The sequence below is a fragment of the Callospermophilus lateralis genome, unplaced genomic scaffold (assembly GCF_048772815.1).
Source record: "Callospermophilus lateralis isolate mCalLat2 unplaced genomic scaffold, mCalLat2.hap1 Scaffold_741, whole genome shotgun sequence".
Classification (NCBI taxonomy): domain Eukaryota; kingdom Metazoa; phylum Chordata; class Mammalia; order Rodentia; family Sciuridae; genus Callospermophilus; species Callospermophilus lateralis.
In genome coordinates, this window is record NW_027515428.1 from 397,321 (window position 1) to 541,499 (window position 144,179).

At 37.5% G+C, this 144,179-nt stretch overlaps 1 pseudogene; it reads right to left on the minus strand.

Moving 5' to 3' along the window:
* Positions 1 to 832: 832 nt before the first annotated feature.
* Positions 833 to 104,637, minus strand: LOC143386121 (docking protein 6-like; annotated as a pseudogene).
* Positions 104,638 to 144,179: the final 39,542 nt, after the last annotated feature.

Consider the following 144,179-nt stretch of genomic DNA (forward strand, 5'->3'; position numbering starts at 1 on the left):
CCTAACTCACTCTGATTCCCAGGGCGTGTAGATATGTGGGTGTCCGGGTTAAGTTTTAGATATTAAGATATTCATTGTTTAAGAAGTTATTCTGGCAAACAACAAAAACTGCAAAACAAATACTAGGCCAAGAAAACAAAAACAGTTGGAGATTATTTACCTAATCTATTTCAATGTATTTTTTTTTTCATGTAAGTTACAGAAAATCATTGAGAGCATAAAATTTGGTGTTTTGGTTGAGAATATTAATTTTAAAACATACAAAGCCAGTTTATTCCCCTTAAAGGCTTTGAAAAAATAAGAAATTTGAAAAAATAAAAAAAAATAAGGAGAAAAAAATGGCAAACCTGAGGTATATAGGTATAAATGGAGTGAAAATTCTTTACAAAACCCAAAAATGCTTGTTTTTAAAAGCCCTGAGTACTAGTCTGTTGAAATGATGGGACAGATAAAATCATTCTTATTAGCATAATCATCATTAATGTTTTTGTTATTTTTGTGTGCAAGAAAAGGAAGATTGGTGTATCCAGGAGACAGGCATGGGGGAGATGAAGAGGGGGTCTTGGAAGTAGCATTAACTGAGAGAGAACAAACAAAATTGCAGTTCAGTTATATACATACTTCCTTCAGCCAGTAAAAAGTGCACCATAGATTTTAGGTTCTTGAATCTTTAAAAGACATCATATCTTTTTCATAATCATGATTTTAACATAGTTTACATATCTAAAAATACTTATTTTGTTTTGAGAGTTTTTATTTCTCGTCGTTATCTGGAACGTCATTACCACTACACTCTCAGTACCCAGGCAGACAGGGGCAGAGTTGGGCGAACTCACAGCTGCTGGATAAACAGGATCCAAGGATCTTCAGGGAGATCAGCAGGTGGAGGGTTCAGCGTTTCCTCTGTGCAAAAGTGCTCCAGACTCGTAAAGTTACTACTACTTGGGTTTTCCTTTTGTTTGTCTCCTTTAGAAGACATATGACTTGAATAAATATTTAGTTTTGTAAGAAGAAGATTACAACTTAAAATTGCCATTTCAAGGCAATGGAACCTCACTGATTGTTACCTTTAGGACCAAGGATTCATTTTAAGTTGTGATAAGTCAGTCCCCACTGTGCAGACTGACGCATTGAACATCTTTACCTTACACAGAATCCTCAAACTTGAGTCTTATATCGGGTGTGTGATAACAATAGCATAGGGGTCGCAGCAGAAAGACACAATTTGGTTGGTTGTGGCTCATGTCTATATCTACATCTGTGCTTAATGATCAAGCATTTGTACGTGTGGATCCCAAGCACAGAGTAGGATGAAGAAACAAACTATTTGCTTGATATGCTCAGTGTGAAATCTGAGTTGTACATTTCATAAATTATGGATTTGCCAACATTTATTCAGTCATTCTGAGTTAATATTATACTTAATTACTAATATTATCAACATAAACATCTGGGTGAAGTTACAGTATACTTGTCACAAGCCTGGAAAGCAATATTTAAATGATTTTATGAAAATACCATTCAATATTGTGTGCTTACATGATATCCACCAAAAGAGCACAGGGAGAGACATATTTAATTTAACGGGAATCCTATAGCATGAAGATATATAAAAAATGAGAATTATTATAATATTGGAAATATATTGCATCATTAAAATAGTTTGAGGTTTAGTGGAAGTGACTGAAATTATTTTAAATGGGGTAATTATCTTGCCATACACTTAATAAATTTTATTCAGATTATCGATGAGAATTGGAAGAAATTTAGTGTTACCTTCTACTCTTTATAAAGGCAGTGGTCATCTCTGGCAACAGTGGATAGAGTTTTCCCTCAGGAGTTTATCACATCCCTACTACTCTTGGTCTTTGCCCTAGAGCTTACCTTCCCGACTCAAAGGTGAACCACGTGGAGTCCCAACCATAACTCCTCAGTGAGCTGAGAGGCCACATCACCAGTTTGACCTTGGCGTTGTGGATGTCCCAGAGATAGATATTCTCATGGGTGATCTGCATTGTGCATTCTCCATAAATATCCAGATTTGGTGTAGGCATGAGATAAACATTGAATCGCTCTGCAAAGAAACAAAGCATGGAGAAATTAAGTGGCAAGGGATCAAAGTGTTCACAAGAGGACCGTGTTCATTTGTATACCTCTTTGCCTCCACACTTCAGAAAGCACCACCACATTCCCTGGTGACAGGGATACACCTTTCAAAACACCTCCTCCTCCTGTGTATGTGAAAATAGGAGCTCATTAAAATACTCTTAACCATTAACTCCTTTGCTCTCATTGTATAAATTTTCATTGCATGCATTTTCTACGGTTAGGATGAAATCGCAACAGAAAACTAAGGGCAAAAGCTAATTGGAATCTCTGTCTAAAAGGCACTTCTCTCTGCTTCTTCACAGAATCTAAGTTGATATCATGGATATCCTGCAAGAAAAGTGCTATTTATTATAATTGGCAAGAACTTACTGAATTTCACCTTTGTAATATGAAGTGTTTAATACACAATCGGTGTGACTCACTAGCTATGTAAGCACTGCAAAAAATAATTTAGTTTACATCTCAAAACAAATGGCACCAGGGAAAATTGAGCATATGGTAATTGTAGATATCTGTTACCACCTTCTGCAGAATTTAAGACATTACCTTGGTAAGAAAAATAAAAATGCATAACTTCTTTCATTCTGGAATTTTATAGTTGAAAAGACTGTTAGTTGGCGATGATTTCAAACCCTGCTATGTCATTTTTGGTATATCTCAAAGGCTATTTCAAAATTCTGAAGCCCTTGATTCCCATTTAAATGCATTAAATGACTTTATTTTGACAAACTCAGAGGTTAGTTTATAAGTTCCAGGAAGTAAAGAACTCAGTATGCCCTATAAAGTGTCCTATAAAATACCTTAGTTCCTAGCACCATAGCCTCATTTTACAGTAAGTGATCAATACATATCAGGTTATTATATGAGCGAAATAAATTTCTTCATGATGAATATGGGATGCACAAATTGGGAAATTATGAAAAAATAACATCATGATAACAAAAAGTTTAAGAATTGCTTGGCTGATAGATCTGGGCGAGTTTGTGAAGAGTGCTTTAGAAGCCATTCTGTTTAGTTATTTTAAGAAACAGCATAATGCAGCTGCATTGGAAGAGGATTATTATCCTCTTCCAATTATCCATCCTACTGTCACAATCTGAATCACATGGTGTTTGAGGGTGCTCAGCTGGAATTACGTGTATAATACAACTGATATTTTCTCTGGCAGGCATTTCACCCAGTAAAGATTCTCCTATGCCAAAAGACAATATTCAGATTCCAAAATGGGTGAAATTAATGTAAGCATAGTAGTTTAAAATTTACTGGCCATATCACTACTATTATACACATACGTTTGCAAATTTTTTAACAAAAGATAGTCTAATGACTTAATTTTTACTTAGGTTATTGACCCATGAAATGAATATGCATATGGATTTCACATACATTTCCTCAGGAAATGACAAAAGGAGATCAATTTTATAGGTGAGAAATGAAGAAAGAATGTTGTCCCGTTAATTATCTGCAATGAAATATCACAAATAAATACTCATTGTGTATATCCTAAAGTGTATTTTAGCATTAAATGCATCATTGGCATTCTCACCATAATTGCTAACCCATTGAGATTATAAGTAGTAAATGAAAGGTACGTGATCTCATAAAAGAGCATACATGGAACTTGGACCCAGTAGGTGGACTTAGAAATACAGACATTGCCTGAACATCAAGCTCTTTTTTTTTTTTTGCTCAAGACAAAGTGAATTTCACCATCATGTACATCCAGAAGAATAGGGTCCTAATGAGAACAAGATACATTCCATGCTTGTATAATTACATCAAAATGGAATCCACTGTCTTGTATAACTAAAAATAACCAATAAAAAAATTAAAAATAAAATGAGATCTCAAAAAATTCCTCTGGAGAAAGGAAAGCTTCCATATTTGGAATTAATTGTATTTCAGTGGTCTCTGTTGTGCATGGGGAAAACACTATTATCAAAGAGGAAAGCAAAACATTCTTCTTCAGTCTTCCCTTTCCATCAATTTTAGAGTCTAAACACAGAAAAGAATTAATGCCAAAATGCAAGAAATAAAAACCCTTTTTCCAGAATAAACATCATTGACCAGTATTACTATTGCTTGGGGCTATATAGACCCCTGGTAATCATAGCCAGAGTTTAATATTTAAAAGAAAATAGAACAGGTGAAAATACAACCTTGACTGTGAGTGCCATTCAAGGGGATGGCTTGTGAAACATCAGCCAGGGTGGAGAACCCAGCAGCACCATCACATTGTCACTGAAACATCCATGTGCTCAAATATCAGCAGATAAAAACCAATAATAACCAACCATGGAAGAGTCAGAACAATCATACTGTATGGACATAGCGAATGAGTGAACTTGGTGCAATTCACCCCTGCAAGGCTCTACATGTCAAAATCACGGAGGTCCACCTTTACAAGCCAAGGGTGATTGGAGGATGGTCCCTGGGGGAGCCCTCCCAGGGCAGGCAAGCTCTGGGGGTGCACTGGTGAGGTCTACCTGGGGGACCATCCCCTTGTTTGCTTTCTGCTTTCCCTGTCTCCAAGCTTTGAAACCAACATGTCACCTGTTCCTGTTAACTGGGTTAGAAAGTCAGTTTCAAACTCTCCAGTCTCCCCTTTGATGCTCTTTCTTGTAACTTTGGAAAGAAATTATCATAAGAAATATTATTTTCAATTGTCAGATGTTCAAAATTCATTCTGCTCCAATGGTTAATTTCTAAGGATTTCAAATTCAACTAAAAAGTGGACTATAATTAAATCCAGTATAAAATCAGGCACATCAAGGGGAGGGTGGCACATCAGATTAACATGTGCACGTCACTGGATTCCATTATGATGAGGAAGGAAGCTCTCTGCCTTTGTCAGGAATAAATTATTTACTTCTTCTATAAAGTCCATGTGTGCTTTGAGAAAATTCATTGAAGTTTTTATTGGAAAGAAAGACCATTTCAAAACTGAGTGGTTAAAATGGGCTTCATTTTAATGAATATTTTTTTTTAAAGTATACCTATCTAAAATGCGTCTAACAGACATGCATTTTTAAAAATTTAAGAACTTGCATTTGTTTTTAACTGCCTCGAATCCTGGCTTTCAGAGTCTGGTGTGCACCAAGATGACCTACAAGTTGGTTTGAACACAGTATTGGCCCACCTCCGCCCTGCCCTTATCGTTTCTGATACAGCAGGTGTGGGTTGGAGGCAGGTAATTTACATTTCTATTTATTTCCAGGAGATGAGGAAGTTGCTGTTCTGGGAATCACACTTTGAGAAATTTTGATTTGTGAAACTCCTTTTAAAATATGGCCAGGGAAATAGCAATGTTAGAGAAGTCAATACATTTCAAAAGCTTTGCTGTGCTCTACTAGGACAAACCAGCACATTTTCTCAAACATATTCTCTAATATTTGTTCACCTAAATTAATTCAATCTCAACTGATTCATGACTGACTAAAAAGTGATGAAAGTGATCTCATGCATAGTAAGGAATGGAAAGAGAGAAGATCTTAAAGACAGTTTATAATTTACTAAGATTAGTATATTCCAAGCAATTTTTCTTTTATTATGATTAAGAACAACAGAAAATCCTAATAAAAAAGATCAGAAAGCCCACTGCCAAATAGCCAAAAGAACTGGAAAAGAAACTAATTGTCTAAATAGTGACAATTTTCTGAAACATGAGTAAAAACTCTACAAATATTATGAAGAAATCAGTTTTTTGAAAAAGTTGTGTAAAGCACATGTCAGATTAAAATGTGTGTATTTCTACTCAGTATAAAATTATAGAGCTAAAAGTATCTCCAACACATTGCCCATGAATTTGTATTTATTAAGACATAGGGTCACATGTCAGGGATACATGAGAAAGCACAGTTTTATTTTAGATATCTGAGACGACAAGCAAGGTGAAATACTTATCACTTTGTGCTATGGTGCACTAGTATTGAATCTGAGATTTTTTTACACTGGGGCTGGATTAAGAAAACCAAGGGCCTGCACCATGTCCCTAGAAGGCTGGAGACGTGGCAGAAGGTCACATCTGGAGAAGTGTCCAGAGAACATTACAAACTGGGGCGTGGCCACACAGAAAGGACTGAGATCAGTCAAAGGAGGGAAGCTGTTCAGGAAAAATGATCCTGGTAAAGGGTCAGTGGGCCACCAGGCAGAGAATGGGAACTGAGGGGGTCATCCTTCCAAAGAGCCACCAAAAACCCCCTAGGAGTTGGGGAGTTTTTGACTGGTTTAGGGCAGGAATCAATCCTAGCTGTTGGTCAGCCTGCTGGTGGGGCACGGGGAGCATGTAGCTGCAGTGAGAAGAGCAAGGGATCAGAGATGTGGGTTTCAGAAGCGAAGTGATACACCATCCAGTGAGCAGAAATCCAGTGGCAAAGAGCAGAACAGTGATGAGCCCTCTGAACTGTTCACTTTAGAAGCCATGGGTTTGAGGATTAGGTCAAGAGAAAACTCAGAAACAAGTAGCTCAGGAGTACAACTGAATATCTGGACGCTAAGAGGTTCATAGGTACCCCAGATCATCAAGTTTCTCACAAGGATGGGTTAGATCCAACCATGACTTAGCTAGGTGGGAGATGTGAACTTATACTTTTATGTTCTCCTCCTCTTAAAACTGAACTATTTAGAGGGAATGCTTTCAGTTTCTCTCAGTTTAGAATGATGTTGGCCTTGGGTTTGCCATATACAGCTTTTACAACGTTGAGGTATGGTCTTTCTATCTCTATTTTTTCTAGTGTTTAGACAGGAATAGATGCAGTATTTTGCCAAATGATTTTTTTTCTGCACCTAATCAGATGATCATGAGATTCTTGTCTTTAAGTCTATTGATATGGTGAATTATATACATTGATTTCTGTGTGTTGAAAACAACCTTGCATCCCTGGGATGAAGCCCACTTGATGATGGTGCACTATCTTTTAAATATGTTTTTGTATGCAATTTGCCAGTATTTTGTTAAGAAATTTTGCATCTATGTTCATCAAGGATATTGGTCTGAAGTTTCCTTCCTTGCTGTGTCTTTGTCTGGCTCTAGTATCAGGGTGATGTAAGATTCATAGAATGTGTTTGGAAGAGTCCCCTCCTTTTCTATTTCATGGAATAATTTGACGAGGATTGGTGTTAGTTTTTCTTTAAAAGTCTGCTAGAAGTCAGCTGAGAATCCACCTGGTCCTGGGATGCCCACTTTCACCACTACTATTCAACATGGTCCTTGAATCTCTAGCCAGAGCAATTAGGCAAACGATATGAAAGGGATATAAATAGGAAAAGAAGAGCTAAAGCTATCTCTGTTTGCCAACAACATGATTCTATAATTAGAGGACCTTCTCCAAAAAAACTCCACCAGAAAATTTCTATAACTCAAACGTGAATTCAGCAAATTAGCAGGATACAAAATTAACACTCATAAATCAATTGTGTTCCTGTACTCCAATGATGAATTAGCTGAACAACAAATTAGGAAAACCATCCCGTTCACAATAGCTTAAAAAGGAAAGAAAAAAAGAAATAAAGGAAAAAGGAAGAAAAAAAAAGAAAAAAAACTTGGGAATCAATCTAACAAAAAAGGTGAAAGACTTCTACAATGAAAATTACAGAACAATAAACAAAATAATTGAGAAAGACATTAGAAGAAAGAAAGACCTCCCAGTTAGAACTAATATTGTCGAAATGGTCATATTACCCAAAGCACTGTACAGATTCAATGAAATTCCCATAAAAATTCCAATAATATTCTTTGTAGAAATAAAAAAGTCAGTCATGAAATTTATTTGTAAAAATCAGAAACCCAGAATAGCCAAAACAATCCTTAGAAAAGCCAAGCAGGATGCAACACAAACTTTATACTACAGAGCTACACTAACAAAAACAGCATATGATTGGCACCCAAATAGGCAAGAAGACCCATGGAACAGAATAGAAGGCACAGAGACAAACCCACAAGAAGTTCAGTTACTTCATACCAGACAAAGGCATAAATAGACATTGGAGAAAAGACAGCCTCTTCAACAAATGGTGCTGGAAAAACTGGAAACCCATATAGAGCAGAATGAAATTTCACCTCTATCTCTCACCTGCACAAAACTCAACTCAAAAAGGGTTGAAGACCTGGGTATCAGACCAGAGACCCCTCACCTACGAGATGAAAATGTAGGCCCAACTCCCCAACATATCGGCTTAGGAACTGACTTCCTTAACAAAACTCCTTCAGTGCAAGAAGTAAAATTTTAAAACAAAATCACTAAATGGGACAGCATGGAACGAAAAAGCTTTTTCACAGCAAAGCAAACAATCAAGAGCATGAAGAAAGAGCCTGCAGAATGGGAGAAAAATCTTTGCTACCTACACGTCATGGTGTTAAGTTCTAGAATATACAAAAAACCCAAATATCTTAACACTACCCCCCCACCCCTGCAATAACCTAATTAATAAATGGGCAAAGGAACTAAACACACACTCCTCAAAAGAAGAGACAGGAATGTCAACAAGTACCTGAAAAAATGTTCAACATCTCTAGCAATTAGAGAAAGGCAAATTAAAACTACACTGAGATTTCACCTCACTCCAGTCTGAATGGCAATTATCAAGAATTCAAGTAACAATAAATGGGGGCAAGGATACGGGAAAAGGTTCACTCATACTTGCTGGTGGGACTGCAAATTGGTGCAATCACTCTAGAAAGCAGTATGATCCCTTAAAAAAATCTGTGATGGAACCACCACTTGACCCAGTTATCTCACTCCTTTATATATATTCAAAGGATTTAAAATCAGTGTACTACAGTGATACAGCCACATAAATGTTTATAGTAGCCCAATTCACAACAGCCAAGCCATGGAACCAACCTAGGTGCCTGTCAGTACACAAATGGTAAAGAAAATGTGGTATATATATACACAACGGAGTGCTACTCAACCATGAAGAAGAATAACTTCATAACATTGGCCAGGAAATGGCTGGATCTGGAGACTCTCATGATTAGTGAAATAAGCTAGTCCCCGAAAGCCAAAGGTTGGATGTTTTCCCTCATATTTGGAAGATTACCCACAATAAGGAGGCGGGTGGTGAGGGGAAGAATAGAAGTTCAGTAGATTAGACTATGGGGAATGGAGAGAAGGGAGAGGGGATAGGAAAAGGAAAGACAGTGGAATGAATCTGACATAATATATGTGTAGAAAAAAATCACATCATGTACATCGACAAGAATGGGATCCTAATTAGAATAAGATATATTCCATGCTTATATGCTTATAAAATTATATCAAAATGGATTCTACTGTCTTGCATAAATAGAAAGAATCAATAAATATATTTTAAAAAAATACCTAAACATTGCTTAGAAGTACAAGTCCAACAAAAATAAGGGCATTCTTCAGATTTGTGAAAACACAATGGTCTATTTAGGCTTTGAACAATTCCTCGTGTAAAAATTTACCTGTGTTTTCCATTCTGCCTGATTATCTGGATTTCAATTCCAGGGTCTTCCATACCAAGGAGGTTTAAATATTTGTTAACATTCATTGATTAAAATATTTAGACATTAGTAGTTGAATAATTTGAATAAAATTAAGAATCACATACATTTTTATGTAAATTATAAATATTATGTAAATTAGTTATGAAATGAATAATACACGTATGTATTTGGATGCTACTTAAGCTTTTGAATATCATACAGTTTTTTTTTTCAACTTGTGATTTCATAAGCAAAACTCACTCTGTATACAAATATGTGGTCAAAATAATTTTTTAAGATTTTACTGGGATATTCAGAGGGCTAGAGCATTCAAACAAAAAACTTATTCAAAGTCTTATGTGATTAAAAAATCCATAGTTTATGGAAGGTTTCATCTAAGTCAAACTTGTTGCTGTGGTTAGTTCATTAAACCTCTCTGTGTGGTGTAATTTAGGAAAAAGGCTTATTTTCCTTCCACCACTGCTCCTGGCGAGCTTCCTCCTCCTGTCCCTGACCTTCTTTGGGTGGTGCCTTGGTAGTTGATCCACTTGTCAGTCATCTTCATGTGGCGGAAAGTCCAGGGGTGTATTTTGGACTTACTGCCTCATCTAAAGTGAAGTCCTCCTCTGTTCCCAGGTCAGACCTGTCACCAAGGATCCAGCAGCAAGAAGATAAACTCTTTTTCACTTGCTCAGTCACCTCCTTTCCTTCACAGCTCCCCATGTTTGCTCTTGGCTTCTCCAGGGTGAGAAGAACCAGAGGAAAAGGGGTCAAATCTTTCTCACGGGTTGGCACTGTTGGAAGTTCCCTCTTGGATGGTGAATTCCTGTAAGGAGGCTGGCATTCAAATCCGTTTTGCAAACAGAAAAAATTCTCTGTGTGGGGTGTATGGGACGTTCCTAAGAACCATCACCTACACCACCTGCTCCCTGAGGAAGGTGCCATACACTCCTCCACTACTATTTTCTGCTCCACACCTCCATCCTATTTTTAATTTTTTTTTTAGTTATAGATGGACACAATACATTTATTTTGTTTGTTTACTTTTATGTGTGCTGAGGACCGAACCCAGTGCCTCATATGTGCTAGGCGAGCTCTCTACCACTGAGCCACAACCCCAGCCTCCTCCATCCTATTTTTGGTGGAGATTCTTCTCATAGTCCTGGTGTGGCTGTCTTCAAGATGACTCAAGTCCAGCCAAATACAAGGGATCTACTTGGTCCACAGGAAAACTCACCCCTCACTGTCCACCAAATGTTGAAGTGTGTCTGGGCCAGTGGTGACCAGTTCTACCCACTTGGTTGTCATGAACAGCCTCAGCCCGCCTCCTGCAGGCTGACCTCAGCTCTATTATGGTGAGACCTTTACACCTCCAAACTTTCAGGTGCTTCCTGAAACTCTCTCGCACACGGTAGGACCACGTGTCTACAGTATGGTGAGGAAAGGATCCGTCTCACTCCTGACAAACAGCCAAAATTCTGTGACTAGTTCCCTGGGTCCTCCTTTCTTCCAGCATGAGAGGAACAAGTTCCCTCTCCCTTCTGCACTTTTATTATGAAATGTCATTAAAGAATCCTCTTTAACCAATACTCTAGGATTTTTCTTGGTACTGTTCACCCATTATTCAAAGCTTTATGGCCACAGAACATTTCTGAGACAAGAAGAAAGTCTCATTCTGGACTCTGTATTTAACAATTGTCATACACCATTGGAAAATGTGAAGTTTGGGAAAGACTACAAAATTTACAATTTACTAAGTGTTATCTAGTCAAAAGATCAGAAACATCAATCGAATATGAAATATCAATGAATGATCCCAGAAGAGATCTGGTATTTGAAAAGAAACTGACCCTGTTTCAGATTTATTATGGAATACTCATCTTGGAATCTAGGCTCATCTTGGTACACTCCTTATCCCATTTATTTATGAAATACTCAAGGAACTGTACACAGGGATCCATTGTGCACAGGAGATAATGAGACACTTCAAGATCATTCTGTTTTGTACATTCTTATTTCCAAAGTTTCTGTCCTACAGGGATATCACAGTGGTCACTTCTAAATTCCAGCAGCTTGAGAAATGGAGCTAGGTTGGGAAAGCATATGTCTCACATTTAGGAGCATCCTGAAATCAGTGTAATGTAACCGAACCACCAGAAAACACACCATTTGTGACTGTCAAAATTTGTGGAACTCTTCAGAAACTGTGACTCCATTTCTACTCAAACTGAAAATCGGTAAATTTCTTTTATTATTCTGTGACAATGTAGTAAATTGCCATCTGCTCAGTGCATATAGCCACTGTGGATCTGGACACTTGGATTTCTGGAATCCATTAGCAGCACTTAAAAATCACAGCAATTTTTTTTAATCCCTCAGCAATTTCTTTTTTTTTTTCTTTACAAAAACTGTTTACTGCATTTTATGTGCATTTCTAAATAAACCATGCTCATTGAAGTAAATATAGAAAATTATTTAAAAGTAAAAAATTCAACTATTATTACTCCTTGTAGAGATAAATCCTGTTACAGTGTACTTATATATAAAAATATACTTCTGCAATTATTATTATATTAAATATAATGTTTTTAACTTTGTATACTGAAATTGTTATAAACATTTTCAGATGTGAGTAAATATTCCTTGGGGATAAAATTTTCAATAAATGTGTAACATTTCACTTTATAGTTGTGCTATAATTTATTTAATAATGACTATTTGATTAATGTTGAAGTTAAGCCAATTTTGTCTAATATAAATTAAAAAGCAGTGAAATAACTTTCAGTTAAATTTGTTGAATAATTCATTCTTTTTGTGTTGGTTCATAAGGCTTATTTTATTGTTCATAAATTTTAGATAGTTTTTAATATACTAGATTATTACATATATTGGCTATTAAAATCTGATTCATTGGACCTAATGCTATAAACTCTTTAAAAAATTTCATATTGCCAGATTGCTTTTCAGAAATTCCTTACCAACACATACTCCAAATCTAGTCATGTGCATGTCTTTTGACAGATTAAAGAAACAAAACAAAACAAAACAATTCTGCTTTTTCCTCTTGTTGATTGTGAGAATTCTGCATACTTGATATACTCCTTATCCCATTTATTTAAAATATTCAATCTCAGATTTTCACTAATTTTATGTTATTTAAGTTCAAAGGTGGAAAATAGATTTACTTTTTTTACTTTTTGCAATAAGTCCTTCACAATGAAAGATTGAGCTATACTGTAACGTTTGATGAAATGAATCTCATGTGAAATGCTCTTTTAGTTTTGACCAATGTGCATCAGGACACGGAAGATTCAGGACACCTCCAAAAGTCCCCTTCTGCCACCTCGCCTCAGTGCCCTCAGAAGCAGGCGCTGATCTGATTTCTAACACCATAGGTTATTTTTGTCGATTTAGCAGGTTCTTGTGACTGTAGCATCCAGTTTCCATCTGTAGCTTTCCTTTCTTATTTATTTCACTTAAAAATTTTTGATGATGCTTTTTGATGAACATAAGTTTGAATTTTGATGAACTTCAACTTATTTCTTTTTATAATTTGTGTTTTCAGCATTTTATTTGAGAAATCTTTGTATATCCTTAGGTTGCACCCATCTTAAACTGTTTGAGTATGGTGTGATGAGCAGTCCAGATTTATTATTCCAATGCAAATATCCAGTCACTCTAGAACACTTTATTAAACACATTTCACTTTTCTCTCAAAAAGCACTAATGTACTTTTGAAAAAGGGCTTTAGTGTCCTTATCAAAAAATGATTTGTCCATGTATATGTGCATTGGTTTATTTTCCTATTATGTTCCATTGATGTCTTGATGCTGTCACTGGTAGAAAGTCCTAAAATTAGGAAGGGTGCTCATTTTGACTCCTTTTCAAGATTGTTTGGATAGCATTTGCTCTGTGTGACAGCATTGGTCCTTTACCTTCCAAAGTCATTTAAAATTACCTTGTCAAACACCAAAAATAATGTCTGGCTTCTGTGACTTTTATGGAGATTGTATTGAATCTATAGATTAATTTGGAAAAGACTAACATTTAATAAAATTGGGTATTCCTCTCATGAACATGGTTTATCCCTCTATTTTATTTTATTTTTTTAGATCTTTCATAATTTCTCTCAGCAATTTTTAGTTTTCAGTGTAGAATCTGGTGCATACCTTGATACTTTATCCCTAAATATGTGATATATTTTTGATGGTTTTGTAAATGGTATTATATTCATTCATTTTGTAATTTTTCATTGTATAAATGAATATATAAAATATGAACATCCATAATTTTTTTAACATTACCTGTGTCCTATAGTATTGCTGAATTCCCTTTTTAGTTGTCGTTGTTTTCTGACAAATCTTTAGGTTTTCCATGTAACACTCCTAGATTATTCTTCTTTATAATTTTTATGATTTTACTTAATTTTCTTATCATTTTATGCAGATTGGGACTCTCAGTAGACTATTTCTCATGTGTAGTGAGAGAACATAACTTTGTCTTATTCCCAATCTCATGGGGAAAGCATTCAATATTTAATTCACAAGAGTGAGATTTTGTGAAGGTTTTTATCAATGTCCTTCATTATTTAAGAAAATCCCCTTATATTACTAGGCTTTTGAGAGTTTTTTTCATGAGATAATGTTGCATTTCATGAAATGCCTTTTTTAGAAAAATTATGGTAATTATATAATTTTCTCCCTTAATCTATTAAAACAATGAAATATTTCTGGAAATTTTGTATTAATGGGATATGACAAAATTGAACTATAGTGCATTTTTTTAAAAGTATGACCCTCCATTTCATTTTCTAATATTTTAAGCAGGGATTTATGTGTGGATATTCATGGAAGAAATGTGTCTGCATTTTTTTAAATTTGCTTATATTCTCTACCTTGGATACCTGTCTGTTAGTGACCTCATGAGTGGGCTGTGGAGTCGTTCCTTCTATATTTATTGAAAAATTTTCATAGTATTGGTATTATTTCTTCTTTGAATGTTTGATAAATTTCAACAGTGCAAATATAGGAACTGGTGTTTATGTATGGGAATATGTATGACAATTTAAATTTATTTCATGCATAGCACTCTTTAGATTTTCTGTTTCTTCTTGGATCAGGTTGGGTAATTTGAATCTATTGAATGGTATAAAATTAGGCTATTTTATTCCATTCTGATGAAAGCTATGCTTTAATAAAAAGAACGATTCCTTCAAATTTACCATTAACTGAATGCTTTGTATATATTACCTGTTTTATTTCATATGGTCCCTAAGCTATTTCCTTTGTTATCTCTTATTTTCATCTAGTGAATGGCAGACATGTAAATGAAATATTAGATTTTATTTTTGAAAACAAAGATCAAAGATGATGTTTTGCATATTCCTTTATGGCAGATGGGAAATTTAGATAATTTTCCCCTACTTTTTCCTCCCCAAATTTAACATTTCTTATTATCTGAGCCCTTGAAATGATATTTTTGATATTAATATCTTAAGCTTTCTCAAACTGGAAAAATATACAGCTTTACAAAATGTATTAAACTAAAAGGCTGAAAATTAATGATCTAAATATCCATCTTAAAGAGATCTGAAAAAGAGCCAGCAATTACCATAGAGTAACTAGAGTGAAGTGATTAGTAATGGTGCTTAAAGAGCAGAAATTAATGCAATGCGGACATATATGCATTCCTCTTCCAGGGTGGCTGTAGCAAAGTGCCATGGCTGGCTGGCTTGAACACAGACATTTGTCCTTCTTAGAGTTCTGGGGGCTGCAAGACCTGGATCAGATGCCAGCAGGGTTGATCTCTTTTGAGAACTACCTCCTTGCCTTGCAGATACTGTCTCCTTTCTGTCTCCACAAGATCTCCTCTGGTGTGTGACCTACCCTGCGGACATCAGTTATATTGGACTGGACACACACAGGGAATCTCATTTCACCTAACTACCCCTTGGGGTCCAGCCTCCTGGTACCTTCACATAAGAGGTGATGGAGATTAGGGTTTCAACATCTGAATTTTGAAGGTGACAAAATTCAATCTATAGCGATACTAAAAGGAGTTGAACATATAGGCAAATATTTGGTGGTACAGATTAGGGGGAAAAAAGCAACAAATAAAAAGAAATTAAGGAAGGCATATTATTCCAGTATTAAAAAGTCAATACAATGAAATGAGAGTTGAATTTTAAGTCAATGACTTTGAAACCACTCAAGAAATGCATAATTTTTTTCAGTCACTGCTAGATTTTTTTTTTTTAAAGCTAATTGTAATTGACAGTCTGTTAACCTTGGTTTTCAGTCTTTAGTGAAGAGGAGAGTTACTGAAGTTGAAAAATATGTGTCTGGACCCTACTACCAGAGATAGATACCTACTTTATAGGTATGAGTGGGGCTGGAATTCTCTTGTTTAGCTCACTGATGTGTATGCCATCAGGTGTTCACAGGTATTTGGAGAAATACTGACTGGGTTTTGTTTTTTGTTTTGTTTTGTTTTTTGCTAGCATTTGTGCCTGTTTTCATAAGCTGAATTGGAAGCTGGCTGAAATTACGTCACAGATGTCAGCAGAGGAAAGGAGGCCGTCTTACCTGCTTTTAATGTACCTGTATTGTTTTGAAATCCCTTCACTCTGCTTTCCTGTGCTATGTCACCTTCTGCTCTGAGGTAGTACCTGGGGACATGCAGGAGCTTGGGTACCCGCTCCAGGTCAGACTCAACTCGCAACAGTGCAGTTCGTCTTGAACCTTCTTACATCTTGCTGGGCTCCATTAATACCCTCTACCAATTGTCCTGTCTTTCATCAAAACCAGTAGGGAAAATCCAATTCTAGCCTTCTCCTTTTAAATACACCTCTAGGGCTGGGGTTGTGGCTCAGCAGTAGAGCACTCGCTTAGCATGCATGAGGCCCTGAGTTAAATCCGCAGCACCACATAAAGATAAATTAATAAAGATATTGTGTCCAACTTAAAAAAAAAGTCAAATACAAAAATAAAGACACCTCTAATTTATGTGAGGAGATATGAGTCTATGTCACTCCCCACTCAACTTTCCAGGGACAGAGGAAGGACAAGGCGTCTACTTCTTACTTTCTATAAGACTCTCTTTTTGAAGTCATTTTTCTCCTTGTAGTTCACAGCATGGAGAAAGCAGCACTTCTGGAATGATTTTTCCCCTGGAAAGCTCTTTCCTTCACATTGCTAAGAATGTTTTCAGAATCTGCATCTTTATTTTTCCTGTTGGTATAGGGGATTTTGCCAGGGCAAGTTAAGCAGCATCTTTGGATGCTTCAAAATACTCCTTTAAGAGTATGTGTCATTTTATACCAATATGGTTAGACAAATGGACCATCTGGGTTTGGCCCTGTGGTAAGGAAACACTACAGAACATCTTTGGTTCCCCTGAAGCCCCTATTGAAAAGTAGAGGCAAAAACAGACAGAGCTTTGACTTTCATTCCATTGTAATACACACTGAAAAGCAAGTAAGAAAAGTGGTGGTTACTTGCTAAATTATATTCAAAGTTTGTGTAAATCAATTAATGAAATTGAAAATAGTACAACACAAAGCTGGGCAAAATAGCTATGACTCCTTCAAGATTCTGTGCTTCATTCTTCCTGCCAGGCTGGCTGTGCCTACAGTCCCTTTGAGCTCACTGGCTATCTTAGCCTTCCTTGTTTCATGGAACTTGAATTCCACAGGATATTCATATGCACCATGTGAGAGGATTTCTCAAGAACTCTACTAATGTTTTCTGTAACCATGATACAGGTTGGTTTTTGTTTCCTAGGGCCACGGCAACAAAGTATCCAACATAGATGCTGTAAAACAATAATGGAAAGTTATCGCTTAATAGCCTGGGAAGCCAGAAGTCTAAGTCAAGGTGTAGTAGGGTCGTCTCTCTGATGTTCCATTTTTTCTAGTCTCTGGTGTTTGCAGGAAGTTATTGGGTCCTGGGCCTGTTGAAGATCACCACTCCATCCACATGGCTGTCTCCTCATGTGTCCTCCTTGTGCACATCTGTCTGTCAGTGTCCTAAATTCCCCTTATTGATTTAGGACTCATGCTAATGTCCCTGCTTGAACTCGGTTGCCTTTTTCCAGATACAGCCACATGCTGCGTACCCAGAGCTGAAACTTCAGCATGTCCCTTTGGGTAGGAGACACGACTCAGCCCATGGCATGCCATCGCCACTCTGCTATTGTCATCACAGCTGTTTCCTGGGACTTGCTGTGGCAATACTAGCGCTTGTGGGCAGCATTTAGAACTCAGTCCACTTCTTTCCCTGTGTAAGTTGGTTTTGCTCTGTGTCTCCCTATGGACAAAATGATAATCCTGAAAACTCACTTGTTATAAAGAACATGTATGAGCGTCAAGATCATATACCTTATATCATTTTTGAGGAAATGGGAAAAATCTGGGAAAAATGGGAAAAACTGGGAAAAAGCCCTTAAATGGATATTTATTGTTACTGTTGCCACTGTCCTCTCATGAACCAGTGGCCATCTTCCATGAGTAAGGTCCTGCCAATGTTAGTTTTAATCACTGGTAGACATTAAGAATTTCAGATTTGTCTGAGGAAGCTATTTTGAGGATTAAAAAGTAATTTTAAAAAAGAAGAGGATAATCTACATTGATAAGAATAAATAGTAACTGTACCATGGCACTTTTTTTTTGGACATGTATTTTATCATAGCTTAGAAAGCAGCTTAGCATCATTGCTATTTATATCCCTCAATCATTCATTTCTTTCTTCCTCTAGGTGATGCATTTTTACCTCTTTAATGGCTTCACAGGTGAGCTCTGCTGTGCTTCTTGACTTTGGGCTTGGACACAGGACCTGTTTGGCCAATGCAATATCAGTGGACATGAAAGATGCAGAGGATAAAGTTAAGTTGCAAGTTTGGTCTTGCTCTCTTGCATCAGTTATTAATTGTTTTGAGACATGCTTTTGGTAGCTGTAGGTGTAGGGAGGATAAGAGATACTTGGAGTCCATCTCAGCAGAACCCATTTAACTGAACTGAGCTCCAGCCATTCCCTGTCCATGAACAGCAAAGACATGCTTCTGGTAATGGCAACACAGTATTTTACAAAACATGGATTGATAGACCTTCCTCGGAAGTTGGTGTCCTTCACTGTTTTGCAAGCTTCTTGGCTAATGACCATGTTTTGTTCAATTCTACATTTCCTTAGCTTAGTTTTTGGATATCATAGGTCCTCAAAAATATTTCATGTGAGAACAATGAAAGAGTGAATGATATTTACAGGTATCTGAGTTCAACGGAGGCAAAATGGTTACTCTGACAATCCAGGTAAAGAGTTTAGAACCAACAAAGAATATTGCTTTGGTTTGGAGAAAATATGGCTGAAAGTAGGAATTCATGCTGAGTCTAGTCCACATTGGCAGAGCCACTGGGTCTTGGATAAAACCAGACTCTCAGACCTGACTGAATCAGCCAGATGTCAAACACTGAGGTGACTTTTTGGCTGGTTTGCTCTGGACACAGAGAGGTATCTTGCATTGGTAGCAAGCTGGACGTCCCCCATATTTCCTTCCAACTGCCACTGCAGGGCGTTCCTGCAAATGAGCTGCCTCTGATCACGACATTCACTTTTGCCATGGATGATGAATACGCGACATCTGTTTTCCAGAAGTGTTATTATGGGTTGTGAAGCCTCGATAAACAACTATGACTGTTACACTATATATTCATGTTTTCCAAGGTCAGTGTAGGTTATCTGAATGCTGCTGAAATATCTGGAGATCCAAGAAAGTGTAAGAATTTAAGTTTTTAAAAGTCTACTTCCATACTGTTTTTTGTGGCAATGTTACCTGAAGTCTATGAATCGTGTGTGTGTGTGTGTGTGTGTGTGTGTGTGAGAGAGAGAGAGAGAGAGAGAGAGAGAGAGAGAGAGAGGGTTTGTGTTTGCTTATATATAACGTAGGATCTGAGTCAATGGGAAAGCAGCTGACAGCTTTAGATAAAGGTGATTATGGCAAAGAATTTAATCAATAACCACTTTTATCTCAGCAAAACACATTATTTTTTACCTTTAAAATTATTTGCATAAATATCTATTCTTAGCTAGCCTCAGAGTAAATAAGACCAAGCTGTCTGAACAGCCAGAAAAATACTAGAGGAGAAGTAGCAATTTTGAATGTCAAAATAATGCTGTGGTCAAGACCAAGCGGTGCGCCTTTACCTCGATTGTAGAATACCACAAGGTCATCACAAGCCACTCTAATGTAATTTTCACATCAATTCTGGGTGCTTTATCTTATCTTTTAGGAGAAAAACTTCAAATTAAATCCAACCACATGATTGACAAGATAACAAAGTATTTCTCTGACAGAGAATGAATTGTATAATTTAATACCAAAATGCCTCAAGAAAAAAAAACCCTGAATCTATAATGACAAATTCTTCATAAAGGACTTAGTTCAATCTGTACATATTAATGACTTCAAACATGTATTAAGAAGTTAATGATTGTGTTTATTTTAGAAGGTTTGTCTTGAAAAGTCTGGAATAGTGATTGAGAATCAATGAAAGAAGAGTCTTGAAAGACACTACTTTTAAAGACATTAATCAGCTAGCTAAAACAACAAGCATCTTCCTTAAGCATTTTAAGTCAAGTTAATGGTCATAACCGTTGGTTCTAAGGGCAGCCTCAGACCTTAAAGAGAGGGTCCAGCAAGCTGAGAACCAATCTTAGTCTTGACCATGAAGTTTTAGAGCCCATGGGAGTTAATCACCTCCAGGGGCTTCTCAGTTGGAGCTGGCATATGCACAGGGGACGTCTGATGAATAGGAAGTGAGAAAACTGGGCGTGAACATAAGAACCTGTGTGATCTGTGTGTACACTTCTTCCCCAGCTGCATATAGACATTAGAATGATTGAGTTTGCCACAGTGGAGTCAGAAGTCTTGATTTATCTTGAGCTTTATTCTTTTTATTGTCCTACTCTAATATGCATGAGAAGTGGTAAAAGTTTTAATTAGCTTTCCATGGGCTAGGGAAAGGTACTATGTGGGTTTAGGGATCCACCTAAACTAAAAGAAGCCTCCAAGCCCTGAGCTGGCTACACACCTGGCCTGGAGGTGGGGAGCCAGTGATTCCCTGGGAAAGGCAATTCTCCCATCAAAGGGTTTCCTGTTGTTGCCAAACACTGAAGAGAGGTGTGTGTGTGTGTGTGTGTGTGTGTGTGTGTGTGTGTGTGTGTCTGCATATATACTGAGTTAACTTGCCAATTTCTTTATAGGGCACTGTGTACCTTCTGAAGGCCATTTAAGTGAACCCGATAATACCTTACCCAGCTCAGTAATTATTCATGGATTTGTTAAATGTATTTTAAAAAGCACATTCACCCTTTTGCATGGTTTATCAAACACAATTTAACACAAGCCTTTGTGGCCTGGGCAATATTACAATTTCAGATCTGCTCTAAAGTATAGGCAGGAATTTTTTTTGTTGTTGTTTTCTTTGTTTTTACTTGTGATCCTTTATAAAAGGAAAACTCTGCTTTTCATGTAGCTCTTATATTTAATTCCATATTTGTTTTATCCTAAATCTAAATCTATATTTAAATTTTCCTTTTCTATTCTAGGCAAATTAACATTATCATCAAATTACAAACAGAATTATAATAAAAGGATTCCATTTTCCATTTGGATGGAAACCATACACAACTTCAAATCTTTAAACTGAAGGCACATAGTGTACACTGGAAGAGATGCATCTCCCTCAATCTTAATTTACAAACCCTTTCGTATTTTCTTTATGTAGTACTTGACAATTCTTTTATCAGTAAGAGTTTCTCTCTCTCTCTCTCTCTCTCTCTCTCTCTCTCTCTCTCTCTTGCTCTCTTTCTTTTTCTTAAACTGTGAATGAGCAGCACACTTCAAGCAGTATGGTTATGGATGTTCTGTGCTTATCACAGCTCCAGAAAATAAATCAGATGTGGAAATCTGAGTGAGGTGCGAAAGGAGCTGAGGTGTAAAGAGGAACCCAGAAAAAGCTGCAGAAATGCTTTGTGTGTGTGTGTGTGTGTGTGTGTGTGTGTGTGCGAGTGCATCTGTGGGTGTACCGGGGATTGAACTCAGGGGCATTCAACCACTGAGCCACATACCAGCCCTACTTTGTATTTTATTTAGAGACAGGGTCTCATTGAGTTGCTTAGCCCCTCACTTTTGCTGAGGCTGGTTTTGGACTCCTGATCTTCCTGTCTCAGCCTCTCCAGCTGCTGGGATTATAGGAGTGTGACACTGAACCTGGCAGAAATGCTTTTGTGACTTTGTAAAAATTATCTGACAGAGGCAGTGTCTGGCACCTGCATATATTCATGATCAATAGTAGGAAAAGTCCTGCTTCCTTGTTTCAGTGACAAATAAAAGAAAGAGTGTTCTAATGAGCTGTGAAATAGCAGAGCTTATTAGCAACATTGTTATTAGTAGCAACAGGACTATGGTCATCAGAGGTGTCATGGTGCACTTCACCTGTGCAGTCTAGTTCATACACCCTGGAGGGTCCCATAAATTCTCTTTAATAAACAGTGTCAAGTTTCACCAGTTACCCTCAGACTTTCTCAATACTGACCACCAAATGCAAACACTGAAAAGTTCCTACTTGTACAATACCAGATCACCTGATAGTGGTGTTAATTACTTAAAAAGTAGGGGAAAATGGGCTCATAATCAATTACTAATTATCCTGAATATAATTCGAAACTTTCCATTGAATAATACATACATTACTCCAATTGCATTGGAGGTGCTAAGCAACAGCCTGCAGCATAGATTGTTCAGAGGCATCAGAAATGCCTGTTCAATTAGACGCTGGGGGTACTCTGAGATCTCATCCACAGTACTTTCCTACTGAGAGTAACACATACTTTAAAAGCACTTGACAACCTGAGGAACCACATTTGTCAACATAAGCTCTGAATCTGTACCCACTTTCAGAGAAGGAAATGTAGGGGTGCTATATATTCAAAGGCTGGGGGTACTCTGAGATCTCATCCACGGTACTTTCCTACTGAAAATAGGAGAAAAGGACAACGCCAAAGACAAGGAGCCAGGGGACCTGGGTTGTACCTTCACATTTTCTCGTTGCTATGCCATCGTGGGAAAGTCCCACAGTAATGTGGACTGATGGATTTGTTTCCTTTTTTTTTCTTTTTGGTTAATATGATTGGCCTGACACATTACTGAGGTCCGGCCGGCTCAGACACTGACCGTTCTGCTCGCGCTGCACCCCGCCGCCAGCAGGTCTGGCTCTCCGAGGCTGATGTCGTTAAGCCGGGTCCCCAGGCACTCCATGCACAGGTGCTTGCACCACTCCTCAGCCTCCAGCTCTGAAAAGGAGAACAAGGACAGTCAGCGGTGCTCAGGGACAGGGACACGCTCCCGGACCCACTGCCCCACAATCCACCAAAGAGAACCTCGCAGGCGAAAGCCATGCGCAGGAAGTAAAAAAAAAATCCCACCATCCTTTTCCATGTTGGACCTTCCATTTTCAGAAGGTCTAAGATCACAGCCCTTCACCGTATTCACAAGTAACCGTCTGTCAATGTTTTTTTCCTGTACAGCAGATTTCAGACTACTTTAGATTTTGGAGAGAAATTACTTAGACCATCAATCAATCAATAAGCAATCAATAAGATTAAAGTAGATACATGAGTAATCGAAATAAAATGCCAGACTAGATTAAGCAAGTAAATGCTTTCCGGGCTGTGAGTTAGATTTGTGTGGGTTGAAGATCCCTTGTCCAGGTCATTCTGAATGACAGCGGATCACAGACTCTGGTGGTGTCCACAGCTTTCAGACTTCATAAAAACAAATGACTCCCACTCTAAGGCCTGCGTGTGTGAGGAGGCTGAGGATTGGAGTCATTCCTGCCTTCCAAGTAGGATCTGTGGTTAGCACGCGACATGTTTGGAACCAGGTCTCCCAGCTACTTTACTATGCAGAGATTGCCAAAAGGTTTAATATTATGGGCAAGCTCCAATATCACCAAACAGAAATTAGGTCAGAACACTGAGGCCTATCCAGAGAAGTTTCTGACTTTTCCATGCAGCCTAAGTCTGTACTAGAATCGTTTAATATAGATTTCTGTCAAATCTCTTGCTCTCTGTGGATGGCATTCCAACCTTTGCCCTGACATTTTAAACTCCCCATGGAGAGTTATCTGTGACAGGTTTCGGGACTCCACACATCTGAGTACCAAAAGCTCTCCTCTGGGTTCAACACGACAGACTTGGCTTCCTTCCTGAGCTGAGGCGCACACTGCCTTAGCATCGAAGATAGGTTGTATTAATTTGATGTCAGGACAAATTTATCATTTATTTAGTTTTATCAAGACCATGGTTATATACTATTAGACAATAAAACAGAAAAAAAATGCTTCCCTCCACAGGTACTATTCTAATAAAACTAAAACTTCCAGCTTTCACTCTAATCATGACAGGCATCATCCCCATGTTTTCAAACTTTCCCTTTCTGTTGAGAGCTCCATTATCCTGAGTTAAGGATCAGGCAGATTCCCAGCAGAGCCCAGCTTCTTTGCTCTGGTGAAGTCAAAGGTCTGGGATGAGCTGCGTGGACATTTCTTCAGGAGCCCAAGGGATAATCTTTTCTAACCACAAGGTCACTAATATAATATCTGTGCTCTTATTGATGCTCATGTCTTCCTCAAAAACAAAACAAAACAAAATCTTTTTTATTATAGGAAAGGTACGCCAGACTACCTAGAATTTTTTTTACAGAAACAAATAATAACAAATATTAAAAATAGTTATTCTTGGATATAGGAGTTTTAATTTATAAAATCTGTAGTAGTTTTGGAAACTTTCCTACAACAAACCAAAATCTTATAGGCTATATCCATTTACATGCTGTCTATCTAGAAATCCCTGGAATTTTCAATGAGGGAGATAATATTATTATGCTTATTCTTTTTAATTCTTAATATTTTGAAGTTTTCTCTGGACTCTACTATTAAACTTCTTAATTAAAATCACATGCAATCAATATCTCATTTACATTATTTTATCTTGTATTGTTTTCGGTTCTCCATGAATGGAGATGGTGATATCTAATATGCTATTTGGGGTAAAAATAAGAATGTTAAATATGCCAAACACCTTGGAGCCAATGTTCCCTGTAAATGGTGAATTAGTGCATGCCCAGAGGTTCTAGATTTATATGATTCAATCCTTTTCTGTCTACTCCTTTGTCCTAGGATTTAATGAGAGAAAGGAAGCCATCATACAGTAAAGGGCTTCTATGAAACTGAGCTCTTTGAAATACAAGTAAATGCTAAATGCAGTTTCTGTAAGGATAGGAAGCCAGTGAGGATTCCCACTGCAGAGTGAGTGGCACTTGTGGGCTTCCTGGCGGGAAGGGGTATCTTCTGCCGCCAGTCTCAGCAATCACAAAGCTTCAGCATGTGAGCAGTGCAGTAGCATACAAGAATAGAAAGGCCCAGAGTAGTGAAAGTAAATGAGCCCAGAGTCGCTATAAAGACTGGACTGTAAACTATTTTACAGAGAGGAAGAACAAGAGGAAGAGGCAGCTCAGTTGTCATCAAAAGTTTTTTTTTAAAAATAAATGGTTGTGAACTCAGTACATGTAAGGCACGTGTTTGGCAGCTCTAAGATCACTGCTTCTGCTCTTGGTTATTTATCATAGACTCTGGTGGGACAGGCAGGTGAGCTTGGTATGTGCTGCTCAGGAGGCTGCTAGCCTATCCAGGTGCCAAGAGCAACTGTGGCAAAGGCTCACCAGGGTGGGAGGTATCAGAATGGGGACGTGCAGGGCAGCAGCAAGAAGACAGGTATGCAGGAAAGTGAACATGTAAGTGTGTGTGTGTGGGGGGGGGTGGGTGGGTAAGTGTGTCCATGTGTTTGTAAATGTGCATCTTTGTGTGGAAGATGGCTGGGGGAGATACAGAAAGACATTTGCAGGACAGAGAGAGTAGCATTTATAGCAGCTGGGGATAGCTCTGAGTTCACATAAGAAAACAGAAGAAACAGTACTTGGTCTATTCTTCTCAAGATGTGTTATCATTGGTTCCATTAGACCAGTGCAAAACCTGATTCTCAAATGTGTTAACCATTGCTGCATGAAGATGAGATTTAATAGCCTCGGTGTAGATAAGTTGAATTAGTTTGAGTATTATACAAGGCTTTGGTTTCTTTAATCTGTTTTTGATAAGCCACCTTTCAAGAAATTACAGCTATGTTTTTTATTTGCTCTGAGTATTGAAGTCTTTTAATCTTTTACTGCACGCTGATTCATTTTGTCCTATGACTATATAACTAGTGTTTTTTTTTCTGAATTATCCTTCATCTTTCATATGTGTGTATATATATATGTATTTATATTGTTTTGCAGTCCTGGAAATAAATTCCAGAGCTGTGTGTATGTTCGGCAAGTGCTGTACTACTGAGCTACGATCCCAAGCCCCTAATTTTTTTTTTTTCTTAACAGAGCTGAGATTAAATGCAAATGCAAGTCCTATAGACCTAGTGCCTTTTGTCATGCTTCACCTTTCAAACCTCTTAATCTACACTTGGTATGAAAATAATTAAACTTTCTTTATGGTGGAATAAAGACATTAAAGTAGTCTATTAAGGTTGAATGTTTTTCTTTTCATAACAGAAATGCTTTTTTAGCAAGATGCCTTTTTCTTGTAGCTAGGTTGAAATTCTTAATTATCTACCACAGAAAGCCAAATAATGTTTTTTTTTATGATTAGGATTAAATGAATAAATTTGATAATTTTCAAAAAAAATTTAAAAATGTTGGGAAAAAGCAAGAAAAATAGTGAAGAAAAATGAAATCAAATAGTGAAATATGCAGTAAAGGGTTAATATTGATTAGAGGTCAAAATGATCAGGGGTAGTGTAAACTAGAAAAACTAGAAATACTGTAGTCCAACAGGGACTCCTCTCTGGGTTTCAGCTTCTTTCCACCTCCCCCCATAGGATTCTGGGGATGGTATGCCTGCATCCATTTGAGTGAGAAAGAGGACTTTACATAGTAGGCCCTTGATAAATACCTTCAGACTAAATGATTAGATTCAAGCTTTATTACTTTCACTCTATTTGGGCCTTAGGATAACAACATTAAAGTTAAATGATCTAAAATGACCTGTATTTGAAAATAAAGTGAATTTTTTTCATCACATATACAGAAAATATGCTACCAGCCAAAAAATCACATATCAAAATGAAAAGACCACAGTGTACTTTTGTGCTTTTTCCAAGATGCAGCCAGACTTGATTGGTGTGGGAATAACAAATTATCACATGCACTTCTCCTTGGATTCAGCTTTTCTTGTTAATATCGGGAAAGCATAGGTAAAATACTCTTGCTTAGTCATCATCATAAACAGTAATTCTTAACTATAATTCTTATTGTCTGTGCAGATATACTTTGATCTGGTGATAAAGATTGCCTTACTACTTATTACAGTATTAAATGCATGCTTTGCTGCAAAGTAAAGCCACACCACCTCCCCATAGACTATTATTGCTCAGAGAATATGCAGCTTATTCTCTTATTGCCATGCAACGTTTGTAGAGCTGTTCAAAGAGGACACTTGGGCCATGTTCTCCTTCCTGACCATAGGAAGCAAGTGAACACCTAAACTCTTGTTTTAGCAGACACAAGGGAAGTATCTCTGGTTAGCCCACAGCAAAGAGCTTTTTCTTTTGAAGACGAATTTGTAGGACTGATCAATTGAGAGATGGGGGCAATAGTTTTTTTTTTTTTTCCCTAAGGAGGAAGTGTCTTTATTTTCCTTCCGAGGCAGGCTCCTCATTTGCTCTCTTACATAAAACTCACTCACACCTAGTAGTTCTCCTTCAAAATTTGGTTCTCATCTGAACTCCTTGAGACCCAGGTTTAGATATGACAGTGTTCCTCTGCATTTCATATTTTTCTACAGTCCTTACATATTGCTGGGTTATTTTTTTTTTTTTTTGCCTTTCCCAACTAGTATGCTTAAAGAAATTAGAGTGTAGAAGATTTATTTGATGTGGTCCTTAAGAGCCTAGCACAATGCCTGAATATGGAAGCTGATCAATAAACATGGAACAAGCAGTAGATGAGATTTGCAGTGACTTCCCCAAGTTGAAGGCAGATTCTAGAACGTAATGCAGATGACCTGGGAAGTAGTCTCTAATTGCAAGCTTTGTGGTCTGTGTCCTTCTGCATTTATATGAGGCTTATGACTTTGGGTATTCACCTCTGGTTTATCTAGATAAGAGATCTTCAGTTAGGTGGGAAGGGGGCATTACAAAACACAATTCTCCATGGAAATTCAGCCATACCAAGGTTCTTTTAACCACCTCATTAGATATATTGTGTCAACATGGAATTCTTGAATTCTTGTTCACATTCTCTTTGACTTCATGTGTAATAAACAGTAGATCAGATTTTTATTTTCCATATAGATAAGGCAGTGGCATCTTAGAAAAAGTCAAATGGGAGCCAAGGAAATGAGTCAGCAACTAAATGTATTCCATCTTTTATGAAGATAATGGTAACTTATTTTCTTTAACAGCAGGTTGATGCATCAAATTTTTGGAATCAATACAGAAAACCTTATTCTGCTATTTTCCTCTTGTTGTGAACTAGAGGGGTGAGGATCGGTTTCCAGACATGACCAAATGGAATATTGTTCCTGCCTGTCTTCCAAGGTAACAAATGACAAATCGCAGCAATTGACAGAACAATCAAATGTGCTGTTCTTCTGCTGACAAGAATTCTTTGCAAAATGCTTTAATATGAAGGTTAGTAAACGTCACAAGAGTTTAGAACAATTGAGAGGAAATAAGAAAGAACAGAAATTAGCACATGTAAGAGGTCTGAAAGTGAAGGTGCATTCTGTGCAGGTGAGAACAGGATGTGAACGTCACAAGAAAGCAAGGCTGAGAAGGATTGTTGGCAGCAACTTGGAAATTCGCCTCTCCAGGGAGTGGATTTCTGTGCAGGAGGGAACGCACAGAGGTGGAATACTGCCCATGAAACTCTTCAGAGTAACAGTGGACACTGGATGCACCAGGTTGGCGGTTTGCACAGGAACGCAGGGACCAAGTAGGGAACTTTCTGGAGAAGAGGCGCTCTGAAGAGCTGCCCTCTCAGTCCTGGGCCAGCAGGGTGGTGCTGTTCTATGCCACTGTCACCAGGCGCTTGGGAGCAAGAAGGGAAGCAAGGAGGAAAGCTAGTTGTTGGAATACGGACATGGTTACGTAAACCCACGGCCTGAAATCGCACAGAGCTCTTACAGTCTCTCCCGCTATAGCCTGATCCATTCCAAAAACATTTGCTGGTAGCTCATGCTGAGCATGAAACTGAATTTGGGAAACACCCCCAAAGGGTCTGAAGTGCTTCATCCCCAGAACCTTCAGAAAGGAGTGCAGACTGGTTAAAACCTTAACCTTTGCCTGATGAGAGGGGCATTGACCATTAAGCCTCTTAGAACCATAAGATAATAAATTTGTGTCGGTGTAAGCAGTTGTGTATGGTAATTTATTACATTAACAATAAAAACCAAAACAAACACAAAAAAACCAGATATTCTATTCCTTTCTAATAGGAACACCTCCAAGCAAGCAAGCTAATTCAACGGGATGTAATCTATGAAAAAATCAGGAGCGTATTTCAGAAATGGCGTGTAAGTGGACCTGCTGGAGGCTTAAGAAAGACAACAGCTGGTCATTTCCTGATGGCTATCATTGAAGGGCACAGTCTCCAGACAGGAAGTGCGACCTGGAAGAGGCCACCCAAGACATGGTGCAGGGAGTGAGAGGAAGCCCGTTGGCAAGGGCCCCAGGGACAGCTGGAGCAGCCTCCAGGAGGGCAGAGCAGAGCCACCTGACACCTGAAATCCCAGGAAGGGCAGTGGGGCCAGGATCAGGCGATCAGGAGGGGAGGGTCACGGGGGATAAGGGCAGGGCAGCCTGAAATGTGGGTTTACAGTGGCTGAGGGAAAGCAAAGGGGAGAAGGAAACACCTTCAGCAGGTGGTGGTGGCAGGGAAAAGAAGAAAAAGTAGAATGTTTAGGTCCTGGAATACACCAGGGGGCCGGAGCGCAAAGGCCTCCCCATCCTTCCCCAGCACCAGGGCAAGCCACCCCCTCACCAGGCTCCCTGGGCCTCCGTAAAACCACAGAACAGGCTGCTGTTAAACGTGGATGCCTATGAAACACCTCCCTACTATAACAGTGAGCAAAGAAAATAAAAGCCATAGAAAACAACTGAGGAAATTCCACCCGAGAACATTCAAATAGACTGAAATAAATTCAGAAAAATGGCTCCCATTTCACCTCATTCCACCTAAGTAACATGAAGCAGAAGAAAACCATAAGAGTACTCTCCAGAAACAATTGCAAAGAGCCAGACCAGGAGTTGAGGATGCAGAATACCAACTTAAGTCAAAAATTTGGGAGAACAGAGCCGAATGAATGTAGGAAAGAAGTAGAAGAAAGAAATTATCACGTGCCTTTGAGAGAATAGACTCAAATGAATCTCAAGAGGCATTAAAAAAGCAAGAAAATAAAGTTTTATTAAAAAGAAGTAAAAAAGATCAAGTGAAAGTAATGGAAATGAATGACAGGCAGGGGTCCACAGTGGCTTGGATCAACATAACAATGGAGTGGGATGGAGAACCCCATAGACTAAGGATGTGCTCAGAAGAATCAACAGGATTTGCAAGTGGGGTGTAAGAGAAAGAGAGAAATTAAAATTGAATAAAGGATGTTTGCACTTTATTTATCGATTTATTTATTTCCGAGTGGCTGGAGGAATTTGTCATTTAGCCAGGTGATGCAGAAGATTTAGAGGACTTGGAGTCCAGGTTTGGAAATCAGTTTTAGATGCTTCTTAGTGGCTAAAGTGGATAGACGAGTAGGCAGTTGGCTGAACTGGGTGTTCAATGGAGAAATTCAGATTGGATTTATAAGTTTGGGAGTCAAGTGTACAGATTCCGTTTAAAGCTGCGTAACCAGCTGAGATCACCAAGCAGTTTGACTTGGTGGGTTAGAAGGACATTTAAGGACCAGGACCTGGGACGCTCCCACAAAGTAGAGATCAGGGATATAAACAGGGAAGGAAGTGCAGAGGACTAGTCCTTTAAGGAAGAAAAAACCAAACATCTGAAATAAGCTGGGAGAAAGACAAAAAAAAATGATTTAGAAATCAGAGAGTGAGCAACTGCTTTAAAGGCTAGCAAAACCCAAGTGAGATGAGGCTGCCAAATGGTAAGATTTTTCAACATGGAAGGCAACAGTTACCTTATGAGGAAAGTGTTTAATAGACTGGTGGAATGAAAGACTGAGAAGGTGCAAGAGAAATCAGAAAGAAGAGGACAGAGACAGGAGCTGGTGAATAAAGGTAAGCATCAACCACATATCGAAGTGACTTGTTTGCTCTTTTAAAGGGAAGAAGAGAGCTACCTGGCACAATAGCTGCAGGGGAAGTGAGATCCGGAGTTTTGTTTGATAATTTTGGTTGTTGGTGAGTTTAGCAGCATGATATGAGGGTGCCAGGATTTGTGCAGAGTGTGGGGAGGGGTCTTTGACAACTTGCACAGAGCCCCTTGGAGATTCCATTCCATTCAGAGGCCAAGGAGCATAAGCCTCTCACTGTGACAGACAAGGATAGGAATAAAGAGTGTGCTGAAGTCAGTCTTGAGGTCCTTAGACTGATAACAGGAGGACACAGGGACAATGGCAGGGAGGGACACATGGTGGTGGTGGGGTCTTCCTGGGGGCTCCTGTGGATGGAGGTGGAGCCTGCGGGTGGGCAGGTGTCCCCAGGCCACTGAGGTGTTTCCTCATTATTGCAGAAAGGGGCCTGTCTCATGCTGAGTCACTGACAGTTTCTTGATCTCGGATCCCAGCTCTGCCTGTGGATGGATCTCCTCCCCTTGACGTTGGTCAGGCAGCTATTTCTTAATCAGACTTACAAACCTTGGGGCCATCTTTGACTTCTGTCATTCCGTACCTTCCATCTCATATCATCCAATAAAGTCAATATATTTTTTTGAGTCCTACTATGTGCAAAACACCAGCAATGTGGTAACATCACAGCAGATTACAAATTGGTGCTTGCCTCAGTCTGGATGCCTGACGTTGCTGTTCGGCAGAGCCACAGGATTAGGATAAGCACTGACATTTGGGGATTTTTTTCTATGGCTAAATGTCCAATATTTCTTGTTCGATTAAAAAACGATGAAAGAAAAACAAATAAGAGAGGTGATACTAACACACACACACACACACACACACACACACACACACACACACACACATCTTTAAATATGTGTCATTCTCTTGGCAATCCCTCAGCAAGAGATTAGAAACTGCAAATAGATGCTGGAAAGATGCTCATCCGTATTATGCGACAGTGAAATGTCTGGATAAAAATGTCACCTGTAATAGCTTGGGAAATGCGATGTAAAATAATATGAATGAGGAAAAGGAATTGGAATAGAATCCCATCACATTAGCAGTGCGTGTTAAGTGCCACAGGCCGTACTTGTCAAGGTATTAAGAAAAAGAATTGGTCAGTCCACACGTAGAATTAAAAGGAAATAGAGAAGATCTAAAACCCTGGAGCCTTTCCAAGCTGTGAAAGGCAAGCTTCCCAACCCCTGCTCAGTGACAGCACAATGATAAGGTAAGCCTGTGAGTGTGCCGACAGACCTCCACCTGGCTGAGGGCGTTCCAGGGTAAGTTCCTTGTACGTGATGCCCAGTGTCTCTGTTTAGTTGGAGAAATGACTCAGGGAGAAGAGACCAGGGGGTTGTTCGAGCACTGAAACCTGGGGATCAAGGCCCACCAGGTCCACAGCAGAAGGCCAAGAGTCCAAGAGAAGTGTTTTTGGAAAAGAGCTGTGGGTGTCACTACTGGTTCGTGGAGCCAAGCAAAATCAAATCGATGACCAAACTACCAAGTTTTAAAAGACTGACACCATCAGAAAAAAATCTAGAAGTGGTCCAAAAATAAAGTCAATGATTTTGGAGCCTGTAACCTACTCTTGAACTTCTAGGGCAAGGGGTGGTCTGAGAGGGTTCTCAGCTGCTTAAGGAAGTCCACGCTCCCCTGCTCACCTCAGTGGTCAAAACAGGTGTAGAAGGGAGCTTCCTGAGAGTGAGTTCCTGGGTGTCACATAGCCAAAGGTAGCGCTATTACTACTGGATTTGTGACAGACCCTATTTCACCTGGGGAGGGGACTCACAGCAGGTTTATCATGCCTCATCCATTACTGCTGGAAGTGTGGATCATTGGTTTCTAGATCAAGAAGAGCCACACCTGGGCTTGCCGTAGAGACAGCCATGTATGGCCCAGAGTCTGCATGTGGGGACTGGGTGAGACACGGTTTATTTACTCCTGTGAATGCATTCTGCTTTTAGCAAAAATCTGAATGGACAAGGCAAGGACAGTGTGATCCTTTGTACAGATGACTTGATCAGCTGGATCCTAGTTGCTTTTCTTAGGAACATGGTCACATGGCATTTTCTCTTGGGCGTAGGTATCTGGTACTTTGAAGACAGTCCATGAATATTGTTTGAGTGAATAAAAAATTGAAAAAATATTTTCTGTATGTGTTCCCTTTAAATATACTCCAAGTGCGCAAGGGGTGAGAATTCCCCACAGTGATACCTGGAAGAATACCATGAGTGTTTACTTCTCGTTACACCTCTGCTGGTTTTGACCATGACACAATGTGGAATTCTTACATTTTAGTCTTATATCTATAAAATAAGAAAGCTCAAATGCTGAAACATGAATAATTAATGAAGAACATAGAATTACAATCAATCTGATAATTTGCTTCAAGGTGGTCATTAAGATTTACACCTCCTATTTATATGATCATAAATATTATAGAGCTCATAAAGATGGATTTTCAAACTCTAGTATCAACATGAGAACAGGTAATAAATTTAATGTCCAGATTAATTTTCTATTCATTGGGAATGAAGAGAACATATATTTATAGTAAAGGACTTATGATAGGTCTGAAAAAATATTTCTTAGTAGTGATTTTAAAATAAGATACAGAAATTATAAAAATAAACCCACTATTTTTAAGTTAAAGAACTGTAAGAATATATATCAAACATTAGACCCTGAAATTAATTTGTATACATTTTTGATGCATTGGCATATTTTGAATTTCAGTATTGCACAAATGACCTAATCCAGACATCACATAATATTTTACTTAAAAATTTGTTTGTTGCCCAATCACCCTTTAAACTAGGGAATTATGAAATGTGTTATGTGCATTTTCAGATATTAAGTATCAGAGAAATTTAATTAACAGAGCATAATGGGATTCTTTTCCTCTTGAGTTTGGAAGCTGTCTCATGAAAATATTAGGCACAAAATATGATGAAATTCTACAAATTTTCTAAAGAGAGCCATAAGACGGATGTGTGTGTAAACAGAGCGTTGAGGGCAGGCTACTGGCCCGTGGTGTGCTCAGTGGATGCTCTGGAGCCAGGAGAGCTGCATGGTGGGCAAGAGCTGACTAGGAGACCCCGCTACAGAAAGCCCTGGCCTGGAGCCAGTGGAGGGCAGGTGGTCCAAGCACTTTTCTACGGAGTTGTGGGGCAGGGATGATCATGGATTCTGACCCTGCCTCCCAGGCCCATGGTAAGAAGAGTAAAAGGGCTACAAATTGGAATACAGCTCCAAACTTGACAGTTTTGGATTTTAAGACCAGAAAGTGAACAGGAAGCCATGATTAGCTAAGCAGGAAATAGCAATTTGACAGGGCTCAGCTTAAGGAAGGCCCTGAGCGAAAACACCAGACCCAGTAAGTGCTAACCCTTCCCTGTTTAGATTCCACACTCTTTGGTCACATTCTGATTAAAAAAAAAATCTTGCTTAAAATATTTCCTTAAAATATGCTATACAAATATTTATTAAATTATTATATATTTTTTAAATTACAAAGAGATTTAAGAAAGTATACATAAGAATAAAAGGGGTTTACCAAACAAAAATGAATTGGAAATTATTGTCCCATACTAAGGTATTATTTTATTAAAATTTCTACTATAGTTGATACAAAACATTTGTGATATTCCTTAGGTTAATTGGAAGTAATGTTCTCCAGTTCTTAGAACTCTTCTTTTCCCAAAATTCATAGTTAATTTTTTTTCCCAACTAGTATTGCTCCATAATATGTTTGGGCCAGCATCACCAATCAGCAGCCATTTAATTATTGTTTTTTGTTGAGGCCTGTCTTTATATTCCAGGTGGATTTTAGCTGAAGGGATTTTGGGTACTCAACTGACTTGTCATTTCTAATTTCTCTTGGAAGCTCCTAAAATAAACCTATACAAGTCATGACCCTAGAGCAAAGCAGAACGTGCAGGTTGGAGTTCTTGCAACGTTACTTTCAGAGTGTACTATCATTTGGGGATTTTCCTAGGATCAAAGGGATGAGTCAGACCCATTCCAGTTGGTAAGTATATCCCCAAGGTTGACAACACTGTCCAGCTGAATCTGCCTGTAACAGTGGCCTTGCACCTTTTTGCTTTGTTAACAGCTGCACTATCTTTCAAGGGACCCGAGAGCTAAAATACCATTCCAAGGAGGTGGCATGAAATAATTTCTGAATGGCTTAGGTTTGGTTCAGAGAAGTTATCCTTTGATCTTTCTCACTGACTTTGAATCTAACATGAATAAATGTCACCTTGAAGACTGCATGCCTCCCACTGACATTGGACAAATCCATTCATTTGCCCGTAGTAAGTACTTCTATGAAAGTACCTCTTTGAACTTGGCTGGAAGATGAGCTTTATAGCAGGAAGCTCAGGATGACTAAACATCATTGCAGAGTTGGCAACAGGACAAAAAATTAATCTTCAAATCATTACCATTTAGCTTATTTATAGTTGATCTTTTTTCTAAAGTACAGATTTTCAAACTGGCTATAAAAAAGTCTCATTGGAAATCTATTACTGCACACTCATGCAAATTTGGTTGATTGTTAAAATGGATCAGTGTAAAGCCCTGTTCAAACATTTTATTTTGTTGATAGGCAATATCCATTTAACAACAAAATTCTTTAGATAAAGAACCACAATTAACAGAAGGGAAAGGACCTAGAATTTGGAGCACATTCTGTTAAACTACTGAGAGTATAGTTAGAGTAGGAGAAAAAAACTTTTCAAAGAAAGTATTCTTTAGCAAGAATGGTGGTAAAGAGAACATAAACCACAGCAGGAAATCTTCTAAAACTGTCTCAGTAACTGTACACCATGAGTGGAGTGTGAAGTCCAGATTCAACTACAGAAGAAGGGAGAAAGGAGAGATGGAAGAAATAAAGATCCAACTCCTGGAATTCTGAATCAAAACATTGACGGGGAGATTATGTTTCAGGTTTAGGTAGAAGAACCAAGATGGAAAATGTGTTGGCAGTTTCCTCATGACTACTACTTGTTTCTGTGCTAAGCCTCAAAGTACAGCTTCGTAGAGTGTGCACAAGTGGTTCTACTCAGGTCTCTGATCAACAGACAAGTGAGAAAACATCTGCAAAATGTGTTTAAAGGACTGTGCATGTTGCATCTTTTATGTAAACATTCTATTCCTTCTTCATATTGCATCTGCTTTTATTCAGCTTTAAAAATTAATTTAGTAAACTGAAGTTATATTTTAGTATAAAATCAACTTAGGAAAAGCAAACAGGATGAGATAATCATGAATCAAGTTCTGAAAGTCTCTGATAAGAAGTCTAAAATGTAAAACAAGTATCCCAACCATTATTTTCAGTGAGAGGATCTGAAGGAATGTTGAATTGTTATTACCCAGTATGAGGCAAAGGGGGCGCCACTGTTCCTCACAAGTACTTCTGAGCTAGTTATGCTTTCTGGATTTCAAATTCTTTTGTTTCTGTATTTATTTTTTAAATTGACAAATAAGTTTGTGTTTATTTGAACGTACATGATGTTGGAGTATGTATACTTCGTGGAATAACTAAACACTTTATATTGGCTCAGCATTTTTCAAGAATACAATATATTATTAAATACAACTATCTTATATAACAGTTATCAAATGTGTTCCTTCTATTTAATTGTAATTTGTATCCTAGTTTGAACACCTCGACCTTCTCCCCAACTACTCCATGAATAGATGAATAGATAAAAAATATGGTGAACACACAGTGAAATACTATTCAACCCTAGAATAGAGGGAAGTTCTGGCATTTGCAACAGTGTGGAGGAATTTGGAGGTCCTTATGTAAGTGAAATAAACCAGGCACAGAAAGATAGATAGCGTATAATCCCACTCATATTCAGAATCTTAAACAGTTTGTCTTATAGAATCAGAGAGAAGGGTGGCTGCCAGAGGTTACAAGGTGGTGAATTTCAGTTTCTCATTTAGGAGATACCTTTGGTTTCTTTTGCTCCTGAATCAAGTGCCTGTGTGTGTGCTGTAGACCTCTCAAGTTCATACGTGAAAACCGAATCTCCCTGTGATGGTTCCAGGAGGTGGGGTCCTTCCAGGTGATCTCCTCAGTAGGTAGGCCCTCATGGTGGTGTTAGTGTCCTTATACAAAAGACTCCAGAGAGATCCCTTGCCCCTTCCATCATCTGAGCACAGTGAGAAGTCAGCCTTCAGTGAACCACGGAACGGGCCCTGGGAGACACAGGGTCTTCCCTGCCTTGGTCTTGGACTTCCAGCTTCTCTGACAGTGCTTAGCAGCACTTGGTCTCTGGTATCCATGGCCACCCACATGTATGAAGGGCAGCATTGACTTCGATGGTGTTGAAGTGGCTTCCTCACCTCTTCAGATTTTCTAAATCGGCTCTCTCCATTCACTTTGCAACTCAAGTCATGGAAACATCAGGGGTAGATGAGTACATGTCTCTGTCATTAATAGGCAATAGAGTATGCTCCTCAGCTTCAGTGCACAAATGCCAAAATTTTTCCACTATAAGTCACGGAGGTCCCTCGCTGTTGCGCTGTTGCAGCTGCCCTAAGTCTCGGCCAGGAAGGTCGAGAGGCATGAATCACTGGAAGAACAGTTGCCAATGAGCATTTTCCTTGTTGGAAAGGGAAGGATATATATGTAAAGAATAAAGTATGGAGTCTTTTCCTATCACCTTGGGCCATATTACAGAACACTGGAGAAAAAGAAACTAGGAAAAGACTTAGGTCTGATTATGAAGGTGATGGAGGGATACAGAAACACTCGTGGCAGATCTAAGAGCAAAGCTGAGAAAGCAGAAGGGCCCCTTTTATTAGATCAGGATGATTAGAAAATAAACAATCCTTGACTTCTTTCTTCTCCGTGTTGTTGTGGAATGAAATGAGCTTCTACTATAATATGATAATAGCAGTAGTCATGGTCGCGGTGATTGCTGTCCTCATTCCAAACAATAAAGTCATAGCATGTCGGGGATGCTTACTGTCTGCTTAAGAAATTCGCATCACATGTGCTGACTCACGTCCACGTCCCACCCCCCTGTGACACACACACAACCCTGTGAGAAAGTCTCCCAACTGTCCACACGATATCCGCGAGGTCCCAAGGTTGACATTAACTGCCAGATCGCGCATGTAGCACATGAAGATCAGAGGTCACCCAGCAATCCAGCCTCAAGCAAAATGAAAAACTGATTAATTTGTATCTTAGGTCCAGCAGAACTCCAGACCTAATTCCGGAATTATAAGAGACAGGTGAAAATCCCATGAGGTTGGTAGTGTTGTCATTTCCTTCATGGGTGGGACCAGTTTCTCCACATAAAGTTATCAACATACGTTTTCAATTTTATGAACTATGATTTTGTCAAGGGCTGAAGATTGTCCATCTGAATTTCTAATATGGTTTTAACTTTAAAAATCTTGTTGTATCGGCTTTCTTTGGCTAGCTTTTGTGTATTTTCTGAATCAATCGTCTTTTACTTGGATTTCACTGAGAATCCAAGACCCAGCCCAGCAGACTCAAGAGGATTTCTACGTGGAAGGCTCCCGTCTTGCTGCCGACCATCCTGGGTGTTGGGCACCCCGCCCCAGGCTTTCCCCCCCTGAGGGCAGGCGGAGGGGATGGCTTCCTGTCCAGTCCCAGGGCAAAGAGGGTAAGAGCCAGGACAGAGCTTCACCAGTTCCCACTGACCAGGGCACGTTAGCAGGGGTCAGCACCCAGAGGGAAAGCCTGGGAAGGACCGGCCACAGGAGCAGCCTGCCATCTCCTTCTCCCTGCCCATGCCCTCCCCTTCTGTCACTTTGGGTCCGTACTTGATTGTGCATTTATCTTGTGACAAGTACACAATTAGATTGTAAGGACAACTGGAGATCTCGTGGAGAGCAGGCCAGAGTTCTTACTACTTGGGTTTCTCTGGAAGGTTCCATTTCCATGTCCCCCACCCTGCCTGCCTTCCCCCTCTCCTTCCGGCTCTTTTCTCTTCCAGATCCGCTCAGACTTGGCTGCTCTCTGGAGTCACCTTGGGGTTGTTAAGGGGACTCTGGGACCCAGCCCCAGGGATCTGGTAGTGTAGTGGGGCCTGGGGATTTGTACTGCTGGAAGGTTCCCGGGTACCCTTGGCTGCTGGTCCCACAGCACCCCCCTCTCCTGCAGTGTAAATGGTGCTGTCTGTATTTCCTCCTTTCCCAGGTATAAGAAGCACACAATGATCTTAGAATATGTTAATTAAACTTCCTCTCAGGTTTGCACCATATTATTGCCCAACATTATATTTATACCATAGCATAAATTTGCATTTTTAAGGACTTAAAATAGTTATCTTAGCATTTTACTTTAAATTTAACATTTATCTATTTTTTTGCCATCATTTATTTAACTTGATGTGCCAGTGTTTTGCAAATTCTGACTTGTTGATCTTATTATTTACGTTTTCATTTAACTGATGCACAAACTAAGGCTCAGAGGGGTGGAGTAATTTTCTCTTAGTTGCACAGCCCAGCTGACTCCAGTGTTGGAGTTGAAACCTTTCTGACATCTTGCCACACACTGCACTCTGCCTCTTCATTTCCTCTTTCTGAAGAATACATTCTTAGTACTCCTTTTTCTGAAGACTGGGATAACGAAGTCCTTCATTTTTACATTTTTGAAAATGTTTCTCTATCCTGACTTTTAAATATCAATTTATCTTCACTCTTATTTTTCTTTAGCATTTTGAAAATAATTGTCTAGTAACATCTATTATCTGCCATTCCTTTCATGAGCAGGCTGATTTTTCTCTGGGATTTCTTTAAATTTTTCTTGCTTTATATTGAATTTTGTATGTACCACAACATATCTGCTTGTTGGCTGATATAATTCTAAATCTGGGGATTTTCAGCTATTTTAAAATCTTTTAAAATTTTGTCTGTCTCCTATTCACCGTCATTCTGTAAATTGCAATCTGCCATGTGTGTTAGACCTACCTTGTACATTCTCAGTCTATCTTTCATATCTTAACAGCACATTACTCTTTATATTTTAGATGAAGACTTTCATGCCTTTTTATTTTTATGCTGCATTCTTGTCCATTTCTTTACTTTTATCTTCTGACTGATAATCTTCTTTGTCTAATTGTTAGGAATCCTTTCTCTTTCAATGGCTTTCAAATATATCTCAAAACTATATTAATTTATTTTGTTTATAGATTATTTGTTTGTTTTTTACACTATGCCCTTCCAAAATGATGTCTAGTTTTTTTTTTTTTTTCCTTTTTGTTTTTGATTCCAGGGATTGAGCTCAGGAGAGCTTAACCACCACCGAGCCACATCCCCAGCCCTTTTTATGTTTTATTTTGAGACAGCATCTTGTTCAGTTGCTCAGGCTAGCTTTGAACCTGTGTTCCTCCTGCTGCAGCCCCTGGGATCTCGAGGATTGCAGGTGTGTGCCACTGCTATAAATACAAACATAATAGAGAAGCATAAATATAAATAGCCACCCGGCTATTTCTTTCTTGCAGTTATTCTCAACGCTCCTTTTAACACTCACAGTCTTTGCAGTTCTTGGGGAGCAATTTGCCTTTCCAAATCTGACAACAGATACCAAGATGCTCTCAGCGCTTCAGTTTTTGGTCCCCTCAGCAATTGTCTGACCCTCCGTAGGGACCTCATGAAGCAGAGCAGAGTGAGCATCAGGCTCACTGCTCTGAGCTCTATCTTTTGAGACTCCTGGCCCCTGAGTCCTGGTTGCCTTGGAAGCCAGCTAAACTTCAGCTAAACTTCTTCCCAGTACCATGACACTGCCTGAAGCCTGTTGAAAACAGTTTGTTTCCATGGTCTTTTCTGCATGCTTATTATTGACATATCAATAGATTATACAAATTATTATGCATGTATATGTTTCTTGTAGGTAAATCCTTGATGTCTATATGTTGATTTATATTGTGCCAATTTACTAAGATCATTAATATATTTTCAGTTGATTGTATCTTCCATTTTTAAAATTATATAATCACAGAGTTTGCAGTGATATCCTTATTTTTTTTTAAAAAAAGGGGTATGCAGAAAAATTTCCTCACAGTAATATAAATTAATTTGCCAAATTCTGAGAATATTTATTAGGATTGATAATTTTTAAAAAAGTGGACAAATTCTTTGTAATGAAAGAAGTGCAATGCTGGAGTTCATCCTAAACCTACCCACTTCTTTCTTCGTCATTTCTGTGGATTTGTGAATGTCTACTCTGTGCAGGAATGCAAGTATTTTTTTAGACTTCTCACAAGGAGACTTGGCTTATATAATCATAAATTATTTCTCTGAGATAGGTTTTCATTTGTAGAATAAGTAGCTCTGAGAAAAGCCTTATTGCAACTATTTGTTAATGAACATAGCCTTCCTCCTTTTCTTTTCTGTAATTGGGTTAGCCTTTTAGATTTTATTAGTGATGGGGGTTGAAAAAATAATGGTATCCCTCGCATGCATAAGTTTCCATGTGCTCTTGGAGACAGATGTGTCTACAGACTATGCAACTGCTAAGTTGTGTAAATAGAAAAAAAGCAGGAGAACTTTTTTTGCCAGGAAATTATTAAGAGTCAAGAAAACACCATCTGGATGCTGTGCTCTAATAATATCCTATCCAGTGGGACTGTGTGTTTCATAGTATGCAACATGTCTCTCTTTTGGTGTATGATTTGGCTCATGTTCTTGATCTTCATTTATAGATTTTAAAAACATAATAGACATCTGAATTGGTCAGGGATTGACCTTCTACATAAGAATCAGATGTAAAAAAGAGCTTACTACTCTTCCCAAATGCACAAACAGTTCTTTTACTGCTAAAGGGAGTAGGGGGCTGTTCTGACCATTTTCTACAAACTCCATCCAGATGTAAGTAGAGTGAGTATGGACACTTGGCCCAGAGAGCTGAGCACGCAAGACAGCTGAGGCCAGTGCTGGACTCTGCCTTCCAGGTTCTGGGGGCATTAGGCACATGCATTTTAATGCCTTCCAGTTTCTAACTCTGAGTCCTGATTCCGCACTTATTATTAATAAGCCACTTATTGTGGTTTCTAAATTCTGGTAAAAGTCATTTACATAAACTCTCAGTAGCACAATGGTGGAAGCATCCTTAGTGAAAGAGAAAGAAATGTGTTTCTGTTCTGTTTGTCTTGTTTTTGATCAGGTGCAAAAACACATCACAACCTTAGTTTACACCTAACTTGCAAACCTTCTGAAATTTAGCACAATGATATTTTGAATTTATTTGCTTTTAATAGTACTAGTATAGTACATAGCTGGAGGGAACCAAAATATTCATGAGTGCATAAATATGACCACAGTTTTCTTTCTAGGTGTGTGGAGTAAAAGGCAAAAGGTAAATTTTAAAAGCACGATTTAAGAAGAAAAAGACAAAAAGGTCATGCCAAAATTCATGGTAATTCTTAAGTCTGAATAAATATTCAATAGCCTATTAGTCACTGAAAACTTGTTGTAAAATGAAGCAGTCAACAAATAAAGGCCAATTGTTTCTGATGCCCTTGGGTAGTTCTAACTGCAGCCCTCAGGAGCAGAATGCTCCCCAAGGTCCCTGTCTGTGGTCAGAGCTGGGTGTCTCTCTGGCCCTGTTGGCTAAATTGCTTCATCATCATTTTTACTATCATGTTTTCTCACCACATGGCATGGAGTTGATCTATGAGTTGTCCATTTTCAGAAAATAGCATTGATAGAGTACAGATAATACAAACATACATAGTAAGACAGATGATGGATGGGTGGATGGATAGATAGACAGACAGATAGAAGGAATTGGCACATAGTTTCCAAATCACTCAAAACTCTTTAATGTTTTCATTCATATTTCCTATAGAGTGAAGTGTGGAATGTTACAAACAGGGCATGGTGTTTCTTGCACACTCACAACCTCCAGATGATGACCTCTTTTTAAGGTCTGCGGTATCTTTCTTAGCCTTGTGACGTGCATCTACTCTCAAATCTCGTGACTCTGTGTCAGTTTTCATGCAATTATGGAAGCACCTACTGAAGTGGTGTGCATGAGTGAGCCGTCTAGCATGGCATCTTGGGGGGGCCAGTGACCTGAAGGACACTGATGGCTGCCTTATTAGTCTGCGTATTTTCCAACATCACACCCATCACCAGAACAGCAAATAAAACTTCCCATAACCCATGCTTTAACACAGTTAGGAAACTATAAAATTCACTTTACCAATACAAAAAATAAAAAATTTGCAACTAGAAGATCAGCTATGGATGGAGAGAGAGGATACACAGGCAGAGCATGCTAGCTAGCTAGATGGGTAGAGAAGCCTCTGCTTAACACTATGATAAACAGATCGATGGATAGACGGGTACCATGACAGATGAGCAGTGGATGAAAGATGAGTGGACACATGACAGATACCTACTATGATAGGTAAAGTGAGACATAGATTATAGATAGCACCTACATGTGAACTATGGTAGGTAAATAAACTGAGAGTAAACAGGTGAATAGATGATAGGCGATGGATGACAGAGGCTATGTCAAAAAAGGACCGAAGGGAGCCATGTTTAGTAACGTAGAACATCTATCAGTTCGTGCCCAGAAAGAGGGGGTCTTTCTGAGTTAGAAACAGAGACAATGTGTTTGAGACTTGATGCATGGGAACAGTAGACTGGTGAATCAAAAGGAAGGGCCCTGAAGGGGTACGGGATGGGAGGGGGCAGTTTCATGAAAGCCAGGTCTCTAAGGCATAGAAAAACATAGCTTACAGGCTTGGGGGTAAAGAAGAGAAGGAAGCAAGTGCTGAAAAATAATGTTCCCAAAGAAGCAAAGAGAATTAGAATCCACAGCTGCGGAGCCATCACCCCCCACACCCTGGGCTCCCACAGCAGAGGTCTGGAGACCCAAGGCAACTCAGGCAGTCAGCCCTCCTGGCTCCCAGTCACCTGTATTTTTTAAAAAAGTATTTTTTTAAAAAAATTGCTTATTCTAATTTGTTATACATGATGGCCGAATGCAATTCATTTCATATTACACATATAGAGCAAAAATTTTCAAGTCACTGATTGTACACAAAGTATTTTCACACTATTCATGTCTTTTGTACATGTATTTAGGGTAATGATGTCCACCATGATTCCTACCCCCTTGCCCCCTCCCTTCCCCTCCCTCCCCATTGCCTTATCTAAAGTTCCTCCATTCCTCTCTTGCTCCCCACTCCATCGCCATTATGAGTCAGCATCCTCCTATCAAAGAAAACATTCAGCCTTTAATTTCTTGGAATTGGCTTGCTTCACTTATATTCTCCAACTTCATCCATTTACTTGAAAATGCCATGATTTTATTCTCTTTTAATGCTGAGTAATGTCCCATTGTGTATATATACCACAGTTTCCTCTCCATTCATTTACTGAAGGGCATCTGGGTTGGTTTCACAATTTAGCTATTGTGAATTGTACGGCTATAAACATTGATATGGCTGTATCCCTGTAGTATCTTGTTTTTAAGTCCTTTGGGTATAAACTGAGGAATGGGATAGCTAGGTCAAATGGTGGTTCCAGTCCCAGTTTTTCAAAGAATCTCCATACTGCTTTCCATATTGGCTGCACCAATTTGCAGTCCCACCAGCAGTGTATGAGTATGCCTTTTTCCCCACATCCTTGCCTTTTTCCCCACATCCTTGTTCTTTGTACTCTTGATAGCTGCCATTCTGACTGGAGATGAAATCTTAGTTTTGATTTGCATTTCTTTAATTGCTAGAGATGTTGAACATTTTTTCATATGTTTGTTGACTGATTATATATCCTCTTCTGAAAAGTGTCTGTTCAGTTCCTTGGCTTACTTATTAATTATTTGTGGGGTTTTTTTTGGTGTTAAGGTTTTTGAGTGCTTTATACCTAGAGATCAGTGCTCTACTTGATGTGCTTGTGGTAAAGATTTGCTCCCATTCTGTAGGCTTTCTATTCACCTCATTGATTATTTCTTATGCTAAGAAGCTTCTGAGTTTCAATCCATCCCATTTATTGATTCTTGATTTTAATTCTTACACTATAGGAGTCTTATTAAGAAAGTTGGGGCCTAATTCAACATGATGAAGATTTGGGCCTACTTATTCTTCCATTAGGCGCAAGGTCTCTGGTTTAATTCAGAGGTCCTTGATCCACTTTGAGTTAAGTTTTGTGCATGGTGAGAGATAGAGTTTTAATTTCATTTTGTTAAATATGGATTTCCAGTTTTCCCAGCACCATTTGTTGAAGAGACTATCTTTTCCCCAATGTACATTTTTCTTGTCTTTGTCTAATATAAAATAACTGTATTTATGCAGGTTAGATTCTGTGTCCTCTATTCTGTACCATTGGTCTATAAGTCTGTTTTGGTGCCAATACCATGCTGTTTTTGTTACTATTGCTCTGTTCGTATAGTTTAAGGTCTGGAATAGAAATGCCACCAGCTTCACTTTTCTTGCTAAAGATTGCTTTGACTATTCTGGATCTTTTATTTTTCTGGATGAATTTCATGATTGCTTTTTCTATTTCTCTAAGGAATGTCATTGGGATTCTGATTGAGATTTATTGAATCTGTATAGTGCTTTTGGTAGTATGGTCATTTTGACAATATTAATTCTGCCTATCCAAGTACCAGGTAGATCTTTCCATCTTCTAAGGTCTTCTTTAATTTCTTTCTTTAGTGTGTTCTAGTTTTCATTGTAGAGATCTCTTTCATTAAGTTTATTCCCAAGTATTTTTTTTTTGAAGCTATTGTAAATGGGGTGGTTTTTCTAGTTTCACTTTCAGCAGATTTGTTACTGATATACAGAAATGCCTTTGATTTATGGGTGTTGATTTTATATCCAGCTACTTTGCTGAATTCTTTATTAGTTCTAGGAGATTTCTGGTGGAATGTTTTGGGTCTTCTAAGTAGAGAATCATACTGTCTGCAAATAGTGATAATTTGAGTTCTTCTTTTCCTATCTGTATCCCTTTAATTTCTTTTGTCTGTCTGATTGTTCTGGCTAGAGTTTCAATAACTATGTTAAATAGAAGTGGTTAAAGAGGGCATCCCTGTCTTGTTCCAGTTTTTAGATGGAAGGCTTTCAATTTTTCTCTATTTAGAATGATGTTGGCCTGGGGCTTAGCAGAGATAGCCTTTACAATGTTGAGATATGTTACTGTTATCCCTAGTTTTTCTAGCATTTTGAACATTAAGGGTGCTGTATTTTATCAAATGCTTTCTCAGCATCTATTGAGATGGTCATATGATTTTTGTCTTTGAGTCTTGATGTGATGAATTACATTTATTGATTTCTGTATGTTGAACCAACCTTGCATTCCTGGGATGAAACTTGATCATGATGCACTATCTTTTTGATGTTTTTATATTCAATTGGCCAGAATTTTATTGAGAATGTTTGCATCAATATGAATAAAATGCAAGGCATGATCCATACATAGCTACTAATAAATTAGAAAAAGAAAACAAGCATATCAATGGGTGAAAACAATTTTCTTAAAAATAACAAGAAAGCAGAAGAAAACTGTAATGCCATAATCATATCTGCAATAAATACCATCAAATAGGCAACAGCTCAAGACCTTCTATTAGAATGTCAGAAAAGGAATAGATGATGGAGAATAAAGATACAGAGGTACAAATTGGAAAGATAACTAAAATATTCTTAGCTGGAATCCTTGAAGAAGAAAACCAAAACAATGGGATGGAACTGACACTTAAAACAATAATCCAATAAAACTTGCTCAAAATTAAGGAATCTGCAGGGCCTGATGGCATACACTTGTAATCCCAGTGGCTAAGGAGGTTGAGGCAGGAGGATCCCAATCTCAAAGTCAGCCTCAGCAAAAGTGAAGCAGTAATCAACTCAGTGAGACCTTGTCTCTAAATAAAATACAAACAAGGGCTGGGGATGTGGCTCAGTGGTCAAGTGCCCCTGAGTTCAATCCCTGATACCCCTTCCCCTCAAAAAATTAAGGAATCTAAGCCTACATGTTGAAAGTGTTTGCTGGGTACAAGGAAATTTGAAAGATGGGCAATATCTGCATTCACTCTAGTAAAACTATAGATTTTAAGAATAAAGAGATATTCCTTTCAACTTCTATACAAAAAGACAAAGTCACTTAAAGAGACAGATTCCAATCAGGGTTCTCAACCCTAGAAATCAACATAGAACAATAGTGGTATATTCCAGAAGAATCAAGGGAGTTAAGTGATAAGAGTCTTTATTTAAATAGAAAAGAAAAGCAGAGGTAGCTGTCTTCCAGAGTTTCCTAGAGAAGAAGCCATGAAGATAAATATCAGCCAAAGGACTGATTTTAAGCATTTAGTGTGTTTGTTGTACATTGGAAGTGCAAGTCATAGGAAAAGTTACTTATTCTCTAAAATACATCCCCCCAAAAAAGAGAATAGAAAACATCTCACTTGGAGAAAGAAGTGGGGCTGATATCATACTCCTGGATAGCAGATACCAATCACATCACATATAGCATGACTTTTGAGGTATTAAGTTCATTTGTTAAGAGAAAAAGATTTCAGATGGCTTTACACAAAGAAAAATACAAATAAAAATGATTCTGAAAAAGAATAATAAAATGGTAAGGATCACCCCCCAATAGGAAGGCTCACAACACAGTGGTCTTGGCAGGGAATAGATACATAGTTTAATGGATCAGAATAGAGAATCTGGAAATAGACCCACATAAAGTCACCTAAATGATTTGTGACAAATGTTTCTAAGCATTTCAGTGCCTGAAGGGTAACTGTTTCATTAAATGGCAGGAGAACAATGGATGTCCACAGTCAAGAACATATCACCCCAACCTCACTCTTATATAAAAATTAACTTTAAAAATGTATCATGGACCAGAGTGTGAAAAGAAAACATGACGCACATCATTTGACAGTAGGAGAGACATTTTCAGTTCTTAAGACCAGGACTCATAAAATGAAAAACTGACAGATCAGACTAACAAAAATTAGAAACTTTATCCTGTAAAAACCCCTGTGTAAAGGATGAAAGTGGAAGACACAAGTTAAAGCTGGGAGAAAATACTGGCAAACCACAGATCTGAAAAATGACGTAAGTCTATAACGCAGGAAGTGCTCTCAAAAGTCACTGTTCAAAAGGCAAAATGATCTGATTGGAAAATGGGAAAAGACATGATCAAACATTTGAATAAAGAGAATACAGGGATGGCAAACCAGGCCAGGAAAACAGATCCAGCTAAGAAAACGCACATCAAGGCCACCTGGAAATATCACATCATTTGAAGGTAGGAGAGACCTATTAGAGTGGCTAGGATAGAAAAGCAGAGACGACCCTAGAGGCTGGTGGAGAGGTGGGAAGTGGTGGACTCCTGGATTCCCAGGATGCACAGTGGTCCAGCTCTCTCAAAGACCTTTTGAAACTTTCTTAAAACCTGAGCAAACATCCACCACACAATCAGCAATGAACCTCTTGAATATTTAACTCAGATAAATGAAAACTTATGTCCACATAAAAACCCACAAGTGAAGACCTATACTAGCTCTATTTGTAAAGACTCCAAAGTAGAAACAACTCAGGTGCCTTTCGGTGGGTAAGGGTTAAGTATATTCAGGAAACAGTCACACCAGGGAACTCAGCAATGAGTTCATGATCTCCAGAGAATATGCAGATACAGAAAATATTCCCAAAGGCCACATATGATGTGATTCAATTTATATGACACTTTGGATGACAAAACTTATGAAATGGAGCCAAGAGCAAGGGACATGTGCGCTGGACTGCGTGGTGGATGTAAAGGGGTGGTAGGAAGAATCTTATGGGGCTTGAATTCAATTGCTCAGTGTGTGAGTGCACGCGTGCAGACACACACACACACACACACACACACTCACACATGCATGAGATAAAGCAAAACTCAGGAGATGTGAATACTATTAGTGGCTTGTATTGATGACAATATCCCAGGTGAGACATTATACTATTGTTTTGTTAAATGTTACCTTTGGGATCTCTCTTTTATTTCATACAACTGCACATGAATGTATGATTATTTCAATTAAAAAAGAGCATTAGCAGTGGTTTATTGAATAATGAGTACAGGAAAAATCCCTGAGTTCACTCTAGATCAGAAAACAATCAAAGAGCAAAATCCACACTGAGAAAATGCCCTTGTTTACCTCCTAAGTCCACCTGAAGATGCAGAAGTGATCATAGGTTTGTGTGATTTCTAATTGGAAATCTCAATGCCCTAACAGATTCAGGTAAGGATGATCAATAGGTACTTGATCTGTGAGTTGAGCTCTATGAGAAAGATGAGAGTAACTGCAGGTGAATCTGGCCACATCTGCAATATATAAATGACTAAAATCATCATCACCCACAAGGGACAGGGGACAAATGGGCATCATGTACCTCTCCATGCCCAAACACACAGAGTGCTCATGTTCCTATTCTTTGAAAAATGTTTAACTTAAGGGGAAAAAATGACAAATCTAGGTTGGGAGAGATTGTAGACGACACTTTCCTGTCCTCTTCTAAGACGTGAGTATCCTAAAGAAAAAAACAAAAAGGGAAACTGAGAAAGGTGGGTGGAGAGATTATTCCAATTGAAGAAGAATAAGCAGGTATGACCACCCAGTGCAGCGAGTGCTTCTTGAGTGACAGCTGGAGCAAAAGGGAATGAAAATAGTTACAGGTCAGACTTTGGGGGGAAAGCACTAAATACGCCTTGAATTATTTTATCAGTATTAAACATCTTAGGTGTGATGCAGTCTTATATTTATGAGAGAAACATCTTTAATTAAGAGATGGAAGAAATTGGAATCTCTGGGGCAGGTATCATGATGCATATGACTTACTTTCAAAGGTTCAGTAAAAATGCAAAGAAGGTAGATGCTGACGGGAGAAGGACAGAAATAAATATTGCCAACTGTTTAATTGCTGGATTCCGGACTAAATGGACCTTTGCATTCTATAGTTATAGAGTGTTCATAATTTTTTAATAGCAGTGATTGCTACATGTCACTGAGGGACAAAAAGTCCAGTGAGGTCTTTGTCTGGATGGGTGTGGCTGGACCCAGGGGGGGGCACAATCTCACCCCCAGCTTTCCACGCTGCCACTTGTGCCCAGCAACTTGGTTGCAATGAAGACTGGCTATTGGGAATTGGGGTCCCATAAGTCTGGAAAAATTTTCCTTCCAGGGATAGTTAGAAATCCGTGTTCTAACAGCAAGTGTGGAAAATGATTTTATCGAAGGCATTCACAGGCCATGTAATTACGATGAGAGGCTGAAATATAACTCAACAAATAATGATCATATTAAGGTATAAAAATCACAATAAAATGAGTATGCATTATTGTTATGATTTAAGCATCTGATGCTTTAGAAAAGCAATTTCTAGGCAGTGTTCCAGACTTGATAAATTAAAAACTCAGGGGGTGGCTTCAGAGTCCAAATGTTTATTTCATCTTCCCAATGACATTAATCAACAAAGGTGTGAAGACAAATGGCATTAGGTGTTACTTCTGTTGCTTAAACATAAGAATAAATACATTTTTTATGTATTTGTTTTTCCCATTATATATTTTTGAAATCAGTATCTTAAATAATTAAAATGACTAAGTGGGAGTTTTTTGGAGGGGATTGGAACAGCATTAGCCCTACATTCTATTTATTTTGTCATTATGGTTGAGTTCAGATTTCTCCAAAGCTAAGCAGGAAACATCTTTTTGAAGCAAGTGTGGAGTAAGAATTGGGCCACTTGCTGCGGGGGAGTGCTGCATTGCTAAGTGAGGACCCCACTGGTGAGAAACGCTCAGCACTCAGCGCATAAGAGGAGAAGCCCGGCAGGGCCAGCTGGTGGCTGGCTACATGTTACATTTCTTTGTAAGAAGTTAGAGTAGGAAATAGTTCTCAGTGTCTCATTAGTTTCAACATTGGTTAAAGATACTCTGAGACTTCCTTTGGTTAAGTTTGAGAATCATGATTCCACAAAAAGAGAAGCCGGTCTGTAATCCCATGGCCCTGCCCTCTGGCTCCTCAGCCTGCTCCTCGCTGCCCTTCAGTTTGATGTGATCACTTTGGTCATTCAGCAAACAAGCATTTAAGCTTCTGCTGCTGCAGGCAGAGCAGGTCTTCACTTGCTGGCATTTCAGCAAAAATGGACAAAGGCACTGCTCTCAGACACCATTTTGCAAATTTGGACACAAGGCTCCAAATGGGCATGCAATACGTGTAAGGGTGAAGAACTAAAATGCAGCAGTCTACTTCCTTCTGACTCAGAAGTGCTCTTTTCAGACATTTTATGCAAAGCAGGAATTTTTTTTTTGTGTACTAGGGATTTAACCCAGATGGGCTTTACCACTAAGTCACATCCCAGGTCCTTTTAATTTAATTTAATTAATTAATTTTTTTAAAATTTTGAGACAGGGTCTCACTAAGTTGCTAAGGACCTTGCTTAGTTACTTGTGATCCACCTGCCTCGGCCTCCCCAGGTGCTGGGATTAGAGGCATGCACCACCATGCCCCATGAAATCAGGAACTCTTAATCGAGGGTAAGGATCCCGAGATTCTCTTTCAGAGATCATTTTGGGAACCTATTTTGAAAGACAGAAAGAGAACTAACAAGGAATATGAGCCTGAGATAATATCTCAGACATGTTTGTGAATTGCAATTTTCCAGTCCACTAGCAACGTGTGGCCAAGCGTAAGGCCAAGAGCACGCTTGCTTGGCATGCAAAGGGCATGAAGGCCTGCCCAGGTATTCAGGCTCCATTAAGCAGCATACAGATGCCGTGACCCCTTGTGCATTCTTTAACTGGAACCGTGCTGTGGGTTAGTCTGGTATTTGTGCATATGCAGCAAGTAGGCAGAGAGGTCGGAGTCAGGGGAACCGGTGACAATAGGTGTAAGGAGAAGTCTAGCCTCGGGTGCTCCTGGGCAACAGGCAGCCAACTGGCCCTTGCCATTGATTCACAGGGCCAAGGTCCAGCTCGACAATCAGAGAAGGACGAGGGGCTCCGGGGCCTAGGTAATGCTGTTCTTCGTTGAGGATCATGAAAGGGTCAGGAATGCGATGGGTAGAAATACTAATGTAGACATTCCTCTGTCAATGGTGATGCTGACGTGTCTTTTGTGCCCTCTTGACACTCACCTTGCCTCTCTCTTTTGTGTCCTTTCCCTGCTGCCACCTCTATTTCCCCCTCCCCCTTCTCCTCTTGTAATCAGGGTCACCTCCAGAGATCAGGGCCTGAGCTCAGGTGGGCCCGACCAGGTACTGAACAGAAAAACAGAGCCAGCATAACAACCCACAGTGTTTGCAAGAGACTGTATGAAAGGTGTTTCAGGAACTCTGGGAAGTCTGCCCAGGGACCCAGAGGAAAGGCCATCGATCAGGTTTCCAGAGCCTGTGAAAGGGTAAGGAGGAGCCACTCCACACAGCTGACCTGGGGCCCGGCTCTGCTGACTGCACAGGAATCCTTCTTCCTCCTCAGCCAAGTTCTCCTCCAAAGCCCTCCACATCCCTGTTAAGCTGGGCTCTTGGTCTCAATTTCTCAAGCCGTCGAGGGCCCTTCAGTGCTGTGAAGAGTTCTTCTGAGTCGGAGGAGATATTTCTTTCTACCTTTGTTTCAAGACGGGGAAGAAGCAGCTCTTCACAGTCTCGCATCCCTTCTGAGCAGGAGAGCTGCCGACTGAACACTGAGGAGGCTCCTTGGTCCTTTGCTTTTCCTCGCTTCTGTGATTCTGCCCATTTTTCTCCTACCCCATGGACACTGGGAGTAAGAGCACAAACTCTGAAATTTTAAGTCCCGTGTTTATGACACGATTGCATTTACCAGCTGCGTGATTTGGATCTCAGTTTCCTAAAACTATAAAATAGCCATAAAATAAGGACAAAGGACCTACTTTCTAGGATTATAAATATCAAATAGGAATAGGATACATTTTCAATTACAGAATCACATTAATATTAACTTTTAATTGCTTTATAAAATCCTACTTGTAAGTAGCTATCAACTCCCATGTGAGATTATTGTACATACACACATGCACACATGTGTATGTATGAGTGTGTTATATGCATGCATATTTTCTTAATCAGGCATCAGGTCCTTTAGAAGACAATTCTAGATTTTTCCTTTGAGTATTTGGTTTGAGGAGCCTCAAATGAATTACAAATAAACCATTTAAAAGTTCAAATGACAACCAAGAGCATAGCCTAAACCTTCAGTTAATGATTGAATCAAGTTAATCTGCTAAATCAAACTGAATCCAAATAGTAGAGTTCTTTGAATCAACTTGAACCTGGTACAAATTGGCATAATTACTATCAAATCAGTTAAAACTGGAAATAACTATGTGTGACTTTCCAATATTAAAAAGCAAAGATAAGAATGTCCTAGATCAACATTTCCTGAACTTGTCCCTTTGGGGGGAAAACAGTCACCATATATGTTTGAAAACAACACAGATTCTTGGACTTCATAATAAATCAAAATCAGAAAAGAGGCATAGGAATCTGTATTTTACCCCATTGTGCAGGTAGTTGTTATGACCAGGTAAGTATGTGATAGAGTGGCTCTAGCAGGGATAAAATGTGGCTCGCCACCTACACCTGCTGGCTGCCTGCTTGTGAATAGTTTCATTGCCACACAGGCGTCCCTTTGTGTGCATGTTGTCTATCGCTGCTTTTCCGTTACAGAAACAACTCTGAACAGTTTCAACAGAGACTAGAGGACCCACAAGGACTGAAATATTTACTCTCTGGCTCCTTCAGAAAACGTTGCCAACCTTTGCTCTAGAGAAACGTCCAAGATTATTGATCAGGGAGTTGGGAGCTCTGAGTTCTGTCTGATAGCAGCAGGCTGAGGGCAAGAAGGCTCAGCTGATGAGACAAGACTGTGTCATCACTATGGAGCTGAGGATGGGCAGGCTATAGATCTAGCCTCAAGAGGTCTGGAAATATGAAGTCATTTGAAGAAAAAAAGAAAAAACTTTAAAATTTGCCAACTGAAATGTCAATGTCCTTTGATTATTCTTTCTGAAGTTGTTACTAAACTACCAAAATAAATGTATAAGTCAACATTAATCAAAGGCTTCCAAAGGCAGCTACGTAACTCTTCTGGTCATACATTTTTTGGGGGGTGGGGGAGGCACTAGATGAGATATTCTCCGAGGTCCTTTTCATCTCTAAAGCTCTGTGAATGCTGCCACACCACTTGGATGCTCAAAGTCCTCTGATCACTACTCTTTCTCCCTGAACTATGAGACAGGGAGGAAGCTTTTCCAGAGAGAGGAAGGGGAGATGGCGTTTCAGACAGAGATAAAATGGAGTCACGTAGGCTCATAAGTTTGGTAATTACTGAATTAAATAAGGATAAAAGTGTCTTTTTATTACTTTTTAGTCTCTTCTTAAAGCCTTTTATATGTAAATTGCCTGATGAATTTTCAAAAAGGGAAAAATATTACATTTATATCTAAATACCTAGGACCATGAAAATTCATCCCTTGAGCATTTCTCATGACCTCGTTTCCACTGAATAAGTGTTGACCGGGCCGTGAACAAAGGAGCGTATGCATCAAGTCTGCTACTGAGCACAGGATGAAGATATTCTGATAAACCAGTCTTATCTACAAGATCACAGGACTCCCCAATATTATTTAGAAGACTATTTTGAATATTTCAGAGGCAAAATAATACTTGAATGCAGAATTCAAAAAAAATTTTTTTAAAAATAATTGCTTTTATAAATCTGAAGTAGACAATTCAGAAACATTGAAAGGTGTACATATTAAAAGCCAGGAAAGTGCAAGAAAAGTCCCACACAGAAAGAAAACATAAGAGTTGGTCACATTTTAGGTTACACTTCTCATTGTGAAAGGTCAACCATGTATTAGCTGAGCAAATATGTAGCATAAGACAAATTAACCAAAAGTAAATCAAGTCTCCTTTTTAGTGATAGGGTGTGCAGTATGTTTTTACACTTTATTTCATGGTTATCAAGGTAAATAAAAATGCATTTTATTACATTACCAAATAACAGTAAATATTTCTTTAACTTCAAGGAATAAATGTTTAGTCACTTAACAAAACAATGACTCTCAAACAGAGCAAATGTTTGTGATTTTGATTAAAAAAAAAGGTTAAAAATAAAAATGAGGGGGCTTCGACAGAAGTATTTTCAGGAAGGAGATGTGGAGCTCACAGTGCCGTGCGTTGGTGTCTGTAAACAAGTCTGGTGGAAGTGCTTAGTATTTCTTGCAAGTTCCTGTGGGATGGTTGTTAGGTGAACTGCTCTTTGGCAGGTGTATTCACAGCATCACACATCTGTGGGCCGGTAGGGGTGGGAGCACCTGTGAACAACCTGCAAAGTGTACTAGATATGCTCAAACTCACCAGTCCACTGGTTGGCTAAGTCCTGCACTCAGTGACTGTCAGGGATCCTTGGGGGCAGGGGGAGCAGGGATGGAGCACTGCCTCTGTCTGCAGGACTGTGGTGAGATGGCCAGCTGGCCAGACCGAACCTGAACAGTGACAGATGAAGACAACAGGTGTCCACGCCAGGTGCAAGGTGTTACCATGCAATTCTCTGGAAATCTCTTGGGTTAGTCAGTCACAGATTGTAAATGTCTCAAATTCCACTTTCAAATTACTCTTAGGATTTTGTTGGCTGGCAATTCCCTAGGGAATTCAGAGGCTCCAGAAGACTGGGATTATACATTAGCAGTGATGTTTTCTCTGAACCCTCCTTAATGGAGTCTGGGAAGCTCTCTGATGCAAAAAGGCAATTGGCAAAATATGTTTTCTCATATTATCTATGTTTTGTATATGTTTCCTTTACTGATACTTGATCCAGGAGGGACACTGAAATGTGCTCAAATACAAAAATTATATGTATATGTGTGTGTATATATATATATATATATATATATATATATATATATAATTTATATAATATATATTATATGAATAGTATATATTGTGTAAAAACTATGTATTTTAATATATATTATATATGTAATATATACATATATTTTTAAGTACAAATACCTAGAGATGCCTTATTATGATAACAATCATCTCCTGGTAAGTAAATGTGTCCTGATTCAGCAAAGACAGCATCATGAATGTAGATTAGTTAAGAATCTGAGTTAGCTCTCTCTGGTTGCCAAGGTACCTCTCAGTTACTTGCATTTCTAAATACCAAACTACCAGGGGCACCTACTTTTTATTCCCTTAAGAAACTATCTTAAGAAAAGGCTGACAAATTTATGTTTTTCTGAATGACACAAAAATATCCAGCAATACCAAAAGACTTTTACAGAAGTATTTCAAGGGAGTTCAGTAAGATTTGTAATATGCAATGCAACCTGTGCAGAGTATAATTTGACCATTTGGCAGAGAAAAAAGAAATCCAAAATAATGTCTGGGGCTTTGAAAATAGAAACGAATATAATGATTAATGCTTTGTGAAACTTGGGGCACATTTTCCTCAAGAAGAGTTATACATCTAGCCTCTATTATTATGATTTCAATTTCTTATAATACTTTACATGGTAACAGCAGCCCTCTTACTCCAAACTCAGCCCTTTGGCTATATTCTGACAGTCTATTTGTGTTTTGATTTCATGAATAATGAATGACTGAAAGTAAGGAAGTATATGGCTTTCCTCACTCATGCGAAAAGTTTTAAAGTAAAATGTGTTTTAACATAAATGCTACTCACTGTTTTTAAAAATCCAGGGGAATTAAAGTTAGTCATGATGGGAAATCCCTTTTCGTGTTTTTTTTTTGTTTTGTTTTGTTTCAAGGAAGCTTGGCATAATAAAAAGAAAATAAATGGAATCAGGAATCCCAGAATCTATTTTCCAGTTGGCCTTGGAAAAACCACCTTCAAAATGATCAGGTCTTTCTGGCCCTTCCTGGATGCCTTCATGGATGTGGGTGTTAAGAGAAGGTGCTCAGGGTACACAGGAGACCACAGGGCTGAAGAATCTGGGTTAGGATGCAGTGTACTGATGACTCGCCCACCACCCGAGGGTCCATTCTTCTCGGGTGAAAATGATCAGTCCTTCAAGATGGAAACCGTCTTTCAAGTTGTATTTTTGGAGACATAAAATTATTTTCATTATATGAACTCATCCCTCAGTGCCAAGCCTCACTGATGATTTTATTCCACTTCTAAATAAATGAACATTAAGATTCACTTTTATTGCGAATTATACTTTCAAAAAAGTGACAGATGCGGGAAGAGGGAACGACGTGGGGGGAAAAGGGTCTGTCAGACTGCTGCCTTTTAATCAGATACAATATGTGGGATGTGAAACACGCCAGTAATGCTAAATACGTGCCCATTTAGCATGGTTGAGAAAAGCCACGATTAGATGTGATATCTTATTCTTAACTTCAGTAAACCCCAACTGAGCTCCTATACGCGGAGCAAGTTACAGACACATGTCACTTTCCTTGTCTCTAAAGACAGTAACCACCTTCTGCATGGCTCCGGGTGGCTAGGGGCCATAAAAGCCATAAAAAGAGGTTGCTGCAAAGTTTGGAGCTGCCCGAGTGCTCACAAAACAGCCGCTGGTTTAATTTGGCAGGAACCATAGTCCTCGAACTGGTAGACCTTCAGCATTCTCTGCAGTTGGCTAGGAAACCTTAAGACATTTCAGCCTTCAATGCCAAAGTGAACCACTTTTTACTGCCATCTGACCACCTCTTGAGCCAAAAGCTAGGTACCCTCTGAATCCTGGATGAGCCGGGCTCTTCTGATGCCCGCAGACTGGACATTTGTGGCTCTCACACTTTCCATCACAAGTCCCAGAGTACCTCTGCTTTAATTCACGTGCACTTAACCCATGCCCCCAAGAGACTTTCTACATGAAGGTGTGAATCACTCAGACTTAGCCACAAAGTCTTCTAAAATCAATTTAATAGTTGTTTCTATGTTTCTGCAGAACTAGGTTCAGAACTAGATTCAGAGATTTAAATAAAGTATCCATCTGAAGCCATATTTAAAGACAGGTAGTCAGTGTAGTTAGGTAAATCGGGTCTAATATCGAGTAAGATCCAAAATGGAGGCCATGTTGAGAATGAATTCCGGGAAAAGCAGAACAACTCTTGGAATTAATGAAGTGGGGGGGGGGGAGCAGGACAACTCATGGAATGTTAATGTCCCCAAGGCCCAGAGCCCATCCTAAAGAAGTGTTAATGAAACAGCTCCCAGCAAACTTGAAGATGCTGACCCAAAAGTCCTTCCTGCCCAGATTACTCCTTTGGCCCCCCTGTGCCCCACCCTTGACAGAACAAAGGACAGGAATGCAAGAAAGCTAAATGAAGACCTTAGCTATAAAAAGAAGAATACCTTAGCTATAAAAAGAAGAATACCTTAGCTATAAAAAGAAGAATACATTTGCCCTCCCACGGATTCCATCTCTTGGGTCCCCTTCTTCCTCCTGAGTCTTTTCTGCTGTCCTTTAATAAACTTCTACTTTCCACTCTGACCTTGCCTCGGTGTGCTTCTCTGGTGCTGTACTTCAATACTGGGGAAGCAAGGACTCGTCACCGGTACACAGTGGTAACACATCCACACATCAATTGCATATTTAGGAAAATTTTATACCACACCCTCCTTGGACAGGTGTAGTTTTCAGTAACATAATAAGTGCTTTAAGAAGTTCTATGGTAAATAAAATGGTTGGGTTCTTATTAAGCTAACATGGCCCATGATCTCTTAGCAACCCTCTCTTTATGGAGTAGACATTTATCTTACAAAAAATGAATTTTACATTTTGGGAAACACAGATGTAAAATTTCTCCAAACATTATTTAGAATTAAATAAAAATTAAAATTCATTCTATGGTAATATTCTCAGGAAACAACATTTTTTTTTATCCAGTATATGTAAAATTCATTGAAGTGCAAAATAAGCATCATTGTTTTTTTCTATTTGATGCAGTTTTATGAAGTGACACTTCTGTATTTTATATACAAATGTAAAAGTTGTGAATAATTATGCTGAAGAAAGAGTTCTGTCTCAAAAGATAAACTCCACTAAGTTTCTAGGATTGCTGTTTTTGTGAAGTCTCTTCATCCTCAGGCTACACTGATTTGACACCAGAGATATTTATGCTTGGTGACAATGGAAGAGTTTAGGAAAGCTCAGCTGTTTAGGGATTATGTTTTGTTGGACAGTACAAATGTCCCTCCAAATCACCATGCATTTTGGTTCAAATTTTGGCTTAAAGTCTGCAAATCATTTTGTTCTGCTAACAGTTTTCAGTGTCTCTGTCCCCTCCTTTGGGCTGTTCATGGACCCTGAGCCTTTCTTTTAGTTTGTGGCCAACTCAGTGTCCTTCTCTGCTTGCCAACATAACCAGCGGGTTTACTTTGGTTGGTCCAACTCCTTCCTCTGGTCTCCTCCTGCTCCTGTGCTCTGCTTCCCCTCCTGTTGGAATGTGCATTAGGCCAGGACACTGCATGCCGTCCAATGCCATCCCATCTCAGCAAGCCAAGGTCTTCAGCCAGGTCTATGAATCATCAGGAGTCTTACCTTTTCCCTGTGACTTTACTTAATTTTTTTTTTAAATTTTTTTATTTGTTTTAATTAGTTACACATGACAGTACAATGACCTTGACATATCATACATTTAAAATATTTATTTATTTTGGTGCTGGAGATCCAACCCAGGGCAACAGGCACACAAGTGCTGCACCACCGAGTCACCTTCCAGGGCCTGGCCTACACTTAGAACAATCTTCCTCTTGCCTCCAGCCCTTGAAGGCCTCTCCCCATGCCCTTGAGGAATCCAGGTGTCTCCTTTCTTCCTTTCAGTAGGGCCTTTGCCTTGGGAAACTGGTCATTGTAATTGTTGCTTTGGTATATAAATCTCTTTAAAAATCCCTGGTGGATTTGTCAAACCCAGAAGAGCCTTTCTCCACCACAAGGAGCCATCCTCTTAGCAAACAAGGATAGTGCTCCACCTCCCGTCTCTGTGGGAGGGCAGGAGCCTAACTTTGAAGGCACTTCCCTCCAAAATGTAGAACCATCACCTCCTTGAACATAGGGTAAAGTTCACTTTTTCTTGAGGTAGAAACACTTGGTCCTGCTCTGACAGCACTGGTCACCATAGTATTCAACATTTTACTTGTTGTTGAACTTCGATTTCTTCTTTTTTCACTGGATTACCAGCTTTTTGCCGGTAGCATTTTGCCAGCGTGGAGCTTTCCTCTTGACTTGGATCAAGCTTTACATGGTTGACATTTAATAAATATATTTCTTGAATTGATTAGTGAAGGAAGATAGACGGGAAGGTGAACATATTCTGTTCTCTGGTATTCATCAAGGGATGCCAGTGGGAATGTACTGATATGAGGAGAGGGAGAGAACAGACCACGTGCCTAATCTTACTGGGAATGAGCAGTGCTGACAGGCATTGTCTGAAGTCCAGGGGGTGAGTGCTTCTTCTATGCAAATGTTAATACAGTGTTGATTTTTACTTTGTCCAAGAATGAGAAATGGGGCCATACTTCCCTGATCCATGTTTCAGAATTCACTTGATTCTACCCAGGAAAACACTGAAGTATCAACTGTCTTTTAGTAATTTTATCTTCATAAAAATTACACTTAAGAATTATCTGTAGTAATATTTTTAATATTTATGAAACAAGAAATAAACTGGTTTCAGAATGACCGAGACTATGAACATCTTGTAATAGTGTTCTGTTATCTTTCATTACTACTAGACCCTGGGCCGAAGAAAATGTCGCTGGTGCCACTTATGTAGGAAAAGGTCAGTTCGTCGATTTACCTCTCCTCTCCAACAATTAAGATACTGGTTTAAGAAAACACTTCAGAAGACCCGAATACTTTCTGTCTTCAGCATCTGAACTTACAGCTGTGAACATGAGCATCTGACCTCAGACCTTCAGAACAAGACAAATATTCACCACCAACCCCTGTCTTGAGGAGCTGACTGACATGCTGGCTAGGTAAAGACGGGTTGTCACTGTGTGCATGAGGCACCACGAGATTCATCTTTAAAAGCAAAGTCTCAACCAAGGCAGTTCAAGGTGAGTCACCCTCCCAGATCCACGAGTGGAGAGGCTGGTCACACCACAGATTTCATTTCCCTGACAAATTACAGATAAAGCTTACTCTCTGCCCATAAGATATACTCATGTTATAATTTTAGCTCGTGAAAAGGTAATAAAACAGCTCTGATTTGTGACCTTAGAATGAATTCTGATTTGGTCTCAACACTAACCCAGAGGTTACAGCACCTGAGGTCCTCTACTGCACTGCTGTGCAGGGTTTTAAATGTCATTGAGCGTTTACCTATGTGATGAAGACACAAAAGATGCCAGAAGAAACTGAGAAATCTGGCTTTCAGATCTTCTCTAGAATTGATGAGTCCATTACTCTAGACCCTGCTTAACCCTTCAAAATATTTTAATAAACTTTCAAACCTGTACTTAATAAAATAAAAATTGATAGTTGATCTTTATTAGGGTGGGATGTGTGGGGGCTTTAGGATAGCATTATTCTTCAACAATGTTTGGAAAAGCATATAAAGAAGAAAAAGACATTATTCAATTGGATTAGTTGTAAGTCTTACAGCATCACATAAAAGAACATCCAAAACAATTTTTTTTTTACATAGGCAAATTCCAAAGAAACTGGCTTGCAATGTATGTGATAAAGCAAATTAAAAGCCAGGATTCATTGTAACACGAATGGCCAATAGAAATGATTTTGTAAAGGAAAAATACACGGGCTGGGGATGTGGCTCTAGCGGCAGCGTGCTCGCCTGGCATGCGTGTGGCCCGGGTTTGATCCTCAGCACCACATGCAAAGATGTTGTGCCTGCCGAAAACTAAAAAAAAAATTCTCTCTTTCTAACTCTATCTCTCTCTCTCTCTCTCTCTCTCTCTAAAAAAAAAAAAAAAAAAAAAAAGGAAAAATACACTTAGGAACTAGTTAATTAAAAAATCTGACCCCTTAAATGAACCAGAAGGTGGTGCTTTCATGAAATTCATCCCTGGATAAGCTTTTCTTCAGTAACTGTATGCGATTTATGGATGAAGTCGGATGGTCAAATGAATTTTTTTTGTGTGTGTGAAGAGTGACAACTTTGTTAATATGACAAAGTAATAGCAAAACCATTCTTTTTTTCATTTTCTCTTAACATGAAAGAAGTAATGAATTACCACTGGTTTTAGATTACCAAGAAATGAAACTTGAAATATAATCCTGTTGCTAGCAGGTTTTATAAAAGTGGCTACAGAATCTTGCTATAGTAAAAATATGTCAGACACATCTATTTAAACTGATAGGAGATAAAAATGAAAAAAAAATATGATCGTTTATTAAATTTGAGGATGATTCATGAAGAGGTGGATGGTGATGATGAGGATGGTGCTGGTGAAATATCCTTAACTGCTACTCCAAGGACAGGTTTGGAGAAGTGGAGAGAATTTCAGGGGCCAGTAAAAGCTAAATAAGTTAACGTCTAAATGTTTTCAGATTTATTAAGCATTACAACTTCCTAAGTAATGAAATAAAATTGTTCCTTATTGCACATGAAGAACACAGTTCATTAAGGATCTGCTAGGTGCCAGGGCTTCAGACCTACCATACCTAATTGTCAACAGAACTATAAATTATTCCTTTTCACAGAAAAATAACACAAGGCCAAAATGTACGAAACTTGGCCATGGGGAGGAGAGTTTCTGCACTTCTATTCCTTGCATTTGGATCTGACTGTAGCACTGACTAGATACGGGGGTCATGACCTTTCTGTGCTTATGTTTCATTACGTCTAAAATGGGAATAATAACCTTCAAAGTGTTGTGGGCATTATTATGAGATTTAAATGTGTTCGCATGTGGAGCACAGTAGGGATACCAAATAACACTGAACAAATGCAGTAGAGGAACCCTCAGTAGAGGAATTTGATAGTTTGTCTGGGGCCATGGAGTACATATTAGGCTGAACTGGATCCATCTGTTTCCATTGCCCTACATTACCTACTTTCTTAAAAGAAACAATGATTTTCTTTAAAATTTGATTATAGATATTATGAACCAGTATCATTTAGACAACGGAGCTTTCCAACTAATTATTCAGACAAAAGTTGAATTTTATCTTTTTACTTATGTTTTAGGAAGACTTTTCCATCTTTTTTTCCAATGTGCTTAAAAACAACCCTGAGCATAAAGCATGGAGTATCCACAATAATTACCAGAGTGGGAGTAGTAAAATGATCATTCCCACTCCAATGGGTGGATTTCTCTTTCACACAATCAGCGCGTGGTAGTGGTAGACACAAGCATGGTGTGTCTCCCAGTCAGGCACACTCCTATGAATCCTTATTTTCTGGAATTCCTAATGGGAACTGGTCTGGAGATGAGTAAATTTTTAAAAGATTCCCATCCATATCCTTGGACCATAGTAACACTTTGTTGGGCCTCCAACATTCTGATCTCTGAAACTCAGTTTTCTTTGTCATTATGCAACTTCCATCAATGCCACAAGTTCTCATCTAAAGAGACCATGGTGACCTGCGTTAAATTGAATTTTATGTTGGCATCTGTCTCATATTTATAAATAAATTCAGTACCATTTAGTGAACCATAGCTACCTTCTTAGTAGGAGTACATCTAAAAATAGATGAAAAATAGCTCAAAGCAAATGGCAACGGGGTACTTAACACAAAAAACACCATTGCTGTCTTCACGGCACTTCTAGTGGGTCCGCCAAAGAAAATGCTTTTGGCTGCAGACATTTTTTTTGGTGTATTCTGCTCAAGAAATAATAGTTATCAAAACAGACAAATCCTTCAAATGTCAATGTGATGTGCTTCCTTAATACAAATCTTCAATTCACAGGAGACAAAGGTTATCAGACTGTGAACTTATAATTTCCTAGTCTCTATTTTTGCTCTTTATGGGGTTACAGAAAGTCATAAAAATAAGGTATTGAGTTTATAAGTTAGTAAGAATGTCTGAAAAACAGAAAGATTTCTTTTGAAAATTAAGTGGACCCTGCCTGGTCTTTCTTAGCATGGTATCAGGCACAGTGGGTGTTAACAGGTTTCTGGCTCTGGAATCCAGGGAAACTGAAAACCCAAATGTGAAAGTAACACAAAATCTGTTACTGTACCCAAACTATTTGAATCTAACAAAATTAGATTATTTTTAAATACAATTAAATGCTTCCATAAAGCAAGTATGAGAATTATATTAGAATAAACTTTTAATTATATTATTTTAAAGCACTTTAAGATGATTTTCTCTCAGTCGACAGATTGGGAGAAAATTTTGGTTCATTACTCTTCTGAAATATAATCAATGTCCAGATTATAGAAAGAATGCAAAACACTAAATACCAATAAAAATCAAATTATCTATTCAATAAATGGACAAACAAACTAAATAGACACTTCTCAAAAGAGGTACAAATGGCCAATAATTTTTATTGAAAATGGTTCAAATCTTTAATCATCTGGCAAAGACAAATAAAAACTAAACTGAGATTCTATCTAATGCCAGTTGGAATAGAACAAATAGCAATAAATACTACTGAGGAGGTGGAGAAAAAGGAACTCTTACACATTGTTGATGGGAATGTAAATTAGTATAGCCACTATGGAAATCATATGAGGTTTCCTCAAAAAACTAAAAGTAGAACTACCATGTACAGAATAGTAGTGATGTGTATATTTGTACATTTATATTATATGATTTGATCAAATTCATTCTCTAATACCTCCTCTGGACCTCTCCTCAGAGAGCTATACCACTCTTCAGCATTCATTCAAAAGAAGTAAGAGCATACTTTAGTAATGCATATTACCTATGCTTATTGCAGCACAATTCACAACAGCTAAATTATGGATTCAGTCTAGGTGTCCAATTGTGAAATCACCACAAAACCTGCTACCACACTAGAACTATTTGAAACTAACATTCTTTGTGTCTGTCAACAAATAAATGGATAAAGAAAATGTGTTATATGCACATAACGTAGTTTTATTCAGCCATAAAGAAGAATTAAATCATGTCATTTGGAGGAAAATTGGTAGAACTAGAAAACATCATGTTAAGTGAAATAAGCCAGACTCAGATAGTCAAAAGTTTTGTTTCCTTTCTTATGTGGAAGCTAGAGAGGAAAAAGTAAGAAAAAAAAAACAAGGGATCTCATGAAGGTGGAGGGGCCAGAAGACCTTCTTCTACTAGGGTGGAAGAAGGGGATCAGGGGAGGGAAGAGGAGAGGTTCAGAGGAGGTATTAGAGAACGAATTTGATCAAATCAGTAATATAAATGTACAAACATACACATCACCGCTATTCTGTATAATTAATATAAACCAATTAAAACTTAAATCAAAAAATGGAATAAAATAATGACAGTCATTGAATTACCCTAGTATTTGCTCCCTGGCTCTTACCAACTACTTTCTTCTATTTAAATTTAAATTTTGAGTTGATGAATACTGTGGATATTTATGGAGTACAATGTAATGTTTTGATGTATTTACATTGTGGAAATATTATATCAAGCTAATGAAATATTTATCACCACACATACTTAGAACTTTTTTGTAGTAAGATCATTCCAAACCCATTTTAAAGCAATTTTGGATATATAATATATAATACATTATTATCTTTCTTAGAAAAAGATCATTTTATCACTTCTAAAACATGCTACAATCAGCAACAACTGTTTTGGTGTGTTGGCTATTTTGAAAGCATTGGCTTCTATGATTGAAGAATCAACTATTTGTGGTAAGGCAGATGTCTAAATAAACTTCACATCTCTCCTTGAAGCTATTTTCAAGAGAACCCTTGTGCATTGTAATGGGAATATAAATTCCTATATCCGTTATGAGGAACAGGATGGAGGCTCCTCAAACGAGCTAAAAAGAGAACTCCCATATGATTCAGCAATCCCACTCAGGTGGGCATCCATGGGAAATGAAGTCAGTATGTTGGAGAGAGAGACTTAAGCATGGACTGGTAATCTCAGGGGAGACCCCCCTTGTTTCCCATTTACTACACTGAGCATCTCAGTTCCAACACTACTTTAACCACCAAGAACATCAATCCATTGTTTATCCTGACATATTTGCAAACTCAAACACCCTCTTCTCATCCACATTACCTCGTCAGGCAGCCTGAATTCAAGAGTCAACCATTACAATCTCTCTCATGATAGAATGAGCTTCTCAGACCCTTCTTCCCCTTGCTTCCACAATGTGCTTGACATACAATACAGCAAAAATAAATAATACCTTCCTACACATTCTATAGAGCTTAAAAGGAAAAAGAGAAGAAAATACTAGTGCACAGTATCAGTAATGGGAATATAATTGGTATGCAAACAAAATCAAATAAAAATAACAAATTAAAGGTGATAATAGCATCGATAGGGCACTTCCTGAGTCTCAGTCACTGTGCTGAGTGGCCAACAATTTCAGTACTTTTGGCAGTTAACCTTTAAAATATACAAAGAAAAGCTTTGTGGAAATAAAGTAACTTTCTCCCAAACATCACGGAGAATAGGAGACCAGGATTTGAACCATGAAATTGATGCCCACTTCACCATGCAGAGGAAACTGAAAACCAGGAAGAGCTAGGTAGTGTTCCAGAAAAACCAAATTAGTAGAATGCGTTCAAATAGGTGTAGAGGACCTGAGTGACATCTGTAAACAAAGTGCCCTTCAAAAGGTACTGGGCTAAGATGATTTCAGAGCAATGTGAAAGCAATATTTCATTTGTTATTTCAACTGTTCTAGAGCTCAAAAACAGGAACAGTTTGCAATTCTTTTATGTATCCTGATGCCAAACCTGGACTAGGGGAGCACAAAAAGTCAACAGATGCACCACACCTGGGAGTAGGATCATGCAATTCCTATGTGTTACAGAGATTTTTATTAAAAATAATCTTTCAATTCACTCTTTACTTTTAAAGATGATAATATTAACTAACACTTATCAATTGCTTAATAAGTGCCAGCTTTGTTATTTTCATATTAAACATTTCTTACATTTCATGAGATGAAACTGCTATTGGTCTGGTTTTCAGAGAAGGAATCAGAAGTACAGAGATAATTTGAACACAGTCTGCTGGACTATAATCTAGACCCTAACCTTGACCTCAAATGGCCAATACCAGGAAATGTGTTAATATAATATATCCTATTAACTGTTTAAAGGGAAAGAACCATGTAATTATTCTGATGGATACCAACTTGGATAAGCATGTATTTTTAAGAATATAGTTTAACTATCCAAAATACAGCATGGTATAACCCTGTAATGATGCAAAATGAATAATTAGAGTTATGTTTATCAAAGAAAAAATTCAGAAGTGCAATCTTGAGGACAAAAGGCAACTTCCAATGAATGGAGTATGATACAGTTATATAAATTTCATAAACTGCAAAACAATTAGCTATCACTTTTAGTAATACTTGTAAATGTGAAAGTAGTATAAACCACAAATATCTACAAAAGAAAACATTCAAAATGTTGTATTACAGTTTTAGTGACTGATGTAATTGTAACAAAAGCATGAATCATGTATTTATACTGTGCTGTATTTATTTCATAAGGTGATTAGTAGGTTCGTAAGTATTTGTAATATTTATTATCTATGCATGATATTTAGTAATTCCTAAAATAACAAAATACATACATACTAGTTAATTTCTAGAATACAAAAATATAAAATAAATATAACTGGCATCCCCATTAAAAAACAGCATCATTGAGATGAATTTTCAGGACTTCATGTTTTATGACAAATTTGTACATTTGTGTGCACACATGGATTTGAGTATATGTGTATGCATTCATGTATGTTTGAAGATATCTCTAATAAAATGCAAAAAAGGGAGGGGGGCTGGACTTGTGGCTCTGTAGTTAAGTGCCCCTGGGTTCAATCCCTGACAATTCCTCAAAAAAATATATGGGGTGTCTTTATGGTATATGCACTGCAAACTCTGGTTTTCACTGGATGTAATGTGTATCTTTTCACACTAACAAATACAAATTTACATCATCAGTTTAAATTGCTGCAAAAATACTTTCTTGACATCATTGACAAACTGATGAAACAGTAGGTCATCAACTTTTCTATTCTATTAAAAAGCACTTGAATGATCTTCCTCACACATGAATCTGTCTGTTTTCTGACTTTTACCCACTGTGCTTCTTTGCTTGTGATTTTGGTCCTTTTTGCTGGTAAATCCACATTTTAGAAGTTGCACGTGGGGATGCACAGGGGCATGTGGTGCTGAAATTGAATGACAAGATTCTGGTTCGTTTTTCATGGGTCTTCAGCTTGGTTGTCCAGAACCAGGAAGGTACTGTGAAGACCAAACAGCCCAGCAAGGGGAGGGGCGGTTTCCACGTGCAGAGGCCCAAGGCCCTCTGTGGAGCCTGAAGTCCTGCTGTTGAAGTGCACATCTGTCCCAGGGTCATCTCAGAGGCGCCTCAGAGCCCGGTGTGCCCTCTTAAGAACATTCTCCATGTTTCAGCTTCCCTTCCGTGGCACCTCTCCCCCGCGCCGGCCCAAAGCTGAATTCTGCATTTTACCCACTTGTTATATTTTACTTGGAACTTTGAATTTTGTGCTTCGTGAATTGTTCATGTATAACACTGGCTGTAATTTTAGAGAAAAGTCTATGATTTTGATAAACAGAAAAATGTTATTTTTATATTTTCAAAAATAGGAATTGATTTGTCTCATTTATGTTCAAAACAAAGTTCAAACTCTTGAAGATTTCTTAGCTGCTTCCACACTTGGGTATTTTTTGTTTGTTTGTTTGTTTGTTTCAAAATGATGCCATTAAAAACAAAGAGGAATTTCAGAGTTTCTTATGTGCCATTATTCATGGAATGAATGCCTTTTTCTATCCACCTACTTAGTGAAACCCAAAAATGTATACCAATGACAGGTTGTTAAAAAATTATTAAATTTTTCATGTTCATGTGTGTGTATGTGTGTGTGTGTGTGTGTGTGTGTGTGTGTGTGTATGTGTATACACATACACATATATTTTCAGGACTGAGAATTGGACCCAGGGCTGCTCTACCACTGAGCCATATCCCCAAATTTTTTATTTTTTATTTTGAGGGAAGGTCTCATGAAGTTGCTCAAGCTGACCTTGAACTTGAGATCCTTCTGCCTTCTCCTTCCAAGTCACTGATTAAAAGCGTGCACTACCATGACCAGTTTTAACTTTTTTATTAATTAAATTTTTAAAGTGACACATAAAACAAGTACATAATAATAAGTGCCAGATACATATTTGTATATATATGAATATTTTAATTATTTTATATATATAAATGTTTGAAATAAAAAAGTTTGAAAAAACATATATATATAGTTCTACAACACTGCAAATATATATATATATATATATATATATATATATATATATGTGTGTGTGTGTGTGTGTGTGTGTGTGTGTGTGTGTATGTGTGTGTGTGTGTGAACTTGAAAAATAAAATAATTTCTTAACAACCTGTCATTTGTATAGAATTTTGGGTTTCAAAAGTAGGCAGGTGGATAGAAAAAGGCATTCATTCAATGAATAATGGCAAATAAGAAATTCTGAAATTCCTCTATGTTTTTAAAGGAATCATTTTGAAAAAGACAGACCAAGGTGTGAAAGCAGCTAAGAAATCTTCAAGGGTTTGAACTTTGTTTTTAACAAGGGCAAACATGTTCAATACCCTTTCTTCTGGCTTTTCGAGAATGTACAGTACATTGTTGTTGTCTGTAGTCACCCAAGTGTGCAATGGTGACACCAGACTTCTTGCTCCTGACTGTAACTCAGCAACCATTGATCAATGTTTTAAAACTTGATTTGGAAGAGCTCTATCTTGTTTTCCTAGGACAGCCAGAACAAATTATCACAGACTGGGAAGTTCAAGGCAACGAAGATCTAGCTGCTCACGGTTCTGTAGATGAGCCCTAAGTCAGTGTCAGTGTCAGTGTCTCCTGGAGGCTGAAGGGAGTCTGCTGCAGGCTCCCTCCCAGCTCCTGGTGGCCTTGGCAATGCTCCGGTTCCCTGGTTGCACCTCCCTCTCCACAAACCTTTTTCCAGGTCTCCTCTGTATATGTCTGTATCCCAAAATCTCCCTCTTTTCTCATAAATACAACAGTAGAGTTGACATTGGTGCAGTACCATCTCATCTTTACTTGATGAGATGTGCACGGGGGCCCATTTCAGAATAAGGTCACCTGTATGACAGGCGCTGGGGTTAGGACTTGAATAGACAATTTTTTAGGGTAAACTAATCAATTCACTGCAAATTCTTTTTATGCTACTGTTCTGTTTCGTGCTAGCAGAGCACTATGCATTTTTAAGTTACCTTCTGATCTGTTTGTAGTGAATCTTTTGTTTTTACAAATAGACGGAAATGTACAGGACAAGTTGACAAAAAAATTTTTAAAAAGTTCAGTCTTAAAGCCTATTGCACTACTAAATATTATCTGCACTGTTTTCTAAAAAGTTCAAAAAAAGTATTACATATTCTTATTAGTTCATTAAGATGGATGGAACTTTAAGAAACATACTCAGTATTTCTAAGTCCTTATCAGCCTTTAAATGAAAGGAATTTTTTTCTGCAGAAAAATATTCAAATCACTTTTCTGCTTCAAAGATTTCAAAAAGTCTAGCACCCAATTATAGAAGGCTTGATTTCTCAGGGAAAAAAAAAACATAATTCTGTATATAATAGTAGCATATGGTAATGTATGGAATGGCACATCAAAGGTATTATACTTTATGTAAATTATAAAAATAAAGCATAAGTCCATTTTCTTAATGTATAAAAATAAGGACTGAGAAGAACAATGCCTCCCCATTGGCCATTTTCAAACAGACAGTGTGTGCTCATTGTCCATAAAATTTAAAAAACATTTTCTAGACTCTTGCACAAAAGTAGTCCTAAAATCACTTTCTGAGCTTGGTTGCCTATGGCAAATCTTGGCTTGCCTAGTGACAGGTCACAAGGGTCAGGGAAGGTTTCTCTGTGGGAAGGGCAGCTTGGTGGCTGTGCTGGGACCCCAAAGCCAGGAGGTGACAGCTTCCTTTAGTATCCAGAGTACAGAAGCAGGCACACTAACTAGACAGGCTGAAACTGGGAAAGCAAACCACTGGAGTTTGGGGAAGAAAGGAGATTTTCAGGATATGTACTAGACTTTACTCTCAAGCTGCTAATTTCTAGAGCACTTTAGTCTTTAGTTGGAGAGTGAACCAAAATGCATCAATAGTTTAGGTACTACACTTGTTCGAATACTCTTAAATAAATTGTTCGTCAGCCTCTGTATTTTCTTCTCACAGCAATCTAGTTCTCTCTTCTTTATAATGTCCTAAACCAGGAACCCCTCTCAGCGATGGTGTATCAGCCATACTTGTTCTTAGGTGGAATCAACTCACCTCAGTAGTGATTTTGGTGCTGGGCAGGGGCTGCTGTCCGCTGAACCTACCCGTTTTACAGACGTTCTAGACACTCAGGAAAAACCTTGTAGCACACTTTGCTCAAATCAGCTTTGTCTCTGATTTATTTCTCATCACAACCCGAGAGAACCATGCCCAAATTTTACCAAAATAATTTAAATTTTGCATGAGAAGGAGCAACAGAAAGTTGGTGTTTTTCTCTAATGTGAGTCTGTGAAGAGCATCGTCACAGATTCAAAGTCTCGGCCCTTGTTGCTGCTACGTGCATGACACTTTCTCTGCAGAGTTAGCTTCAGAATCCCAACACATTTTGGATCACATAAGCCCACTACATTCTGTTTTTAATAAATTCTTCCACATCTCTTAGCCGAGTAGCTAAGAAGCAGATGGTCATAAACCAGCATTTCTGTTCCATGATGGCTGAGTCAGCTAGAAATAGAAGTTGTTCCAACTCTGTCCAAGTTGTCTTTTGTACTGAACAGTCAGTAAGCCAGAATGTCCCCCATTACCCCCAAAGTAATGGACTGCTCATAAAAGCACTGGACTGATGTCACTGGAAACGGAAGTCTCATGTTTACCCCAAACCCTGTGACTCTGGGAAGGAGCACTGAGGATTTTTCTAATGTCACATTCTAATCTGGCCTTTCACATGCAATAAAATCAACTTCCTCCTTTGTCCTAGATATCTACAAGCCTTTATTTTGTATTATACTTTTGTGTTATACATTCTAAATTTGCAATAGCTTGACATATTTGACTATACAACTGGTTTAACATAATGAAACTCTATTGTTCTATCGCCTAACTTTTTGTTAAGCCAGTTCTATTATCAAAAACATAAAAACGTACTGTGATCTGGGGTGAGTATCTGAAATACAGAAGCTTTACAGAAGGGACCCTTGCCCTATTCTGCTTCTGTGCAGACAGTAAGTCTTTCTAAAATTAAGCATTCTACACAGTTCAAGAGGGAAGATCTTAAGAGTTCTTGACACATGCACAAAGGAAAAAAAAGAAGAAAAAAGAAAATGATAACTATGTGAGGTGACATGGGTCACGGGGATGATGATTTTATAATGTAATATACCCCAAAGCATCATAATGTGGAACTTAAATACAGGTGAATTTCACTTGTCAACAATCCCTTAATAAAGCTTAGAAATGCTAATCAACAGGAAGGCAGAGTTGCATGCCTATCAACTTTATTCTGAATCTGTGCATTTGGGGCAGCATCTTTTCTAGCTGATGTAAAGCATGAGAAGCAGAAAACTAAAGAGAATCTTCTGAAAAAGTGTTCCTAAGAAAAAAGGGAATAATAAGTTAAGATAATAACACATCTTACTGAATATTGTAAACCATCTTAGGGAAAAGGTGTCATTTTAGAAAACAACATTCTTCACGGAGCGTGGAAACTGGCAGAGCAGAGAGTCTGGGGCAGAGTGAGTGAGGCCCAGAGTCAGGGTGCAGTGGGGGCTGGAACAAAGTCTCCATGCAAGATGAGGAAGCAGGAAGCAGGAGACACTGGTGCCCCAAACAGAAGGACGTGGAAATTGGCAGGGTGAAGAGTGGGGCTGAGGCTTGGGCGGCAGGGACCGCAGCCCCCCCAAGGCTTCCATGTTGGGAGAAGAGCAGGACACACGCAGGCAGAGCCTCCAAGCTCATAAAACATGTGCAGGCCACTCAGGCACACACTGAGGATTAGTTTTCTTGTTGTTTGGTATTATTAGTTTCTTTTTACCACATCTGAATTGTACCAAAGATGCTCTCACGTAACTTTCTAATCCTTTTTTTTTTCTTTACAACTTGAAAATACATCATAGATAACCTCATAATAATACAGATCTAATTTGTTTAAAGTTGATTGATAGAATTGCAGATTCATTTAAATAGAGCATACTAATACAGAGATTGAGAGAGCCTGGGTACGCTTTGTCCAGTCCTCCTCCCCGCACCTTGCCCATGGTAGTATTTTGTAACATTGTAGTATCATGTCACAACCACTGTATTTCCAATGAGCATTGACCAGTCTTATTCAGATTTCCCCAGTTTTATGTGGGTGTGTGTATGTGTGTGTGTGTGTGTGTGTGTGTGTGTGTGTGTGTAAATTTTATATAATGTATCACTTGGTGGGTTTGTGTTTGTACTGCCACAATCAAAGTACTGCATTAATAATAATAATGCATTAATAATTAATAATAATAATTAATGCATTAATAATTAATAATAATTCAGATTCCAGGTCACATTACCATTTTACCATGATACACCTCTCCTGTCCCCATGCTTCCAACTCCACTCTTAACCTGTCTCAATTACCAATATGTTCTCCATTTCTAAAATTGTCATTTCACAGATATTAAACAAAAGGAGTCACATGATACTAGATTTTTGAGATCAGCTTTTTATTTTCACTTAGTATAATACCCTCAAGATTTATCCAAGTTGCTGTATGTATGAATAGTTATTCCCCCCTGGGGAGTATTCTATGGCATGATGTACATGACTTTGGAAGGACTTGTGGGTTCTTTCCAGCTTTAGGCTCTTTGAATAAATCTGCTGTGAACATTCACATACAGGTTGTATATGTATGTGTGCATTTTCATTTTTTTTCCTAGGATAAATGCCCAGGAGTGCAATTACTGTCTCCAATGGTCATTGCATGCTTAATTTTATGAGTCTGCCCCCAATTTTTTTTTTCAGAGTCACTGCAATGTTTTGAATTCCCACAGCAGTGCACAACAAATCTGGTTTCTCTGTGCCTCAAGAATTCCATGGCTCAGCTGTGTTTTTTCTTCTTACATTTGCCTATGGTATAGGTGCACTACTATGAACTTCCTGGAGGTTTAGTTTGTATTTATTGGTAATAACTTTACATGTGTTCACATATGTTCACATATGAGTGATTTCATACAAATAGAATAAATTACATGCTTGTTTTTTTTTTTATTTTTTGTTTATTTTATTTTGTTTCTTTCCCTCTTTTATTTGCATTTTCCCCCAACAATCTTTTTCATACAGCTCATCATCACGTTCCCTCACCCTGGTAAAATTACTAAAACTCTCTCTCTCTGTGTTTTCTTTTTAATATGTGAGTATCCCACATACACTTTCCAGTAGTTGCTATTATGGTTTGGAGATGAGGTGTCCCCCAAAAGTTCATGTGTGAGACAATGCAATAATTTTCAGGAGTGAAATGATTAGGTTGTGAGATATGTAAACTAATCAGTGGATTAATCCACTGATATGGATTAAAGGGTGGTTACTGTAGGCAGGTAGGTTGTGGCTGGAGGAAGCAGGGCTGTGGGAGGTACATTTTGTCCTTGCTGGGTGGACCTCTCTCTTTTTACTTCCTGCTTGCCTTGTCCTGAGCTGATTCTTCCATCACGCCCTTCTGCCACAGTGTTCTGCCTCACGTTGGGCCCAGAGCTGTGGAATCCTCAGACCATGAACTGACCCTCTGAAACCACGAGCTGAAATGAACTTTTCCACCTCTAAATTGTTCTTGTCAAGTCTTTTAGTCATGGTGAAAAAAATGCTAACTAAAACAGTTGCTTTGCATGTAAAACTATTTCTAATGATCACATATTTCTTGATAAGGATATACCATTGTTTATTCAACTATTCACTCTATAGGTACTTATTTCCATTTTTCCATTATACATTGTGTACTTAAACCCACATCCTCATGTGCTGGCACGTATGTTTATGTGGGATATGGTCCCAAAGAGCCTTAATAAATCAAGTGTGTGTGTGTGTGTATACAATATATATATATATATTTATTTATGTATATATATGTGTGTATATATATATACTAAAATGCATATACATACACAAATATATATAAATATACAAATATTAAATATATAAGATTAAATATATATATACACTAAATATATACACTGATATATAATATATATAACATATAATATATATAATATGTATAATATATTATATATAATATTATATATATATATATAGTTGCCATTTTCTCTGAAAAAATAATTAATACAATTCATGCTCCATCTAGTCCTATGAGAACATACTCTTCTCTGCATCTTCATTGGAAATAAGTGTGAGGACTCTGTTTCCTACTATCCTGAAGCAGCTGGTTTGAAGGAATAATGGAAAGGACTTTTGGAAGATGCAGTTCCAGGGCTAGCTAGATGGCAATACAGTGAGACCTGGGGCAAGGTACTCCAGAAGTGTCTATCCTCTATGTCAGCATCCACTATATGGTACTGTCTCTCCCATTGCAAGAATTCATGGGTCCAGGGACCAAGGGGTGGAGACAGGGATGGTACCACTCACTACCACCCCTAGTGCCCCACGAGGGAAGCTTTTGCTTCCTGTTCCTGTAACCTTATGTTCTGCTGGCCTAGACATCTTAGATCCAGAGAGAATAATGCTTCTTCTGGGGGGTACAACAAAGATTTCACTAAACTGGAAGTTAAGACTCCCCCTCGCCACTTTGTGCTCCTCGTACCTCTGAGTCAACAGGCTAAGAAGGGAGCTATGGCACTGGCAGGGGTGACTGATCCAAATTACAGGCAGGTTGAAAAATCATCTTTGTCCCCAAGGGGTTTGTGTTCAAGAACTCTTTTGTGATGATGCTGATTGTAGTTTCTTCATCAGTGGCATTCCCAGATAAGCCGTTTGTTCGCATGCAATTGATGAGGTGAAGATTCAATTACTATTGATTGTAATATCCAATTTTCTTTAGTAAACTTAAATCCTTTAAAATGCATTGCATTTTCCTTATGCTTAATGTAGTTCATTGATATATATTTTATGTCAGTTCCACATTAATTTTTTAAAAAAATATTTCTTATTTTGATATAGCATCAGATGTAAAGCATTACTGCATAGATAATATGGCTGTTGTATGCCCATTTTCTCTGTTATTAAGTCTTACATTTTACTTACTTTTGCTATGTGCATTTGCTAACGTTGATGAAACAATGTTGATATATTCTTATTAATTAGTGGTCCTAATTGATAAATTATTAAGGTCTCCTCACTCCTCACTGAGTGTCCTCAGTTTTGTCCCGTTGCCCTTTTTTCTGTTTCTGGGTCTCATTTAGGATGCCACTTACGTTTTCTCCTCATGACTCCTTTTGCTCCTCTTGGCTGTGACAGTTCCTCAGACTTTCATATTTTGTCAACCTTCAAGGTTTTGAAGAGTACTGGTCCGGCACCTTGTAGAATGCCCCTCCGTTTGGATTTGTGTGATGTTTTTCTCAGGATTACACTGATTTGTGGGTTGCTGGGAGGAAGGTGATGAGGTAAAGTGCCGGTGCTGATGTGGACCTTGACCATGGCTGAGGTGGTCTCTGACAGCTTCCCTATGGTCTAGTTGTTCTCTCCCACCCACCCCTTTCTATGCTTTTTCCTTTGGAAGGAAGTCATCTGGGCAGCTCACAGTCACAGAGTGGGGAGTCGTGCAGCCCTCCTGAGAGCAGGGCCTCTGCATGAATTATTTGGAATTTTCTTATGGGACATTTGTCTATCTGCTCCCATTATTTACTTATTCAGTTAATTACTTATATAAGCATGGACTCATGCCCCAGTTCCTGTTATTAGAAACCAAGATCTGTATGCTATGTATATTCAGAAATTTTATTTCAAAATTCCTGATCTTTATAACCTTTCTATAAATTGTTCAAATGAACTTGCTAACTTGACCCAGGGAGGAGTGGGTTTCGTCTGTGCTGAGCTGTAGGTAAAGATACAATGCTCAGACCGCAGCACCAGGACTGGAGGTGCAGGTGCCACCTGCTGCAATGACACTTACTCTCTGGAGACCCAGGTGCTCTGTGATGTGGAGTTTAACAACATTCTTCCACTCACACTTGAGAATTCTAAACACTACATTTTGAACTCCTGCTGAACTTGAGCTATGTACACAGGAGTTTCTTCTTTACCAACATCAATATCTTATGGAAGTGAATGTTTCTAGTCTGGGTTCTTGGGATGATGAAAATAATACTTCTAATGACTTATTTGTCAGAATGGGAGTAAGAGCCTGTTTTCATTTGATGCACTGGTAGACACCTTGTGGCTCATAAAGGGGAGGACATTCAGGCGACACCTGGAAAAATGCCATGGAGCAGCAGGGGTATTCAAGAGGAAATTGTGTGTGTACATTCTCCCTAACTTTATAGAAAATAAAAAATTGAAAGAGGGCAGTTTCACATTAATCTCAAGCTTTTGTTTAAAGTGATAGGAATTTAAGAAAAGAATGGATTATAGCTGTTTAAGTCAGAAAAGCCATCTGTGTAAATGTAAAATTGCATTAAATAAAGTTTCTTCTGGAATCTCAGCAAAAAATCACAATATAAAAGGCAATCTATTAAATGATTAAGTAACTAAATAAATGCAAATTAGGCCAGTGTTTCTCTAAAGAATATCTAAATAAAATTGCGACTTAAAAAATATAATTAAATATCATTCTTTCCAAAAATAACAGACTTCAGTTGCACTTATACATGCAGAACATTGCTCACTACAATTTCAAAAAAAGTCAAACAATAGTGAAAAACAACAATTAAATTAATGAAAATCATTTTTATCATGTTTTTGAAAACTAATTTTCTGGCTGTTATTAATTTAATAAGAGACATTAATATTATATATTTAAGAGCTCAGAAAAATTGAAGTGACTAGACTGTTCTAAGACAGTGAACAAGAAGGTAAAAATATTTTGGGATAACAATATACCAATAAGGCTGAGACAGGTACTGTTACAAGACGGGGATTTATAGTACCAATCACAGACATCCCTGTACCTCCCAAAAGTCTGTTTTGAAGGATGAGATATGGAAAGATGGCAAATGAAGAAGGACTGATGAATAAAGCCATCCAAGGAAAGAAGGGCACTTTGACACATTCCAGGTCAGGCCAGGAAGACTAAGGTCAGCTCAGATGAGGGGTGTGAGCAGTCTCAGTCATGCACAGTGACATCAGCAGCTTTAGAATAATATGACTTAGCATTAATTAGACCTTTCAACTTTCTATAAACCAGACACTTCATTTTTCCTTTAAAAAATTAAGAATCTTCTCCCAAAAGGCTACATAACCATTTTAAATTTAAATATTTCGAGCCCTTCATATTTTTGGTAACATGCATTATAAAGCAAACACATTGTTTCTTTGAGCAAAATCTTTGAAAAGCATTGTCAACTCAGACATGACGCAGGGCCTCCAACGTGAAGGATATTGCAAGTTCAAATTAAAAAGTTCTGCATCTCACCACTGTCAGAGTGCTTTATGAACCGGCATGTTGAAATGCAATCTGAAATGTATTTATTTGTGGTACCAAGAACCGGTGAAAGCAGCACACTGCCCAAAGTTATGTTCTGCAAAGTTTGGGGAGTAAGGCTGAGTTTGCCAGGCTTTTGTACAGTGGCATTATTGTTGCCCTACAAAATACCTGCAGCTACTTTCTGCAAAAACCTGGATACTAATCACATGCTCACTCACTCAACATCGCCCTGGTATGGTTTACTTAATTCTCAAAGCTTGAATGGAAACTGTGCCAGAGTTCTCAGACCACCTGGGAGAAGGCACAGAGAGATGACAATAAGTACCCAAAACATCTGGAGAAATCAGTAGGCTGAACTGGCGACTAACATCCTCCACAACCCTCTCATTACAATGAGCCATCCAATCCAGACTCGCATCTTCATCTGCCGGGGTCATTGTCTCAGAAGCCGCTCAACGTCCTCAAGCTGTAGATGGGTCTGTAATGGCTTACCTGACTCACAGGCAAATTTCTTTGACGTTTCGTCATGAAAGATAATTGCCACTGCATGCTTCTTTGTCTCTCGAGGCAGTCTGGTTATATTTTTGATGTTGTGTAGTTCAGTTACCTTGAAATAAAAAAAAATTTAACTTAGTGTGCTGAATACATTCTATACTGGAAAGCTAAACACAAGGATCAGGTATCACTGCCTCACACCACTTCCTAGGGGATTCTTGTGCTAATTTTTAATTAACTATAGTCAAAAACAATAAGGAAAAAACACCATGTCTTCCATTGGGCACTCAATTTTGGTCACAGTTCATGTTGTTTGCTGCACTTTGAAATAGTCTAAAAACTGTGTAGAATAGCTTCATGGACTCAATGTTTTCAGTAAAGTGGCACCCCCAGGAGACCATAGCAGCTGTGGTACACAAGCATTCTCATTAAGGATCTGTTGAATTATGATTATGTTGATTATATTCAGTATCTCCTCTGTCTCCTAAGTCCCATCTATGATATCACTTTAGCCATGGGACAACTGACACCTGTCCATCACTGAGGTGGCTCCAAAATTTTGAGTAACTAACCTTCAACAATGGAAAACGCAGTGTTTGTGGACCCATGAGTCACTTCCCTCACCACGGTCCATCTGGGATTTATGAACCTAGGTTAATGATGTTTTATTCATTTAGAAATGAATAAAGAATGCATTTATATCTTTTACTTCTTGACTTTTTATTGGTACATGTTCTGCTGCAAGTTAAGATTCTTTCATTTTTCCTCACAAGCAATACAAATGGCCAAATGCTTTTTTCTTCAACTTCTCTGCAACACAACATTGTAATAATTACGTTTAGGTTAATTTTTTCTAAATTATCTTGCAAGATACTGAATTTTTTTATTTTAACTTAAAAGATTTCCTGTTCCTGGATCAGTATTGTTAGCAGAAAGTAAGCAGAGTTAACTAACATAATAATACCCATTAATATTTTTTATGACATCTTATGGTGTCATATCTATGATGCTGTGGGAACCTATAATGAATTAATTATCTTTTGACTATGCTTTAATTTCTTTTCTCAAAATATGGAATTTTCAATATTGCTTTTGAATGTTATTTTGCTGATTAATATTTTGATAAGCATAAACTAAGTAAACAATAAGTCTTAACTTTTTGACCATCTATCTGCATACACATACATACACAACATTTATATGTATACTCATCTCCCAGTATTTGTGGGGAATTTGTTCCAGCCTCCCCACTCCTGTTGATTCCAAAATCAAGGAATACACAAATCCCTCATATAAAATTGCATATAATTTGCACATAACCTACATAGATTCTCCCATATAACTTAATTAAGCTTCAGATTACTTATAGCTAATGTGATGTGAATGGTACACACATAATTATCATGTCATATCATTTAGGGAATAGCAATAGGAAAAATCTGTGCATATTTAGTACAAACACAATTTTCCAAATAGTTTTGATCCATGGTCTGATTTCAAGAGATGAGGAACCTGTGGATATGGGAAGTTGACTGTATGTGAGAGCATGTGTACATAGCTATGTTATATATATTTGAAGACACAAATGTACATATGTGTAGATTTATATATAGTACTTTATCATCAATAGCATCTAATCTATAAGAATTTGGTTAGCACTTATAACTGTATTTAACATTACAGGATGTGGATTAGACAGAAAAGCACCAAAAATAAAAGTCACAGGCAAGAAAAAACAAATTGAAGCATTGGTATGTATGGAAATGGGCACATGCTATCTTGTTTGTAACATTATCCCAAAAAGAAGATCAGGAGAAGGACTTTGAAATTGCAGAAAGTCAGTTTTTATTTGTTTTATGTAATCTATAATTCCATTCTTTATAATTATTGAGTGTTTGTCTCATTTCATAATCACAAGTCTGTTTGCAAAATAAAAGTATATTCTCTGTAATTTTTTCAACTTAAGTCTGTCAAATACTAAAAAAAGAATGCTAAATTTCCTATTAAATGTTGTGTTTTTATCAATGTATCAATGTATTTCCACTGAATAATTCTCATAGTAATGGTACTCAATATTTTTTAAATGCAATAGCTAAGATATTCAACTTGCTGCAGTGCATTCCTTTCTTGTCATTGCAAACCTTCACATATAAAGTAATAAATCACACACACTAGCATACGCATGCACATATACCAACATTACACTGGCTAGGAATTTCAGAGGCCTGCACTGGAGCTCCTGCTGTACTTGATTCCATTATGCATTAACCCCGTGTGAAAACATAAAATGAAAAGAAATATTTTTTAAGCTCGTTGATTCCATAATGTGAATTCAACTTTCGTTTCAGGATTCTGGTCAAAACGGCTCGCATCATTGCTTTCGCAGAACACTTTAGAAACAAGGTTTGTCATTTGGGTATGGATGATTATTGTAACCATGAATATAAGATCATCTGTTAGCACCAGTGTGTGCCAGGTCTCTGCATGATCCGATCTGGAGGAACTTCAGAACAAGATTTTGGCCCCAAGGGGAAGAGCTGATATGTGTAGTAATTTTTTTTTCTACTGTGTTTAGAATAGACACATCACTACCCCTAGAAATGACCCCTGATGGTAGTTAGAATATTCAGGATTTTGAGCTTTCTCTTTACATTAGACCCAATATATATTTTTCTCACAATTTTCCCAAAACCCTGAAGAGTTGATATGAGCATGGATATTTGTTACAGATAAGAAAGCTGGTGATTGGAGGAAGTAACAGCCCCATCCTTGGTCAACTTAAGAGAGACCTGTAGCCAGTGCTGACCCCGCCTGCTTGATTTCTTGAGTAGTTGGGTCTCTGCAGTGAATCTAATGTGAGAATTCTCTTTGACAAGTGTAGTAGTTTGGACTTGCTTGAGCAATGATCAATGCTTTCACTGTATCATACAAACTTTAACTGCACATGAGGGTTACTCCTGAAGAGAAAATACACATTTCCACTCAGAATTTCCAAAGCTCCGCTATACTCACAATTATTAAGTAGTGTCCTAAATAATGGGAAATGTACAGATGTATTTCATGTATTTAAAAATTTTTGATCTTCATTTTGGAAGCTGGTACCTCTGATATCAATCAGGATATGATAGTATTGAAGTAGTTAAAATGAACAATTCATGACCCCAAATTTCACTCATATCATATAATACATTATATTCAAAGAAAAATTATGTGCTACCATTTTAGGAGCTTGATGTTACTTGTCACCTATTTTTCCAAAATCTTTAGTGACCTGGATTTGTGACCTCACTCAGGGTTGCTGTTCAGGTACCTGCAGCAGCCCTCTTGCTGTGTCACATTGGACTTCTGTCACATACCTCAAAAATGAGTTTTAATCTGTTAGAGTCTGTAAACAAGTCAGGATGGCGCCTGGCAAAATGCCAGAGGGAGTGGTTTGTGAAGTAACACCATCGAGCCATTAAGTGTGGAGATTCCTTATTGGTTGACTGCTGTATCTAGTTTATGCTAATTAAGATAAGCTGTGTGGAATGTATATATACCCCTCCTATCCTACAATAAAGGGCTCCTACTCCTGCTGTATCAGTCTACACAAATTGCCCGTCACCCCCCGGTTATTTTGCTGCAGCCGGACTGCGGCATTAATCTACACCTTATTTATATTTGTTTCTCTCTTGTAACAATCTCTTCTAAGATTATCATGTGAAATTCTGAAGTTTCTGAAGATTAATACACTGGAGAGAAAGACAAAGTCTAACTTTTGAATGTCTAAATGATTAAATAATCGATTCAAGTAATATTAATGACAAATTTTACTCCAACATAGTATATTGAAGCAATATTTAAAAGTCAGACATTATCGTCAAATGATAATCTTCCCTGAACAAAGTAGAGTCTCAAAACAATGAAGATTCAATGTTGCTTTGGAACACAAAAGTGATAGAATTTATATAAAGTTATATATTATATAAAATATCTTGCAGTGGCAAACAATATCATGAAACCATTTTTAATCTTGCCCTTTTCCAAATATTTTTATTCAACAATATCAGAGATTATTAGAGTAAGTATTGTGGATTTTGCATTTTTTGTGGTCTCATATCAAAAATCAACAGCATAAACTGATGGACAGGCAGGGGAAACCTGGCAGGCACCAGGGGTCCAGGACCCTCTACCTTCAGCCTCAGGCGCCCCGATAGAGGCGCCCCAAGTGCTTGCTCACCTGTGGGACTCACTCACACTGAGCATGCTCATGGCCTCTCCAGGCCGATGCTGCTTCTCTGGTTTCCAGAATCATGCGGGTTTTAGTTGTCGATCAACAGTGTGATGCTGTCACCTCTTCAATTTAATAAATCTCCTCTACGTTTTGAAAAGTTGTCAAACTCAAGAATATAGATGCAAGTTTCTCAAATTATAATTTTCACCTGAAAACTGAATTTTTATATTTTTCAATGAACATGGTGGATTGTTTTCTTGATATGGGCTTGCTCAGTTCTTTTTTTCATGGATGCATTAAATTAACAGGACAGTGGCCCCCATGAAGCCATCGTCACATGCACTTTACAATTTGCTCAGTCTCCTTCCCAGCACCTTCCCCCTCCCTCCCCACCCGGTCTCACTGGGTTCACTCTATGATCCCCCCTCTATGGTTATTTTAATTAGTGCATTATAACTGCACACCTGAGCGGAATCCTTCAAAATTGTATCCAGTATTGCACATGGACATGGCGTAATTTGGAAATTACACTCCCCAGAACTTCCCCACGCCCTCCCCTCCTCCCTCCTTTTTAATGCTCTGCTTAGTTTAGTTTGAGAAAATATCCCACAAAAGTCTGAAGGATGAGTGGCATAGTTTGCTGTCAGTCAGTGACTTTTTCAATCAATGGAAGTTCTGTTTCTCTTTTGAAGAAGCAGCTATTGTGCTGGACCCCCATGGCCACACCTTGCTCCTTCCTGAGATGACTGCAGTCCCGTGCTCTTGAGTTCTTGCTATTTTGGTAAATACAATATTTAAAAGCCACACTGTGGTCCAGGTAGAATAAAATTAATATTTTTATTAAGTAAAGTTTTTGTTTGTTTTTACTTCTGTATGCAGCTGCCTGACTGTCAAAAATTCAATGACTGCTATTGCCACTCAGCACTGCTGCCTTGACCAGTTCCGTGTACTACTGCTTTTGCAGCTAGACAGGGAGAGCAAGAGCAAGCCTGCCTTGGCAGGGCGGTTCTTCAGGGCCACGCTGAGCTCCAGGGCTCTGCACAGTGCTCTCCTGGGCCCAGGGCTCTCTTTCTGTCACAGCCTTGTCAGTTCTGCTCCCATACCTTCCTCTCCACAACCTCATGACTCACTCCAGCCCTCGCTCCCTGTCCTCATGCCCACACCGGCCCCACTCCCCAGGACCTTGTCACACTGCTCCCAGCTGTCTTCCTCACCGACACACAGCCATTCCCCTCGAAGACTCACGGCCATGCACTCAGGCCTCAGAACTGAAGGTCTCGCTCTTCAGCAAGAACTGGAGGACTTCCAATGGTCCAGTTCCTGCCTGTACATCGGAGCTCATCTGCTTCCACGTCAGCCCTTAATGCAAGACAACGTCCAACCACAGGCAGAATCTCCCAGTGTTACTGAATCAAAAGCTCACCACTTAGTGATTATGGAGCTTCTGTGCAATAATCTGTTTGGGACAGCCTGTGCCTCCATCTTCCTGTCAAACTCACTCAGATGGACAAGTGCTCCTGAGCGAGCCCTGTGACATTAGTGACTTGTTCTTGTTTGGGCTCTTTCTCATGACCTTGGCAATTTGATCTGAGCTCAGATGTCCTCTTGGCTGAATACAGAATCTATCTGGGTTCTTGTATTAGGCTCAGTATGTCCAGATAGTTATTCTTTTAAGGCAGGATTTACTTATTTCTTCATTTATTTGGATTCTGACCATATGCTTTTCAAGGTGAAAAGCACTAGGCATTTGTAAACTGATTATTGCTTTCAAAACATGTGGAAGAAAAGACTGATTTGTTATCTGGGTTGTGTGCTCTGAGAGAGAGGGTGTACTTAGATATTTGGGAGTTATAAATAAATAGAGCACATCAGAGGGAGAAACTGTTTTTCTTATAGTTCAAAATGATTGAGTCTCTTGTTCTGCCATTACTGCTAGTTAACTGGGGGGAAATCACATGGGCTGAGGCAAATGGCAACTGGGCTCAAGCTTTCCAGAGTGCTCTTATCTGAACACTTAGCAAGATTTAGCATAAATAAATTGAGATCCATTTTACAGTTTAAAAATCATGCCATTGATGTTCTGCATTTTCCCCTTAGCCTAAGTACCAATTAAACTAAATGTTACTACTTAATGTAGATCTTACTATAGCAAAATTATATTTACACTATTTACTACACTCATAAATAGGTGAGATGGCATCATTATTGAAATTATTATTAGTTTTAGAGTATCTCTAAACAATTTACTTCATGACAGTTGAGACCAAATTACCACCTATTTAAGTGCTCAATTTCTTTTTAAAACCTAATTATCTTTTGAAAAGTGAAAAGAAATGAACTTTTAGATTATTTTCAAGAGATTTAAAAGAATCACAGCACAAATTGTACTCCTCTTTCTCATTAATCTTAGTAATAATTCTTATTAATTCTGGTATTTTACTAATATTGTATGGTTGTTTTAATTAAGAAAGGGTTTTTTTTAGGATAAAATGGCACATTTCAGGAGCAAGTTTAATAAAACTTTAATAGTGTAGAGAATATTGATTTTTCAGTAAGAAAAGATGATAATTTTACTGATTTTTTATTATTATAATTATTATCACACTTAATACACACATGTCTCTTTATTCTTGATTGCTAAGCTTTCATAAGAATAATTTAAATATTTGTGTTATCTACTACAGCGTATGCTTCAATAGCTGATGTTAAAATTTGCATAAAAATTTTATTATTGCTTCCTTTCAGTTAAAATTACATTGGTTTTCCAGTAGCAGCCTTGTTATATTTTCCCTTGTTGCTGATAAAAATGAACATGTGCTGTTGAAAAATCAATATAATTTATTCTTAAAGCAACCTGTGACAGAGCTCATGTCCTCTGACACAGTCTTCCCGTGGGTCACTGTTTGACTATCTCAATGTGTTCATTATCAATAATTACAAGCTTAGTCTTCCATATCTTTGACAGATATAAAGGCTCTCCCATGTTAAGCCACAGAATGAAACGTATCATCTAGAAATGAATAATTATTGGTACAGTTATATTAGAATTGGAGTTAGCTACTCACAAGTTTTGAACCTCAGAATTCAAGCAACCACAGATGAAAACTGTGTAAAAAATATAATTAGTGAGTACTGAACACACAAGGACTTCTTTGTTTGCCATCGTTTCCCAAATCATACAGCACAACCACGATTACATAGCATTTCTGTTGTATTAGGTAAAGTCCTGTACAGGATGTGCTCAGGTTCACAATGTCATGCTGTTTTACAGCAGAGCCTTCAGCATCTGCACAGTTTGTTACCTTCAGCAGAGCCAGTCCTCCACAGATGCTGAGGGACACCTGTAATGGTCGCTGTTGGCTGGCTACTCAGGTTCCAGCTCCACATTGTTAGCAGGACCTGATATTGTTCATATATCCACCCCTCCATCATCCCTTGTGGGAATCTCTCAGACTCCATCTGGGTGGAACTCACTATTCACTAATTAATAGAAGTGTTCTGGTGAAAGGACTAGTGGCTCTTGACAAGTGTCTTCCCATGGTGGAGCTGTCCTGTCAGAATGTCATAAGTCAGAAATGCTCCAGCTGGCCTGCTCCTAGGCTGAGAAGCCCAGGCAGTTCCAAAGACGGCAGAGTAGGGACCACACACATAAACAAGAAGTCCTCGATTTTAATTGTTGACAAGAGTGACTGGATCAAATAAGCCTGAGACCAGCTGCCTCCCTGAACATACTATAAATCATGATAGTCCACTTTCACTTGCAGCCAAAAGATTCTAATTGATAGAGCAAACTGAGAGCTGACCTTCCCTTGTTTTACAGATAGTAAAATGGGCTGTCCCAATTTGAGGGACTGTGACACAAAGTCATGGTCAGAAGAAGGACCATGTTCTCTACTTCTCAAACAAGTGCACTGTCCATTTGTCCAAGAGCCTTTGCCCTGAATGTCATGTGTTGTATCAACAGCAAATAATAGCTTAATAAGAAATGACTAGAGGAAGGAAAATCAACTACAAAAATGACTCAGGTTATAGGGGTGGTGGAAGGAAGTCTGGGATAACCTCAGTGCATTATTTCTCCTACATTATTTTGAAATTTCTCATTATAAGACAGAAAGATAATATATATTCAGGACTGAGAAATGCATAAAATTAGTATATAGGAAATTGTGCACTAAGGGGATCTCTGGATAGGTTTAAACTTAGCATGTGTAAGATGCTTCTCTGGCTATGCTACTGTTCTCACTTTGAGAGCTACAGCTTTACTACACAGATATTAATAGAAAACTATTCAGCTACTAGGACTTTACCCAGTGTAGTACAAAATTAGGTCTCTTAATTATTATTGTGGTTAAACAGTGGCCCTCAAAAAGATATGTCCAAGTCCCAAGTCTCAGAACCAATGACTGTGCCTTTATTTGGGAAAGGGATTTTCACAATTAAGTCCTGAATCTTGAGAGGAGACTACCCTGAATTTAGTGTGGGTCCTAAACCCAGTGGCTAATGTCTTTATAAGAGAACGAGGGAGATTGGAGATAAGTCTCAGTGGAGACAGAGCCCAGATGATCAAGGCAAAATCAGAAGTGATGCTGCCACAAACCAAGGAGCCCCTGAGCCCCCGCTGCTGGGCAGGCAGCACCCGTCCTCCCCTGAGGCTCTGGAGGGAGTGACTCCTGCCCACACTGTGACTCATGACTTCTGGTCTCCAGAACCGTGAGAGAATAAATTTACTTGGTGTTAAGCTACCAAGTTCGTGACAATTTGTTAGGCCAGTCCTAGGAAACTAATAGAGTTACACCACATTACCTGAAGATAAATAGCACAATTTATGTTATAAAGTTTCTATTCTTAAAGCAAAATGAAAGGCAACAGGAAAATTTTGTATATAGCCCTATTTACCTTATAATTTATTGAAAATTCAGGAGTATGTCTCTATTTTGTGTCACCTGAGGGCATTACATATATTTCTACTTTAATTTTGATTAATGAAAAGTCCACACTGCTCTCCCAGGTGGTTATCCAGAGCCTGGGAAGATGATTGATTGACAGCCACACAGAAGGTGAGGGTCCCACAGGCAACACCTCCCTATTAATGAGCTCTGTCACAACTGGAGTTCCCAGGGGAAAGCAGGCATAAGGTGACAACACAGAGGTCTCTCTTTGGAAAATAAATCTACTAACATTTGAGGGGGTCACCAGCCAGGCTGAGCTGGGGCTGAGCTGGGGAGCTCTCTCAACCAGGGAGCTAGGCACTGGGGGGAGGAAATCCCCCTTTGGGAGAGTCCATCCAAAGCTGGGAGGAGAAGGTCTCAGTGGTGCTCCATGATCTCATCCTCATTTTCTTCTTTGCCTTGTTATCACCACAAAAAGCTTTTCTTGGTTGCTTTTGACACTTTAATAGGAGCAAAAAAGTTCCACTCTAGAGGACTTGCCATCATCCTGCAATGCCAGGCCAAAGAGCACTGGAGAAGACCCTCAGGGGCACCACCATCTCCTGTAGGGGGATCGAGGAGCCTCCAGGTACACCCTCTACAAAGAGGTCAAGTATGTCATTGTGAAAACAAGAAGAAAAGCAAAAGGAAAGGGATCAAGTCAAGGAAGGATGGAAGGGAGGGGAGGAGGGAATCTCTCTTCCACGGTCTATCATCATAGACTTGATGATTTTCACAATGACTCTCAAGAAAATTCTTAGTCAATATTTTTGCAAGTCATCACACTGGTTATAATTTTTGTAACTCTGTTTCTTGTTGGCATTTCTGGAATCGAAACACAGGAATGGGTACCTGTTGAGAAGCTCAGTGTTGACTGCAGACTTTTTGACATTTGGGAAGAACTATCATGAAGGATTGCTGATCTACCATTAAATAGCAGACAGAAGTGTTATAGAAATAAGATCAAAAACTGGTGGTGTGAAGCAAAACTGCCAACTCTCAAGGTTCTTGCGGTAAAAATGATTCTTCAGCTGTTCAAAAAGACACAGGACTATAGTTAAATACAAACTTTGCTGACACACATGAACTTTAAAGGTGTCAGAAGCTGAATTCCAAATGGAAAAAAAGAATAGAAAAATCCAGAGAAGATGCTTACAGGTTAAGACATTGTGTCCACCTTCGACTGGTGCCCAGGCTCACATCTTGGCTGCATAGACAACAATCAAACTTGATTCTTAATCAAGATAACATAGATGCTAAAAGTAGTGCAATGTGTCCCTAATCCCCAACCCAAGTGGTTTTGGAAGCTTATTGACTTTTGTCTGGTAAATTTTGTAGCAAATGGAAAAACCAAAGGACAAATTATAATGTGATTGCAGTGACAAAAGTCTTTGACAGTTCACAGGAAAGTTAAGTAATAAATTTATCCCTCTCATAAGAAAGAAATGGAGGTTTTTCAAAATATAATAGGGTCAAGCTATTTTATATTATTTTATTTTTTTAGACATATATCTGCTATCAACAGTAATCACAATAGAAATTTTTCTAACATATTTGGAGTATTTATGAAAATACACTTGATTAAAAAAACCTAAGTAAACTCAAAAGAATAAAATTATAAAAATTACATTCTATGGCATTAACACAATATAATTAAAATTTATAATGTATACAATTAAATGTCCCATACATATAAGAGTAAATAACATATTTCTTAATATCAGTTATAACATATGATTTAAAAAGGAAATTTCAAGTTAAGTGGCAAAATATTTGGATTTTAATAAAAATAAAAGCAAAACATGTTAAAATTTGAGAGACACTGATAAAATTTTGTATAAAGAAATATGTAGCCTTAAAATATTTTTCGTGGGGGCTGAGATTGTGGCTCAGAGGAAGAGTGCTTGCCTTGCATGTGTGAGACACTGGGTTCAATACACAGCACCACATAAAAATAAAATAAAGATATCATGTCCACCTAAATTAAAAAATAAATATTTAAAAATACTTTTCAGGAACAATAAGAAGAAAAAAAAGGATGAGGGCAAAGAACCCTGGCATTCAGACACAGAAATAAAACACCATGGAGCATTTCTGTAAAGACAAACTAATGAAGTCAGAAATCAATGAAATGAAGAAACTAGCATGAAATTTAAAAAAACCAAGAGCTCCCTGTGAAAGAGTGAATAAAAGAGACCTCTGGCAAGCTAAGTGAGACAAAGGAAAAGTGAATCAAGGGTACAAAGAGGAAAATGGACAAGATATAAATATGAATAGAAAAATTATAAATAACTGAATGCTAAAATTTTTATAGTGCAGGCAAAAAAAAAGAGATGTATCTAGGAAAATATAAAACCTCAAAATTGTCAACAGAAAAAAAAAAGAATACTTGAAAACTTCAATAAGACAGTGTGCTCATCAACCAAAAGCTCATTTATGGGGGATTTCATAATAGAGTTTAACAAAATTTACAGTGACAGTGAATAATAATAGGTAGTCCCAGGAGTAAAAGTTTAGTTAAAATCTATGGATATGTTTCTCAAAATGGATAGGTTAAGGGACAAATATCACTTAATTTCTTTAGAAGACTGAAATAATCATATTGTTGATAACGTTCAACACCCTGTATGAGACAACTATTTCTATATCAAGAATAGAAAATAATTTCCTTTAGTTAACAGGGTATATACCAAAATTTATTCTAGTTCCCACAGAAGCAGCAGACACCATCCATTTACTACTGGAGCCTTGGCTGGGATGCTATCAGAGTCTCCACAAAACACAGGTCCTGGGAACAAAGACCAGGAAAGGAAGAAGGTGCCATCATCTGTGTTTTCAGATATTACGATCACTGACATAGAAACAGTCACTAGAAAAACTGTTAGAAACAACAAAAACACCTAGCAATATTATCAGATACACAGTTTGAAAAGTAACTTCTCCATGCCAGCAATTCTTAGTGAGAAAATAAAATATAAATGCCTTCATAATAACAAGGGAAATTTTGAGATGCCTAAGGATTTCCTTGAGGAGTATTTTAACCTTAAAAGAAGCAGAATAAAAGGTTCTTCGATAAGTTGCTAAATAATTCTATAAAAGGAGAATCAACCAAATGTTTCGGGCTCTTGCCTTACTAAATGTTATATGCACAGTATGGTACCCTGGTGAAGTAAGCCAAATGGCGTGTTCGTGGTTCAAGAGCAACCAGTTTACATAATAGATAATTCAAAGGTGAACATTCTCTGTCTATGTATTAAATACATGTCACCATAATGATGAAGAGAAGGCTTAAGAAGACTTGTGAAAACTGGTTCTCTATATATTAAAAAGAAAATTCTTAAATCAACATACAAATCTAGATACTACATAGATGGAAAACAAAAATATTAAAGGAAAACTATAATGCTAACTGAGTGATTGTGGGAGGATATATTTCTGGTATATGCGGTGGGTAAGTACTTCTTAAAGGAAATGATCAGAGCGTGACCCAGGACAAATTTGGGTGCTTGTGATTTGCAGATTTCTGTTTACTGCAGGACTCCAATGTGGAGTTGACAGGCAGGTGACAGAAGTGAAAAACACAAAGTGTAAGACAGAAGTAAGTCTAATGCTCCAAATAGACACGTAAAGCTTACAAAACTGCAAGAGGAAATGCAGGAATTGCAGTAAGAAAACGGACAAGCAGCATTATCAGGTAATTCCTGCACAAACGTAGCCAAAAGCAAACCTGTATAGAAAGACAGTCCTATAACTGAGAACAGAATAACTTTACATCCATATATTTCAGAAGACTACTAAGTGATGGAGTGCACTGAGAAGCATGTGGGTATACAGGGGCCCTCGGGCATCAGAGGAGGTGTGGAGCTGCCATTCTGGTCAGCCATCTATCACACACTTAAATTAAGGAGACACATGTCTTTAGTACAATGTTCTGCTCTCACTTCTTTTAGGTAACCTCAAAAGTTCCTCACAGGACTGAGGTCTTAGCTCAGTGGTTGAGTTCTTGCCTCACATGTCTGAGGCACTGGGTTCCATCCTCAGCACCACATTAAAAAAAAAAAAAGTAAAAGATATTGTGTCCATCTACAATAAATAAATAAATAAATAAATAAATAAATAAAATTTCCTCACACTGGGTCATAAGGACATAGGAAAAAAAATTTTAATTACAGAATTATTTGAGGTAATGGGAAGTTGCTACCAATCTAGTTCCTTTCACTATGAAAACATAAAAGTAGAGTAGATGCAAACTATGGGGATTCATGCAGCCTTTGGAAGCCAATGACAAAAAGAACACAGAAATGCAAACAGGTCTCAGCCTTCACACGGTGTGAATGAGAATAAGACACAGATGAGGACTATTACACGGTGGTATTCCTTTGGATCAACAATGCAGTGAATGTACAAGGAATCAACAGTACGTGTTTACACGAATCACACAAATAGAAAGACTGCAGCCAAACTCACTGTGATGGTGGCCACAGTTGAGGAGGATGAGTGGATCAGGGAGTGGGAATAAAACAGGTTACAGACAACCCCACACTTTCAGGAATTATGGAAACCAGTGATGGCAGCACCCACCGGGTGAGTACCGTGATCATTGCAACCTTCGCAGGTGAGCTGTGTAGCACCAGGGAAAGAGAGAAAGCAGGAAGGGAGGGAGCGTAGGAGGGAGAGAGGGAGGGAGGTTCACCTCTAAAGAAAAGCTAACTGAAATTCCAGCAGGTCAACCTGTTGACAGGCACATGCTCACCGCAATCTGCAGGTGCTCTGAGTCAGTCTTCAGCCCAGCCGCCGGTAGTGCGGCACAAGATACCTCTTCACATAACTAAGGGCGCTGTCGTATTTCTGTGGTGAGGAATATGGAGTGGCCATGAGTGCTGGTGTGGTCATTAATAATATCAATACTAAAGGTTACCCCGAAGCTGAGACTGTGGTTAATTTCATAAATTTATGAGACCAACTCCAGCTGTGATGTAGGAGTAAACTGGGAATAACATCTAGCTAATGTCCAGCTCCACATTTACAGACTCAAGACACCATCTTCAAGATCATGCACATTTTTGCTTTGAAATTCATAAAGGTTCAAATAACAGAGAACTCAATTAGGACAAAGAACCACATGTCAAGGGTCAAGGCAGACCCTGGTGGATAGTCATCAAGAAAAGGGGACTCAGTCCTGCACCAAAAAGGGACTCAGTCCCCACCAGCAACAGAAGGGGCTTTGAAGAGTCTTCTTTAGGGCCAGATGATAAGTTAGTCCACCTGCTTCCCTGACTTCAGCCTGTGAAACCCAGAGACATGCTGGGCCAGGCTTTGGACTCACAGAACTTCGAGTTCACAAGTGGGTACTGTTTAACCCAGTGCCTTTGTTGCAATTGGTTACTCAGCAGTGGAAAACCAGACCTGTGCCCCAGAGATCCTCAGCATTTGAACTGCATAAAATATGTGAATCTTGGGGAGAGTGATGGGTCTGATCAGGTCAGTTTACTTGCAAGATGGAACTGGGATAAGACAGGGGAAAGGTCACTTTTTGGCCCACATCAGAGAGTTGGCTGACTCAGCTCAGAGACTAGAAATTGTGTAGGAGGACAATCTCTCTGAACCTTTCTGAAGCCATAAGATTAAAGGAGGATTCCAATCTTTTAAAAATCAGATTGAATTTTAATCTTGTAGTGTACTTGGTATCTAAATATGATTAACCTCATTCAAAGAAATTAAAAAGGAGAACTTGGGAAAATAGTTTATTTTTATGCAAATAATTGCAAATATCTCTGTGAGTTTGTGTGCGCATATCTGCCTGTCTCAATAAATAAATAAATAACCAACCAAGGCAAGCCAAATGCCTTGCTTCCCTCAGTGTTTTATGGCAGGGATTTCTCTATTTCCTCTAGAGGTCAAATTATGTCTGATAATATTTCCAAGTATAAAAAAAGGAGCATTTACCATTAAAAGAAGTGATTGCATTGAGCTTCAAAGGCTGCAGTTCCCTAAATCAATGACCTACTTTCTAATCAATACAGTCGTTCAGTGGTGGTGCCTGGTCTACAAGATACAATTGTTCAATGCCAATTAAAACGTTCCTATTGTTTATTTTAAAATAAGACTATTAGATTTAGAAAGCTTTAAAATACCATATCAATTTGAAATAAATATGAGGCATCAGTATTATTTATAAAGTAAAGATGAAAGATAGATATTTATAGTGAAGTACAAAGTATTATTTACGAATAAGTTCTCAGTGCAGCATTTTCAAATTATAGGCTACACATGAACAGGTGTTCATTACCTGGGCTATAATATATAACTTTCGGCTAATGGGGGAAAAAAAGTTTATTCTCAGGAACATGATGCTATAAGTGTTTCTCTGTTACATCCGTCAGCTATTCCAGAGTTTATAGATGGATCAAAAATATTTTTAAAAACCAAAAATGTACTGAGGATATTCTGAAATTAATTCAAGGCAGTGCATCTAAATCTGTGAAATGAATGTTAAAATGCTCCAGAAATGATGGAAATAATGTCAAAACAGAGTTGTGGTACTGAATATTCTTTCATATTGTCTGACTTACCACATAAAATAACTTTTGAAAATTATTTTACTTCATCCTCCAAATTTGTCTCAAAATTTATCAGAAGTCGGTATGAAATATTTCCCTGTTTTAAAAACTGCAAAATCTGAAGCAGAAGTGACTATTATAAACATATTGTCTTATATTTTACATGCAATTATTCTCTTGGTGTACAATTATTATTTAGAGACAGGAAAATATATTGTTTAAATTATACCAATTTTAAAATATAGTACCATTGTAAATAGTTGTCTTGAAAATGACATGAAAGTAAATAATGTTAAAAAGTGTAATAAATATAGTATTTTTTCTCATAAAAGACAATATTTATTTACATGGGCTAAACCCAGCTCCTAGCAATCATACAGGTATTTTATAAGAGTCTGATTCTCATCTTCTGTAAAGTCATAGTTTTTTTTTTAACCTGCTTACTGGATGGTCTATTTTCCAAGGCATCCTTAATCCACATGGACTGTTCCTTCTTGGAGATACATTGGATTTGGGAAAGTTTTATCTGGCCTCAATTCTGATATTAAACAGATCAAGTTTACCTCTGAACGTTCACTGTTGCCTTGAGGTCACCCTTTGCTGACGCCCTCCACCCTGAGGGCTTGACTCCTGGCTTCCCCTGCTGGTGGCTAACTTTAGAGACACTTTATGCAGAAGGCACAGTGCGCCGTGGGCACTTCCTTCCTTTTTTCATCCTACATAAAAGCAGCTTTTCCTGTTTCATTTTGTGTGTGTGTGTGTGTGTGTGTGTGTGTGTGTGTGTGTGTTTCCTGAGCAACTAGCATGGGATAATGGGAGTCAGACAAGTGACAGGATAAAATAAACAATAAAGGGTCGTGGACTAAGGAAGACCATCCCAGAGTTCATGCGTTGGCTAGAAGGTGTTTATGTTCAAGAAAATGGAACTTCTTCAGATGGCGAAATGAACAAATGGATAAGATGCTTTCATCCAAATAAATATCAGTCATTCCCAGGACTGCACTGCAGGAACTTCCAGCAGGTATTTCAAGAGACACCAACTTTGGAACATGCTTCCCATCATATCAAGGGTGCACCCACGAAGCATTGAGCCATTATTCAGAGGCTCAATGAGAGTGTTCGACAGAACATTCTGCACAGACATTGTGTCTGCACACACTAGGGACGTTTGGCTTTTAAAGGTATGTTGCAAAGGTGGCCGCTTTTCACGAGGACACCCTCATCATTTATTTCCTGGGCTCTCTCGGATGTTTGTCTTAAATGAAGATGGGTACTGCTAGCACCAAAGAGGAGCGAAGCAGACAGAATCAAAGGAGGCGTTGGTGTCAGGTTACAGAGGATTTCCACGTGAGACTGGTCCCGATTGGAGCTTCACTCTCCTGGCGTGGCCCCTGAAGCTGCACATCATTCTGTCTTCATTCATCCTTTTCAGGGATTTTATTCATCTTTTCCTCCCTATAGGCAGTGCTCATATTTATTTCATTAAGTTTTCTATAAACTGTTTCCTTTTCATCTGCTTAGAAAATTAAGGAAAATTTATTAGCTGATCTTATGTAAATTACTCCAGTTCGGTTTTCATCTAGGATAAATTTGTTTTGAATATCTGTTGTGACAATTATATACAGCTACATTTTCAACCCTAATGCATTTTAATAACTTCCTTCAGTAGCTAGTGATTTGAATTTCAAATTTCTTTCTACCAAGAAGTTTAAAAAAGTATATACCATTTTATAACCGTTTCATATAAAATTGATTTATGGAGCAGGATGTTGCTCACAGTAAACATATCAAATGTCTAAGTGAGACCATCAATACTCGTAAGTTTATAATATGTATGTTTTAGACAGGGCATAATACAAATATAAAGTTGATTAAAAAAAACTGTATCCTTAGCTTATTTTTCAGAAATTCCTCACTTAGGTTAGAAACATTTTATTTATTTGATTGATCATTTTAATTTATTGCTATCATACATTAGGGCAGATTTTAGGGAAAATCAAAGTTACTGACTAATTACTCATTTAAAATACTTAAACACTAATAAACTGAACTAATTGGATTATTTGACAAGGGATTTTAATTTTTTCATGACATCTCTACTGCTTAAAGGATAAAAACCCAGTTCTTACAGGTTCTCGTATCCTTTGCCTGGTTGCTACATCCACCTGGGTCGGCTCATCTTCCTGACAACCTCTCCTTGCAGAGTTTGCCAACACTCCATTACCCAAGTGCTTTCCAAATCACCCCATAGTGTAACTTGTTCTTACAGTTTTTCCTCTTTCTTTTTATGCACAATGCATTCCCCTGTGTATTTTGCTTAAAACAGAATAATCTTTAATGAAGCAGAGTAATCTTTAAAGAAGCTCCTAACTGCACATCCTTTGTAAAGCCCTAATTTCCAGAGATAGAATTAACTATTCCCTCATAGTTTTTATTATTCATTGCATTTATTATAGTCAGCTATTTATAAACCCTTTATTTCATCAGATTGTAAAAGCTTAAAACAACAATGACAATAACTGTTAGCATTTATGAACTACGCTACACACTCCTAAATCCTTCAAATGCAGTATCTTATTTTCTGCTCTCCACAATCCTGTGGACAATGACATTTGCTGTCCCTGTTGTGCAAACAAGAGCCTCAGTATTTGTCTTGTCACCAGACCCAGCAATCTCATAAGAATATATATCATGCTAATGGTTGCATTGTATTAGTAGTCTCACAAAAAGTTATGTAACCCTCTTAATCATGCTGTGCTCATTATTTACGACTTGGGATTAATAACAGTTTCATAATAAAGAGGGCAGCTCCCTGGGCAACGACAACATTGATTACTCCTAGGGATAGGTACGCCTGCAGGTCACTTATCTCACCCAGGAAAAGAAAATACTCACATTGAAGGTTTCACTCCAATTTGAATATTGCTTCATGGAAATACCATTTTGATGCCTTGAGGAACAGACTGCATTTGAGTAATAAAGAATGGCATTAAAGAAAAATAAAGGAATGACAAAAGAGAATTTGAAGTAGTGCACCTGCCAAGGGAAAGAGGATCCAGGAACCAGCATCATTGGGCTGGGTCATGAAGAAGGAGCCCAGAGATGTGGCTATAGAAGGCTCAGGTATGAGAACCAGTCAGCTGGTGGAAGTACCAGGCAATGTGTGCTAAAATACAGTTCAAGTATGAGAAGGGGACCTAAGCACACCCTGTTGAAAATCAACCTCAAGATTTCTGACCACTGAGGAACCATGCTCTAACTAATCTTCCCTATAAAGATTGGTTTAAATTTACCAATTCAGTTCACAGTCAATCTCAGAAAAAAAATGACATAAAATTATTGAAAGGAAACCTAAGTCACTAAGGAAGTGAATTAGCCTTGCCAAAGCTATAAAGTCATAGTAATAAAAACTTTAATCTTCTCAGTGTTGCCACGACAAAGGTAAATTTTAGCTGTCACATCTACTGAGTTTTGTTATTAAAATGCTTTCCACAGCTGCACATTACAGTTGATGAAATTTATTTAGCTACTTATTAACAGATTATTCCCTTAAATATTCTTATTCTCATTGAGTTCTGTTACTGTTTTGTACCTTGATTCTCAGGTAATGGGGGAGGGGACATGGATGGTTTTGAAGTGTGACAGGTTTTTTTTTTTTTTTTTAAGTTGTAGGTGAACACAATATCTTTATTTTTATGTGGTGCTGAGGATGGAATCCAGTGCCTCCCACGGGCTAGGCAAGTGTTCTACTGCTGAGCCACAACCCCAGCACAGTTGCAGTTTTCTAACATTAATTTTTGTACATCCTACTTGTCTCCACACTCAGATTCTATCCTTTTCTTTTTGTTAAAATGCATGAAGCACCTTTAATTCTTCCAAAGACAAGGCACTATGACAAGACGCAGGAGCTTCCTCCTCCTGGTTTTCAGTCAGCTAGACCATTCCCGCTGTGCTTTCTACAGGTGTGCTGCCATATGGTCACATTTTAAAGACATATCTGCTTCGGGTCTTGGCACAAGACTTCTTGAGAAAGCTACCTAAGGGCTGGTATCTTTTTCGCCTCTCATTCTGCCGTAGGTCACTCCATGTAAACTTAGTCCTGATATTTCAATGAAATAGTTGTGTCAGAGTCACCAGACACTTCTATGCTTTACGTCTAACCATCTCCTTTCTGTTGTCTTCCCAATCCCTCCATGATGTTAGACACAGATGGTCATCTGGTCATTGTTTTCATGGGTTCCAATGGTCTACTCTGAGTGTTCTTCTTTCCACTTAGAGTCTTTTTTCAAACTTCTGCCCAGGCTCCTTTGCCTTTTCTGATCTTCCAAATATTGTAGTGCTACTTATTTGTTTATTCTTCTGTCTTCCAACTCTTCCAAGGACATTTCATCCAGTCCTGTAGCATATAGTGCTACCAATATGCCCAGGACAACCAAATGAACTGTAGCACTGGTATTTTTTCTACTCCTGACCACTTTCAATTACCAAATTGATTCCTAGACATTTTAGCCTAACAGACATTTCATGTATAACACATACAAAGTTAAAGCTTGTGATTTTTACCCAGATTTAGCACTTCTAGACTTCCTCATGTCATGAATCACATAATCATTGATGCTCTTGCTCAAGTTCAAACCCATGAATCACCCATGATTACTACATTTCACTCCATCTAATTCTTAAGTAAATATTGTCAGTTTTCACACACCATGTCCAAAGATTGTCTTTTTATCTCCAGATCCAATACCAACACTTCATCTAAGCCACTGTCACATCTGGACTGAAGTAATTACTGCTTAAGACTTGCTATATATGAAGAACCTCTTTAAGTCCTTACATGCAGAGCTGTAAAATTTCATTTATTAACCATTCCAGCTATATTTAACCTCATTACAGGGCAATGGTATCATTTATTCCTTGCAATAGCCTTCTGTCATAGATACTATCATAATCTTAATTTATCAGAGGACAATGAAGTATGTTGAAGGTTAAATGGCCAACCCAAGTTCACACAGCTGCTATGTACAGAATCTAGATCAAGCATTTATAAAGTGCCTGCTGGGCAGTGTGGGGAGATTCCTGACCTTCTTCAAAATTCTTTCAGGATTGACCTTTTCCATATTGCTGTGTTGAACAATATCTCACCCACAAAGATTGCATCCATTTAAAATAAGCAAATGAGTGAGTTTCAACAGTTGTATATACCCGTTAAAAATATTGTTATAATAAAAATAACATTTTCACCATTATTTGCAGCCTGTTCCCCATCCACACCTTTACCCTGGTCACCCTCTCAAAGCTAGGCAACCAATGACCTTATTTCTGTTACTGAAGATAAGTGTGAAATCATTACAATATCATCTTTAGAGACCTGACTTCTTTGACTTGGCACCATAATTCTGATATTTGTCTCACATTCTGCATACCAAAAGACTTTATTTTCCATCATTCAGGGATATCTGTTGATGGATGTACTATAATCCCCCCTCCTGCTTTATTTAGGTTGTTTTTATTGTTTTTACTCCTGCCTCTTGGAAACAAAGTGAACATTTCTATACTTGCCATTAGGTGGATATGATTTTCATTTTGAATGGATAAATTTTTAAAAGTAGTAAATTTCTAAAAGTGGCATGGCTGGGTAGATGGATAACATTTTAAACAACATTGGTGCACAGTATTATGTTTTGACCACCAATATGAGTGTAGTTGCTCCATATTTTCACTAACTCTAATTATTCTCAGTCTTTTGGGCCATTCTAATGAATGGGTAGTTTTGGATTTTGGTTTGAATTTTACAGACAACTAATGATGTCATGTGTTGTCTCATGCACTTATTTACTGAGCACTTAGAAAATGTTCATAATTTTTGTCCATTTTTAATACTGGATTATTTATGTTCTTCTTATTGCATTGTCAGATTCATATATCCTTGATACACGTCCTTTATCAGATAAATGCTTTAAAAAATGTTTTCTGCTCTATTCTGCTCTATTACTGGCCTTTTAAATTTACAAATTGGGTCTTTTAAAGAGAAAAATATTTTAAATTTTGATGTAGTTCAAATCAGTTTAGCAAGTTTTTTTTTCTTTCTTTCTTTTTCTTTTTCTTTTTTTTTTGTGTGTGTGTCTTAAGAAATTGTTTTCTTATACCACAGGGGAAACAATCTCTCCTATGTTTACTTTTGGGAGTTTTTGCATTTTATTTAGACCAGTGATCTTGTTTTGAGTTTATTTTGTCTATGGTGTAAAGTATGATCAATGTTTACTTATTTACCTAGGACAGTGAGTTGTTCTAACAGCATTTGTTGAATAAAATTTCTTTCCCCATTGATTTGTCTTTGTATCTTTCTCTCAATTCAACTGATCGTGAAAGCACAGGTTCACTCCTGACCTTCTATTCCCTTTCATTGATTGTTTTGCATATCCTATTGCTAATATCTTATTGTGAGGATCTCTGTAGTTTCATAGTTAGCCTTGATGTTTTTAAGCATAATAGTTCCAACTTCGCTCTTTATTAAACTTGCTTTGTTTAATCTAGATTATAGAGATTTCCACATAAAATGAGCTTTAAATATCTAAAAAAAAGACTTATGGAATGTTGATTAGAATTATGTGGAATGTATATGATTTTTTTGTGTACTTGAAAACTGTGTGTACTTTCCTATGTATACTCACTTTTGTGAATTAGATGTGTCCTTTGCACTAGAATTCAAGTTTTTTTTTTCAGAAGGGCAATGTCTGACTCTCTCGTATCTCAAATCACCAACCAGGAGCAGAGGATCTGGCCTGGATCAAAGATACATACCACATTACCAATCCTGATGATTGGTTAGAATTCTACAGTGTGTTGAGTTTTCAGACAGAAGATGGTTGGGCCCAAACAGTAAATGGTAAAGGAGGAGTGTGGGGGTGGGGGTGGGAGGACAGGTGCATTGACTAGCGAGCTCACGTTAATGTAATTCATTGATCAACAGGCAGGGTCTCTGACTAGAATTTCACAAAAAAGCATGTTCAGTCCCTCAACCTTGCAATGATAAAATAAATATCACACATTTGTATTTCAAATCCTGGAAATTCTTTATTCATAGGTTTAATCTTATTGCCAAAATCATAACCATAATAATCATAATACAATACCAGTAAGACTTTAGAACTCAAACTCTTTTCCTGTAGTTAGAAGAAGAATTGTTAGCTGTTTTATGCTATCAGAATTCCATAACCCTTAGAGACATGTAATATAATAATTCTAAAATCCATCCACTTGTGAGAAAACCAAATGTCCAGGAGCTAGTAAGTGAATAGGGACTTGAACTTGCATTTTTTTGATAGTAAATCTCCATTAATACATAGAATAGTTTATACAGTTACTGAAATTCAAATTCTAAGCTCTCTGATTAGGTTCAGATATAATGTATGTGACTGTTAGCTATTTGTGTAATAGAATTTGTTAGTATATTATTATAAATAATCTTCTGTTAATAAAAGGAGAAATTAGAACGTATAACATATAAAATAAAATTCCACACATTCATGACATCAACCGGTAAGTTTCTCTAGCTCAGCACCAAAGACAGATTAGAATCTTTACTGAGCTTTCCCGAGCACCTACAACCAGCAATACTGTTTACAGTTCTGAGTTCTGATCAGGAATCCTCCATATTGCTGCAAAATACTGAACTGTGTTTTGATGTGATCCCCAAAGATAACTTTAGGTAGCATATGAATTATTACTTGGGGTTATATGTTACATTCTTTAATTCTTAGGAAATTGATATTTTACTCCTTGAATTAATGGCACATCTCTACATCTCAGCACTTTCGATGATCATTTCCTTGTTAAGGAGCTGACTAAACACCAAGTACCATGTCCATTAACAATATCATTAGCACTGCTAAAACTAGCCTCAAAATTTTATCTCCTAAATATTGCCCAGTGTTTAAATCAAAGTAACAAATGCTCAATTAACCTGAACAGAGGGAAAATGCCTACTCAGCACCTTAGAAAATGATCTGGTTGAGTTATGAGTCATCTCATTTTGCAAAGTAGCAATAAAAATGAGTCTTTCATTTGCAGAGGTACCCCTGGCATTTACAACAGATGATTACAATAAAGAAGAAACATAACTTTTGAGTTTTATCAGAACAGGGACAGTTTATCTTGACCATGAATCTTTGCCTCTGCAGCTTTCATCTATCAAGGAAATATCTTCACGAGTTGTCAAGGGTGTAGCTATTCTCCCAGGGACTACCAGGACTCTGACTCACCTTATGAAAGTTTCTGAAATAAGCTGCCTTTTCATCTGGAAATTTTTCTAACCTTCTGGGTCCTTTGCTGGAAGCCTTCTTGAAAACCAGCCAGCATCGTCTGAAAATCTGAAAATAAATAAAAGAATCCCATTATCTCTCCTTTTTATATGCCCTTAGTGGCACCAAGAGGTTTATCTATTCAATTAATCCCCTGGGAATACATTTTTAAAAGAACACTTACTTTATATAGTAACTTTGTCTTTGCATGATAAGTATCTTACTAATTAAAATTGCAGCAAATTTTTAAGATACAACATTTCTTATAAAAGAATTTCTTTGTGTAATGGGGTTGTCAATGTGTTCATTTCAGTAGTTTTCCATGTAAGTAAATTCCCAGGGTTTCAAGATCATATACAACCTTTATTCCCACTATCCTCAGGACAGATAATTTTCTGTTTTCTGTGCTAGTGCAGTAGCAGTTCAATAAGCTTAAGTGAAGCACTTCTGTATGGCTCAATTTTGTACCTCTGGAGGAAAAAAATACCCCAAAACATTGCATTTAAAAATTAACTTATCTTGTAGGATTTTAGGCTTTTTTTTAACAGTTGCCCATATGTTGATTTAGGAAAGAGAAAGTAATTTGTTTTTACAATGGGCACATCTGTCTCACTCTTTTATACTTTTTTAGTAACTAGAATTTTATTAAGTACTTAGTATGTACAATAAGTCTCAGATTTTATATATACATTTAATCATCAGAACTAGTAGATAAAGTAAGTATTATTAACTTCATTTTAAGATAGAGTTAGAGATAATGCAAGATTGGAAAACACAACTGTATATCTTTACACTTTGGTTAAAAAATGACTAATAATTGCACAAACAGAAACTGTTATTTCTGGAAATTGCCTTTAAGTTATGAACTGATCACTCTTGGAGTCTCCATCATCTGTCACCGGGTTCTCACCTCTCACATGCCCTCCACAGACCTTTGAGGAGGCAAGGCAGTAGAGCCTTTTATTCCAGTGATGAAACAGGTCTGGGGATGCAAACTGGCCACAACTTTTAAATTTCAAAATGTATCCATCGTTTGCTGGAGTGAAATTTCTCCACAGCCACAGGAAATTCGTAAAAGGAAATTTCAGAAACTTAGGTCACTATATTTATCTTCTCTGTCTTTATTTAAACTGCAAAGTTGTCACAGTACACTTTGCATTAGAAGAGGATGAATACTGCAATTCTGTTGACTGATTCTGGGTGCATTGCTTCTTTGCTAACAGACAGCATCTTTCTTGGTAAAAGGCACTGTTAGTGCAGTCGATAGAGACTTCTCATTGTAAAGCAGAATAAGCAGAGTGACAGCACGTGCACTTGACGGCTCTTGCTGTCTTTCTTAGACCTGGGAGCCTGGAGGTGCATGTCCAGGACAACCCAGAGGTTCCTGCATAGGAGCATATCTGTCCATCTCTGCTTAAGACCCAATGCATGTGCCTTCCCTCTCGAGTGCTTTCCCTCTGTGTACATGGAAATGAGGAGCTATTTTGAAACTCTGGGTGTTCTTCCCACACTTGTGCTCAGCACATGCTACATCTTTTGGTCCCTTAGTGATCCCCACTCCCTAAGTAAAACAATAGCAAAGAATATATCAATGTGATTGGGCTATGATCTTAGTATGTGGTTTTTTAGCTTCAATGAACTCAATTCTATATTGATTTTTATTTGGTGTTGGAGAATTCTGACTTTAAAATTTAAAAACATATTTATGTTTTAAGTAGTAACATTTAGAAAATGTGAACTTAGAAGAAACAGTTTGGCATAGTGGAAAATCCTTAAAGTTTTGGGATCGGACAGGCTTGGATTTACATCCTGGCTAGCTGAGCAGCCTCAGATTTACCCAGTATCCAGCTAACAAAGGAGACTCCCCAAGAGAAGCAGGGAGGATGTGGCAAGGGGGACCCATGTTCTGTGCACAGAAGGTTGCCCACGAGGATCTGCTCATTTTGCTTACAGAGCAGGTGCAATTTTCTGCTCATGAAAAAACTCTGCCTAGTGAACCCCTTTTTCCTAATGAAGCAAAAGCCTAACAAATATTCAGAGCCAGAATATTCAGATGCAAGTGTTCTCCATCCAGGAAAATTAGAGGATCACATGAGAGTTTTAAAAGATAAACAGAAATTATAGTAATGATCTTCCAGACATGAACAGTGCTACTCTAAAGATGGGACTTGGAGTTCCAAGTCAACTCAGCCCCGTGTGAGAGCCACAATGGGCAAGTCACTGAGCTCTCTAAGCAGGTGTCCTTACATCAGTTTGGGGAAAACAATGTCTACATTATATGATTATTGTGAAGTGAAAAAGAAATTAAGCATATTAAGTTATCCCACAGTGCACACAGAGTCACCAATAAACATAAGTGCTACAAACAGACAGGATGCTCTGAGCAGCGGGCTTTTCATAGTATCCAAAACCATCTACACAACCTGCACGTGTATGCACGTAGTACACATGGCAGTATGTTTACATATACCATATGGTAAAAGGGGACTTGTTCCAAATATACTTTTAAAGTTTTCAAAGATTCCATAAGTTATGGGAACTATGATATACATGACATGAGTAGAAAAACTCTTTAAATATTTAATTCCTGCTAATATCTTAGGATACTTCAGGTATTGTTAATTAATATAGCTATTCATATTCACATGTACCAATACAGAGTAAAATAAAATGCAATTCCTTCCAAAAATGACTCTCTCCACAAAATACCATGAAGTAACATACAGAGAGCAAGTCTTTTCACTCACTCTCTAATACAATTTGAAGCCTTGTTTTAGAGCTGAGGGTTTTACGCTATTATGTCCAAGAACAGAGAAAAACTCAATTTCACTGTAAGTTCTGCTATTCTTTAAAGGCCTTGCCTCACAGGAGTTATTTTAACGTCTCTAAGACTTAACTTCCTCATCTATAAACTAAGATCAAACTCCATCATGAAGTCACTCTTTCAGAATTACAAGAGATAGACTGCAGAAAGCGAATAGCATATGCTTGGAAAGGAGTCTACAGTCTGATCTGAAACGCTTGGGTTTTGGGTGTTGAACTGAACTATGTCCCCCCAAATTCACCAACTGAAGCCCTAACTCCTGGTGAGATAGTCTTTGGAGATGGGCCTTTGGGAGATCATCCGGGTTAGATGGAGTCACGGGGGGGGGGGGGGGACTCGATGGTGGAAGCAGAGTTCTCTTGAAAAGACCCCAGGGCGTTTGCTTCCTCTCTCTCCCTCCTCGCTCACAGAGAGGCCCTGTGTGTACCCTGTGAGAAGGCAGTTGTCCCTAAGCCAGGAAGAGGCCATCACAGAACCCCATCACACTGGCACCCAGATCTCAGCCTTGCATACTGCCTCAAGTCACCTGATGTAGGGCACTTTGCTGTGGTAGCCTGAGCTGATTAGGGCGGGGGGAGTATATATATATACTCCACATAACATATATATATATATATATAAGCAATATGTCTGTATCTATCAGCAATATCTGTATCTATATTAACAAAGGTGATACCCTTTTCCCTTCACTGCTCATAGATCATGTCAAATGAAGCCTTTGATACTCCCAGAAATGCACCCAGAGCTATCTAGTGACTACAGTGCCGCATCTGGTATTACCATAGTTAGTTTCTATTTTGGAGTGAGCTAAACATGAGCCAGAAAACACAAGCATTCCCATTTTGAGAAGACTGACTTTATTTATTTATCTATTTATTCTTTCAGTATGAGGATTTAACCCAGGGTTGATTTACCACTGAGTCACATACCCAGCCCTTTTTATTTTTTATTTTGAGACAGGGTCTCAGTAAGTTGCTAAAGGCTTTGCTAAATTGCTGAGGCTGGCCTTGAATTTGTGATCCTCCTATCTCAGCCTCCCCAGCCACTGGGATTACAAGTATGTGCCACTGCCCCTGGTTAAGATGGACTTTTTTTTCCATTTATTTTCCATATTTTTATTGGTGAATTATGCATCATGGTGGGATTTGTTGGTAAATGTTCATGCTTGCACACAATATAACAATACAATTTGTCCAATATCATTCCCCTGAATTTAGCCTTTTCCACTCTTTCTCCCTCCTTTTGGCCCCTTTCCTTTACGCTACCCATCTCCCTTTGATTTTCATGAGATCCAGCCCTACTCCTACCCAACACCACCTTTATTTTCCTTTTTACTTTCCAGTTTTTACACATGAGAGAAAAGCCTTAGCTTTTTGATTTTGGCTTATTTTGATTAGCACAATGTTCTCAACTTTCATCCATTTTCCTCCAAATACAAAATTTCATTCTCCTAGATGGCTGAATAAAACTCAACTGTACATATACCATTTTCTTTATCCATTGATCCATTGGTAGATACCCGATTTGGTTCCATGGTGTGGCTATTGTGAATTGTGCTGCTATAAGCATGGGTATGCATGTATTGCTATTGTATGCTGACTTGATTTCTATAGGATAAATACTAAGGAGCAGCATAGCTGGATCACATGGTGTGTCCATTCCTAGCCTTTTGAGGAAGATTCATACTGATTTACATAGTGGTTGTACTAACTTACAGTCCCATCAATAGAGAGAAATACCATACAGAGAAGAAATCAAAGCCAAATTCTAGTGATGAACAATTCTCATATGAAGACTATCTGAGCAAATCAAAGCAAATGAGAAATAGGACCAAATTAAATGTTATAAATAAGTCAAAATGGCTGGAATTATTAAACATATCTATAATAATGATGAATGTAAATGGTCTCACTCTATAATTAAAAGACATAGGCAGGTTGGCAGGCAGAATGGATTTTTTTTTAAGACTGAAACCTATGTTGTTTGCAAGGGGCTAACATTATAGACAAAGAGCCATTGGTTGAAAGTGAAAGGATCGAAATTGGCCACCTTATAAATGAAGACTGAAAGCAGTCTGACAAAGCAGACTTCAAGTCAAAACGAATCAAAAATCTCTAAAAATGCCATTTCGTAATGGTAAAGGGAACAATCCAACAAAAAATATAGCACGAGTAAAGATTCATGTCCCAAATTTTGGTTTACTTCATAAAACATAAAAGAGATACTACTTGAATTAAAGACTCAAATGGACCCCAGGGTTTAAAAATATTCAACATCATTATCAAGTAGAATAATGGAAATCAAAACCATACCAAATCTTCATCCCACTCCAGTTAGAATGGTAGCCATCAAGTACACAAACAATTATACATACTGGAGAGGAAGTGGAGAAAAAAGAAAAGTTTTACACGAAGATGGACTTTTAAGGACTTATCATATAAACTGTGTACCAGATTGAGGTACTTAAGTTATTCTTTTCTTTTTTTTTTTCCTGGAATGACTTTAGGTTTATAAACAGTTTCAAAAATGATGTAGCAAGTGTCTCCATACTTTACCCAGCTTCTGCTAATGTACACAAGGTACATTGTTCAAAACTAAGACATGAACATAAACATGGGTGAAATTCCAAGGTAGTTGGTAAAACTACTAAAGTAAACTGCAAATTCTGTCCAGATTTCTCCAGCTTTTAATTGTCCTGTTCAGGGACCCAATCCACAATTCCTAGATGACTTCACTTGTCCTATGTCCTTGGTGTCCTGTGACCTGGAACGGTTTCTTAGTATCTTTTTGTTTTACATGACCTTGACCATTTTGAAGGCCTTTAGTCAGGTATTTTGTGTAAGGTTTTTAAATTTCCATTTGTCTCGAATTATTTTTGATATTTCAAAGTTTAAAGACAGTCTCACGGTAAAGTGATTAAAACATAAACATAATTTATTGGGAAAATAAAATTAATTTATCATGGCTATGTTCTAGTTCTATTTCATTTGATCTCTAATTGAATTTTAAAGCTTAAAGTAGGAAAAGAATCACTTAATTGCAGATTTCAAAATATTTTGCTTTTAAGGAAGAGAAAGGTAACCAAAAGGGCCTTGGTATGGAGAATTTTCAAGTGTCATTTTGTGTTATTGTGAAGTCAAATTAAATATGAGTCAGGGCATTTAACGCCACCTCTACAAGAGGAGTATAAAATGAGAAGAAGCATGAGGAAATCACCCCTTTGTCCTTTTTTTATCAAGCTAGTTTTTATTGGTGTTCTATGATCTGCTTCAGGCCCTAGAACTGGCATCTTCTGTGAATGTGTTGGAGACATTCCAGAGATGAGCAGCAAATTAACTGCTTGAGTCCTGAAAATCACTCCCAGGAAGGAAAAAAAAATATAAAGGAGTAGGTTTTATTTTGCTTATAAATGATAAATATAAAATCTTTGGGTGAATGAAAGAGAACCTTGTGAATGAAATTAGGTACCTAATTTTTATTAGCATCCCATTGAAAATAGGACAGAAATGAATGACCTTCCCAAGCAGTCTGGGGAAGAAGACGAGCTGTTCACTTCATGGTTCCACAAGGGCTGCTGAAGTTGCAAAGTCCATTGGCTGATTAGCAGCAGAACTTATTTCTTGCAAGAGGATTCTCTTTCCCTGGTGTCTGTCCCTTAGCAGATGATGTCCCTGCATGCTCCATCTTGATTTCTGGATGGTGCATAAACTCTATTTCAGGGTATTAGCTAATTTCACCTTGTCATTCAGATTCCTCTTCTAAACATGCCAATCATCTCACCAAACTAATTTCTGGGTGCACCTCAGATTCTCCTCATAGAACATTCCACGTTTCTGCCAGGACTCCAGAAATCCCAGGGACCTCCAGTTGGTACACACCCTGCACACACCAGCTGGCTGTAGTTAAAACCCCTCTTCATCCCCTTCCATCTGATGAAAACCCTTTTACCACAGGGCAATCTCTTCCCCTTAGTGCTTTTCCTTTTCAAGGTGATTTTACACAAAGGACATCCTTTTTGCATTTAAGACTCACTGAATAGTAGATGGCAGATTTCTTGGCTTTAGTTCATACCTGTAATTACATTATTTAGCTAGGACTCATTCACAAGCTTTAACTTACTCAAAAGTTGGATTTAATGGGCCTGTTCCATCACAAGCTGTTGACCTAATGAACCTTGCATTTCAAACAGGATTTTGGTTAGAAACTTGGTAGAATTCCTGATGATAGGAACTGTCAAACCTGAGAGTCCCTGGCACTATAACTAGAAACTTACTTTGTCTCTAGAGGTTTCAAAAATATACAGAAGAAATTGGTCCATCTGAGAGGCTTCTATTGGTGTTCCATTCTGAAAGCAAGATACTCTATAGATGATGTCTCTGGGTAAAGGATTAGATTCTTATTCATAACTATCATGTGTCAGATGAACATATCGTAATAACAAACACAGGGGGCTGGCGTGGTAGCTTAGTGGTTGAGAGCTTGCCTCTCATGCATGGTGAGGCACTGGGTTCTATCCTGAGCACCATATAAAATAAATAAATAAAGATATTGTGTCTACCTAATAGTTACTGCAGGTTTAATCTATGAAAAATTTTAACTTGTCTAGTCCTGGATTTTTGTCCTCTGAACAAAGGAACATGGTACAACAAGCACATTTGTTTCTTTGTGAAAAGTAGTTATTACAATGTGTCAAGTTTATTCAACTGATGAAATTAGTTTTAGCTATATCTTCAATACAGAAGGGAGTTTTACTGTCTTTCAATTCCACATATACCTCCCATTTATTCAAAACGTACTTGAGAATTCTAGATTCTGTAGACACAGTAGTTAAAAAAAAGCATTAATAACAATAAAAACCAAGTTCCTGTGCCTATGGAAACAGCACTCCTGTCTTGGGAACTTTCACTCCATGGGCTGATGACAGCCATCAAGGAGTACTTTTGAGGACGGCCTTTTGCAGGGCGCTGGGGTTGTGAAAAGAACTGCAGGACAAGGAGAGAGAAGGCAGCACCAGGCGTGTCAGGGGAAGGCCGGCCCAGGGGGACATTTGAGCACAGCATTAGTGGAAGCGAGAGAAGGAGTGATTCATCAGGAAAGAGAATTTTAGTCTGAGAGACTGTCAAATACGACGCCCTCTGCAGCGTTGGGGAAGACAGTCAAGTAGGGTTGAAGGGTTGGTTCTGGGCACATTCTGGGCACACAAAATGGAGCCAGGAGCCCTTGCACACCCGCAGTTGAGCATTGGGACTGGCTGTCTGCACACACCACACTGGACATGTTGACCCTATGAAATGGGTCCAACTGCAGCTTCTAGAAAGCAATTCACCAGTGTTACTGTTGGTGAAACCATCCCTTTGCTGCCTGAGGCTGTGCCTAAGGCCTTTCTTACATGAGGGTTCGACCTTTGATGAACCAGCAATGATTCTTGACAAGTCAGAGATGGAACTAGCAACCCACACTGCACTTCAATCTATGAAAAGAGTTGCCACCTTGTAGAACCTGAGAGCCCACTTTAAAGACTGCTTGAATTTTGCATTGTTCAGACTGTAATCCTAATAAACCCTAAATAAACATAATTCTTTACTGTCTGGGTTGGATTTTATCTCTAGTGAAGGTAAGAACCTGTCTGAATTACTGCTTCAAGGGGCCAGGGCAGTGGGCACGGAACTACAGTAAGGGGACAGGGTAGAGACATCTCTTAGGAGCTTGGCTTCTACTCTCTGATGGTATGCCACCAAGATTCTGAAGCACCAAGAAATAGAGGAGAGCTTAAAGTTTAACAAAAAAATATTGCAATTATATCATCAAAGTTCACAATAAGGTAAAATATGTTATTAGAACAGAGACTGTTTGAAATATTCACATATTAATTGAGCAGAATGAGTGTTTTATTCTGCCTTTGTGAGTATGCACAATGACGTCTCAAAATCATAAAACAAAATTGTCAAAAAATAGAAATTGCAATAACATTTTAAATATTTCAGTATTTTCAGGAATAATAATACATAAATGAGTTACAGATGTACAATGTTTGAACAACATGATTAATGAAGCTGATTAAATAGACCTCTATACATGGTGCAGGATGATTGCATAGTCTGTGTGATTCTCAGACTTCCCAAGAATGGGAGAGAAGGTGATCAGACATTAGGTTACGAACCAACAAGTTCAAAGGATTGAAACTAGATAGAGCAGCAAACTAGAAGCCTTGCTATGTGGAGTTCCAATGTTAATTAAAAGGCACAGTAACTAAGATACCGCAGAATGGGGCAAATAGACCAAAGGAATAGAATAAACACAGGGGCACACATAGGGATACTTGGTTGATAACAAAACGAAGCACTTGGTTTGCAGCAACAGGGAGGACTTGCTAACCAATAGCTCTGGGATCACTGCATAAATCAAACAACCACAAAACGAGAATTGTCCTCTGCACAGGTTGCTGTAAAAAAGAGCACCTCTGTTTAACCAACCACTTCGATGTCTAGTCAAACAGCATTTCTGCGTTTTAATTTACCTTCCTCTCTTTTGCCCACTCAATGTCATATATTTTCAGGCTTAGAAATCAGGAGTGTTCTTGACTTGAATGTGACAGTTCCAATAATTGAAGCTTTCAGAAAAAAAATATAGGATACTAATACATCAGTAATCTTAAGTTAGGAAGAAAATAGGACACAAAAACATAATTAGAAGAGAAAATGTATAATAAATTTAAGTAAGAATCATGTTTTGTGTCAGGAAAAAATTCTCTGAGAGTTAAAAATCAAACCATTGATTAGAAGATACTTGCTGTACACATGACTATCAAGTGGCACAGATCCAGGATATGCAAAGAATTCTTAGAAATACAGAAGAAAAAGACAAACAATCTGGGTTAAAAAAGGGCAAGCAGGTACCAGAACAGGTGCTTAAAAAAAGGAGCTGTGCACACGCCCAACTATCCTGTGAACGTGCTCAGTCTCCATGCACTGGGAAATCTGATGTGAAGCTCAATGAGACATTATTTTACTCCATTAAGAGGAAAGAAAAAGCAAAATCACTTCCTAAGGCACATATTGGCTAAGCTCTGGAACAAAGGGTTTCATATTCTGTTGGAGGAAAAAGTCTGTGTGCATAAATTTGGAGGCTGCGTAGCTGTCTAGAATTCTAGAATTTTCTAGAAATTTACACAGTGTTTGCAACTCTACTCTTGATTTTATAACTACCAGAAAAATGTGTACTGTATATACCAATGTCCTTAAGGCATTATTAATAAAGGTCTCAGATCCATACATTGCAATTTATTTATACAATTAAATACTGGGCAGCCTTGGAAAAATATATGAACTGTGGCTACACAGATAAATCTCAAAATCCTCATGTGAATAGGAAAGCCAGGTTAAAAATAACAATGCATAGTGTTAAGTTTCTCATACAAATTCCTGAAATTGGGAAAACCAAGGTACACCACACAAAGATAAATACTTAGGTGGTTGGTATACCAAGAGCAGGAACGTGGCTTCCATCACATTCAGCATAGTGGTTGATGTAATGGGAGGTGGTGGGGTGACACTCATTCTGCTCAATTAATATATGAGCATTTCGAGGCACATGCTGTGGGTTCTTGGCTGCTAACACAGCTCTATCTATTTGGGGGTATATACACCAGTATTTTCCTCAAACTGTCCATTAGTTTATGTCATTTTTTTGTGGCTGTTTTAGTTTTCAATTATTTTTGAAAGTTAAAATATACCTCACATTCATGTTTACACAGCCATTAGGAGCCCCTTATACTTTTGCTTTTCTCCTTTCTTTTAATTCTACTTCTAAGAGGAAAGATACAGAAATAGAGGCAGAAGAATGATCCCCAGTGCTTTTCAGGATAGCAGATGGCAGTTGCTGAGAAGGGGTCAGAACAGGTATTAGGATCAACCTTTAATTAGACTGAGCACCCTAGGGAGGCAGGCAGATGTCAACAGCTTTTGGTTAAGACGTAGGCATCCCAGAACTGTTGATATCTAATGAGCTCAGGCATCTAAAAAAAAAAAAAAAAAAACCTGACAGCCTTACTTATCTATTAAAAAAGAAGTTAGCTGATTGGCTTTGCATTGGAGTCTGGAGAGAACATCTGTGCTTGTGCACTGCAGGGAAATGAGGTGGGATGCCTACCAGAGAGGGTGTCAGGGCAGCTCTTGACACTGAGATGCAGCCTTTCCCCAGGACCAGGAAATTCAGCAAAGACAGGGAAGGGTAAACGTGACTGATCCATTTAACTCAAGAAATCTGCCAAAGAGCCCCAAACCAAGTTGAGCTAACAATATACTAAAATGTCTTGCTGCTTCAAAGCCTGTCTTTTGGGATCATCTCTGTAGTCCATCCTATACCCATATCATATTGTGTCCAATGTAAATTGCAATGTACTAGACACTTAATTGAATAGACAAGTAAATAACAGATGTCTTATTACTCATGTCTAAATTATTTCAATAATTATTTTCAATAATTGTTCTTTAGAATAAACCTACACTGTGCTCAACTCTTATGGAATTCATTGCATTTGACTTTGTTCTCCAGTTAATGTTTTATAATCCTTCCCAATAAACTATTAATTGACTTGGGAACAAGAATAGCATTTTTTCACCTCCTGTAGCAACATTTGCATTAAAAATATGCTTTGGGGGGCTGGGATTGTGGCTCAGTGGTAGAGTGCTTGCCTAGTGTGTATGATGTTCTGGGTTCAATTCTCAGCACCACATAAAGATAAATAAATAATTAAAACAAAGGTATTGTGTCCAACTACAACTAAAAATAAATATTTTTTAAAAATATGCTTTGGATGAATGCATGGTTGTGAAAATATTTTAAATTCTGATTAAAATTTAATTTTTTTGATTAAACTGACACAGAATACCCGAAAGCAAATTAGAGAATACTTTAAAATCAAATGGCCACCACCATCCAGAGAAAAACACTGCTGACATTTTGATAGAAATTTCTCTAAAACAAAATCTTAGTCTCCCCACCACCCCACCCCACCACACACACACACACACACACACACACACACACACACACACACTTTATATGCATGCAGTTTGTTACTGACATGTTCCACTTACAATTTAATCTTTCACCAGGTACCTGTTGGGTATCTGCTATTTTCTAGGTATGTTTCCAATTGCATGGTGTCAATCAGGGAATAAAGCAAATCAGAACACCTGTCATTCCTATCCTTATGAAGTTTGCCTCTCAGTAAGGGCACAAAGACAACATATAAATAATGTAATAAATTGAAGAGTTAAAAGAATAAATAGTAGGAAGAAAATTAGGAGAGAAGGGAAAGTGAAAATTCTGTACAAAATATTCAACTTCTTAGGTTTCATGTGTTATGAATATGACATGAATAAAAATTTGAAAATACAAGAGCTGGGGGTATAGCTCAGTTGGTAGAGAGTTTGCCTCACATGCATGAGGCCCTGGTTCAACCCCCATCACCACACACACAAAAACAGAATTTAAAAATACAAATTTTTTTAATGGGTATATAAAAGAAAAAACATACATAGATGATATTTAATATTCATTTGTAATATTTTTACTATGTTAAAATTTATGTCTTTAATATATGATTATATATTTAAAATATGAGTTTACAGATTTTACCTTTCTAAAGCCTAAAACAAGTGTTTAGAACATGAAGATATATTTTTTTCAAGGTACTCTAAGTCTTCATAAATACATAAAACTACATAAGCATATTTTTGCTAAATTTGTCCATAAGACAATGAGTTTCTCATGTGTAGAACCTTTTTTTTTTTTACCTTGGTATATTAAGTGCACACTAAGTTCCAGAAAAGCAATCTTTTGAAATCCCTCTTAATACATTTAACAATCATCTAACAAAGAGTTTGCTAGAAAGTTGACAAAGTGTTGCAATCTAATTGTCTCCCCTGAATGTGAGTCTTACCTGAGTAATTAAGTACTGAGCAAGGGATACATTGTATAACTTTCTTTTCCTTCATGGAAAGGGTAACATCTTTTGGAAGTGCTTATCTGAACAAATAGAAACATTAATAATCCATTTAGAAAATCCAAAAATAGATACCTGTTGTCTTAAAAGAATGAAAACCTTTAAGGTGAGGCTCTTAAAGTGGTGCCTGTTTTCTCATATCCTACATCTTCTCCAACTGTGGAGTTCTGAAGTTTGTTTTAATTCATGAATTTCCTAAGACATGCTGGACTAGTATAGAAACAATGGATTTTCTTTATGCAGCCACAGAAGACTCTCTGCTATTTTGTGCAGTGCCCCTGAATAATATTATTTTTCTGTTTATTGACATATCCTCTTGTATTTTCTCAGGAGAGGAAACTTCACATTTCCTAATGCATAGTCCATTCCTTTTCTAATTTTGATTTGTATTTCAAATGTCTGACAAAGAGAGTAAATGCTACCTATGCTGTGTCCAAGGCAGTGACTTATTCATGCATAGTAATCAAGTTATTTTCTGAATAAAAGGCAGCTGATGAAATGGAATCCCTCATGTTGTGTTGCCTGCAAAACATCAGATTCCAGAAACACACAGAATTGATTTCTTCAAACATTATCCCCGAAATATAAGAATCTTAAGTCACAGGTGCTGACGTAGCCCAGGCATAAGTTACAGGATTCCTAAGAATTACCTAATATAAGGTTGTACTTAGAACTGTTGTGTTTTCTCAGAGGTGGAGTTATCACTTCAACTCTTTTGCAAGGAAGTCATTCGCTTTCCATATCACTTATCTGTAATAAGTGATATGGAAGAATCAGTAAAAGTGGAACAGTCAGGAAAACAAAACGAAGTCATCCAGTCTCAAAACCATGATGTGCAATGGTTTATTTCTCCCTATGCTTTGTGATTGTCTCAACATTTTTCAAAGAGGCACTCTTAATTTGTTCTGCACAGTAGACTAGCACAGGGTCTGAAGCAGAACGTATGTTGAATGAAGAAGCCAAGTTTCCATAGAGGTAAGATTCTGGAAAACACTGGATTAAGTAAAGCTAAATTGTTGTTTCTACTTAGGGACTCTCAAAGTGCTCAATGCATATATATAGTGAGTGTATACAGAGGGAGAAAAAGTATATATGTTTTTCAAATTAATTAACCAAAGCATCCTTATTTTTGTTTTGAAATGTTTTGCTTTATTTTGCTTCATTTTTTCCCTGTGGATGCTTTTATCTTGTTCAGGTTTGTTCAGTACTGGGAAGAAGCATAAATTCTTACCAGAGCTACCATTCAAAAATATTTTTCATATAGACATTATTAGAGTCTGAAAGTGTTCAGCAGACTATTTGTACTTTACACTAAATATATAGATTTGTCCTTAAGGTAGATTTTCAGAGATGCAAAGGAGATAAAAATTATAACTTTATGTATCATTGAAGAAGTAAGTAATCATAAATAATTTGTAATTATTGTTACTTGTTCGTCTAAGAAATTTACAAAATTTTGGAGCCTTTATATGCCAATATTTTAAAAATGCAACATGATTACACCAGGTAAACTTTTAAAAAATCAACCTTTACAAACTATTTCAGCATTTAGTAAGAAGATTAGAACCAGACATAGTGATTCTTTTGTTTTTGCCTGCTAATATATGTTTACCCAAGAAATGGTTTGCAATAGTGTTGATTTCCTAGATTAGGTACACAAAAATTGAATAAAACTCTTCTCTACATTTTCGTAGGCAAAAATAATGAATAAATTCACTCAAATAAAAGTGCACTTTGTTTCATTAAATTATAAAGACTATGAATGTTTTAAGTATTGACACCCTGATACTGAAATGGAATGTCTTCATAGTTATCAACAAATATCCTTAAGTAAAAACAGTTGACAAGTCTCCTTTTATTAATAAACCACATGATGAGTCAAGACACAAATTGCATTTATGAGAATAGCTACCAAAAAGTATGGATGCAACACCTACACCTAGATTAAGTCATTTAATTTTTAATATTAAATGACTTATCAAGAACTAGGCAAGGAGAAAAGAGTATCATCAGTCTTTATCACTGAGGCAGTAAAAATACTGCACCCAGTTACTAAATGAATAAAATAGTGCATGTCTACTTCATAATGAGTACTCATGGCTTTGATGGTGACTTGTATAAAAAGTGTTGTGACTAGAAAATGATATTTCACATTATAGAGCCAGAAATGTGATTGGGGATTTTGGTTTGACTTCTTGTAATCACCTGAATTTCCAAGACATGTGTTTCCTGTAAACAGAAAAACCTGCAACTCTCATTGCAATATCTCCAGTCCTGGCTTCTGTGGGCTCAGCTGAACCGACCACATGGGCTGACTCACCCTGGGGTCACATGGTGGCGTCCTCCTCCACTCAGAGCTCTCTCAAAGCACAGTGATTGCTGAAAATCATTCTTCAAATTCATCCTTCCCTTAGAGCTCTCTACTCCTTTGTAACTTTCAAAAGAACACTTATTCTAGGCCATGCACTGATGTAAACTGTTTAAAAGTACTCACTAATTTAACCCCCAAAACAACATTATTAGGTTATTGTGTTATCATTGTATTTGAAAATCCATGAGAAAAATCAACGTACAGAAATGTTGAAAAGAAAAGATAATAAATGAGAGGTAGAAACGAAGCCGTGATAATGCAGCTTTAGTGTTTGTGTTTGTAATTACTATGTTATATCCCTCACACATTGAAGCCATTTGAATCTTAAATAAGCAAGATAGGAGCCCATTGATTTTAAAGCTGGGAAAATTGCACTAAGCTTGGAGTAAATTACAAACTGAGCTGGAGGAAAAATGCTAAAATTAGAGGAATCAAATTAAAATGAGAGGTGGTATCAGTTTCTTATTTGTTCCTGAAGTCGCCTTTGAGTAGAAAATGCCCTTCCTGATACTCGCCCAAGAGACAGTACAGAAAATAGGGGTGATGAGAGAGAAAGGTTTGCAATGTACAGCACTCCCCCTCAAGACCTGAAGAACCATGCAAGACCAGGGCTGGGTTTGCTCAGGATTAAGCCAACGGGAAATTCTTTAATCCCCATGTTTAGTTATTAATACAACTTTGCCCCCAAATGTGCCTTAGGACAAGCATTCTATCCTTTCCTTTTAAGGTCACAAATTTTCTAAAGTCATAAGTAATCTTTTTAAAAAATCAATGTTAATAAAAGTATCCAGATGTAAAGTGAATGGTGCGTGAGCACACGACCACCTTGCAGCCTCAGGAGCTCAACCACGCCCAGTGGCTAACCTGCAGCTTCCCTCCTAAATAGACAGGAATGCTTCCACGGTCCAAAGGCTGGGGAGAGAAACAGCTCGAAGGATGACTGGCTTCAGATGTCTAAAGATCTCATGATATGAAACGTCTACAAAGCAATTTTATTCAGAAAGAAAAAAAGAAAAGCAAAAGATTCTTTGCAAAATTATACAGTGTTTCTTTCCTACTTTACATTTTTATTTCTATCATTTCTCTAAATTTAATTTTGGTTGCTGTGTTAAAACAGTATTGGCTTTCTGTTTAGAGTTACCTAATTGGATTGGGGCGCTCCTCGTTTGTTTTTGTATTGTTTTAATGATATGATTTAACCCGACTTGACTCTTGGGTCAACATTTTGGGCATTGTTTCCATAGCAGCAGCAGCTATCTGACTTTCAGTAATAATAACTGGCATCTTAGTTCTGATGTTTTCCATTGTTCTAATTGATTTACAAATATTAACATAGTTTAAACAGCCCTAAATCCAATAAGGGAGGCCATGTAATTATCCCTGCTTATAGAATGGCACACTCAGGTAGAAAAGCTAAGTAACTTCAAGTTTGGCACAATATTAAATTATTATTATTGTTTGTTAAATTGACTTACTCTCTTTGCTTTTTCTTCCATTCTAAACTACTCTGCATGCCACCAACCAAACAATTAGCAATTCTTGCAATGCTTTGCCCATTTGAAGGATCCTGCATGTCTGACATGCTCATCTGACTGTGTAATTCCAACATACAATGCTTCCCTCACCATCCTTTTTCATTCTGCCTCTGGGTTATCTCCTACTTTTCATTCAAATTAAACCTCCCAGGGACTCACACTTACTTATCAGCATCCTTTCTTTGTGTTTTAGTGGTGTCTTGACATCTGGTCAACCTGATTGCTTTTTCCTATCAGTCTAATAGTTTTCAGGGAAGAAATCCTCAGGCAGATGAAACTCTCCTGCTCATTGTCATGCTCCCAGTATCCATTTTCCTGTGCTCGATTTGCCACAAACATGACAGCTATTGTTGTCTTATTTGTTTTATAAATGAATATACAGAAGTTTCATTTCTCCTGTTAGATGCAACTCTGCATGTCAAACAGCTTGCTGCAGGGTAGAGTCCCATAAGGGCTCTGTATATGTGGGTAGAAGCATGAATTCATTATGCCTTAGATTTCTAAAGGATCAGCAACAATTATTCCAAACCCTAATAAAAGCAATTATATATTTCAGCAACACTTTAATTCTTACTTCCAACAACAGTCTCTCACAAGTGACTGAAAATTGCTATTTTTTTAAAAAAATATAACAGTGTATTCACTCTTTGTGGATCATATACATCAGTAATGCACAGATTCCACCATCGCCATCTCCTTGACCAGTCACTATGTCAGGAGCTATTCCTCCATCACAAGCAAGTAGATGTTTCCACCTAGGAATTACTCCAGAGCATGAGAACAAGTTACAGTAGGTTGCAATTTAGAAGGCTTCACTTATAATTCAAATTACACAGTAAATGCATATTGAAATTGTGGCAAAACATCATATTTACAGTATTGGAGAACAAAACTCATAATTCCCTCCAATTGGCAACAGTTTGGGGAAACAGAAGAACAAGTAAACATACCACTAGTTGAGTAAAGAAATGTGTGTGTGTGTGTGTGTGTGTGTGCGCACATGTGTGTACTAGATGATAACATACACACTATTCCCTACTTCTCCCACTCAACTAAGAGCAAGAATCAACATTACTTAATAAAAACCACAATAAAGAATCTGTGGCAAATTCCACACTCTTACTTTCCTTTAAAGCTGAGTAATATTCTATTGAATATATATAGCACATTTTTTTAATCCATTCATCTATTGAGGGTCATCTAGGTTGGTTCCATAATCTAGCTATTATGAATTGAGCTGCTATATACAAATTTACCAGTAAATGGTTGGAGTTGGAGAAAATCATGCTAAGTGAAATAAGCGAATCCCACAAAACCAAAGGCTGAGTGTTTTTTCTAATATGTGGATGCTAATTCACAATAAGGCGGGGGGTACTAGGGAAGAATAGCTTTACCTTAGATTAGGTAGAGGGAACTGATGGGAAGGGAGGGGAGAGGATGTGGGGATAGGAGAGAAAGTAGAAAGAAACAGACATTATTACTGTATGTATATATGTGACTGCATGACCACTATGATTCTGCAACACATACACTCAGAAGAATGATAAATTATATCCCATCTAGGTATGATATATCAAAGTGCATAAATGAATTCTACTTTCATGTATAACTAATTAAAACAAATTTAAAAATTAAAAAAAATAATCTGTGGCAATCAGTATCACCATAAAAATTCCCTTTAGCCACCCCATTATTTACATGTTAGAAAGTTTAAATGATACAATTACAAAAGAGAAAGAAATTATAAAAATACTAAAATAATAAAAATTAAGAGATTAATCAATTTATTGGCTAAGTGACTGTATATTGGTAAGCAATAAAACCAATTGAAACCTATGATAGAGATTAAGAGGATTAATTTCACTAAGGTAGGGTTTATAGAGTTAATCATCAGAAGTTCATAATCTCATATAAATATACAACAATCATCCACAAAGTAGGATGGAAAAATCCATTTATGATGGACACACAATTATTAAGAAACATAGAAATACACTTAAATAAAATGTTAAGATCTACAAAAGAAACATGAAAACATGTCCAAGTACATAAACCATGATTTTATTGAAAAGACCAATCTTGATTGGAGAGAAGGTAAATTGAACTGTATTATTTAATATTTTAATGAAATAAACCTTAAATTACTCTCATGAGGGTATAAGTGCTTCCTTACTAGTTAATCTTTTAAATGCAGTAAACTTTAAATTATTACATACATTATTTAACTTACAGAAAAGTTAAACTCAGAAGAAATACAACATTAAAATTTATGCTAAGATGCCCCAGTAATCAAAACAATGCAGTTATAGCAGCTGAATAGTCAGAATAGAAGGGCATAAAAAATAGTTACGATGGTAAAGCTCACATTTCAAGTCATTGCACAAGCATAAGGAACATTTTCTGCTTGAAAATATGTGTCAAAATCACTTGCATGTGACTTGGAACTATCATTCCTACATTCTAGAATTTAAGCCATAGATGCATCTTCATTCTTCACCATGTTATATGCATGAATTATATATTTCAAGAGTGTTGATATTAGCAACATATTGGAAATAACACCTGTAATTCTTAATAGGAAACTGTTCAGTAAATTATGTATCCAAGAAATGAAATAAGAAAGCTTTCTTGTATCCACATGAAACTTACCCACTTATCTGCTGGGAAGTTTATGTGTGATTAAAAACCCAAAGTGGTTTAAGTTTTTGGTAGGAGAAATTTTAAAAATTAAAAATTTATAGCTGTACTTTTTATCTCTATAAAGAAATTCTAGGCAGGTATGATGATGCACACCTATCATTCCAGCCAGTAGGGAGGTAGAGTCAGGCAAAATATCAGTTCAAGGACAGCCTGGGCAATTTATCAAGGTGCTGTCTTGAAATAAAAGATAAAAAGTGGTGTAGATAAAGTGATAAAGAGCCCCTGGATTCAATCCCTAGGACTTGAGAGAAAAATGGAGGGTGGTGGGATCAAATAGAAAGGAAACTGTAAATAAAAATGTTTCACTACAGGATCAAGAAGTAGGGTCTACAAAGATGAGAGTAGCAGAGACAGTTCTCAATTTACAGAGTATGTGACAGTGAATTGCCTGTCTAAAAAGGAATACTAAAATATGATAAGTGACAGTTCCAATGAATCAGTGGCTGTACCTGTGCTAAGAATGGTTGGCTTTGGCAGTGTGATGTGGAGCAAGGTGGTGGGAACACTGACCCAGGGAGAGTCCTTTTGACTCTGCCTCCAAGATCTGCTGGTATCTATTCATGTCCTTCCTGAATGTCCAGCAGCTGCTCACTCTACCCTCACACCAGCACCATGTGGCATCTACTCCTATTATTTTCAGTTTAGAGATGAAGCAACCAAGACTTTGAGAAGCTGCCAAATAGCCAAGGAGAATCAGGGAAGCACGCCATGTTCAGGGAGGAATTGGAGAGAGAAAGGGGTAAAGGAAGATGGCAGGAGGGGACAGTTGACATTGAAAGGGAAAGGCAAGACTGGATGCTAAGGAAGGCAGAGAGAGAACTGGGGTGAGTGGGGTGTGAAGTCCCCCAGTGGTTGGGGTGAGTGGGGTGTGAAGTCCCCCAGTGGTTGGGGTGAGTGGGGTGTGAAGTCTCCCAGTGGTTGGGTGAGTGGGATGTGAAGACCCTCAGTGGTTGGGGTGAGTGGGGTGTGAAGTCTCCCAGTGGTTGGGTGAGTGGGATGTGAAGACCCCCAGTGGTTGGGGTGAGAGGGGTGTGAAGTCCCCCAGTGTTGGGGTGAGAGGGGTGTAAAGTCCCCCAGTGGTTGGGGTGAGCGGGGTGTGATGTCTCCCAGTGGTTGAGGGAGTGTAAGGAGGTAGCAAAGGAGGTGAAGCATTGAAGGGACCCAAGCATTTAATTGTTCTTATTGAGGAGAATGAAGGGCAATGGGTAGCCTGCCTAAAAGATATGACCTTAAAAATTAGACCCCAAGCCATCTCTGTTGTGCTCTACATACTGTGGAACTTGCCATGAGACTTGTTTCTCCTCACCTTTTCATATTTATCTTCCATGTAGATTCAAATATATCAACATAACATTTCCATTCTCAAAATGCATCTGTTCCAACTGAAAAGATATGTGGGGAAAGAGCCTATTTATGTTAGATTTCAATAAAATAATGATAGCCCTGAAACTTTATAGCATTTTCCATATGTCACAATCATAAAGCATCAAATTGTACATGACAGTTTCATTTGAAACCTCTGCTTAGATACAAATCCTTTTTAAAAATCCCTCAATCATTCCTTTAGAAAAAATAGCAATACTGAAAGCTTTCTAAGGAGCTTATTTTTGCTGGAATCCAAATCTTTGATATATCTTGGACATGCTGGACTATAATGTCAATACACTTCTAAGACATAATATTATAAAAATCATATAAAAGCAGAGAGAATGCCCTCTGCAAAGGAGATTTTATCAGGATCTTGGCCAGGCAGCAATTGAAAATACCTTTGAAGTGTGTTTGCCACATAGAGGTCATAAATTATTCCTTGTTCAAAAACAGAAAATAAAAAGAGTAGACTGAATATTTGTAAAAATTCACACACTGTTCTAGGCATAGAGGAATAATTCAGGTCTTATCAATATGTCATGCTCATAATAAATGCTCAATGGTTATCTGAGTGGAGAGAGTCTTAAATGCACTTCAATCAGTTAAATAAATATTCATAAAATTGGGGAATGATAATGAATAGATCCCAACTTGAGGAAATGGTAGTCCAATGGGGCAGACCAGCACACACACACACACACACACACACACACACACACACACACATAAATAATAATAATTTCAAATCACTCTAGAAAGGGGAATGCCAATGATATTCTCAGGGTGCAATGAGACAAAGAGGGGTACTTCATAAGCCTGAGGAGCAAAGTCTGAAGTAAGGAAACCTGCTTAGAAGAAGAGAAGACAAGAGTGACGATGAACTAACCAGGCAACAGCAGAGGCAGGTAACTAAGTCCAAGGCTGAGAAGTCTTCATAAAATCAAAATGGAAGACTCTTCATAAATATTTTTATCTGTTATTACATGAACATGGTTTAAATCCTCTGTCTTCTATATTAATGTGTTATTTTTTTGTCTGAACAATTTTGACTAATTTCATTGAAATTAAATTGAGCCCTCAGTCATTGGACAACTTACTGAACCACTTGGACTGATTCAACTATTTTTTTTTTTTTGTAAAATGAGATGGTTGAACTAAATTACTATTAAAAGTCCCTTTATAACAAAAATGTCCTGTGTATAGTGTGGATATACCAACCAGAAAGAATCATCATTTTTAAATAACCAACATTCTATATAGAGTCTCTGATCATGTACATGGATAAATGGCTGGAAAATCAGAATTGATCTTATAAAGATGTGAAGTCCTTGATCAAGACTATACATGAGAACAAAACATTACCTTTTACTTTTAATTTTAATGGTATGTATTTAGCAAACTGTTTTTAGCTGTATTTTTACATACCTAATTCTTTGGCATTTGTCTTCCACAAATTATATAAGATCACTAGATTTGATGTTTAGCAAATACTTTTGCCACATATTCTTTTTCTGAGGTAAATCGAGCCATAAACATTTCAGTAGTCTGATTTTATTTCTATGTCATTGGTTCTAAGAAGGGCTCACAGATGTATTCCTTGGGTTCTTACATCCTTGAATATGATATATGTCTTCTTCATACTTGATATTTGGAGGGATTAACTTTCTTGTAAATGCTTGATTCCATCAGACTCTGTAGAAATTCAGCTAATTATGTAGATGCTGAGCCTGGCCCTGGTCTTTTTTCTAAGTCATTTCCACTTACTGTTTAGGAAGACTTTTATATTTCATTGTTGTTTTTCAAGAATTCTTTCTAGATGTTATAATTCCCAAGATTTTTCAGGTTAGAAATGTTTAGAAAGCTATGCCTGTTGCATTTACATTGGGATGTTAATTTATCCAAGTAAAATATTTTTTTTGAATAACACTGTCACTCAGAATTTTATATGAATTGATCTATTATTTTATGGAATCCAGAGATTCCTAATAAAATTTAGGGCTAATATGAATGACCACATTTAAAGTCATTTTCTTTAATATTTGGAAATCTGAAGAACTCTATATATTTATCTTTTAATATAGCCTAGAAAGAGGTAAAAATGTTTTGTTTAATAACAAAATAGTCTAAGAAGTAATACCCTAAAATTAGTAACATGATGACAATGGTCATTATGATTAACACAGTATATATGTTCAACCATGTGCTGGAAATTTTCAGCAAAGTGTATTAACTAAGAATATAAAAAGCTAAATAAGGATTGGAAAAAAATAAGAGAAACTGAAACTTTCATTGTTTACAGAAATCTGTTGTTGACATAAAAAAAAACAGAGTAAAGGATGGACATGGTGGCCCATGCCTAGAATCCCAACATCTAGGGAGGCTAAGGCAGGAGGATTGCAAGTTCAAAGCCAGCTTCATCACTTGGCCAGATCTTAAGCAACTTAGAGAGACCCTGTCTCAAAGTGAAAATAAATAAATAAAAAGGTCTGTGGATGTAGTTAGTTGTGAAGTGCCTCTGGGTTAAATCCCCAGTATCAAACAAACAAACAAAAAAACAAATCTGAGTGAATCCACAGCAAATTATTAGAACGATAATTTCACAAGCTACTGATCATACCACCTATATATAAAGAAATCATGCACTTTCTTATTCAGTAGCAGCAAAGATGTTGAAATTGTAGGAAGAAAAAAAATGAGTTTTATAATGACCCCCGAAATGTAAAATGTAGGTACAAGTATAAGAAAATCAATTAAGACTATTATGGAGAAAATAATTCTTTTGAAAGACATTAAAGCCCAGTGGAAATAGAGAGGTGTATATGTAATAGAAGGGTACACACTGATTCATCTCCCACTCATCTCCAAGTACAGGTTTAACCAAACCCTTCAAATACTTTGTGCAGGTTCACAGTTGTACAATTGTGGTATATGGCAGAGATGTAGATAAAGGGTTTTTCCTGCCTGGTATAAAGACTTACAATGAAGGAGTAGTAATTAAGACTGTGCTGCTCTGATGCAGGCTTAAAGGCATGGAGAAAAATAAAGAATACGTTTTATCCAAAGTTCTCATCAAATAAAATAGCAGTTCCCATGTATAAATATTTAATTATAATTATAAAAAGAAAATTTTAAAAAAATTTCAAAAGAAATATAGAATAATAAATTTATTATGTTGGGTTTGAAAAGGGTTTCTTTGAAAATATATATCTAAAATATGAACATTTATCCACAGAAGGCACATATAAAACACACATATAATTCAACTCAAGACTAAAAATTGTATTAAAATCATATTAACATGTGGAACAAATAGACAAAATCAGACTATTGTTCCTGCATAGCTGAGAAGATGATCATTCATTATGTCAAATTGTTTTGATGCCAAGTCTACTGTTAGAACTGAGAACTGGAAGCCTTCAGTTAGAGGAAAAAACACTTCACAGTAAGCTCAATTTCAACACAGTAAACTATAATAAGACATTACATCCATTTGGGAGCTGCTTTGATTTTTTTATTTATAAAACATCAATATACTAATCTATAACATGTGTTATTAGTCTTTCACACAATGACAATTCTCAATAATCAGAATAAAGAGAGAAAATTATTTGTAGCTCTTTAAAGTTTTAAAATATTTTGGATAAGCTTAATTTTTCAATTAAACATAATTGTTGGCCATCATTAACATTCTCTGAATTTCAGTGGTTTAATATTTATAAAAAAGCAGAAGGAACAGCTGTCTTTCTCCTTCTAACCCCCTCCCCTGGCAGGATCAGGTCCGAGGGCAAGTGAGTACCAAGTAACTGTGATGCTTAGGGACTTTGTGCTGTTCAGTACAAACTAACCTCACTGATGGTTGTCAGGGCTTAGAGGTGGTAGCTTCTTCAAGATTCTCTTTGCACCTTCATGTAATTACAGCCTCTTACCTCTGAATTTCTACATAATATTTAGGAAAATAGAGCCCCTGCCTCTGAGACAAATTTAACACAGGATTGAAGAGGCCACGCAGGGGTGGGATGGTAGGTGGGGCACATGCTCTTGCTCCTCAGTTTTGCAAAATAACAAGCTGTTTTTAAAATAATTTTTAGGAGTTGCTATGATAACAGGCCTACTAAGTGTACTGCACAAGCCCAGTGCCTGCCACAGGAGTTATGATAATAAGCCTACTAAGCATGCAACATTCAGTCCAGTGCCTGCCATGAGAGTAGCAGTCTAGCAGAGTCCACGTTCTTATCATCTGAGAGCACTAGGGTGCATGTCAGCCCACACATATAGCTGTACTTCTGCAATTTGCCACTTATCCTCATCAAGAGAATAAATTGGAAAAGCATCTCTTTCCACAAAAACTGTAAGATTCAAAAAGTAGAAGAAATGATATCACCATAAAATCCAATGTGACAATTGAATGAAGCAAGGAATATGTCACCAACAATGCCAGTGCCACCTAGTGAATGTTGTTGGGGTCGTGTTGGTGTACTCTTAATGTGGACGCTCACAAGGCAAGTGGCTTAGACTCCCTGGGGGATGTATTACCAAGAAAATCAAGATGGGGGGACATAGGTGCTGCTCTAGATTGAGGCAAGTTCAGGAGAGGTACAAGCCAAATGCAGTATCTGACCAGAGTGGTCCTCAGCTGAGGGGAAAAGGCTTTCCCAGTGAGAGGGTGGATCTGGTGAGGATGCGGCTCTGGGTATAGACTTATGTTCGACTATCTTATTAAATCCTGTATTTCATATCACAGCATCTCATTAGGTAGATAATGGTGGCTGCTGGAGAATGGCCCTATTTTTTAAAAGAGATACCTCAGTGTTCAGGGTGATGTGTCAGGAAATTAGTAGCCACTTTCACATGGTTTGGTAGAAGAGAAGCTGGAACTCAAGTTAACAAGTATTAATACTTGATGAATTCAGGTGAAGAGTTGGAACTTTTTATGGCACTACTTCTTTAATCTTTCTGAGAGTCAAAAGATTGTCAAAAATAAACATTTTTTTTAATAAAAGAAAAAATACAATTCAAATGAATTTTTATTGGTGCAGGCAGATGGGTATACAAGTACAAGCCTTGTGTTAGGCAGAATTTTAAGATGACCTCAAGACTCATGGTGTCCTTATGCACTTTCCAAATGCAATCCTTTCCCATTGCAGTGGGTACAGCTGGTAAATGTGGTGTGACATCATTCCTGCCAATCAGTTGCACGGCAAAGGGAAAGATGTGTTCATATATAATAAACCAGTTGGCTCCAAGTTTCTAAAGAGATATTACCCTGGATGGGCATGATCAGTCTGATGAGACTTTAAAAGGAGGTCTTGAGGTTAGGGACCAAAGAAAATTTTGAAGCAGCAGAGTAATTCTGTCATTACCCATGAGGAAGCAATTGGCCATGGTCTCACTAGCCACATGGAAAGAAAGGATGGGCACACTCCAGGAGCTGGAGCCATATATTCTACATCCGCAAGAAAAAAAAAAATTCTGCCAACAATGAGTGAGCTTGGAAGGGTGACCCTAAGAGAGATGAGGACACAGCCCTTCTGTACCTAGGGTGCAGGCTTGTTAGACCTAGAATCGAGGACCCACGTGCTGTACCCAGACTCCTGACCTACAGAGACTGAAATCATAAATTTATGCTATTTTAAGCCTCTAAGTGTGGAGAAGTTTACAATGTAGCAATAAAAAATAAAGCATATTTTGGTAGCGATAAAGGAAGGTCCTGCCATAATAAATCTTAAAAACATGGGAGCAGTTCAGTTCCAAACTGAGCCGTGGACAGAGGGGATAGAAGATTTTAAGATGCATGATGCAGAAAGCTTAAATGATGGTGAACAGACTGTGAGTAAAACACGTGAAACAAGTCCAAGAGCTGCACTGCACTCATAGAGAGTATGTTCTTCAATCACAGTGAGATTGAACTAGAAATAAAAATGAAATGTGTTGGAATCCCCAAGTATGTACAACATAGTCCTAAATGTGCTTGGATCAGAGACAAATCATGGATGAATCAGAAAACAGTTTATGAAAAGATAATTAAAGCAAAATTACCAGTTTTGGGGGAGATACAGGAAAAGGCATGGTCATTTCTAATTTTATAGCTTTCTGTGCCACAGGGGTTGCAATGACTCATCTGAGCACACAAACACACATAGCACACGCTCACAACATGCGCACATGCACAAAAAGACGGAAAGAAAAAAATGAAAGGAAAGTTAATCAAGCTCAAAGCAAGTGAAAGGAAGAAAATAAAAGTAAAAACAATGTTTTAAAATTATAAAACAAATCATAAAAATTAATAACTTAAAATTCTTGTTGAAAAGATCAGTAATACCAGTTGGGGAGAGAGAGAGAGGGAACATATTACGAATATAAGAATACTTAAAATAAAATTGGGAGTATTTTGTGGATTTTTTTTTAAAACTGAAAGGTTAATAAGGCCACCAATAAAAATATTAATGATAATAAACATAATATCTTAGACACAATGGATAAATTATTGGGAAAATCACAGGTTATCAAAAATAAGAAACAGAAAAATCTAAATAGTCCTAGGCCTATTAGGTTTCTGTTCACGATTCACAGCCCAGAGGCCTCACTGGTAAATTCTATTTCATGTTTAAGGAAGAAATGATAATAACATACAAAATAATTCATAAAGTAGTAGAAAAGGAAGTCTTCAGTTGTTTTGTAATAATAACACAAATCAAAGGCAGAATAAAGTATGTAAAGAGGATATAATTTTAGATGATCCTCATGAAATTAGAAAAAAGAATTTAAAACTCTGTGTATATGATTCACTATATTGATATGATAAAAGGAAAAATCATCTCACTTAAATATGTGCAAGGAAAATCAGTTGTCAAAATTTCATGCCCCTTCAGGGCAAAGTCTGAGAGAAAAATATGAACAGGTCAATTGTTTTCAATCTGATGAGTATTGAGGAAACCTGTACAGCAAACACTGCAATTAATGGTGATAGACAGAACCCCTTCTACCTAAGGCCAGGTCCTTTCTGTACATTCAAGATGGGAACAAGGGGACAAAGAAGTAAGTTGAAGGTAAAATGATCGGAAAGGAAGGACACCTATCTGCCCATGTAGCTGAGATGATGGAATATTTCAAAATTGTGAGGAAGCTCTAAGAACCACTGTTGCTTAAAAATAATAACTTCCAAGATTTTAAACCAAGGGAGAAACAAAAGGAAAATAAAGAAGTCCACTTTACTAAGGATCTAAACATAAAATTTAATTTCCCTGTAACTTGAATCTAAGCGCATCATTTTTCTAAAGGATCCTGAAATAAAAGAATGATTTGTTCATATATGAAATATTCTACTAGGAGTTTCTGATATCAGTTATTTCAATAAAAATTACTGTAAGTTTCTATCCTATAGTTGTCAGGTTAATAATTATGTTTGCATAATAAGAATCATTCCATTTTTAAACTTTTCAGTGAGATAATGCCTAGTGCCTTATTTTTATTCAATTTGACTGCATAGAAAAACCTGTTGGCATAACGTTAGACATGACTTATTCTTCATTGTAGAAGACATGACAAGCCACACTAAAAATAATTTTTTGGTGGATAATGAGGATACAATTAAATGTTTGAAAAAGAAAAAAAAATGTGTCAGAATTAATTTTGAGTTAACACTGGAGGTATGGTATTAACAAGCAATATTCTATGCACGTTGATCTTAATCCTATGTAGTTTACAATTTTAAATACATTTGAAGCAGTTTTTGGACTGTGCAGAAAATTGAATGTTCTGTTTCAGGAACCATGTTTTGTTTTATTTTTTCCCCTGAAGGAACATAAGATGTTGGGTTACTATAAGAAAACATATGATAGACTTTTTAAATTTCTTTTTGTTTCCTTTAGATTATCACAAATTGTTACCTTTCAAAATGACTGTCTCTGTTCATTTGTTCCCCAGGAGTACAGACATTGAAATTGATGGTCTCCCACAAACCTGGTCTCTAAGAAAACAATACTTACTTTTATAAATATTCAACCACCTCTGCAATTTAATTTTTAAAGCCACTTTATTCTCAGAAATATCTTAATGCCATTGCCAGTGAACATGAATTGAAGCACCTAAGTTATTTAGAAGACTATTTCCTTAATATATTCAAGTTAGACATTGTGTGTGTGTGTGTGTGTGTGTGTGTGTGTGTGTGTAAGAAAAAGTGGGGGGGAGATGGATGCTGGGGATTGATTGGGTAAGTACACTGTGACCAGACAATTGGCAGGAATCACTTTTATTTTCACTTTTTTTATGAAATGAGAAAATGTCTCTTCTTTGATCAACAGAGATTGTCCCATGTGGGATCATAAGAGCAACCAACATCTTGCTGTGTAGACTGAAAACGATACTGGGTTCTCTGCCAGTGCTTTGTGAGAGATGTGCTTCTTCCCCAGGATAATGACTGTAAAACTAAAGAGGGCTCCAGGGCTCCAGACTCAAATAGAAGGAGCGTTTATCTTAGCCAGGCTGTCGTGAATGCAGAGCACAGACAGTGGTGGGTGGCGGGAACAATGGACACTTATTTCTCACAGATATGAAGGCGGTCAGGCCAAGGTCAGAGTGCTCAGGTTCAGAGGTCCTTCCTTGGGCTTAGGGATGTCTTCTTAGTGTACCTCTGCATGCGGGAAGGAGAAGCTCTGGTCTCTTCCTCTTCTTAAGAGGACACTGATCCCACTTGGAGGCCCTACCCTCATGACCTTAAATTCTGAGACGATGAAGGTATTTCAGGAGAACAAAAGGAATAGTAATGCTGGCAGAGGAAGCAGGTAGAAGAGGAACTAAAAGGTTCTGTTTGTTGAATTTGACTCTTAACAACTGTTTATGTCCTTCATTTGAAAAATCCTCAAGTAGGAAAATTAACCAATAAACTTTTCAATTATTTGTCAAATATTACTTTGAGTTGGGCTTTTGTTTTGTAAACACCCAGCAATTATACTTTCTCAAGCTAAAATTATGTAGGATAGCTTTTTTTTTTTAAAGAAGTGTCATTGTACGGTTCAACATTGATTTTTCCACTCATTCAAAAACAAGATAAAAATTTTACTAAGATGGAAAACACACACACACACACACACACACACACACACATTGTTCTCTTCAATTTAGAGCTATGTATAATAACCTATCAAAAAAGTTATAGTAGTTTTACTCCTTGTCTTGGTCTGCCATTGAAAATATTCTACAGGTACATGGACAATCAAATTTCTCATTAACTCTGAAGAACTAGTGAGTCTCCCAGTCTACACTGAGATTGCTGACAACGAAGGTAAGATAATGAACCAGCTAGATGACACACAGCCATCTAGGGCATTGATTCTATAAGTGTGATCCATAGAGGAGCAGTCTAAGCATCACATAGGAACCTGGAAAAAAATGAAGAAAAAGAATCTCTAGCTACATGTTTTTTAACAAGCCCACCAGATAATTCTGATGCATGTGGAACATTCCTAAGAACACATTTTGGACTAGGATGATTTAGGGCAAATATGGCATTGGTATTAACATGTCCCTCAACTTGAGTAAACATCAGACCAGCTTCTTTCTTACTACAGGTTCCTAAACTCCCTTCTCTTAGAGCGTCTACCTTAGGAAATTTTTCATCACAAATTCTGTTTCTTTGGAGACAAAGGTCTTCTTCAAGCCTCTTGACAGTTTTTCAACCCAAGAACACCTTTCCCAGTGACCCAGGACCATTCATTTTAAATGCAGCCATGGAGGACACAGTGCCGGTTCCCAGTCTCTCAAACTCTGTGGCAAAGTGGGAGTCTAATTTCTCAAGAGCTAATTGGCAAACAATTGTGGCCTGCCCCTCATTTAAGAACCTCCCCTCAATGCCCTTCAAGACTTTTTTATTCACCCAGTGGGTCAAAATCCTTTCCTAATGTTTTCAAGAGGAGTTTAATTCAGTCTCTGTCCCCTGTTGCAATAGTCTTGAATACAGTTGTCCTTGACTGTTAAACTCTGTTCAGTGCAAATTTTCTTTGATGTGTTTCAAAGAATCTTTGATAATTCTTAGAAGCAATATCTGCTCTCCAAGCCCTGCCGACACTCACACTTTGCCTCTTCAAAATCTAAGCTCAGCTTCAGATTCCTGCAGACTTACATGACCATTTGGGGTATATACTATTATATAAAACAAAGCATGGAGGATCTAAAATGTATTTTTGTCATTGTTAGGCAGCTAATGTCTGGCCAGCATCTATAATGCAGAAGACAACTCTTCAGTCACTAGAAAAATAAGGATATATGCACAGTTATCAACATTTTGTGCTTTTGAATCAGGCTAGAATCTACTGTTTATAAATGATATGATCTTATTCTGTTCATAGTATCTTTTAGACTTAATTTAGTACTCTGTAAAGAGGTAATAATATCAGTAGCAAGAAGAATAATTTGAGTGCTTTTTATATAATTACAAATATCATTTATCCTCACAATAACATAACAAAGAACCATAAAAGATTCTAAATTGATAGATGAGTAACAGTTAATACACTTGCCCAAAGCTAAACAGCTGGAAATATCAGAAACAACTATAGACTAAAGCCTCCCTTATCCAGGGTTTGGAACACTGAAGCTGTAAAAATGAGATAATGTATGTAAAGCCCCTAGCATATCATCATTATGCATTATACAAAGCTTTGGAGAATTGTGAAATATGAAATATAGAGTACCAAAGCTAAGTATCGTTGATGTTCAAGTTTTGTTCCAGTTTGTATTGTCACTGAAGATTCCATGAAATAGGAGAATATTAATATTTTACTAAAAAGGAATGATGTGTTGTTGGTTTTTAATAAGCTAAGTAGGAAAAGAGATCTTTTCTGTTGAGTAATAATAATTTCAGCAAAGATTTAAAGGAAGAACACAGAAGAGGTATTTGGACAGATTGTTTTTCTTGTTCTGTGGAGTACCCGTATTACCTTGAGATCCTTGTTTTACATAGCAGGAGCTGAGACTCCCCAGATATTTGAATTCGTTTCCAAGTGGATGGCACAATACGTTAAATGAATGCTTATTCATTTATATAAACATATAAACTTTTTAATTTATATAACATATATATTTTATTTATATAACTTATATATAACTTTATATAATATATAAAATATTTATATATTTTTATTTATATAACTATAAATAAAGGAAGATTGCCAAAGCTGCAGGCAGGGGACCCTCTTTGGAAACCTAGCTTGGGTTCCATTGAGCAATGAGTCTAAGATATGATATGAAGGTATAAAATAGTGCTGACTTTTGGAATTTCAAAGAAGTACACCAAACAGGAAGTCACAAGGAAAGGAGAAGAGTTATTGATGAGTTGAATAGAACAGTGAAGGAGAAAAATATCTAAAAAGATGTTATTCAATAAGGACTAGGATCAAATTTATGGAGTTTTTAAAATGAATGCCTCATGTACTATAAAAATTCAGTTTCAGCAGTATTTTTACAAATAAAAATTTCTTTTCATTGCAGAGAAAAGAGGATTCTTGTGTATGTACAAATTCATGAAGGATGGGGAAAGGGAAGGAGAGAGAAGAGAGAGAGAGAGAGAAAGAGAGAGAGGGAGAGAGGGAGAGAGGGAGAGAGAGAGAGAGAGAGAGAGAGAGAGAGAGAGAGAGAGAGAGAGAGAGAATGAGAGTACTAAATCAATAGATCACCAGATGCATTACAAGTCCGGACAATAAAAGAGGTGCAATTCTAGAAATACTAGATTTATCCATGATAATTTTCTTTTTGGACCTGCCAGGGCAAGGAAATTCACTTTTATTGTCCCCTTTATGGAGAAAGGTGATATTGAGTCATCCAGCATCAGCATTGCCAATTGCTCTAAAGCCGAGCTGCTCTCGTAGCTCCAGCTAAGGAGGAGGTACAGTAATGTCACATATGGTACCACTGTGTTGAAGATTCATTAGTGAGATCTGGACAGAGATGCTGCCAGAATGATGGACAGTCAGCCTCGGGAGAATCGATGCTATTAAACCTACATTTAAGCAGGAAGCCTAAATAAATGCATGTTGGCATGCAGGACTGAGTGCAGTCCCTGGCACTGCAAACTGGCAAGATCGGGGCCTTCCTTGGGAGAAGCACTCTTACCAGCAGCGGGAGTCGGGCTACACTTCAGGGAATCCTGTGGCTAGATGCCAAACACAGGCATCAAAGTTCTCCCTGCACTAACGCACCCCATTCAGAGTCTAATATTCTGTTTAAATCTATTGGTGAGTTAAATGCTTAATTTCAAAGTGATTTTGCTCTTTTTACCAATCTTAGATACATTCGAAAATTTAATTTCTGAAAGGAGCAAGAGAATATTATTGTTTTGTCTATGATAATAACTGTACATGATACAAGATGGGAAAGAATAGTAGAAAAGACCCTCTTTCCAGAATTGTGAGTGATAGTCTGGCTATATCATTAATTTAATTAGAAATTAATAATTTAATTTGTGCAAGCCTAGTTTCTGCATCTATATGATGAAGTTCCTGTGCTAATAAGCAAGCTTAACATCCATTTATCTATACAAAATAAGCAGAATCATATTTTTATAAAGACTGAAGGCTAGTCAACAGAAATTCAGTATTTGATTTTTAAAAGTAGGTCCTTCATTTGGAATCATTAAAAAAATAAGAAAATAATAAAAATAAATAAATAAAAGTAGGTCCTTTTTTTGCACAAATAAGTAGTATTTATGTCAAATAAATTTCAGTAAAAAGCATGCATATATAAGATAGCATTCAGAATGTAACCTAATAATCCACTGTATTACAAGTATATCAAACAATCTCCCTAAAGTGGATGGAAAATTAGGTGCCAAATATGGTAATTTCAGAAACAAGTGGAGACTGTAAGACTGAAGGCAAGAGAATCAGAGCATGTCACTGAATGCACCATAAAATTGTCTTCCAGAGGAGCACAAGTCTACAACTCCGAATCACTCTAACTCTACACTGGAATTAATTCTGTAGTTGATGGTGGATTGTGAAAGCTTATTTCTCGTTGAGTGGGCAATTACAGACAAACAAGAGAAGGGGACGAAATGATCGATGTCTCAATGGATAAGAAGACATTAGCAAGAACTCAAATGTCATTGAACATTGATATAGATGTGTGTATTTGAAAATATTTGTAGATATGTGTATGTATGTGGGTTATATACCCACATACACTTGCTTTCTCAGTGAATGGTGGACAAAATTCATATTCTTTTAAAGGGCCGATAGAACAGTATCCAGAATAGAACACGTTCTATTCATCAAACAAATCTCAGTACCTTTGGAAGGACTGAAATGATACCAAATTTGTTTCAAAACCACAATGAAATGAAATCAGAACTCACTAAGAACTTTGTCAAATTTCTATAATGCACAGTGATTCCATTCTTGGGGGTGTTCTCAAAAGAAATGGAAACATATGTCCACACAAAAACTTGCACATTAGTCTTTATAGTGGTATTGTTAATATGAGCCCAAATAGAGGCAATCTAAATGGGACAACCTAGTAGTAAATGGATAACAAAATGGCAGTATACTCATACTATGGAATATTATTCACCAATAAAAAGGAATATGCTACAGTGGAAATTTTAAGCTATGTAAAATAACTCATTTAAAGATGACATATTATATGATTTCATTTATATGAAACATCCAGAATGAATCAATTGGAATCACTTCTCCTGGGTTTTCTAAGGGTTGGCTGGTGGGTAGAGGAAGTCTGGGAAGAGATGAAGAGTGACCATGAAGAATTATGGGATTTCTTTTATGGTGATAAAAGCACTCTCAGATTGATTGTGGTGATGAATGAACAATTCTCTGTATCCAGTAAAAGCCACTGAATTGGATACATTAAGTTGATAAGTTTTATTATGTTGACTATATCTCAATAAAACTGGTATAAAAATTTAATAAGAGGGAGTGCAAATAGATTTACTTCAAAATGATGTATTTCTCTACATATAGACTTACTGGATACATTGTAAATTGTGTAGATTAGTTCTTCTAAGCTTTATTATGCATGTACTGTGGGGTGATAGAAAAACAGGCCACAGAATAGATTTATGCATAACTCAAAAACAAAGAATGAGTTTTACCATTTTTAAATGGCAAAAAAAAAATTTAAAAAAACAAAAAGACTTTCATGACAGGTGTGAATTACATAAAATTCAGTGTCCAAAAATGAGTTATAGGAAAATAGCTGTTCTTATTTATGTATTATCTATGTCTGCTTTTTTGCAACAGTAGTTGTAAAAGATACTTTATAGCCCACACAGCCATAAATATTTGTATTCTGGACTTTTACAGAAAAAAAAGTTGCCAAAATTTTCACTCAGGGTATGTGGTCCAAAGCAGGGAAGCAGGTGGCCAGGTATGGGTATGTATGTTTGAACTAAGCAATCGCACTAAAAGTGGTAGAGATGTCGGGGTCAAGTCTAAGGACAGCAGAAGAATCACTCATCGGTCTTTCTGTCCTCTGCTCCTCCCCACCGCCAGATCAGCGTCACAACTGCCATCTCCAGTTCTGTACCGATCACTCAAGACTTCAATGTGAAATAGAAACCCTCCAGAAACATGCAAAATCATTCATAATATGTCCCCAATTTTTCACATAGAATTCAAGGTTAAAATTTTACATTCTAAAAAAAAAAAGTTAAATTGAAATAAAATATAAATTTTTAGAATGGAATAGTTTGACATTTGAGCATAACACCAGTCATTGATCATTTGCATTTTATTATATATAATGAGGAAAAATTCATAAGTATGTTACTACTTCAAAACTAGGTACATATGGAGAACAGTATGGAGATTCCTTTAAAAACTAAAAATAGAAGTACCATAAGATCCAGCTATCCCACTTCTGGGTATGTATCCAAAGAAGGTGAAATCAGCACACAGAAGAAACCTGCATACCCCTTTTTATTGTGGCTCTATTCACAGTAGCTGACACATGGAATCACCCTTGGAGCCCATCAACAAAGGAGTGGATAAAGCTGGGAGGGAGGGGACTAGAAACAAACGTTAGTTTGCAAAATAAAATAATTTATTACGTGATTTTAAATAGGTCTCAAAATTTAGCCATTTCTATCTACCCACCTAAAAATAATTATAAAATACAGTATTTGGCTTTATTCAATATAATTCTGAAAATGCCAGTGTATGTGCTAATACACTGTACTATGAAAATTAAAGTCTGTTTTTCCATTGAAATACTCTTTTAAAATCAATTTATTAAAAATAAAATTTCCCATCACTTCAGTGAATTTGTAAGCAGAGCAATTAAAGCTGACATCTAATAATTGGTAAAAATTCTTGATTAAGAGAAGAAAAAAGTTGAATAATAATGATTGATATAAAAAAACACTCTGTGTCCCTTTTTAAAAAACAAACAAGCTAATCAACATAATGCCATTAATTTCAGTTTTCAAAAGTCTGCATACTAGTTCCAGGCTGCAGGATGATTAATTACCTGCTATAAGAAATTCAAATTGAAATCCTTTATAATCCCCATAATAAAAACCATTGTTTCTGGTGGCTTCAAAACAATTGGTTTTTCATTTCTATTTAGAAAGAATGCTTTGAGTTTATAAAGTAAAAATTTAAATCCTCAAGTTTCTGAGTAATCTTCCTAGCTCTGATACAGAGGATTTAGTGAGCACATTTAAGATTGTCATAATTTTCTGTGTTTAAAACCCATGCAGACAGCTGGAAGCTACTCCATGCCATTGCTCACTCTGTCCTCTGGTACACTGAGCCACCACCCATTCCATTGTTTTCAGGGAGTGTGGCTACAATGAAAGGGACACTCTAGTGACACTCAAGTGGAACTACTGTTAGCACAGTAGTTATTATTTATTAACTTAAATTGCATAAATAATCAGATAAGAGTTAAAGAATATTTCATTAAGCACTCTAAGCAAGCTGTCAATAATTTAAAAGTATTGCCTGTGTTTCATGTGTGTTTAAGTTGCTTAACCTAATAGAATTTTCAAACCCTTAATATTCAATCATTAATTCCGCCTTAACTTCAATGCCTATGCAGATTTGTCCCATTTGACTTAAAACAGTGACAGAACCACAAAAGCAATGCATTTCTTTCACACAAAATAAACACAAGCATCCCATCTACTCCAGAATACAAAAGTCACTGCAGGGTTTGGATGAAAATCTCCCAGGATAAGACTCCTGCACCTGGGTGACATTGGATCCGTCTTTTCACTATTGAATTGCTAAGAGTCTGAGGTAGAGGTTGGAGACGCACTGGGGACTATAAACACATGAGCTGGGGAGAGCTTTAGATCAACTTCTGAGTAAATATTCAGCATTTAGATCATGGCCCCTTCATGCCTTTGTAGATCATGTTCATGCACCTTCTGTAGGTCAGAAATTCTTAGCCATTACTCTAAGTTAAAGAGATGTCTCGGGTGCATCAGCAATGGAAACATTATTGCTGCTGACAAGGCAGTATTTTCTTGCTCTCTGCTGCTGGAGATACACAGTACAATTGCAAAACACAGAAGCAAAACAACAGCATCAGAGACGGGGTGGAACATCTTTGTAGAGAAAGAATTGGTTTTCTTAGATGGAAGATCTATATGTACAACATCTGAAAAAAGCATTAAAGCCAATATATTTTTAACCATTCAATAAAACATTTGTTTTGAACTCAAAATTTAAAAAAACCAAAAAACTGGTAAATCCAATGGAAAATGTCCATGGCATTTCTTACACTAGCCCCATTACAAAGACTTTGAATTTGGTCTTGTTTTTTCAGGTGATGAGGTAATTACTTCTCACTGAGGTATATGTTATGATTATTATTGAATTCGTTATAACTGGGAACCTCCCACGAGGCAATTAAAATATGTCAATGTTAAATAAAATATAGTGATAAAAGCCAGGTACAGAAAAATGAATAACTCATGATCCCGTTCATATGTAGAATCAAGAAATACCGATTCATAGGGTAAAATGTTGGTTACTGGAAGCCAAAGCAGTTCATAGAGAGATGGGGGAGGTGTTGGTGCAAGGATGCAGAAGTGGAGCTTCACAGGAGGACTCAGTTTAAGCATGGTGACTGTAGTTAACAACACCCCTGTGTTCTTGAAAACTCAGAGAGAGTAGATATTAAACGTTCTCGCCACAAAAGCGATAGCCATGTGAGGTAATGCATTTGCTAATTAGCTCAGCTGTACATCCTAGAGTACATTTCAAAATGTGGTATACAATAAATACAGACAAATTTGTCAATTTACACAAATAAATGTGGAAATATTTCTAATTAAATCTTTTAATTTACTACAACTCTGTCTTCTTTCTTATACCTATTCCATAGAACAATTCTTTTAGATTAAGATGTTGGCTTTCTTGCCCAACTTCCATTGTCACCCCAGGGCATCCTTGGAGAAGTAGAAAGAATCTGTTTCTGAATCATCTCAGAAACATGGATTTTGCTAAATAACCTGTGCAAACAGAGGCTTTACATCACTTGCCACAAAATAAACAAGACAGTAAAAATGTTCCCCCCCTCCCCCCGGCACGCACACACACCTGGTAACACCAGCCTTACTCCTGGCGCCTCCAAATCTGATTTGCTTCAGCCCTCTTCTAAATCTTGCTTTCTGTCATCCTCCCTTCTCTTACTCTGGTCTGTCCTCCTTAGTAGGAAGCAAGGAGAGTGGAAGTGTTTATGGATTGGTACATTTCCACCTCTATTCCAAAAGTAGCCATTTAAAGTACTTTAGTTCATCTGAGTGTAATTTCTCTATACATTTCTAATAATTTTGAATCTTCAAATATTTGTGCCTTTTACACCAAGCATTTTTTAAATCAATCTCTTCTTAAGTTTATACTCTCCAAATTATCAATTTTATTGATTCTATACAAGTCTAATGTATGACTCAAGCATGATTTATTTAGATATCATTATTATTTAATTTCATCTGTTTTCCTTTTGTGTGTGTGAGTTGTGAAAAATCAAGCAGGGATGAGTATTCTTGGATCTGAATTATTCCCTTCTGCTTTTTTATTCTGATAATCTTACTCTAGCTAACTGTTAAATGGCTGTGCATGTAATTTGGTTGGAGAAGGTTTTCTATTTGACTGATTATGTTCAGTAGAACTTATATTCTGAACAATTACAGCATGAATATTTGTGCAATGCTCATCTCTGGTTCCCAACATAAAATCTAGAAAGTTAAACTCCCAAATAAGCATTATTCCCTCTCTTACTCATTAATCCTACTGGTAATATTTTCTCAAGAGAATTCATGAAAACCAACTACAATATGTTGTGAGAAAATTTCTACAATTTCTGTTCTAATTGACATGGGATATGGACAGTAGAAGAAATAATTTCCATGTCAAATCAGGGAGGTCAATACAAAAGTAGATATTAAATGCTCCCACCACAAAAGCAATAGCCACGTGAGGTTATGCATGTCATTAAACATGTTGTTGGCCACTAAAAGATGATTATGTGTCTAATGAGTTTTAAACCAATCGTTAGGTCTATCAATGGAAGATTACCTGCCATCACGTATTCCATTGACTCTAACACAGCTTCCTACATAATTGAAAGAGGTTATAGGTCAATGTCTTCTATTGGGTTAATTCTATCACATTGCTTATATCTTAGTATGATTTTAGCTTAGGTACTCATTTCAATTTACATTACTTTTCAGTTTTTATCTTTAGCCAAAGAGACTGCAATAGAAACAATTATCTGCATATTACCCTACCAAACATTTATGAATTGCCCCCTCCATTTACTCTTGATATAAAGATTTCAAATTTTTTCATAATACCTCAACCCTTATAAGCTAAGGATGACTTCAGGTTACATGAACTATGTTGACAATTAAATAATGTATTAAAATATTAAAAGCTCAGCACAATATTCTACAGGTCCCTAAGGCATTTCCTCATCAATGCCTAAAGGAGACTTCTTAAGACAGTAGATGATTGGAAACAGAGAGGCAGGAAAGGAAGGAGAAGTTCACCCACATCGAGGACACAGCCCTCTAAGAGAAGAGAGGGGAGAAGAAGAAAGAAAGAGAGAAGGAAGAGGAGGGCGAGGAGACGTGGAAAACACTGAGGCATTTTGTAGTCCAGATGTTTATAATTTTCCCCCAAAATCCTTTCAAAAATGTAATATTGTGGAAACCAGCTCTCAATTCATCACACTAGCAATGCTTCCCCCAAATTAAGGAGTGTTGATAGGCATTCTTTCTTTCTAAGTAAATCTTGCAATATTTATGAGAAGTAATAATCATACTCTGAATTATTAAGAGAGTCACTGGAATGCACAAGTGGAGACTGAGCTGCCAGCAGGCAGAGCCCCTGGGAAGGAGTTCAGCGCCAGCCTTCCCAGCTGAGGTATGAAGACATAATCTGGCCTGAGACAGGCGGGCCTCGTGCTGCTGGCACTTACTATGTGCACACGGGGGCAGAGGCAATGGGGCTGATGGCATGAAGAGCACCTGCAGAAGTTGAGTCAGAACAAAGGATAACTCAGGCCCAAATAGTCAAGTTAACTCCAGGGGATGGAGTGTGCATATTTATATTATTTACTGCTTTAAATACAGCTCCTCTCAGAAAAGGCTGTGGAAATAATAATAATAATAATAATAATAGTAACCCAAGATGTATAATGTAGGTTGTACTTAGTTCAGGGGCATTTAGAGTGAGGTACCTTAATGATTGGAGCAGGGTCATTAAACACGTTGTTGCAATTGAAAGTAATAATTTTTAAAGCATATAAAAGCAAAGTAATCTAATTTCTAGGTACAGTAAGCTAATCAATCAATCAATACATGCATGCTCACATATGTGCATACAAAAAATAATTCATCCATCTCATCCATGGTTTGCTAGAGACTCCCATAACTCTGTATAGTCCTCTCAGCTATTTCAAGAGATCACAAAATGTCTCATTTAGTTAGCATAGTCAAAGATTTTCCTTATAAATCACAAAGATGTTGCTAATTGAAGAATTAAGAGCATGAATAAAACCTAGAAAATACATAGGCCAGACAATAGGTTTCTTTTCCTTATGTAGAAGTCAGGTGGTATCACTGGCTCTGCAGAGATATACTCCATTCAGCCCTTGTATCTCCATGGTGAATATAAACACATTC